General features: G+C 41.2%; 1 protein-coding gene across 1 annotated transcript; it reads left to right on the forward strand.

Moving 5' to 3' along the window:
* Positions 1 to 350: 350 nt before the first annotated feature.
* Positions 351 to 89719, forward strand: LOC126101268 (uncharacterized). The gene is made up of 4 exons (XM_049911953.1): positions 351 to 530; positions 12296 to 12486; positions 80092 to 86725; positions 89687 to 89719. Exons 1-4 carry the CDS (start codon positions 447 to 449, stop codon positions 89717 to 89719), a joined length of 6942 nt encoding a protein of 2313 aa, XP_049767910.1. The 5' UTR covers positions 351 to 446.
* Positions 89720 to 144179: the final 54460 nt, after the last annotated feature.

Here is a 144179-nt window from a genome sequence, read left to right on the forward strand (position 1 = left end):
ACAATTGTCGTTGTAGCCTATAAGTTTGTAGGAATTGGCAAACAGAGTTGAGCTAATTCAACTCATACTAAATTTTTCTCTTATACAATAGATGCAGGATACTCGCTACAACATGAATCACTTTTTGTTTTCTACTTAACCACCGAAACTGAATAAGAGGAATCTGAATATAAATAATTTCTTACATGTCTGCAGTTATTTCGCGGATATTTGTTACCTACTCTCGTAGATATTTGTGTAAAATCCTGAAAAATCTTATATCGAAAGTGCTTCGATTAGATTTTCCACTGAAAGTGAACAATTGTTTAGTTCGCGGTTTGGCAATCATGAGACGCAGAGTGCGGGCAAAACAATGGAATGTGCGGTGTATGTATACAGTGTTCAAATGTTAAAGTGGATAGAATTACAATAAATACGAAGAAAGCAAACATACGTCGAATTTGAAAATGCCTGAAAGTATTGCTGATGAGGAAGAAGACGAGATCTACAAAAACTTACCAGATTTCAAATATGATGACACGCTGAAAAAGGTAACTTCCATCTCATGATGACAGTAATGTGGTACTATCCATTTGTGTGCTGGTAATCAGGTGACATCGGATCTGTTACTGCGGCTTAGTCTCTGAACAACTTTATAGATGAGACAAGTTAACAGTTATTAGATGTGTAAAAATATTTTAATATGAAAAAGCTCTTCAATTCACAGAATACCATGATCACAGCTTTTTGTACTGTAGCTCAAATTGCAAGTAACTATATATGTTCCCGATAATTGATTACATATTTACATTCAGGAGCAGATTATTTTCGGTCTTACATTTACAGTATTTCCCGTAAAATATAGCATGTCATTGATATCAAATGCTATATGAATATTATGAAGTTGACGTTACTGGTGATATAGGCACCTCAAGCCACTTTCGAATCTCAGAAATGAAAGAAATCAAACGACTATGCCAGTAATATATGTTGAGTTTTTTTTTGGAAATCCAATATGACACACACCACAGATGAAAAGCAATATAAGTTACTCATTGCTGTACAAAAACAAAAAAGTTATGTAAATACATAAAACTGCTGCCGGTCACGTTTTTTGCTGTTTGCAGTTTTATGTAGGCCCCTACTTACATTCAGGAAACGGTCACTGGTTCTAAAACTTCCATAATGGATAACCTTAAAATAAGTTGATGTAATTCTTTCATAATAGCATTTCTAAATTTCTCAAACTTTTATGTTTGCAGAGCTTTGTTCAGCATGTCTGCTAGCTGTTGTTCTGTACTACAATACTTTATCCCAAACAAACCTTCTCTATACTGTTCACTAACATGGTGAAACTTCACATCTGTATGTTTGCTTTGACTAACTAACTGTCCTGGTTTGATCATTTGGATAGCACTTTATGTACATGAAGAATCAGCTTCACTTCTCATCTGGATAACTCTTGTAGTATGTATTTTATTTTATTTTATTTTGGTGCAGTCTGCTGCTAAAATCTGTTCTTCTTCAGTTTATGAAGTAGCTGCCACAATTTGCTTCTTGGCACACCAGTTAATGGGAGCATACGTATGAAGAACAATGTATACCATTGTACTCTTCCTGTCTCTTAAATCTTGTACATGATCAGCATCACAATAGACATTTAGATGAGTAGTGTCACACTAATACTCTATCTTCGTATGAAAATGGTCATAAATCTTCGTATCTTGTAGGTATATCAGAGTTTTTTTTATATTTTGGTAATCCCTTTCCTTAGGGTCTTCTCTGAACCAGTTCTTATAATTGTTTGTAAATGTACGATATGGTCTGGTTTTATATGAGAAATACAGAACACTCACTAGGGCTTTATGATACGGTAATTTAATGTGTTTATCTTCTTGATTTTCTTCACTTGCCTTTCCCTCTGGAACTAATGGAGTTGTCATGGCCTTATAGTAAGTCATATTGAATTTTTCAAGTACCTCCTTGTCAAGCTGTTGTTGATATAGAATTATTTGATCCTTGTATCTTCTTATTTGTATCACTAGCTACATATCTGGAGTTTGTACTACAACCATTGAAAAATACTACTTATGTATCTATTTGTATTATGATTCCATCATCAACATGTATAGCCATGTACATTTCTGCAGTTACATCTTTAAATATGCACTGATCTGACTTCAGGTGAATTAATCCTTCGGTTTTTAGAAAATCTGTGAGAACTTTACTCCATCTATATGGTACTTATTTAAGCATACACAGTGTTTTCTTCAAAACAAATTTTTTCCAGCTTTTTTTAATCATTCGAGTATCTTCATGAAAATCTCTTCATCCCATTTTCCATATAGAAATGCTGTTTTTACACCAAAAATCCTGATGGCAAAATTTTTCTCTGCTGCCAGAGCAATGAACAGTCTTAGTGAACAGATATGTACAACCGGGTTGAATATTTCCTTTAAATCTATACCCCTTTCTTGTGGAAAACCTCTGACAACCAGTCTGGCCTTATATTCACTATCGTATTTGACTTTAAAGACCCATTTGCTTGCTAAGATCTCTTTCTCTTTTGCCTTCTCTTGATTGATCAACTTTCATGTTTCATTCTGTTCAAGACAGTTATTTCCTTCTTTTTCTTTTAGTCAGGTTTCCTTATCTTGACAGTTAATACATTTTTCATATGTAACTAATGCTGTTTCATAATTACGAGTTTGAAGATTTCTTCAAATTGGTTCTGTCCATAAGATTATACTTTCTTGTGTCTTCATTGCATGCTCTTTCATCTTGATTTTCTTGGTTCTGAATTTGATTTGTGTTAGTGTTATTTGTTAGTTGACCAATAATGAGATTTTTCTGTAGAGTTTTTTCCTCACACTCTGTTCAAATTCAGCATCTCTTGACACAGGAGCATAACCAATACAAATGTGTGGATTACTTCTTTCATCTAGTTTCTTTTGGTTGTTTAGATTTTTGGCAAAAGCTCCTGATCCAAAAATTTGAAGTCTTGTCAGCTCTTGTTTTTTCCCAAACCACTTTTCTGCAGGTGTGGCACTTTGATTGATAGTTGGGTTCAGTTGATTAAGTACATAGCTGTGAGCCCTCAATCTCCACATGGGTCTATCTTCAATTTGCTAATGAATTTTATAGCTCTTTCTGTGTTAATGATGTCATATTTAGTCTCTCTGCTTTCCAGTTGAGTTGAGGACTGTAAGTAATGCTGTAGTCTAGCATTATTCCGTTTCTTTGCATGAGCTCTTAAAGATATGGTTTCTGCATTCAACACATCTATCACATTATTTTTGACACTTTTAGATTGAACTTATTTTCACTTTCTGGCTCATATTTTCATATGAATCTTGGACAGTCTGACTTGTCGTTTAGCAAATAGGTTACACAACAATGAGTGAAATGCTCTAGTACTGTCATGTAGTATCTGTATCCATTAAATGCTGGGGATTTTATCTCTCCACATGTTTCAGTATGTATTATTTCAAGTGGCCTTGTTCTTCTTTCTCTCACAGTAGAGAATGACTTTCTTGTTAGCTTACCTCTCACACAAGCTTCATAAAATTGTTCTGCATAGCATAAACTATTAGGAACTCCAGTGCACACGATCTTCATCTTTGAAGTACAGCTTATGTCTGGATGAGCCAGCTCCTTATGCCATTCTTGTTTTTCTTCTTGTGTCAGTAGTGATTGTTCACTTTGTATAATGCATCTCTTGTTTTGTGTTCTTTCAAAATTAATATTTTATATTTATAGATTTGAAAGAATGTTTACTAAACACAGCTCTACAAACTATTGTCAGTGATAGTGTTCACAGACATCAGTTTTCTACACACTTGAGGAACACACATAACGTCTTTGAGAACACAGTTATCATGTGCAGAGTTGCCTGTTGATACTATTTTCATTAACACACCTTGTTTGGCAACTTTCACAGTACTGTGACAGTGTTTCACATTTGTTAACTTGCCCACTTCATTAGACACATATGTCCTGTTGTATGTGCACTATCAGCGACCATGTCCATATTTTCTTTCTCATTGGCTTCATGTGAAATCTTATCTTTGTTACATTTATATGCAACAAATGCAGTGTTTTTATTGGTGTATTGTTGATTGTTTTCTTGAGTGACTAATTCTTAAAGTGTTGAGTAGTGGATATTTTTGTGTTGTCTTTGTTCTTAAAATAACGATTTTCTTCCTTATGATTTGTCCTTTTGCAGTAACAACGGGGCTTGAAAGATCTTAGTTTTGGTCTCTGATTTGGTTTCTATGTTTAAAGTAGAACTCTTCTTCTTTGTGATTCTTTTTCTTGCTTATAGAACAGTGTTCTTTCTTCTTAATCATCTTGCATTCTCTTACAAAATGTCCAGTCCACCACAGTTGTTACAAATTGTATCTTTTATTTTATTTATTTTTGAATGTACATTAAAGGCAGTACTCTGTTCTTGTTTATTACTTTTCTGTCATTCCTCTTCTCATATGAGCCTTGCAGCTAGATTTCCCACATGCTTCTCACCACTGGATGACGAGAAAGTGTTTGAACTCATCTGGCTAAATAGACAGTAATTTCCAAGAATGATTGCCTTTTGAAGTCGCGGGGTCCAAACGATACATATCGAACGTGCGATCGTAAATCAATCTTGCGACTCTGGTGGCGGGCATTATGAGTATGTTGATGGTGGTCGCTACAGCAACGACAAAAGAAGAGTGTTACAAAAATACTTGTAAATGCAAAGGAGACGACTTACCTTGCTCATCGTCGGTATTGTTATCATGTGAAAGTCCATTATGGTGGTGTGGATGGATAATTTGGAGGAGTCAAACCATGTATTTTTCCTGATACTCGTTCGTTTCCCGCACTGTCCGCAGTGGAACTGTAAATGGTATTTCAACATCAAAACTGTTCTTACGAAGTTCTACACACTTCGCACCACCACACTCAACACAGTCCCTTCTTTCCTTGTCCGGTAGTATTTGCGACAAAAAGTCGAACAATCTTCTACGCTGGATAAACATGGAATTAGATTTTTCCGTGTGAGAGAATCCATCGAAGTAACGTCAAGAACACCAGACATCCCACTCACTAGCGACATCAATTGTCTGGGATTCCCTAGCAACTGACAAATAATTCACAGAGGCATGTAATTTAGAGCAACTAAGGGAACAAAGGAAAACAGATAAAAATGACGATCACAAATAATTGACCATAACGCCTGCTACCAAATCCGCATGATTGATTTACGATCGCACCTTCGATATGTATCGTTTGGACCCTGCGACTTCGATAGGCAATCATTCTTGGAAGTTACCAAATAGTCAGTATATAGGGTATGATAATAGTGTCTGTCATCTTTTCAGACTGGAGACAATTCAGTTGAAATGCTATATTCGGCAGTGGACTTATTTTACTAGCTATTTCCCTAGTTTTATTGTACTTCAAACAACAAAATTCTTGAAGCATGAGTTCTTTGAGAAGTCTCTCTTTTGTAAATTGCTTTAAGTATATTGAACCCTCTAGCTAGCTATTCTGTACAACGTAAAATTCATGCCAACACACACATCCTTTGACACTTGTCTAATTTATCAAAATGTGATAGTTTGATAGTTTCTGCTAACTATGCTGCATGTTATGAATTGAAACAATGCTAAATTGCAACAAAAGACACAATATGCATCCAACAATTTATCACAGAATGGCATTTGCTACCTTCATGGATAAATTCTAGTGTCCGATACCACCCGTCGGCTTTGACCAATGACGTCAATGTAAGGCAAAGATGCTACAATGGATAATCTATGAATGGAACAGATCATACTTGTGAACAAACGAATGTTGCATGCCATAAAATAATACATTTAACGCGACTATTACTGACTCGAGAATTTCATTTAAACGAATTGAAGATGATTGAAATAAATAAGAACACAAGAGCAATTACAAGTGCATATATTATATTACATTTTCCACACGTACTGCAAAAACAATCTAAATAATGAACCGTCGAATAGTTGGAATCGGTAACTAGAAGCAGCCTATGTAGGAGGTCATTTCTAGTTACCAATTGCAATATTACTGGTTGTTGCGCAAAAATCTTATATCAGAAACGTGCTTAAAAAATGATCTTGTTAGTGAACTACAGAATACGACTAGACTTTCAAAAAATGAAGATCTTTTGACACATTATTGCAACACATAGAAATAAAACGAAAAAATGACCAAATATTGCAACCGATAACTATACTACATGGAAGTCACGCCAGCTACAGTAGCCCCAAATAACACTCAGTAAAATCGATACACCAGGAGTGACAGTAAAAATAAGAGAAGTGTAGTAGAAACATGGAAAACATAAAAGTGGCTACATAAAAAGAAACTTAACGCATATGAACATCAAAGGAGGCAAAGATCGAGGCTGACAATAACGAAATAAGGTCATAACAAGAAATAATAATATTAGGTCAAACTGTAACGAAAGAAGCAAAATCCAGAATAACTAATGAAAAAATAATAAGAAACACAAACTGCCAGGCACGAATGGGGTACTACCCATATCAGTTCTTCCCTACCACCCGTCCTCAATCAAACGCAAAATGTTCAAATAATAAAAAAAGAAACCACAAGTCAATCACACAAACCCTTCGGCAAAGGCACAGCAATACACCTCGGTCCAGCATTGTAACCAGAAAATATTAAAACGACAAAAAACCTCCCTCCATGAAAACCAAAAAGTAGCACTCGCACAATACAGTAACATAAAAAAACGCAACGTAAAACAAGAAAAACGTATCAGACCCATCAACAACTAACTAACAAAACGAGGCTTTTACATTTTGCTGACTACTTTCATAAATACAAAAACCTTTAGGAATACTCTTCCTCCAACAGTACTCATCTAAATGGCCTTGCAACACTGAAATTCTTCTCTTTCCTCGCCCGACAACAGATTTTACGGCCCCCAAATAGCCCCTGATAGTATTAGTACATGCCCCCGTCTTATAATCTTTAAACTGAATATTGAGATTCACGACCAATTGCCGGCCGGTGTGGCCGAGCGGTTCTAGGCGCTTCAGCCTGGAACCGCGCGACCGCTACAGTCGCAGGTTCGAATCCTCCCTCGGGCATGGATATGTGTGATGTCCTTATGTTAGTTAGGTTTAAGTAGTTCTAAGTTCTAGGGGACTGGTGACCTCAGCCGTTAAGTCCATTTGAACCATGACCAATTGATGATAACCCCTTTCAACCAACCCCTCGTATGAAGCAAACCCATTCGACATGACTACAGAACCTTCTTCCTCATATTCTACTAAAGATGTCAAGACTTCCTTTGTCCGATTTGGTACAATCCTAAATACAACATCAGTACAATCTCCTCCAGAAACTACAACTCCAAAAACCCAAAGCCCAACAACCTCGTGCCCCTTTCGTACTTTCTCTTTCCAAAGTGTGACTCATTTACTTCAACTAAAACCCCTGCCCCCCCCCCCCCCCCCCCCCCCCCAAATGACCCCTATACTTTATAAGATCCCCGCAGACTTCTCTACAAAATGAAAACCAGTCGACTACAATGCCACACGAAACCCCTGCTTCGTGCATGACAGATTTGCAAGAATATTCATAGCAAAAATAGTAGGTTGGCATGACAATTACTTCTAAATTCAGCCTCGATTTTTCGAACCATGTCCCTCTGCGTATGGATCTCCAAATGTTATTTTTTGCACCTCCACATGTATTCGTCGGAAGTATGTGATAACGCAACCTTCGTCAAAACCATATAATTTCCACAGACACTGCACTTGCAAAATTCAGCAATGACACCTAATGATTACAAAAATTTTATAGATGATTTGGGGTTACTCCTTTTCTGAACCAGAATTTTCACAGTAATTTTATAGATGATTTACGGTTACTCATTTTCTGAACCAGAATTTTCGCAGTAAAAACAACTGACTCATCCATAACGAACAGCGTGAGAAATCAAGACCTCATAAATCACGACTACTTTCATTAACAAAAGATACTGGAAAAAATTACGAGATGGAAACAAAGCAATCTACATCGAATTTTTAATATACGCGCGTAATGAGGAAATCCAGAGAAATCATTTAACGTTCATCGACAGCAATCTGCGGCACAAACAAAATAACATCACTCATTACGTCATTGGTCAAAACAGACGGGTGGTATCGGACACTAGAATTGACCCACCTTCATCATTGTTTGCATTTCTAGTTTTTCAGTTCCATCCAGCATATCACAGAGATCTTCAACATCTTACGGGTTGAATGTACTGCTGTCGTTAAAGCACTTATTTATCACAAAGTTTTTTGTTTTCTTGAAGTATCTTCTAAGTGAGTTTTCTCTTGTTTCTCTTTTTTTTCAGAACACTGGGCCCATAACCTGTTGAGTTTTTCTATAATTTCATGTTCACTTTATTGGAAATACAGTAAGACACACAACACAGATAAGGAACTACACAAGTTACTCTTTGCTATAACAACTGACCACACATATTCTTTTCATATATAAACTCTTAGACAACTCTTTTTTTATGATTGCGAACCCCTTAAAATGTATGCAGCAAACATTGTTCTTTTACCTGTTCTTCCACTCTTCCTTTGTTCTCTTCCTCAAAGTAAGATCACTTGATTTCAAAAATAAATCAGAACTTACATGCAGATGGTTGAAAAATATAGTGTCGTAAGGAAAGAAAAAGAAGAAATTAAATGAAAGAAAAAGTTTAGCATAAAATTTTAATGATTCACAACTGTTCCGAAGGAACATAACCCCTCTAACACTGTGTTGGGTATGTAAATACTGATATTTTGGAAATCAGAATGATTCTCATGTCTTCTAGTTAGGGGAGGCCATATGTCATATTAAGATGAAAAGCATTTGTTACTCAAACAGCTATATGGAGATTATGTCCTTTTGGAGCAGTTACTAATTGTTAAAATGTCATGCTGAACCTTTTCTTTCATTTAATTTCTTCTTTTCTTTCCTGCTAATTTTTTTTTATCTAACCATTTGCTTCTTAAGTTCTGATTTATTTTTGAAAACAAGTTTTTCTTACCTTGAGGGGGATTATAGAAGCGTCCGATTCCACCCATCTGCTTTGACTCATGACGTTATTAATAGGGCAGAAACTACCATTTTCGTCTCATATATGGCGTCTATGATATCACTACATGAAAATACATATAAAAACAATAAACACATTTCTCTCCAAAAATGTAATCAAACTAAGGGGACCGTAACAAGAGATTGGGGTTTTTGGATGGGGACAAACTAAAAATAGACTTATAAAATCACGCACCGCAATCCCAAACCACACAAAATGACGACAGAAAAACAACACAAAATTCCTACATTCTGCTACAGTCACAATATCCACAGTAATCGGTCACTTCCCTTCACTTAGATGGCTCAACTGCAATTGTCAGTACCACAAAATAAAAACAAACAACTACAAAATTTATAATCAGATCGCAACTATCGATACCACAAAACCAATACCTGAAACAACAAAACTGAAATTGAACACTCCTCTTGACCTATACAGGTCAACTACAATTGACGATACCAAAACACATAGAGCTACAACAGCACACTCTTGGAATTGGACACGTCTCTTGACCTATATAAGTCAACTACTATGATACCAAAACACATACTGCTATGACGACACACATTGGAATTGGACAATTCCCTTGACCTGTATAGGTCAACTGCAACTGACTATACCAAAACACCTAGAGCTATGATGACACACATTGGAATCGGACACTTCTATTGGCCTATATAGGTCAATCACAACTGATGAAACCAAAACACATACATCTCCAATGGCACACTTTAGAATTGTATACTTCCCTTGACCTATATAAGTCAGCAACAGCTCATGATACCAAAACGCATCTACAACTACATAAACTGGAATTGGATACTTCCCTTAAGCTACATAGGTCAACCACGGGTGACAGTACCAAAAAATCAAACCCCTACACCTGCAATAAATAACACGAAACCAACAACACATGAAAAACCCCACAAAACATCACAACTTGCGAACAATAGACCCAAAAGAATGACTACTTACCACGAAAAAATTCCATCGCTACACACTAGCTTAGCCACCCCAATCAAACACAGCCCCCCCCCCCCACACACACACACACATGCTAAACAAAACACAACCAAAAAAAAAACTCCCAACCCGCCCACAACCTACCAACCCCAATCCCCCATCCCCTCTCCCCCCTCCCCCCCTCAAACTTCACCCTCCCTCAAAAACAAAAATACCCCAACAAATAAAAACCACAAAATAAACAAAACTCAATCACACACTACAACAAAACAGATCATCCACGACATAATCATAACCCCCCCTACACCCCCCCCCAACACACACACATGGGTGCGCGCGCGACGCGCGCGCTCGCGCGCGCGCGCGCGCGCGCGCACACACACACACACACACACACACACACACACATTTTACTAACTGTCCTAAAGAAAAATGCGAAAAATGCAATACTCCCCAGGGACGCTCTTCTTCCAGCAATACTCATCTAAAGGAGGTTGCAGGTTAGAAGAGTGCCTCTTCCCCCTCCCTGTGACTGATTGAAGTGCCCCCCCTCCCTCCCCCCAAAATCTCTCTATTGTATTAGCACATGCCCCAGTTTCATAATTTTTGAACTCTAAACTATGATTTACAACTAAATGATCTAAACTCCTCTTCCTCAACACCCCTATACAACAAAAAACCATCTGACAGTACTGTACTCGCCCCCTCTATATACTCTTCAATTAACCCCACCAATTCCCTCTTCATATGCCCCTCCAAAACCCTGGAAACACAATCTGCATACCCATCCCCTGAAATAAAGGTCCCCCACACCCATAAACCAACCAGATATTTACCCCTCCCATATTTTCTCTTTCCAAATTGCAATTCATCTACCGTATCTCGACCATCACCCACGGCCCACGCAAGCTACTCCTATACTTCACATATTCTGAACACACTTCTGTACAAAAAGAAAACCAATCTAGAACCGTCCTCCCACTCACTCCAGTCTAATGCGCGCAAAAACTGATAGAGGATCTATAACAAAAATAATAAGTCAGCAAAACAATCTCTCTCATGGCCAACCTAGACTTCTCAAACCAGGTACCGCACCAAATGGAGCGCCAAAGGTTATACCTTCAACACCGCCTCATATAACAGTCCCTGGTCCGAGATGCCAGAACTGTCGCCAACTGCATATTCTCCCTGCAGAAGTTTTATGAGAGACATCACCCCCTCCACCATCTCGGCATGCAACCTTGAACTGTTATATTTTACAGTCATATCCATACCTAAAAAAAGAAGCCACAAAATAAATTGAACGCCTTACCACACGACAAACAGCAAACCAATAACACCAGTCGACATCGCAGCCATGTAAAAAAAAAAAAAAAAAAAAAAAAAAAAAAAAAAAATCTGTCAATCGTAGGCAATCCAAAATACTTCCCACTGTGACCAACAACGCTCCGATGAACCCAATACACCACATAAAACTCGAAGCATACACACATTCGCCACAAGCGGACACCACCAACCGCAACAAGACAACATCTACAAACACAGCCAATTCAAGCTAAACTCTGCACCATAACAGAACAAGACGAAATCTGCAAACACAACCAACTCATAAACTAAACACCAAGCCGTCATGACGTCACATACTACAACACCCTTACATCACGGGTCAAAGCAGACATGTGGAATCGGACATCTCTGTTGACCCCTTGAGGAAGAAAAGGAAACAAGAATATCAGTTACCCATTGCTAAAACAGCTTTGCATTATTCATGTTACTTTTGTGTGGTAACAATATTTGCTCCATTTTTAATACTTGTTATTAGAACTACATCTGAACTCATCTTTGTCCTTACTTCAGTAATTCATAATTTTTGATGTAATCCAACATTTACCTACATTTCCTCCACATTTTATACATTTTTCTTTAGAAGTAATCAAAGAGAACTTTTGAAACATGTTATTACATCTCAAAATATTTTGATGTACATTGTGTAATTATATCTTGCATAAATTATGAAAAATATCCAATTTGGTGAGACAGATCAAAATATAAGTTTCTCCAGTTCATATTTCAGTTAGTTTATAATCCCATGAGTATTGTATTTTGTATTACATAATTACTAATGCTGTTTGTTGTCTCGTACTGGTTATTCTCTTTTTACATCAAAGGTCCATCTTAACAGTTGGCCATGAATTACAGCAACTCTGATGCCTGTAACACTTTCAGCTTGAAAATGCCAATAAAGAATTACAAGATCGTATTCGACATCTAGAGAAGCAGTGTCATGAAACAGCAGAAGAAAATTTGAAATTGAAGGAAGAGAATCGCCAGTTACACGAAAATATTTCATCTCTGCTCAAGACCGCCAATAATGAATTAAAGCGCAAGGATCGAGTTATTGAAGAACTCAGAAAAGAGTAAGTCTGAATGTAACATTTAATTTAACATCTTGTGTTACTCTTGTTATATCGCAGTAAAAGTGATTTTGTACTAACAATATTTGGTTTGTAATGTTCTGTACTTTACTGTCTTTAATTAAAAAGTCAAAGCATGCAAGTTTGGAAGGTAAATTTTGTTTTGTGTCCTAAATGTTTGATGGCATAAATCCATTTCCCTAGTTTCCTCACCTTCTAATCTCCAAAGATAGCAGGAGATGTTTTTGCTTTAGTATGAATTAAAAGCTCTAGCAAAAGTATCACAAAAGAAACGTGTATAATTGTATAAAGAATCTTTTCAGAATAAGACAGTTCTTGACACTGGACCAATGCTGTAATAAGGCAACACCAGGTGTAAAAAAAACTTTATAGTGTATAGCCTTATCTCCGCTCTGTAAAAGAACGTAATAAATATCAAATGAAACGAGTTCACTGTTACTAGTCACTGTTTATTTTTTAGCACATAATGTTTTGGAGGTATACAATTTTCATTGGGTGGATTTTTGTAGAGGAGTTTGGTGTGTATGTGTTGTGTTATGTCTTTGGTGTAACATGTGGAACTGTTTCCATTGGTTGTTGGCATGCACAATCACACAAAATGTCCGCAACTTGTGGTCTAGTGGCTAGCGTTGCTGCCTCTGAATCACAGGGTCCTGGGTTCGATTCCTGGCTGCGTTGGAGATTTTCTCTCTCTGGGGACTGGGTGTTTATGTTGTCCTCATTTCCTCATCATCATCATTCGTGACAGTGGCTAGATTGGACTGTGTAAAAATCTGGACTGTGTAACAATTGGGACTTTGTACAGGCGCTGATGACTGTGCAGTTGAGTGTTCCACAAACCAATCATCATCAGCGTCATCATCATCATACACGTAACCCCAAAGTCATAACTCAACACATACATGCTGTACAAAACCACTTGTTGATGGAACCTCCAGAATGCATCATGCAAATAAATAGTGACTGGTAACAGTAAATTGGTTTAATTTGTTATCAGCAACAGTCATGTTAAATCCTAACTAAAATGTTGACATTAAAAAAAGTAATAAAATTGTCACGAGGATTAAAACGGATTAAATTTTGAGCAAAGAGGAGAATGAGCTGACTTCAAAAGTGGGTAATCATCTCTCCCAAAAGAAAACTATGCAAATTAGTAGTGATGTACTAGAATCAGATGATGATATTATAATATTATACATTTAGCTTAAGTTTTTTCCTTTTTTATTATTATTGGTTTCGAAAGTTTACACACACACACACGCACTCAACAGGTTATATTTGAGTTTCAGTTTGAAATATACTTTTTACTAGTCTTAAATTTGTGTTACAATTTTTGTTGCTACCGTTTTCATTAGTCATTGGGTTAATACTTAAAAGCTGTAAGTACACCTATAGCTAACATGTCATACAAAACATTAGTTACAGTAATTGCTACTACTTATTGCAAACAGTGAATAGAATGCTAATTAGAACATTACAAAGACATTCAGTTTTAGTAATGAAATTTTAATAATAAAATTTTTAGTAACAATGTTTTAGAGTAATTTATAAATTTCTTATGAAGTTGTTATCCTGTGTCTATCCAAGTCTGTTAGCAGCTCCGATATTTTATCAGAGTTACACTGTAACGAAAAGTGATTTAGCTCTTCTTCAGCACCACATTCACACAGTGCTGTTGAGGCAAGTATATATTGTACAGATGTTTCTTTGAATGTTGGTGGTTAAACTTCAGTTTGCTACTGAGGTAGATTACTTTTTGGAGCACTTTTTACATTTACTCCAGTGCTTTACCAGAACATGTGGGTGTATCTGAAGATACTGGCTGTCTCTTATTTGTGACATTGGGATCCATTCATCTTCCTAGCTGGCTACGAGATAGTTGGCTATGAGATTTTGAGGATATTTGGATACAAAATCCAATGCTAGTAGCTTATAGTGACCAATTTTGCCCATACACATAGCTACCTTGACTATCTGGACTGTGGTAACACTCATCTTGATGTATAATTGCCAAAAGTATTTGTTGCTGTATCAAAATATGCTTAACATACTTTCTTAGCATCCTGTTTGTTACCCATCCGTAGTTATCTCGCAGACATATGATCTCTGAATTAAATATTCCGTTAACGTTTCATTTTTGCTCCTGCCTCGGAGTTAAAATAGAGATTTCTCTATATGTCTACATATGGGAATAAGACACCTTGTAACATGGCAGCAGGGTTAATTTTATTGGGTTCTTGTAATTTTCTTAAGGTCCTCAGTACTCCTTCATTACTGATGGCACTTGTTTATTCATTTAGTACCTTCCCATAAGAGTTGCAGTGGTTATTATCAAGGCTTTGTTACTCATTATTTTTTTTCCCAACGACCCTGAGATTCAGTAGATACTTGGCACTCGTGTACTAACAATGTAGGTACAATGATAGTTAAGGCACTTCTATAAGCAATGTGTTAGTGAATGTTATCAGGGCTCCTGTACATGTGATGAGGACATTTGCTTTATTTTCTCCCATTGCCGTAAAGGGTTTCTGGTCACTGATCCACCACACATGAGACAAAATTTTGTGACCATCTGTTAACTAGTGCATTGGTCCGCATTTGGATTGCAATACATTAGCAGTTCTGTGCGGCATGAGTTCAACAAGTTCTTGGTAGATTTCTGGAGTTATGGGGTACCAGATATGTATGCACAGGTCACATAATTGTCGTACATTACGAGCCTGTGCTTCACACAGCCAAGCTGCTCAAACCACAACAGTGTCAGTCTGACCTTTTGATGCAAACAGTATGGTGTTGGAAGATGCATTCATCATTGGGGGAGATATCAAGCTTGAAGGTATGCCGATGGTTTCGCTTGGTCAATCCACAGATGTTGTGGTGCCACCAAGTGAGGTGGCACAGTGGCTATCACACTGGACTCGCATTTGGGAGGACGGTGGTTCCAATTTACATCTGGTCATCCAGAATTAGTCTTTCCATGATTTCCTTAAATTATTTAAGTCAAATGCCAGCCTGGTTTCTTTGAAAGGACACACCTGATTTCCATCTGCAGTCTTCCCTGATCTGGGCTTGTACTTCATCTCTACTAAGCTCATTGTCAGCAGGGCATTAAAGTGTTACCTTCCTTTTTTACCATGTTGCTTTTGATGACCACCACAGGTTGCACGGAAGCCCAAGTGAATGTCACCCCTAGGATAATAATGCCCTCACCATCCTGTGTCCATTGGGTCAGTGTATGTTTCGAGCAACTGTTTTCTGGATGATGGCATATCTGGACACTGCCACTGACCAGGTGCAGCTGAAAATGTGATTCATCTGACCAGGTGACATGTTTTCATTGATCGACTGTTCAGTCTCGGTGGTTCCATGCCCACTGCAATTATAAATTGCAGTTGTTGCAAGGCCAACATGGGATCACATAGAGGTTGTCTGCAACAGATTCCTCTTGTTCGCAGTGTTTCTTCTGAAACACTTGTGCTTGCACCAGCATTAATTATGCAGTTTGTCAACAGCAAAAACAAAAGTTACTTGGTGCAGGTCGTCATGGTGAAGGTAATGGGGAAACCAGAAAAAAGACAGACTGTGGAAGAAAACAACTGCAATAAAAAACATAAAAATCCAAGAAAACTGCAACTTGTGGCCATCACCAGCATTAATAACAACAAAATAGATCAACTGTCAAATACAGAAAATTTATAGTTTCTATGAAAGTGGAAGATCATTTACATAGTTCAAGGACAACAGAGGACCAAAATAAAAGTTTGTGGTATACCCTATCTCATGGAATCAAATTTATTGTTCCTTTTGCTGCTCTTTGACAAGGAACCGATGTGCAGATAAGGTATGAGTCTTGATCTGTTGCGTTTACAATTCACTGCTTTTGTATGACGCGTGATGCAAAATCTTTGCATTACAATGAATTGTAATTTATTGAATTTGACATACCACATATAAAAGATTGAATCTCTTTTCCAAAATATTGTAAAGAATTTCAGACGTGATATGGGTGAGCACTTGGGAATTCTTCAAGCTAGAAGTGCACCGAGTAAACATCAGATTGCAAACTTTTTGCTGCTGAGAATATTTTTCTCAGTACCAAGTATTTATAAACTATATTGTGTGTGCTCTTAAATTTTTTTTGAAAGTACTGTCAGTGATAAGATGATGGTTGCCGATTCATTAATATTATTTTATGTTTCATTTTTGACATTATTGGCATCAGAATCTGAGAAAATATCACTATAAAAAGATTCATTCCATGAGTAACTGCTGTACTCACTTGAACAGTTTTTTTTTATTTTCTCGAGTTGTTGTTTTCTGTCTCAAATTTTATTGTGTTACTTTGATGCTAGAAGGGGCCTTTATTCTACAGTGGATGTTAAATGACTTTTTTTTATTAAAATGACATAAGTTAGTCACCTTAAAGTCTGTAGTACAATGTTACATAGCAAAAAGTACATATTTAGATGTCTCTTTTAAAATTTAACTGCATGTGATATGTAACATATACAGCTGAGCCTCTATAAAATTTTTTGCATTACAGATAGTGAACTTCAGAAGGAATGGTTCATTAATGTACTTTCTGTAGCTCATGTTATTTTTATGCCCAATCAAATTGTTTTGCAACATCTTTTCTAAATGTTGTATGCTCTCTTGGTAGAGTGACCATACATAACTGCCAAGAAAGTGGTTGCTAGGAGGTATTCCCTTGTGTGGCAAGTTGTGTCTCATCCTTTAAGTATTGACACCCTGTGGACATATCCAAGTATCATCTCTGCCCTAACATTTTCAAATGTCTTCTTTCATCCTGCCAGCCAATAAGGGTCTGAGTCTGCTACTGGTCCGATACCTCTTTGGAGAGACAATTGAGGCTGAGTGAACACTCTGTGCTGCACCTTGGGCTGCAACTCCACACAACAAAGGTGTTTGCCAGTTCAGGTATCAGGTGGCTATTATTTCTGAGCTGCAGGATGATTATTTCATTTGGCAGATGTATTAAAATAAGGTTTTTGAACCACAGTGCAACTTGACATGTTTCATTTTAACAAACATTGCTGGAGGTGAAAAGTGACAGATAAAAATCTGAGGACTGAACTCGAGACCTTAGGAGCCATGCTCTGGAAATTTATCACTGAACCATAAAGTGAAATGATTTTTTACACACACACACACACACACACACACACACACTGTTTCTGAGAACCTGACTATGCAAGCAGTAGTGTTGTTATAATTTGTGTTCTCTTGTATTACTTCTTGTTGAAACCGAGTAAAAATCTATCGACAGATGTTCTATGACTTCAAACAATAGTTAGTACATATTGTCAAAATTATCTGTTGTTGTCTGCAAGTAGTTATTTTATATCATATTTCTCCATTATCTTTAACAGTTCTTTTACAATATGATAATATCTCCTTCTTTTCTGTTCTAAATTAAATCAGTGTATATGTATCATGCTTTAATGATGATGATACATATAGACTCAACCTAAGGTAACTGGAACATTACAACATTTTTCTGTATTTAGTTATTTATGTATTCTGAAACTGTACATTATATCAAGGATTTCTACAGCGCACCAGGTTATCATATAATGTAATTTATCTTCTTATTTGTGAGTACAGTAATTTAACTGTGGCAGCATTTCTCCCATTTTCTAACTTTATATTCTTTTGATTTTCTGTTCTCTGCACTCTGTTTTCATGATTTTGCCTCTATTTTAACTGATAACGAGGTGAGTGTTGTTCGTGCCTTAAGATTTTGTGTGGTGTCCGGAGTTCTTCCCACAATCCTTGGTGTGAGATCTTAATGTGTCACCGAGTGGTTGGATCATGTATTATTTCTAAGTCATCATCCAACCACGGTTATTTGTCGCTTTTTGACAGCGTCTTTACAGGTATTTTATCCATAATTGATTTTAGTTATCCCGCTGTGTCACGCTGGGGTTTTATTACGGCCTTTTCTGAGCCTCACCTTCTTGGGGCTGCCTTACATTGCCTGTGGTGGGATCACATGTAGTTTTCCAGTTTTTTGATTTTCCTCCATAGGTTGCGAAAATCACCTTCGGTCTAACATTACTGCAAGGGCGCTGATGACCTTGCTGTTTAGCGCCCTCTACCATAAATAATAATAATAATAATAATAATAATAATAATAATAATAATAATAATAATAATAATAATAATAAACCCCGTGGAGGCCCGGGAAAAGAATAGGCCTCCGGTATGTTCTGCCAGTCGTAAAAGGCGACGAAAAGAACAAACCACTGATAGGGCTAACCCCCCTTTTAGTGTGATTACTTGGTTCAGGACAGAACTAAAGAAGCCTCGGACAAGCGCCGTCATGGTCGGGGACGACGCTTGAACCCTATGCCCGCCCACAATGGTAACGATACTGCTAGCCACATGGAAAATGATTTAAATCCGAATAGAGGTGTTTTGCAGGATATGCTTCCTGCAACCACCCTAGAAGGAAAACAAAGACAGAGGATGAGATGGTCAGATGAAGTAAATCGACACCTCATGTTCTGTTATTACCAAGCAACAAACCTAGGAACCAACACAACTGGATACAGATCACAAGTATACACAACATTTATTACCAGATACCCGGAATTAAAATTTTTAACAGAACAACGACTAGCTGATCAGATCCGTGTAATAATCAAAAATAACAGGATACCCCAGTCAGAATTAGAAAACATCAAACAACAAGTACAACAAATACTGGAACAAAATAATGTGCAATCAGAAGAAGAAGAAAATACAGTAATGGACTCAAACATCCCAGAGCAAACAAACAAAGACCAACACGCATCAATTAAACAATCAGAGGAAAACGAAATCTTAAGACAGCCACCAGAACAAGCACAAATAGAACACGAAGAGACACACGTGTTAGATATAGAAGAGAAATTTCAGCTGATATATATAGAATACAAAGACACAAATACAGACATTAGACCATTCTTGCATAGACCGCCAAATAACCCACAAGTCGAAACAACAATAAAAACTATCAACACAATCATACACAACAAAATAAATGAAAACACAACTATGGAAGAGTTACAACTACTGGTTTATATAGGAGCACTCACTACACTAAATATACACACTAGGCAGAGATCAGAACAAACCAACACACAGAAGAAACGCACAAAACCAGCATGGCAACACAGGTTACAGATCAGAATAGAAAAACTGAGAAAAGACATCGGACAGCTAACACAATTTATAAGAAATGAAATATCAGACAAAAAACGAAAAAGGTTAGGTAAAATCTCACAACAAGAAGCAATAGAGCAATTAGATGAAAAAAAGCAGAAATTGCAAGCATTGGCCAAACGACTTAGAAGATACAAAAAAAGTGAAAATAGAAGGAAACAAAACCAAACATTCAACACAAACCAAAAGAGATTTTACCAAACAATGGATAACACACACATTAAAATAGACAATCCACCAAACATAACAGACATGGAACACTTCTGGAGCAGCATATGGTCAAACCCGGTACAACATAACAGGCATGCACGGTGGATACAAGCAGAAACAGACGCATACAAGATGATACCACAAATGCCTGAAGTGATAATTTTGCAACATGAAGTCACCCGAGCAATTAATTCTACACACAATTGGAAAGCCCCTGGAAATGATAAAATAGCAAATTACTGGCTAAAGAAGTTCACCTCAACACATTCACATCTAACTAAGTTATTTAACAGTTACATTGCAGACCCATACACATTCCCTGATACACTTGCACATGGAATAACCTATCTGAAACCTAAAGATCAAGCAGACACAGCAAACCCAGCTAAATATCGCCCCATAACATGCCTACCAACAATATACAAAATATTAACTTCAGTCATCACACAGAAATTAATGACACATACAACACAGAACAAAATTATAAATGAAGAACAAAAAGGCTGCTGCAAAGGAGCACGAGGATGTAAAGAGCAACTGATAATAGATACAGAGGTGACATATCAAGCTAAAACTAAACAAAGGTCCCTACACTACGCATACATTGATTACCAAAAAGCCTTTGATAGTGTACCCCACTCATGGTTACTGCAGATTTTGGAAATATACAAAGTAGATCCTAAATTGATACAGTTTCTAAACACAGTAATGAAAAACTGGAAAACCACACTTAATATCCAAACAAATTCAGATAACATCACATCACAGCCAATACAGATTAAGCGTGGAATATACCAAGGAGACTCATTAAGTCCTTTCTGGTTCTGTCTTGCTCTGAACCCACTATCCAACATGCTAAATAATACAAATTATGGATACAATATTACTGGAACATACCCACACAAAATCACACATTTGCTATACATGGATGATCTAAAACTACTGGCAGCAACAAATCAACAACTCAACCAATTACTAAAGATAACAGAAGTATTCAGCAATGATATAAATATGGCTTTTGGAACAGACAAATGTAAGAAAAATAGCATAGTCAAGGGCAAACACACTAAACAAGAAGATTACATATTGGATAACCACAGCGACTGCATAGAAGCGATGGAAAAAACAGATGCCTATAAATACCTAGGATACAGACAAAAAATAGGAATAGATAATACAAATATTAAAGAAGAACTAAAAGAAAAATATAGACAAAGACTAACAAAAATACTGAAAACAGAATTGACAGCAAGAAACAAGACAAAAGCTATAAATACTTATGCTATACCAGTATTGACCTACTCATTTGGAGTAGTGAAATGGAGTGACACAGACCTAGAAGCACTCAATACACTTACACGATCACAATGCCACAAATATAGAATACATCACATACATTCAGCAACAGAAAGATTCACATTAAGCAGAAAGGAAGGTGGAAGGGGATTTATAGATATAAAAAACCTACATTATGGACAGGTAGACAATTTAAGAAAATTCTTTCTAGAACGAGCAGAAACTAGCAAAATACACAAAGCAATCACTCATATAAATACATCAGCTACACCATTGCAATTTCATAACCACTTCTACAACCCTTTAGATCACATAATATCAACAGATACAAAGAAAGTAAATTGGAAAAAGAAAACACTACACGGCAAGCACCCGTATCATCTGACACAGCCACACATCGATCAAGACGCATCCAACACATGGCTAAGGAAAGGCAATATATACAGTGAGACGGAAGGATTCATGATCGCAATACAGGATCAAACAATAAACACCAGATATTACAGCAAGCATGTTATTAAAGATCCCAACACCACAACTGATAAATGCAGACTTTGCAAACAACAAATAGAAACAGTAGATCACATCACAAGCGGATGTACAATACTAGCAAATACAGAATACCCCAGAAGACATGACAATGTAGCAAAAATAATACATCAACAACTTGCCATAAAACATAAACTAATAAAACAACACGTTCCCACATACAAGTACACACCACAAAATGTACTGGAGAATGATGAATACAAATTATACTGGAACAGAACGATTATAACAGATAAAACAACACCACATAACAAACCTGACATCATACTCACCAATAAAAAGAAGAAATTAACACAACTAATTGAAATATCCATACCCAACACAACAAATATACAGAAGAAAACAGGGGAAAAAATTGAAAAATACATCCAACTGGCTGAGGAAGTCAAGGACATGTGGCATCAGGATGAAGTCGACATTATCCCAATTATACTATCAACTACAGGAGTCATACCTCACAATATTCACCAGTACATCAATGCAATACAGCTACATCCAAACATATATATACAATTACAAAAATCTGTAATTATTGATACTTGTTCAATTACCCGAAAGTTCCTAAATGCAATATAACATATACCATACAGTTACAAGGAAGTCACGCTTGACCGAGGTCCGCGTCACGTTCCATTTTTAACCAGACTTAAGTCTGAGAAAAAAAAAGTAAAGATAATAATAATAATCATCATCATCATCATCATCATCTCTCTTCATCCCCCCTCCCCCCTTCTCCCTGCCTCCCCTTCCTCCTCGTACCTGTAGTTTTGGGTAATAGGAGTTGAAATGTAATTTGATTTATGTGAACCTGTGCCATAATGTTTTAAAACACTCACAAGCCACAGCATGTTGTATGCAGATTATATAGGTGTTGCATTTGTAGTTACACACCCTCTGTGTCAGCATCATAACTATCACTGCTGCACTCTATTGTAGTACACAGGTCTTGTTGTGATGCTCAAGAGAATAAGATAGTTGAGGAAATTTTGTGGATAGAGCGTAAATATTATTGCCGTCTGCATATTGTATGGGTGATGTTGATCTGGTAGAAGCTGTGAGGTGCGTGAGAAAAATAATGAGACTGATTTTGTATCCACTAAAGTTTTTATTTTTTTCAAACAAGAGTATTGCCTTTTTCAGATTAGTTCCCTTCAGCAACTATACTTCGGCGGAGTTGTTCCCAGTCTAGATGCAGTGTTGAAAGGCTTCAACTGTTAGTGCCTTTATCGAGTTGACCACATTCTTTTCAGTGTCCTCCAGAGTCCCAAAATGAACTCTTTTAGGACATTTTTCAGTTTGAAAAAGGGAAACCACAAGGACTCGGACCAGGTGGGGGGGGGGGGGGGGGTGTTATGGAACAACAGGAAAGTCTTTTGAAATTAAAAAATTCTGTGATTGAAATGACCATGTGACTTGGGGCGTTGTCATGATTCAGTATCCACTTGTTTGCAATGCGAAATCTCACTAGAGTCACCCTTTTCTTGAAACTTTCAAGGACATCATTGTAAAACACTTGATTGACAGTTGCCCTTATTGTTAAACTTTAGTCTGATCTCACAACAGCATGCACAAATTCAATGTTTGTGTCAGTTTTTGAAGTTGAAAGTCTCCCTGAGTGAGGTTCATCTTCGATGTGTTCTCGGCTTTCCAAAAATGCTTGGTGTCGGCGAAAAACTTCTGCTCTTGATACGGAATGTTTCCCATAGATCTGTTCCAACTCTTCAAAGGTCACACTTGTGGATTTCTGAAGTTTAACACAAAACTAGATGGCATAATGTTACTCTAAATTTTGCTGTTCCATTTTCATAACACACAACAAACACAGAACTTCACTCATGGCACACTCAAAATCCGTGTGATGGCTGTACAGAGCTGAAACTGGGGCTGAGCATCTGGAAGGGATGAACCCACTGGTCTACATAAGTAGAACAACACAGTGTTGCCAGATTGCTTGCAGTGTTGTCAGGCTCATCACTTATCTCGCACACCTCATAAATCTTCATCTAGTGAATAGTTTTTGACTGCAAGCCTTGCAGTGAATGATGATTTATTTTTCTCAGAACATACAGTAGTTTAACATCTGATGAGGTGTCTGCAGATTTGTTCATTAAATTTCTTTTAGCTGGTGACTAGATACATAAAAAGTTTACTCATATGTTCCTAAGAAGAGATTTAGCCCTCTTGGTAATTTGGATTTTGATAATTGAAGGACATTGAATAACTTTTATCTAGCTTGACCTTGGATTCATTCCATCACCTTTGTGTGTGGAAGAAGATCGGATTTTGCACTTCAGTTTTTGTTACTGTCTCTTTTGATGGAGAATTCTATACCTCTTGTTGGTTCATTGGTACTTGTAGATCCAGCTGGTACACACTGTAATGCTCCCTCCCTTGTACCGATGAAGATTTTTTAAAAATGTTTTAAAACAAAAAAATAAAATTCTCAGGAAAGAAAGTTACATCACATTAGTGATAAAGGATTTAGAATTAATGGGTCAAAACAATTGAAAAATCTCCTGCGGCGTGTACCACTTTAAACTAATTAAATACCCGTTCTCTTTGTGAAGCTAAAGCATCAGTCTCAGAAGCTGTTGTTGAAAAGTGGCAAGCTTGGTGACACAAAACTGTGTCTTGTGTTACGATTCAGTACAAAGAAATGATTTGCATGGTAAAAGCAGTAATGATCGGACTTAATTGAAAACATGGATTGTAGTCTCAACTTATAGCTCTAAAAATGTGAAAATGATTACATGCCCATGGCTTGCAATCATTTCATTGCTAACCGATTTTTTCCAGTCAGTTTAATTGGTTGAAAGACACACAAAAGATTTCATCTGTTAGATAATCATAGGATTAGTTATGCTGCTTCTATATGAATCATAATTAAGTTATGATTACTTATTATTGCAAAACAATATTAAGAGTGTACAGATTAGATGATCTGATAGTCCAATGGATCCATAAAAATTAGTAAAGAAGACTAGGTGTGCTTCACCTTTTTTTTAACAGCATACCATCAAAAACTGGAAAAAGATATTAATGCATTACATAGAGATAAACACTACTTATCAGAAGAATTTTGTTGCTGTTATAGCAAAATATAAAGGGTTGTTTCACTGCCCCCTTGAATGGAAGTGAGAATGTCTATTACAGAATTTGGAAATGCCATTCAGTGTGTTTCACTCATTGCTTATCATCTGACGTATAACAGTTTCTTGTAGACAGTACAGGTAATTAACATGAGAGGATTGATTTCCTTGTCATGGCATTTATGTAGGTAATTCAATTTTTGCAGTAAAATAGCGTTTGTCATGATTTAGTGGTTAAGCCTAGAATTATTTCTATTCTCTGGACTGTTTAAGTGAATATTTGACCCCCCCCCCCCCCTCCCTCCCCTGCCCTCTCCCCACCCATTTGGGCATAGTCAACAGAAAACCTGACAAAACTGTGATTCAGTGTTCAGATGTTAACATTCTACAGAGTTAAAGATGTTATGAAGCATTGTACAATGAAAACTGTACAGAAGAGATTACAGATGGTAATTCTGTTAAGTACAGTTCCTGCTAACACAACTTACTGGTATATATTTTTGAGTAAAATTGTCACTCAGTACGTGTTGTACAGGCTCTACTTATCCAGCTGAGATTTGTTGGAAAAAGTTTCTGCTTACTAAACTAGAAATAAAAACTTTTGGGAATGCTCCTATTATTTTTTAGTTCATTGTTTCTCACAGATAACACCATATGAGTGACATATAATACACAAAGATAAGGACAATAAGGTAACTATTAGTTTATTTTTTGTAGTAAGTGTCAGAAGTCAGGAGATGCTGGATGGTGGTGATGACTAGATGGTGTTAATGGTGGTGATGACTAGATAGTGTTACGGGCACTGACAACATACAATGGACCCAAGGAAAAGGTGTAGGGGACATTGCCAGTTATTTTGGTGACCCAACTTTGTAGCCAGTATCTGGACCATGGCTGATGACCAGACAATAGGCGAAATTCATCAGCATAGCTCTGGTTGTATCTCAAGATGTCATCAGACAGTCCATCATTATCAGGATCCACGCAACACTTGTGCAAAGGAATTAGAATTACTTGATGTACGACGTGTATAGGTTGTACTGAAAGAAAGTCTTTGTTAATATACAAGTAGAAATGACAAAGGATATCTTGACTTGAATGCATGAAACCGTTCAGTGTGTGGCTTGTGGAGAGGGGGGGGGGGATGTTATATGCACTGCTCGGTGTTCATAACGTGGTGATTGAGATTATCAGTTTTCATCTTGAACTAGCTGTTGGGGTCAACATCTGTCTGCACATGCACTGAGGCATTGTGTCTGTTTATAATTTTTACTCATGTTTTTTGTACAGTTTGAAATCAATAACAACAGCAAGCGCAGTGTTCCATGACGACAATGTCTTGTGGCAGGCTGTCAGTATTTTCAGCTTCACAATACTGGTATCCAGTTTCCATTACATGTCCATCTTAACTACTTAGTGATCATGAATGCACAGAAAATCATTCCATCTTACTCAAAAATAGCCTTCACCTTGGATTTAGCACCATAATGAATCACATTTTTCTGAGTAAAACTCAGGTAAGTGCAGAGTGCTTCACAGAGATTCCATTGGTAAATTAGTTTTGGTTGTCCTCCTCAAAGCGCCTTATGTATTCATCAGTGTTCCATATTTTTGTCACATACTCACGAACACAAAACGTTTATCAGACTGAGTTCACTGTACTGTCTATTATCAGTACACATTTGCAATATATGCTTTTGTGCAACCACCATGCATCTCTATACTTTGTTCATTTGGAATACAAGTAAAATATTTACAGGATAAATAAATACTCATTTCATTAGGACTGATAGCCATAGTTCACAATAAGTAGAATTGTATACGATAACATATTTTCCGTATAACACCGGCCATAGCAACCGAAACCTCAATATTCGTAAGTATTTCACCATTTGTAGTGGCCAGGACAACACCTATCTATTTATGGAATAAAATTTGCCATTGTGTATTTGCATTGAGTCAAATCCATAAACCCAGCAAGAGAGAAAAGAACAGAAAATAATCTCGAAACACAGCAGAACAACTTCTGCACTTAGAATTTCTGAAGCACCAAAAAAAATTTGATAATTCAAAGTTTTCTCATATATAATTATGTAATTATTCACATGGCTTTGAATTCTATTAATAAATCCTTTTATACATATCACAGCAACATATCACACATTTATATACAGAGTGAAGAAAAGATGTCACACTTTGCAGTTGGTGTGCAATATCTCATCCCAGTTCAAGATAAAAGTGTATCTAGCCAAACCTACTCCCACCAGTAGGTTTAACAGGAATGTGGTGGAAAAAATGAAGGTCTGGCAACTGTAACCGTGTGCATTGGGGCCAGGAACAGGTAGCATGAACTTTGCGCTGTGCTGGAGCTGTCCCATTAGCTCAGTGAGATGGGGCAATGTCATGGGGAGCAGATACACAGACTCTTCAGTGTCAGAGTTGGGTTCGTGCCAAACTTACTCAACTTGGTGCAAAAGCCATTCACAAAACTGTCTTTGTTGAATGCAGTCTTCTGGCTGCTGGTGTTGATTTGACGTATAATGATATGGCTACAGTTCTTCATTGTGCAACACTTCAACAACCGATCTTTGAGATACCTTGAACTGCCTTGTAATATCATGAGTGCTTCACTGAGATGATTAGTAAATGGTTTCAAGAATCGTGTCCTCTGTTTGTGGAGTACGTGTAGCCCTTGGATAACCTCTGTCCATTGCTTGTGGACGGTAGACGTACTCCACAAACAGAAGACTTGATTCTTGAAACCATTTAATAATCATCTCAGTGAAGCACTCATGATATTACAAGGCAGTTCAAGGTATCTCAAAGATTGGTTGTTGAAGTGTTGCACAATGAGGAACTGTAGCCATATCATTATACGTCAAATCAACACCAGCAGCCAGAAGACTGCATTCAACAAAGACAGTTTTGTGAATGGCTCTTGCACCAAGTTGAGTAAGTTTGGCACAAACCCAACTCTGACACTGAAGAGTCTGTGTATCTGCTCCCCATGGCATTGCCTCGTCTCACTGAGCTAATGTGACAGCTCCAGCGCAGCACAAAGTTCATGCTACCTTTTCCTGGCCACAATGCACGCGGTTACATCAGCAGCATTACTTACATAAACATCTTCAAGTTATGTGTATTCCATTGCAAACACAATATTACAATGCTTTTACATGAATCACAAATTATACTACTTACTAAAAGGCAGTCAGTTATTCATTTATATTCATTACAAACATTGAGTGACAAACAAGGTCAACACTGAAGATTTTTTTAAGGTCATGGTGAGCGTACCTTCTATTCATCTTGTAGGTTCTAGGTTAGGCCAACAGTTAATGTCATTTGTGAGGAATACTGACGATTTTGTAGGCACCATGCTTAATAGTCAAGATTTAGGATGAGTTTTCAATAATATTTTTTCACATACCTGATATCATTGTAGTTCCCTGTCATGCTGGCTTTTCCTTAACTGTGCTTGTTATGTAAGAGTGATCAGGGTTTGTCTTACTTTTTCCTCCCAGGAACATTCCTTTCTAGGGAGGCGAGGAAGAGGATCTATCCATTTATTTTGTACTTTTATGTTGTTCAGAAGCTCAGCTGGTGTATATGGAGTGGTGTATGTGTGCAGATTATTTACTATTTGTTCAGACAGTTCCAGATATTCAGTCCAACATGTTTGCTGGTTAGCAACATATGTGCAGATAAACCTAATAAATTTACAGAAAATTGTCCCATGGGGTTACTCTCTGTCTGATGTCTTGTTATTAGTATTAGTTTAATCAGGTGATCATGAATAAATGTTCCTATACGTGCTTATTGAAAGTTGATGTGTTGTCAGACAGCAAGGCAGCAGGCTTGCCAACTGTAGGTAAATAATCCTTTATAGTTCTTTTAATGATTGGACCTCCTGTGGTAGACCTTGTGGCATACTGTTTTAACATATTTCAAAAAGAAAAATGTTACTACATATTTAACTCCACCTCTAGCTGAAGTCCATGGTTTGGCAATATCAATTAAAATGATTTGTAATACTTTTGTTTGGCAAGGCAGGATGTAGCTCTCTACAACTGCTTTCGTTTGACAGTATTGCTTACTGATGTATGACACATGTTTTAAGTAGCTGTTGTATACGCCTCCTCCTGTTGGGAAAATAGCAATACAGATTTATCTTTTTTGTACATTTTGTTACACTGTAATGTCCCACCTGCATGATACACCTCCTGTGGTAGACCTTGTGGCATACAGTTTTAACATATTTCAAAAAGAAAATTGTTACTACATATTTAACTCTAGCTCTGGCTGAAGGCAAGACATCCTCGCATGCAGCTGGAATACAAACACACCATGTGTCATATTATACATCTTGTTTGTAGGACATAATCTCATTATGTATTTTGTAATGTTGGTTTAATTTTTCAATAGGATTTCGTGAAGTCAGTGTTTCAACTTTCCACCAACACAGGTCGGCATTCTACGAATCAACCATATTTTTACACATATATCTAAGAAAAACTATGTGTAATTACTGCCTTTAATTATCAATACTTGATAATCTGTAGTTAGTTCTGTAACTTCTGAACACTCAGGTAAACCTTGTGGTAAATGTGTTAAGGCATCTACTACTATATAATCTCTTTCAGAAAAATGTATTATTTCATAATTGTGGCCTTGTAAAAATTGACCAACACACCAAGTGTGCATGGAGTTGTTTACATGACATAAGAAACCTTAATGCTTGATGGTCATAGAATACTTTTTGACATCTTTACCATAAATATAGTAGCTGAACTTCTTAAAGGCCCAAACTACAGGTAGGGTTTTCAACTCGGTAGAAGAGTAGACTCATTCACATTCCAACAGTGTGTTGCTAGCAAAACTTACAACATGAATTTAATGCTTGCCATTTTCTTCAATAAATTGAGATAAACGTGCTTCCAAACAAGTGAATGAGGTATCAGTAATTACACAAAAATCGTTGGACATGTCTAGATGTTATAAACTATCGGAGTTGGCTAAAGCATATTTCATTGAATCAAAATCTTTCTGGCAGTCCCTGCAGTGCATTATTCTGTATTAGGTTCAACAAACCCGTGCCATTCAAAAGTTGATTACCCGCAAAACATCTGAAAAAAAGAGCACAATACAAAAAGTGCCTTAAGTTGTTTTGCACCTCGTGGAGAAGGAAAATTCCTTATAGCACTGATTTTTGTCTAGATCTGGTGTTATCACTGTAGAAGAAATTGTATAGCCTACAAATTTAACTTTGTCTCTTACATAATTTTGTCTACTGTAGATTTGCTGTAACTTCTGCTTCTGAAAATTTTTGTGAGGTTCTTTCCAGTAAATTGAAATGCTCTTCCCATGTAGAGGTAGCTGTCAATATGTCAATGTATAAAAGCACTGGCAGGTCGATAGACACACAAACAAACACAAACAAACACACAAAATTCAAGCTTTCGCAACCAACGGTTGCCTCATCAGGAAAGAGGCAACCGTTGGTTGCGAAAGCTTGAATTTTGTGTGTATGTTTGTGTTTGTTTGTGTGTCTATCGACCTGCCAGCGCTTTTGTTTGGTAAGTCTCATCATCTTTCTTTTTAGATATATTTTTCCCACGTGGAATGTTTCCCTCTATTATATGTCAATGTATAAAATTATATATAAAAACAAAGATGCTGTAACTTACCAAATGAGAAAGTGTTGGTATGTTGATAGAGACAATAAAAAGCTTTCGCTTTCAGGAAAAAGGGAAAGAGAGGGAAAGACGAAAGGATGCGGGTTTTAAGGGAGAGGGTAAGGGGTCATTCCAATCCCGGGAGCGGAAAGACTTACTTTAGGGGGAGAAAAGGACAGGTATACACTCGCCCGCCCGCGCGCGCGCACACACACACACACACACACACACACACACACACACACATATCCATCTGCACATACACAGACATAGGCAGGCATATGTAAATGCAAAGAGGTTGGGCAGAGATGTCAGTCGAGGCAGAAGTACAGAGGCAAAGATGTTGTTGAATGACAGGTGAGGTACGAGCGGTGGCAACTTGAAATTAGCGGAGGTTGAGGCCTGGTGGGTAACGGGAAGAAAGAATATATTGAAGGGCAAGTTCCCATCTCCGGAGTTCTGACAGGTTGGTGTCAGTGGGAAGTATCCAGATAACCCGGACGGCATAACACTGTGCCAAGATGTGCTGGCCGTGCACCAAGGCATGTTTAGCCACTCCTCGTTACCAACAAACACTGTCTGCCTGTGTCCGTTCATGCGAATGGACAGCTTGTTGCTGGTCATTCCCACATAGAAGGCTTCACAGTGTAGGCATGTCAGTTGGTAAATCACATGGGTGCTTTCACACGTGGCTCTGCCTTTGATCGTGTACACCTTCCGGGTTACAGGACTGGAATAGGTGGTAGTGGGAGGGTGCATGGGACAGGTTTTACACCGGGGGCGGTTACAGGGGTAGGAGCCAGAGGGTAGGGAAGGTGGTTTGGGGATTTCATAGGGATGAACCAAGAGGTTACGAAGGTTAGGTGGACGACAGAAAGACACTCTTGGTGGAGTAGGGAGGATTTCATGAAGGATGGATGTCATTTCAGGGCAGGTATTTGAGGAAGTCGTATCCCTGCTGGAGAGCCACATTCAGAGTCTGATCCAGTCCCGGAAAGTATCCTGCCACAAGTGGGGCACTTTTGGGGTTCTTCTGTGAGAGGTTCTGGGTTTGAGGGGATGAGGAATTGGCTCTACCTATTTGCTTCTGTACCAGGTTGGGAGGGTAGTTGCGGGATGCGAAAGCTGTTTTCAGGGTATTGGTGTAATGGTTCAGGGAATCAGGACTGGAGCAGATTCGTTTGCCACATAGACCTAAGCTGTAGAGAAGGGACTGTTTGATGTGGAATGGGTGGCAGCTGCCAAAATGGAGGTACTGTTGCTTGTTAGTGGGTTTGATGTGGACGGATGTGTGAAGCTGGCCATTGGACAGATGGAGGTCAACGTCGAGGTAAGTCGTTTGGTAAGTTACAGCATCTGTGTTTTTATATATATTTTTCCCACGTGGAATGTTTCCCTCTATTATATTCATATCATTAGTGTATAAGATTACTTTGTCTAGTAAATCAGACCCTAAGACTGTGTCCAAAGTGGTAATGAATACACCTGAACGTAAATTGAATCTGAATAGCAATACACAGAACTGATCACTCCTTCATCCAAATATGAAAGCAATATATTTTATGGATTCATTTGGCAGACTGATCTGCCAGTGCGAATCTCTCAAATCAATGCTGGTAAGGTATTTAACACTATGAAATCTTTGCAGCTGTTCATTTAAATTCTCTGTTCTAGTGGGAACAGAAATAATGATTTTGTTTATTATCACTGATATGGGGCAGAAATATGTTGCCATCAAGGGTTCTATAATTTTCCACTTGAGTGTTTGCTGTATTACATTCATGACTGCTGCTCATTTGGTCAATGGATTGGCGTATGTATTCTGACAGTATATTTCATAGAGGTGAATTTCCATTTGATATTGGTACGTACTCGGAACATCATTTTTTTAGTATGTACATACTTTAAAAGCTTATTTAATTCTGCCTGTTGCAAGGAGTCTGTGGTTGTAGACTCTATAATCTTATCTGTTATTTCATTTTTATTATTCTCAACTGAACTACAGTGGGCAGGTTTTCTATTGGTGTATTCAGCTTTCATTCTAATGAACTTTACCTTTAACCCTTGGCAGTATTTACCATGCTCACTCTTTGTGTTTACTAACAAGTCAACAGCAGTATTTTAGCCAGTGATATTGAGAAAACATTTGCCTGAGGAGAAATCAATCATTGCATCCTTCTCCTTTACAAATTCTACGCCAAGTACACATTACAATTAAACCACTTTCAGTTAGGAATGGGCAATATGTTACAGTTTGAACCTGCATCTGCACTTGGACATGCCAGAATCTGAAACCAGTTGATCCATTAATCTTACAGTTCTGTACAAGGAATGTTGGAACACTTGTGATCTCATGAATCTTACAGTTCATCATAGCACCTATGTCCAGAGCAGTTGTATTTGGCACTTTTCCTACAGTAGCATGTACAGTAGCTTGTACCATTGTTGTTATATCACAATAGATTGGCCTCACTGCATCCCATGACTAATGTTGGAGGGTGTAATGTAGCTGAATTTAGTTAGTTGAACTTGACATTGTATGGCACGGCTGTTCCGCCAGCTCAGCAATATTTATAACTGGATGTTGTGTTTGCCAGCCGGCCGGAGTGGCCGAGCGGTTCTAGGCGCTACAGTCTGGAGCCGCACGACCGCTATAGTCGCAGGTTCGAATCCTGCCTCAGGCATGGATGTGTGTGATGTCCTTAGGTTAGTTAGGTTTAAGTAGTTCTAAGTTCTAGGGGACTGATGACCTCAGAAGTTAAGTCGCATAGTGCTCAGAGCCATTTGAACCATTTGTGTTTGCCAGTTTGTATTAGTTATAGTTATGTACAAGACGTTTTTGCATGTGAGTATTGGTCATGTTTAGCTGATTATGGTTTCCCATTTGGGGATTCCAGCGATTGCTATTGTTATTGTTTAGCATCAGCCCTGTCCTGTTACCATAGTAACAAGGATGATATCTCGTATCATTGCTTCTCCTCCTTTTAAAATTTGAAGACCATGCTTGGCATGCCAGACATTGTGTAGTGGAGGCATTATTTACTGCATCACAGGACTGATGTGATAGTCTTTTGATCTACCGTGCCAATAATCGTCCACAGCAGAGAGGACTGAGTTGCATCAGTGTTGTTGTTGTTGTTGTTACTTATAGTGGCTATAAACGCCTGAAATTGTTTGTTTTAGAATATCAAACAATGGAAACTCCAGGTGGGAATATTAACAATGTAGGAAAAGACAGATTGCTACATACTGTAAAGAAGATACGCTGAGTTGCAGACAGGCACAATTAAAAGACACTCACATATAGATTTCAGACACAGCCTTCAACAGTAAAGACACACAGCCACACACGCACACACGACCGCCAACTCCAGCATCTCGGGCTGGAATGCACATGGGACCCAAGCAGCAATATGGGGTGGGGGGAATGGAAAGGGGAAGGGATAGTAGTGTATGGGTTTGGAGAGGGACGATTGCTGTCCGGTGGAGTGTGCAGGGACTAGATTGCCGAAAGCCACAGTGTCAGGAGCTTGTGGGGCAGGGACGTGGAGAAAATAGGAACATTAAAGAAGAGGAGTGGGGAAAGCTGGGCAGATGCATTGGCAGGGGGCTGCAAATAAACAGGGCGGGAAACAAGAATTGGGAGGAGATGATAGGAGGGAGGGTGTGGAAACTGTTGAGGCCAGGATAATTACGGGAGTGGAGAACGTGTTGCAAGAATAACTCCCATCTGTGCAGTTCAGAAAAACTGGTGGTGGAGGGGAGGGTCCAGATGGCTCGGATAGTGAAGCAGCCATTGAAATCAAATTTGTTATGTTCAGTTGCATGTTGTGCCACAGGGTTGTTTACTTTGATCTTGGCCACAGTTTGGTGGTGACCATTCATCCTGGTGGACAGCTGATTGGTAATCATACCAATATAAAAAGGCTGTGCATTGATTGCAGCAGAGTTGGTAAATGACGTGGTTGCCTTCACATGTGGCCCGGCTGCTGATGGGGTAAGATAAACCTGTGACAGGAATGGAATAGGAAGTGCTGGTGGGTGGATTTGGCAGGTTTTGCACTTGGGTCTTCCACAGGGATATGATCCTTGTGAAAAGGAGTTTGGATTGGGAGTGACATAGGGATGGACTAGGATTTGTGGAGGTTGGGTGGGCAATGGAACACCAATTTAGGAGGGGTGGGAAGTATCTCAGATAGGATGCCCCTAAATTCAGGACATGATAAGTAATCAAAGCCCTGGCAAAGGATGTGGTTCAGTTGTTCCAGTCCAGGGTAGTACTTGGTGGTGAAGGGGACACTCCTTTGTGACTGGTTTGTGGGAGTGGCAGGAGGATTGCGGTTGTGAGGGGAAATAGCATGGGAGATCTGTTTGCAGTCTAGGTCTGGGGATAGTGCCTGTCTGTGAAGGCCACGGTGAGACCCTCAGCGTACAGAGCAAAGGAGTTTTTGTCTCTGCAGATATGCTGCCCTGGATAGCCATGCTATATGGGAGGGATTTCTGGGTGTAAAAGGTATGACACCTGTAAAAATGCAGGTACTGCTGGTGTTTGGTGGGTTTAATGTAGACAGAGGTGCAGATGGAGCCATCAGAGAGGAAGAGATCAACATCTAGGAAGGTGACACTTTGGATCCTTCCCTCCACCACCAGCTTTTCTGAACTGCACAGATGGGAGTTATCCTTAACACACATTCTCTGCTCCTGGAATTATCCCAGCCTCAACCTACGGTAACATACTGTCCCCACACTCTCCACCCAACAGTTTCCATCCCTTCTGCCCTATCATCTCCCATCCTGCTTATTTGCAGCCTTCTGCCAATGCCTCCACCAACTCCTCTCCTTTTGTGTTCCTTTTTTCCCCACATCCCTGTGCCACAACCTCCTGATGCTGCCTCTCCCCACCCATACACTATCTCTTCCCCTTCACCTTCCCCCTCCCCCCTTCCCTTCCCTGCCACTCTTTGGCAGGTTAGTGCTTGGCCACCACAGGGCCCCAGCCTTTACAGCATTTTTTCTCTTCCGTGCTGCATGTCTATCCTCTTGCTATCCTTTTTTCCCCTATCCTCTTGCTATTCTTTTTCCCTTCCATTGGGGAAAATGTCTGGGGTGTTATTGGGAATGTTCTGTAGTGTCTGTTGCTGACGTAAGAGCAGTCTCACCATTGTTTTTTGCTGCCTTTTGCTTTGTTTGTTTCCCTTCTCCTCTCATTCCTCCGCTTCGGCGTTTGAGGTTTCGCTTTTCCTTCTTCCTCACTGTGCGCTCCTGAAGGCTGACACACGCATCTGATGCATAACCGGTGAATTCGTTTATGATGCAGAAAGATGTTGATGCAGTTGCTGGCCCTGTGGAATCCTGCTCTCGTTTACGGAGTGGCACTTTGCTTTTGGAGACTACTTCTGATTCTCAAGCACAACTGCTTGCCGCCTCACTTCTCCACAGCTACTGTGTTTGTGTCGAGGTCCATAGAACTTTGAATTCTTCTCGTGGTGCTCGACGGTGTAGCTGAGGCCGAAATCCAGTCTTACCTCTCTGATCAGGGTGTAATTGCCATCCATTGGGTGATGAAAAAGGTAGATTCCCCCTTAGTGACCACCTGCACTCTTTTTCTCCCCTTTGATAGAGTAGTGCTTCTGTCCAAGATCAAAGCAGGCTATGAAATAATAACAGTCCGGCTGTACATTCTGAACTGGATGCGTTGCTACCGGTGTTCTCGTTTCAACCACACTAGAATGTCTTGTCGACACCCAGCCAAATGTGTAACCTGTAGTAGGGATGCGCTCGAGGGCGATTGCCTGCCTCCTTCTCCCTGCTGTATCAACTGCAATGGTGACCATGCTGCCTCCTCTTGGGACTGTCCCATGTATCTCAATGAGTGTGCTGTCCAAGAGATGCAGGTAAAGGAAAAAGTGCCTTACCCTGTTGCTCACAAGTTGTTGGCTAATCGCAAACCCTGCACTCTCCTGTCTGGCATCTATAGTTCTGTTCTTGTTACCCGTCACTCCATGGAGGATATGGCCATGCAGACATGCGGCCTCCAGTTCAGCTCGGAGCTTGTGAAATCGGCCAGTGTCAAGGTTGCACGTCGTCCCCCCGTCCAGCTGTGCAACAAGCCATCAAACTCTTGCCCCAAGGGGTGAAGCCACCAGCTTCATAGCTGGTAGGCCGGAAAAGACAGGAGTACTCCCATGAAGACTTCCCACGTCCCTCCAGCCAAACAACACAAGAGTCTTCCTCTAATTGGAAAGGCTCTAAGAAGTCCACCAAAGGTAACGGTCTTCTCCTTTGCTGACTTGAAGATCCTCTTCGATCGTGTTGCCATGTGATACCTTAGCCCAGCTGGCCTCCATGTTGCCAGTGCACACCATCAACCATTTCTCTGCGTTGGACTTCACAGACCGACCGCACAAGCAAGCCGATGCTTCGGTGAACCCCATGGAGCAGGATTCTCCTGCTTCTGTGCCCTGTAGTAGCGACTCTTCACAGGTTGTCACTCAGCAGCCACTGAAGTGACACCCGTACATCTCTTCCTCATCATGACTCCCCTCCAATGGAATGTTCGTGGCCTTCGGTCCCACAAAGAGGATTTATGGCTGCTTTTAGCATCGCAGCGTCCCCTTGTACTCTACCTTCAGGAAACGAAATTGCACCCTCATGAACACTTTGAGCTTTCACATTTCTTCCTGGTTCATTTTGACCTTCCCCCTGAGGTCGGCATTCCATCTCATGGCGGCATCAAGCTGCTCATACGGGATGACATTCTTAGTCAACCCACCTCCCTGACTACCTATCTTCACGTTGTTGTAGTTCGCCTTTTCCTTCCCCACCTGACTTTTTACCTCTGTACCATTTATGTCCCTCCGTCATTCGATGTCACCAGGGCAGACCTCCTTCAGCTTATTGGACAGCTACCTCCCCCATTTCTGCTACTCGGTGACTTTAATGCACATCATCCCCTTTGGGGTTCTCCGAGAACCTGTCAGAGAGGTGCCCTCTTGGCTGATCTTCTTAATTAACTCAACCTCTTCTGCCTTAATACTGGAGCACCCACTTTCCTTTCTAAATCCTCGCACACCTATTTCCATTTGGACCTATCTTTCTGCACTGCCCAGCTTGCCCATTGTCTTGAGTGGTCCGTTCTTTCTGACACCTACTCGAGCGACCATTTCCCATGTGCTATCTGTTTGCTGACTCCTACCCCACCTGTGTGCACACCCAAATGGCAGCTTACTAAAGCTGACTGGTGGCTTTACTCCTGACAACCTTCGAACAACAAGATTTCCCCAGTTTTGATGATCAGGTGGAATATCTCTCAGACGTTATCCTTATGTTCCATTCCTCGCACTTCCTCTTTACCACACCGTGTCCCAGTCCCTTGGTGGATTGAGCCATGCCAAGATGCAGTTCGCACACGGACACGTGCTCTCCATGTTTTTAACTGTCATCCTACGATAGCAAACTGAATTCTTTATAAACAGATGCGTGCAAACTGTCGTCGCATTCTTCGGGATGGCAAAAAAGCTAGCTGGATTTCGTTCACTAGTTATTTTAACAGTTTTACCCCTTCCTCTGTCATGTGGACCAGTTTACAATGGCTCTCTGGGACCAAGATCCATTTGCCAATTTCCAGCCTGACAGTAACAGTCGATGTTATCGTGGACCCTATTGCTATCTCCAACAACTTGGACAACGATTTTGTGGAAGTTTTGAGTTCTTCCCCTATCACCCTGCCTTCCTCCATCAGGAATGAGCAGAGGAGGCTCGGGTGATATTGTTACCCCCTCAGAATCGTGAATGCTACAATGCCGCCTTTACTATGCGGGAGGTAGATTATGCTCTCAGTTTATCCCGATCCTCCGCCCCAGGGCCAGATGATGTCCACATTCAGATGTTGCAGCACCTCCTGCTTAATACATACAACCACATCTGGGCAGAGGGCACATTTCTGAGACGTTAGCGTGAAGCCACCATCTTACCCATAACTAAGTTGGATAAAGACGAGAACCTTCCTTCTAGCTACCTCCCCATCGCTCTCACCAGATGCCTTTGCAAGGTGATGGAACATATGACTTGTGCCTGGCTGGTATGGTGGCTCGAGTCATGCAATTTACTAACGAATGCACAGTGTGGATTTTGAGCAAGACATTCTACAGTTGACCATCTTGTTACTTTGTCCATCCATGTCATGAATGGTTTTCTCTAGAAATCCCAGACTGTGTCTGTGTTTTTCAGTTTGGAAAAGGCCTGCGACACGACACCAGCTGAAGAACTGGTATCCTTCGTATTCTTTACACGTGGGGCTTCTGTGGCCACCTCCACTGTTTCTTTCAGAATTTTTAAAAGACCGAGTTTTCAAGGTGTGTGTGGGTTCTACCTTGTTGGACACCTTTATCCAGGAAAATGGTGTGCCTCAGGGTTCTGTCTGGAGCATCGTCCTCTTTGCTATTGCCATTAACCCTATAAAGGCCTGTCTCACGCCAGGCATCTCTTGCACCCTTTTTGTTGACGATTTTGCCATGTGTTGCAATTGTCCATGGACCTGTCTCACTGAGCAGTGTCTTCAGGGATGTCTTGATCGTCTTTACTCCTTGAACATTGACAATGGCTTTTGTTTTTCCACTGACAAAACCTTCTGTATGAATTTCTGGCAGCATAAATGATTTCTCCCACCATCTTTACATCTTGGGCCTGTTGCCCTTCCATTCGTTGAAACTATGAAATTCCTTGAGTTCATGCTCGATAGGAAACTCTCTTGGTCCTCCCATGTGTCTTAGTGGCAGCCTGCTGTATGCGGTTCCTCTGTTCTACATGTCCTCAATGGTACTTCCTGGGGTACTGATCAAACCACCCTCCTCCGTTTGTACCGGTCCCTTGTCCGTTTGAAATTCGTCTGCATGTCCATCCCTCTTACACTGTCTCAACACTTTCCACCATCGTGGCATCTGTGGCATCTGTTTGGCCACTGGTGCCTTTTACACTAGCCCGGTTGAGAGTCTGTATGCTGAAGCTGCTGAAATACCACTGTCCTTGGCAGTTATGCATGGCGTTTGTCTGCCATGCGTGGCCACCTGTCCTATGCCTCCTTCTTTGATGATTCCTTTGATCGCCAGTATGAGGCATGTCCCTCTTCTCTGTTACCTCCTGGAGTTCGTTTTCGGCACTTGCTACGTCAGCTTAAGTTAACACTACCTGCAACTTTCCTGATGGTTGTGAACTCATCACCACCTTGGCTTCATGATGCTGCCCATGTTAACCTTGGCCTTCATTTGCTTCCCAAGGAAACTACTGCAAACTATCACTTTTAGTGTCATGACCTTCACATGGAACTTCGTGATAGTACCTTTGTGTACACTGATGGCTCTTGGACTGGCCGTGGGATTGGGTGTGCCTTCGTCGTTGGTGCCCATGTCTTTCGATATCGGCTTCCAGTACACTGTTCAGTATTTACAGCCGAGCTCTTCGCCCTGCACCAGGCCATGGAGTACATCCGGTGACACAGACATTTCAATTATATTCTCTGCTCAGTATCACTCAGTGCCCTTCTAAGTCTATGTGCACTGTACACTGCCCATCCTTTAGTGAAATGAGTCCAGGAAAACTGTCACTTTTACACTCTTGGTGGAGCCACTGTGAAATTTTTGTGGGTTCATGGTCATGTCGGTCTGCCAGGAAACGAGGCTGCTGCCAAGGCTGCAATCCTTGTACATCAGCCCGCTAGCTCATATATTCCCTCCGATGATCTCTGTGTTGCCGTCTGTCAGGTGATGGTGTCCTTTTGCTGTCACCAATGGTCCTCCCTTCATGGGAATAAGCTCCAGCTTTTTAAGCCTCTCCCAGGGCTTGGACGACCTTCTCTTGGCCCTCCCACTGGGAGGAGGTCATTTTAACTAGAGTACGTAGGGGCCACTGCCTTTTTAGCTATCGTCATTTGATAAGTGGCACTACCCCACCACTTTGTACACATTGCGCCAAGTTTTAACTGTCCGCCACTTCCTTACGGAATGCCCGTTTTTTAATCATTTACACTCCCGCTTGGGTTTGCCGTCTGAGTTATCGGCCATTTTAACAAATGTTGCTCGGGCTGTTGACCACATTTTACTTTTTATCCGCCAAAGCAATATGGCAAAGGCCATCTAATTTTTAGTTTTGGACCTCCATTTCTGTATGGTGTCTTGTTTAGCCCTTTCTCCATGTCCCTGTTTTTAGCTATCTTCTCTTATATCAGTTGGGACTGACATAGTTGTTTTTTAACTCCTCTCTGTCTTCATGTTCTAAAGTTTTGACTTGGGCGTGTATGTCCCCAGTTGTTTTTTGTGCCCTAAAGCAAAGCAAAACAAAACCAAAGCAAACCCTTCCTCCTCCCCACTCCCTCCAGACTGCTGTTTGCATCCCACATGATGCTGCATTTCGAACGGAGGTGTTGGAGTCAGTGGTCGTGTTTGCATGAGGTGTGCTTTCGTGTGTGTGTGTGTGTGTGTGTGTGTGTGTGTGTGTGTGTGTGTGTGTGTGTGTACTGATGGAAGCTGTGCCGAAAGCTGTGTGTGAGTCTTTTAATCGTGCTCACCTGCAACTTGACATGTCTTCTTAATGGTAGGTAGCAATGTCTTTGTCTACATTGTTGTTTATTTTAGAATAAGCATTCATATGATAAGACTGACAGTTAAGAAGGGGCTGCCTCCACACCATAGGATACATGGTTAAATGATATACCTGCATGATATATATTTCTATACATTCCTTCATATGGTGTAGGACTAAAATTTTCCCCACTGATCCCAGCAATGAAGGGCGGTGTGTCATGTGTTATCTGATTAACTGTGGACAGCTCATCTTGTATGCCACTGGTTTGTGATATGACACTATCTCACCTCCCTGGTAAATCTTTACTCAAAGGTATTTTAATTTGATTTGATTCTGTGTTAATTTTTTGTATTATCTGAATTTTGTATGGGTGGTATTGCAGTTCCTTGTGCAATAGTCGTGTACACTGTGATCGGACATGTCAGGTTGCAGCCCTTGCTTGCATACAGAACACCTGTGATTTTGACTGAAGGCTCTCATTCTTGCAACATTGTCTGCTGTGCATAAGCGTTTTGCACTTCCACCCCTCTTTTGTGCTGTATCACTCATTTCTGTGCTCTCATTTTGGTAGCATGTGCTGACGGCATTGTGGCATGACATGAGAGATAATAATGAGCCCAAAGTACATGCAGTGTAGATACATAGCTGTCGTTTTTGTGAAACACCTTCACGGCAACAGCACATTGTTCACCATTCCACAATGTCATCTCGACTAAACATTGAAATTGTGACGATGGAAAAGGTTTGCTCTACAAATAGTACCTCTCTCGTTTTCTGATTCCGAATGTAAAGCGCTATTTTCAAGATTGCCAAGTTCATTCCACTGCTGCACCTGTTGTATAACAAAAATAGAATAAACATGTATTGAGTATCTAGAGATGTTGCATACTAGCCATATCAAACACCTTTAGTGAACAAACAACTATGAAGACTTCACATGAAACAATAGCTATTGGAATTCCATGAACCCCAATGATGACAGTTTGTAATCTGTTCATCCTCCTAGTCAGGAAATTACCTACAAAGAGATGGAATATGCAGTTAATAGTTAACCTCCCCTGCCCTCTTTTTCCCATTTTATTGTGAGATTTTAATGCCCATATGACATATGGGGCAATGAGATAGTGACTATTAGAGAGGAAACTACTACGAAGATTAACCTGAGACCTTGATCTCAGCCAAATTGATTGAGAAGTGCCAACACATTTCACAGGCGCCTTTGGCTATAGACTTGACAATCTGCAGTCATAACCTCACACCTGTGATCCAGTGGAATGTTCACAATGACCTTCGCGAAAGCGACCATTACCCGGTTATTGTATTGATCTAAATCTACAAGACAGCAATTGTTCATGATGTTGGTCACTGGAAGAGCCAATGTGAATACTGTCATTGCTGAAGCATGAACTACAAGAAATAGAGAGAAGAGAATTGATGACGTACAAAATGCAATGTGAACTATTGTCCGGATTGCGAACACTATAATATCAAACAATGGAAAATCCAGGATGGAATGTAACAATATGATGAGAAGGAAAGTTGCTACTCACCATATAGCAGAGATGCTGAGTCGCAGATAAATGCAACAAAATGACTCTCACAATCATAGCTTTTGGCCATTAAGGCCTTCTTTAACAACAACATCAGCAACACACACACACACACACACACACACACACACACACACACACACACACACACGTGACTGCAGTCTCGGACAACTGAAACCGCACTGCGAGCAGCAGCATCAGTGCATGATGGGAGTGGCTACTGGGTGAGGGTAAGGAGGCTGGGATGGGGAGGGGGAGGTACAGTATGGTGGGAGTGGTGGACAGTGAACTGCTGCAGGTTAGACAGACCCTTCCCACAGTGATATTCCACCGTCCACTGAACCTACACAATATACTCGTCCATCCTTACATGACTCCTGCTCCCAATCCCTTACCTCATGGCCCATACCTCTGTAATAGACCTAGATGCAAGACCTGACCCATACATCCTCCCACCACCACCTACTCCAGCCCGGTCACTAACATCACCTTTCCCATCAAAGGCAGGGCTACCTGTGAAACTAGTTTATTGTCTACAAGCTAAACTGCAACCATTGTGCTGCATTCTATGTAGGCATGACAACCAACAAGCTGTCTGCCCGCATGAATGGCCACCAACAAATTGTGGCCAAGAAACAAGTGGACTACCCTGTTTCTGAACATGCTGCCAAACATGAAATCCTTTATTTCAGTGACTGCTTCACAGCCTGTGCCATATGGATCCTTACCACCAATACCAGCTTTTCTGAAATGCACAGATGGGAACTGTCCCTGCAATACACCATACATTCCCATAACCCTCTTGACATCAACCTTCATTAGTCACTGTCCTCACCCATCCAGCCCCTTCCCTGTTCCCATTCCAGCACTACACAGCCGTCTTTCCACCACCCCCACCCAGTCTTTTTATTTCTCTCTTTTTCCGCCGCTTCCCCCCCGTCCCCACCACTCCCAAACCTCTATTTAATCTGCAGCACTTCACTATCTGTCACCCCCACCATACTATCCCTCTCCCTCCCACCCCAGCCTCCTCCTGACCCCCACCCAGTCGCCACTCCCATCATACACTTGTGCTGCTGCTCGCAGTGTGGTTTCAGTTGCCTGAGACTGCAGTTATGTGTGTCAATTGCATTTGCGCGCGCGCCTGTGTGTGTGTGTGTGTGTGTGTGTGTGTGTGTGTGTGTGTGTGTTGAAGAAGGCCTTAATGGCCAAAGGCTATAATGGTGAGAGTCTTTTTGTTGTGCCTATCTGTGTCTCAGCATCTCTGCTATATGGTGAGTAGCAACTTTCCTTCTCAGAACACCATAATATCATTCACTTCTGGTCCTGTTATTCAGAAATCTGCTCCATAGTGCTGCAGAGAGAAAACAGTGCCATCAGAGACTGAAGAATAGCTCCGCAACGATGTAAACACCAGCCCTCTATGAAAAATTAAATTTTATTTGAAAAAAGATCATGGGCAAAATCATTTCCTTAGTTAAATAATGGCAGAAAGGTAAAACAATGGCAGAAATAATGTTGGGAATTATATATTTCTACTATGATGTGGACACCTACAATGCTGCCTTTACAGTCTAGGAACTAAATTATGCTTTAAAACAGTGTAGAGATTCATCTCCAGGACCAGGAAACATCCCTAATCAGATGCCTCAGCATCTTGGAAAAATAATAAAAACTTTATTCTAAAAGTTTTTAACAAGATATAGCAAGACTGCGAATTTCTCTCCCAATGATGAGTAAGTATCACAGTACCTATATGAAAACAGGGACAAAACCAAAAGAGCAGAAGCAGCTGCATACTGATCAATTTAAAAAGTAGCTTGGGTAAACTATTAGAAAGGATGGTTAATGCATAGCTTCATTGATACTGTAATCTTGAAATATCATTTCCTGATTTAATTGTGGATTCTGGAGTTTTTGAACCACTACTGGTAATTTCATTCAGTAGGTGTTCGTGATTACCATTTCATCTCAGTATTTTTTGTTTTACAAAAGACATATATCACAACATGGTGGCATCACACTTTATCAACTCAACATGAGTGTGGGTTTTTGAGGAAATTTACATGCTTCATACAATTTTTTTTTAGTTAGACTGTTTAAAGTTGGGGTAAACGCGACCCTTAGTAAACAATACATGCAGGAAAATGGAGTCTCACAGGGATCAGTTATGAGCACCACAATTTTTGCAATTAAGTGAAAAAGTAGATGCAGTAGGACATACTGTCACACAAGCATTATGTCAGTGAATCTTGTCAGGGTCGAGTGGCTTGCATGCCTCAGTAGTAGAGATACCCATACCGTAGATGCAACCACAATGATGAAGTATCTATGGAGAGACCATACTAATATTCAGTTCCTGCAGAGAGGCAGCTCCCATTATGGTAGTTGTGTGGGCAACAGTCTGAATGATTGACTGGTGTGACCTAGTCACATTACCTAACACAGTCTTGCTGTACTGGCACTGGGAATGGCTGGAAACGAGAGGAAACTACATCTCCCCCCCGCCCCCCCCCCTGCCGCCCCACATTTTTTAAATTTTTTTTTATAAGTGCATACAGCTGTATTGTATGATTTACTTATGGTAGCATCCTCTTGGGAAAAATATTCCAGAGGACTTCAGGCCAGGTCCATGCAGGGGTATCAACACAAAATGAGATAGTGGTAACTCAGGTGTAGGTCTAATAACAAATAAGAGAATAGGAATATGAGATAAGGTACTATTAACAGCAAGTGAACACATTGTTGTTGCCAAGATATATACAAAACCGATATCTACCACTTGTACAAGTTTATATGCCAACTATCTTCACAGATGATGAAGAGCTTGAAAAAGTCTTTGCTGAGGTGAAGAAAAGTACTGAGAGAGTTAAGGATGACCAAAATTTAATTGTGAGGGGAAACAAATTAGGTAATAGGAAAAGAAGGAAAAATAGTAGGAGAACAGGAACGGGGTGGGGGTGGGGGGACGAATGAAGGAAGAAGCTGCCTGATAGAAGATTGTGCATAGTTTTTAATCTAATCATTACTATCACTTCATTTAAGAACCTTTAAACATGGTTGTAGATGTGGAAGAGACATGGAAGGTTTCACATTGATTATATAATGGTAAGACGGAGATTTTAAAATCAGAATTTGAACCATAAGACATTTTCTGGGGGAGATGTGGACTGTGACCATAATTTATTGATGATGAACTGCAGGCTGAAACTTAAGGGACTATGAAAAGGTTGGAAATTTGAGAGATGCGACCTGGATAAGTTGAAAAAACCAGGGATGGTTGAGAGTTCAGAGGGGCATTAGGCAATGTTTGACTGAAACATTAAGGAATACAATAGAAGACAAATGGGTATCTTTGAGAGGTGACTTAGAAAAGACAACAGAGGACTATACAGGTGAAAAGAAAATTTCTATGGAAATCACTGGATAAGTCAGGACGATTGAATTTAACTAACAAAAGGAGAAAATTAAAAATGCTGCAGAGGAAGTAGGTTAAATGGAATACAGACATCAAAAAGGAAATTGACAGTAAATGCAAAATAGCTAAGCTGGAAGGGCTAGAGGACAAAAACAAAGATGCAGAAGCATGCATAACTAGGGGAAGAATAGATACCACCTGTAGGAAGAAAAGCTACTATATGAATATCAGGGGCTCAAATGACAAATTAGTTCTAAGCAAATAGGGAAACGTGGAAGGTATGTGGAATATGTGTAGATGGTCTATGTAGGGGAGCAAACTTTGTGAATGTTCGCTCACGTGTAGTTGGAGGTTGCACTTAGTTGCGCTGAAACTTGAAGTCTCAAATGTTGCTGTACTGAAAAGATATACTAGAAACTATTGCTATGAAAGGTAGTGCCAAATGTAGACCAAACAAGAAATGAAGTTTGAAAGGGGATTCTTCCACTTTATTTGCACTATACCATAGTCAGCCAGTTCCAGTTCTACAATTCACAGTTTATACAGGTAAAGGAACACACGTTTCTTCCTTTGCAAATATCTTAAAGGGTTATCAAAAAGTTTCTGTTCAAAGGCTGCCAATCAGGCAGAATTGCCATGAGAATTGAGGCAATCATCCCACTGACATACCAGGTTGAAGATATTTGTGTGGTAAAACACCTTGCCCTGGTACTTGAAGGAGTCTGTAACTACTTGATGCACATCCTTGTCCTACAGAAACTGATGACCCTTCAAGGCCCTTTTTATGGGACTAAAGGTGTGATAATCATATGGGGTGAGATCAGGACAATATGGTGGGTGCTTGAGTGTCTCCCACTTGATTCAGCATAACATCTGCTTTACGACATTTCGAATCTCAGGACGTGCATTATCATGAAGCAGCAACACCCCTTGCCGTAGTTTTCCCAGATGTTTCGCAGTGCAGTTTTCTAGTGATGAAGGCACTACATTCCTTAATGAATGAGGTTGACCTCTCACATCAATTGACATCTTGTGTCGAATGGTTACTGTGCTAGATTGGAATGAAAAAAAGAAAAAGTGATTCTTAGGAGAAGGAAACACAACAGATGGATTAAATATGACAATGCAAGAAGAATATGTGCACTGAAAGTCCTGAGTGAAAACAGGGGTCCTGGAGTAGGTGACATTCCCATAGAATTATTAATGTCCTTGGTAGAGCCATCCATGAAAAAATTACATGTGGTGTGGAAGGTATATGGGACAAGCAAAATGAAAAATGTAATAATTCCAGTTCTAAAGAAGACAGATTCTGACTGAATACTACCAAATCATTATTTTAATAAGTCATGGTCATAAAATAATGACTGAAATTATTTACAGAAGAATGGAAAAGCACATAGAAGCCCATCTTGGGGAGAATCAGTTTGGATTCCAGAGAAATGTAGGAACACGAGGCAGTACTGATATGACTTATCATAGAAGATTGGTTGAAGAAGAGAAACTTAAGTTTATAGCATTTGTGGATTTAGAAAAAGCTTTTACCAGTGTGGAATGGACTACACACATTGAAATTCTCATGGTAGCAAGGACAAAATCCAGGAAGTAAAAGGTATTTTACAAGTTGTACAGAAACTAAATGGCAGTTATAAGAGTCGAAGGACGAGGAGAGAAAACAGTTTTGAGGAGTGAGTGAGACAGGTTTGTAGCCTGTCCCCAATGTTATTCGATCTGTACGTTGAGTGTACTGTGAAGGCAACTGAGGAGACATTTGCAAAGGGAATGTAAGTTCAGGAAGAAGAAATAAAAACTTAAGGATTGTCCGTTACACAGTAATTCTGTCAGTGGCAACTTGGAAGAGCAGCTGAATGCGATGGATGGTGTCTTCAGAGGAGGATATAAGATGAATGTCAACAAAATCAAAACAAGGGTAATGGAATGTAGTTGAGTTGATTGAGGTGATGCTGGGGACATTAGATTAGGAAATGAGACACTAAAAGGAGCAAACAAGTTTTTCTATGTTGGCAGCAATTTAACTGCTGATGATCAAAGTAAAGAGGATATGAAGCGGAGATTGGCAACAGCAAGAAAAAGCATTCCTGCAAAAGAGGAATTTGTTAACATCCAGCATAAATTTAAGTGCTAGACATTTGTCTGGAATATGGGCTTGCAAGGATAGAAGCTTATCAAGTGTGCTGCCGTAAAAGAATATTAAAGAGTAAATGAATAGGCTGAATAACAAATGAGAAGGTACCGAATTTAATTGGGGGAAATTATGGCACATCTTTAATAAGAGAAACAATTGTTTGATACGACATGTTTGCAGACATTGATACATCTTTAATTTAGTTATGGACAAAAGAGAGTGGGTTAAAATTGTAGAAGAGGATCTGTGCTTGTCCACCATCCACAGGAAGCATGTTCAAATGGGTGTAGGTTGCAGTAATTATGCACAGATGGAAAGGCTTGCAGAGGATAAGTTAATATTAGAGCTCAGCTGGACCAGTCTTCAGACTGTAGACCACAATAGTGATGTTTGTTTAGTACATAGTTCTGTACAACAGAATGCAAACTACAGCTAGCTATACAGAAGCCACAGAAATGGGCACAAAACCATGAATACTGTCTCTCACCAACTAAATTGCATGTCATGCACTTTTGTTATCTAGAACTACATCTAGAAACTTAACTGTTGAAGTTAATGGACCACTATATTTTTCTACGACTTCTTTTTGATGATAAAGTTACGTGGTTATCACATGTAGTGCAACTCAAGACTTCCTGCTTGAAGAAACCTGGTACACTCTGTTTTCTCTATAACATTCCCTAGATGATTGAACAGTTTCACTAAAATTTTTAAAGTACTCATTTTACCGCTTTGGACTGCCAAAGTATTGTTTATAATACACTCCTCCTATAAATTGAACAGAACTGAATACTGTTGGTTTCTTCACAAGTTAACAAGTTTTCATATATACAGTAACCAACTTCTGCATGTATAAACTTTTTGCAAATTTCATGCCATAGCATCATACTCTGCAGAATGTACAGAATCATACACGACATATTATACTGGTCCATTGTACCCTGCACACTGCAAAGGAGCCCATTTGGTAGCCTTCCTGTGGAAATGGGAATACAAGGTGAAAACCCCCCCCCCCCCCCCCAAAAAAAAAAAAAAAAATATAAAAAAACCGGTATTAATTTTTAAAAGTTACGTATTTTCAAATTGTTTACGAAACAACCTTATCCACTTCAAAATACTCTCCATCACAACTAATACATTGGTCCCACCTGTGCTTTTACTGTTTGAAACATTTTTTGTAGTCATCTTTAGAGACGACTGATAGCTCCTCCCTCATTTTTTTCTTGACTTCTTCAATGTTATCAAATCGATGTCCTTTCATGCCCCTTTTCTTGTGTGGAAATAAGAAAAAGTTGCACAGAACCAGGTCAGGTGAGTAATGTGCGTGAGGCAGCAGAATCATGACATTTTTAGCCAAAAACTGTTTAATAGAAATGGCTGTGTGTGCAGATGTGTTGTCGTGGTGGAAAGACCAGACTCCTGTCTGCCACAAATCAGGTCTTTTATGACTGAACTTTTATGACTGAAGATCACCCACTAATCTCTGGCAGTTGGTCAGGTGTCTGTTGACTGTCTGTGAGCACAAGCTCTCAAATTTTTTCAATATTTTCGTTGACTTGGGCAGTTGATAGATTTCCAGAACGAGCTTTGTCATCATTCGACATGTCGCCATTTTTAAATTGAGCAAACCACTCTAACACTTGATTTTTCCCTTAGCATTAACTCGGTAAGCTGTTTTCAATATGAAAACAGTTTCAGCAGTGTTTCTACCGAGTAGAAAACAAAATTTCACAGCTGCATGTGTTCACTTAAACTTGCCATACTAAAAAATGAAACAAGAACAAAGCAGCACTACCAGAAAAACAAACATTGCAGATGAACAGAACAAGCCCTGTCAACAACACAGGCGACACTGAACTGGCAATGAATTGTGCTATACATGTCTAGTGGGCAAAAATGCATGTTACACGAGCAATGGCAATGTTATTCCAGTTTTTTTGGGTACCCCCTTGTACCTCCACTGATAATAGAACACCAACAAATTTAGTTAACTACGCTTGCATACACAAACAGATTTGAGAAGATGGTTCTCCATGAAAAGAGTGCACTGTTTACACTTAGTGTTATTAACCATACATAGAGCACTACAAAACATAATAACGTTTCCTCAAAATAATTTTGTCATATGCAGCGACCCCTTGAGTACATTTCAAACAGTAAACACATAGTATCCAAAACATCCATTTGTTTCTGCTATCCGTGACCACCCAGTGTACGGATATCAACAGTCTTCCTGTGGATGCCGAGTCATGTTGGTGTTATAGGTAATGAGCTCGATGCCAAACTAGACAAACAAGTGATGGCACTGGAAGCACTTGAAATAGACATTCCAAGTAAAATACATACATTAGAGGCTACACCCCGAAGAAATGGAATGGCACATGTCAAGATGCTATAGATTCGAATAAATCACAGTGTGGCAATCTTTCCTACAAAACTCAAGAAGACAAGCTGTTAACTTGTGACATCTCAGAATTGAACATACAAAAATAACTCTTGGTTTTATATTATGTCTTTTTTTAAAATAAAGACAACAGACTTTTTCCCCCCAATTGGCTAACACACAAGAGGGAGGGGGAAGAGAGTAGAACCATGTCTTTCGTGAGTTAAAATACAAACTAAATTATGGCTGATAATATAGATTGTAGTTGGTAACAACTCCTCCTTATACACGGTATCTCTCCTTAGAGTTGTCAGGTGTATTTGCTCTGGTGTTTCAGCACATGCTTGTAGTTTCATTTTTGGAGTGTGTAGATGGAGTTGACCCAGACAAATACTGTTCATCACATGCTTCATGCAAAGTTTAATGTCAACAGAATTGGTTCGGTTGTTTCCCATTACAAACAAAATGATTTTTAAAGCAGAATTTTACGTGCCTATTCAGTAGATTGGATCCAATTTAGTTTAGCACAATATTAGTTTTGTTGTAATGTGTTAACAAGGACAATACAATACAAAGAACAACCAGCACTCCGGCAGTAACTTGTGCGCTGCACTGGTCTGTGCTGACTGCTCCCACCATGCAGCAACACTGCTCAGTCACTGCTGGAGTCCTGTCTATTCTTTGTGTTTCACTGTTCCTGCTAACATATATCAACAAAACAAATATCAAACGCGACGATTTTGGAGGCACTCTATCAAATGGAAACAAAAAATTCAACTTTAAAAATCATTGTGTGTGGAATAGGATACAAATTGACGCTTACCATTGCCATTCGGTGTTCCATGAAAGACAGGAAGACCAGTATTTGTTTGTGCCAATTCCAGCTACATATTGCAAAAACAAAACTGCAAATATCTGTCAAAACATCAGAGAAAATGTGACTGATGACTCTTAGGAGAGACGTCTGGTATATTATAAAAGTTTCTTTAATTCTGCTGGTCATGTATCTTTTCACCTTTGCCACATTTTATCCTGTAGCCATTATAGTGAGATGTCTGTTTTGTGACGCTAGGACAAGACCAGTTACATTTACGTTGCAGGTAAAATGAGTGTTGTGTCCATCATGTATTTTCATTCAGATGAAACATTGTGCAAAATATTTTTCTTGCGAGTTCCACTGGGTAGCTGTTAGAAATTCCACCATTTCATTGTGGGATGCGTGCAACTAAACAGCTGAGTTAATGTTTGATAAAAATTCCTGAAAGTTGCACAATCATCTTTTGGTTAATCTCTTCTGAAGATGGAATGTCTACAGGGAGTGTAGTTAGTTTTATTTTAGTGTACTCACCAATAACTAGGAAGTTTTCAGTGTGTGAAGTGTGCATTGTTAATATGATTATAGTACTAAAACTGAACTCTGCCTGAACAGGTTGTGAAGGCCCAATGGTACCGACCGGCCACCATGTCATCCTCAGCCCACAAGCATCTCTGGATGTGTCATGTGGTTAGCACACCGCTCTCCTAGCCATTTGTCAGTTTACGAGACTGGAGCCACTACTACTCAGTCAAGTAGTTCCTCAGTTTGCCTCACAAGGGCTGTGTGCACAGAGTTCTTCAAATCCAGGGATACACATTTGAGGCCCAGTTTGACACACAGTTTCAACATGTCACATAAGTTCATCACAGGCTATACTCAGCTAAGAAGTTAATCTATGTCTTTCCAATGTGGGAACCCTCTTGGGAAGCTTACAATGCGTCTGTGAGCATGTAATTGAGAAAATGAGGAGTCTCGAATCTTTGGAGTACCATTTCCCTTTCCCTCGGCACCTCATATGTACATCTGTGAGGGCTCAGCAAGTGATGGCAGGTAGGGGCATAACAAACCTGGAGATTACTGGTTACTGTGGGCTGGTCAGTGCCATCTGTCTCCTATTGCTGTTATCTCTGAATGTGCTTCTGTAACCTCTTTTAGGCAGATGGTTGAATGTTGTGTGTTTTGCAGAGAGGGAATCTTGGCTTAACTGCACACATTCTGAAGGTGGTATAATTGTCTGTTAAAAAGAAGGTATCAGTCTCAAGGTATGCTGCATGCGGATGGGATGCATCACTGTTTCGGCAAAACTTTCAGTAGCTGGCGACTTCTGGGGAACTTGCCTCATCTCAGTTGTATGAGGTTTACCCAGGCAAGTGGGGCTCTACTTGGATAGACAATATTTATTCCTAGTTGTTTGTGGGAATATCATGGAATCTCACGAACACAAAAAATCTCTCAATGCTATGGATCATCAGCATCTACACAACTGAGACGACTCAACAGAATAGTTCCACTGGAACAGTACACTTAAACTTTGGTAATTGTAAAACAGCACAACAGTGTCAGAATGTCTGTTTTGTCATATAGAATGAGAGAAGAGGAGTCTTTTGATAAGGCATCCTCCTGCTAAATCAACAGAACTTCATAACGTATATCAAACAACTTCACAATGGAACACTTTTGGTTTGAATTACTGTGTCTCATTGAGCAGTCATGCTTCCCCACACTAGGAATTTTGTAATTACTCCCAAGCAGTAGAAAAACATCATTAAGGGCAATGTAAGTTTTACACACGCCATGAACATGGACACTGCTGGATTTAAAAAAGAATGGAAGCATAACAGCAGATAACAAAATGACGAAGAGTAAAATGTGAGCAGCAGGAGATTGCTAATCTCAACTATTCTGCTGATAACACGAGCTTACGTACCTAATTCTATTCAGTTCTGTATGTTGTTGTTGTGGTCTTCAGTCCCGAGACTGATGCAGCTCTCCATGCTACACTGTCCTGTGCAAGTTTCTTCATCTCCCAGTACTTACTGCAACCTACATCCTTCTGAATCTACTTAGTTTATTCATCTCTTGGTCTCCCTTTACAATTTTTACCCTCCACGCTGCGCTCCAAGGCTAAATTTGTGATCCCTTGATACCTCAGAACATGTCCTACCAACCGGTCCCTTCTTCTTGTCAAGTTGTGCCACAAACTCCTCTTCTCCCTAATTCTATTCAATACCTCCTCATTAGTTATGTGATCTACCCATCTAATCTTTAGCATTCTCCTGTAGCACCACATTTCGAAAGCTTCTATTCTCTTCTTGTCCAAACTATATATCGCCCATGTTTCACTTCCATACGTGGCTACACTCCATAAAAATACTTTCAAAAATGACTTCCTGACAGTTAAATCTATACTCGATGTTAACAAATTTCTCTTCTTCAGAAACGCTTTCCTTGCCATTGCCAGTCTACATTTTATATCCTCTCTACTTCGACCTTCATCAGTTATTTTGCTCCCCAAATAGCAAAACTCCTTTACTACTTTAAGTGTCTCATTTCCTAATCTAATTCCCTCAGCATCACCCGACTTAATCCGACTACATACCATTATCCTCGTTTTGCTTTTGTTGATGTTCATCTTATATCCTCCTTTCAAGACGCTGTCCATTCGGTTCAACTGCTCTTCCAAGTCCTTTTCCATCTCTGACAGAATTACAATGTCATCGGCGAACCTCAAAGTTTTTATTTCTTCTGTCTGGATTTTAATACCTACTCCGACTTTTTTTCAGTTTCCTTTATAGCTTGCTCAATATACAGATAGAATAACATCGGGGATAGGCTACAATCCTGTCTCACTCCCTTCCCAACCACTGCTTCCCTTTCATGCCCCTCAACTCTTATAACTGCCATCTGGTTTCTGTACAAATTGTAAATAGCCTTTCGCTCCCTGTATTTTACCCCTGCCACCTTTACAATTTGAAAGAGAGTATTCCAGTCAACATTGTCAAAAGCTTTCTCTAAATCTACAAATGCTAGAAACGTAGGTTTGCCTTTCCTTAATCTTTCTTCTAAGATAAGTCATAAGGTCAGTATTGCCTCACGTGTTCCAACATTTCTACGGAATCCAAACTGATCTTCCCCGAGGTCGGCTTCTACAGTTTTTCCATTCGTCTGTAAATAATTCGCGTTAGTACTTTGCAGCTGTGACTTATTAAACTGATAGTTCAGTAATTTCCACATCTAGCAACACATGCTTTCTTTGGGATTGGAATTATTATATTCTTCTCGAAGTCAGAGGGTATTTCGCCTGTCTCACACATCTCGCTCACCACATGGTAGAGTTTTGTCAGGACTGGCTCTCCCAAGGCTGTCAGTAGTTCTAATGGAATGTTGTCTACTTCCAGGGCCTTGTTTCGACTCTGGTCTTTCAGTGCGCTGTCAAACTCTTCATGCAGTATCATATCTCCCATTTCATCTTCATCTACATCCTCTTCCAATTCCATAATATTGTCCTCAAGTACATCGCCCTTGTATAGATCCTCTATATACTCCTTCCATCTTTCTGCTTTCCCTTCTTTGCTTAGAACTGGGTTTCCATCTGAGCTCTTGATATTCATACAAGTGGTTCTCTTTTCTCCAAAGGTCTCTTTAATTTTCCTGTAGGCAGTATCTATCCTACTCATAGTGAGATAAGCCTCTACATGCTTACATTTGTCCTCTAGCCATCCCTGCTTAGCCATTTTGCACTTCCAGTCGATCTCATTTTTGAGATGCTTGCATTCCTTTTTGCATACTTCATTTACTGCGTTTTTATATTTTCTCCTTTCATCAATTAAATTCAATGTTTCTTTTGTTACCCAAGGATTTCTGCTAGCCCTTGTCTTTTTACCTACTTGATCCTCTGCTGCCTTCACTACTTCGTCCCTCAGAGCTACCCATTCTTCTTCTACTGTATTTCTTTCCCCCATCCCTCTCAGTTGTTCCCTTATGTTCTCCCTGAAACTCTGTACAACCTCTGGTTTAGTCAGTTTATCCAGGTCCCATCTCCTTAAATTCCCACCTTTTTGCAGTTTCTTCAGTTTTAATCTACAGTTCATAACCAATAGATTGTGGTCAGAGTGCACATCTGCCCCCTGGAAATGTCTTACTATTTAAAACCTGATTCCTAAATCTCTGTCTTACCATTATATGATCTATCTGATACCTTCCAGTATCTCCAGGATTCTTCCATGTATACAACCTTCTCTTATGATCCTTGAACCAAGTGCTAGCTATGATTAACTTATGCTCTGTGCAAAATTCTACCAGGCAGCTTCCTCTTTCATTCGTAACTCCCTTTTCCTACTCTCGAATTCCAGTCACCCATGACTATTAAATTTTCGTCTCCCTTCACTAATTGAATAATTTCTGTTATCTCATCATACATTTCATCAATTTCTTCATCATCTGCAGAGCTAGTTGGCATATAACTTGTGCTACTGTAGTAGGCGTGGGCTTCGTGTATATCTTGGCCACAATAGTGCGTTCACTATACTGTTTGTAGTATCTTACCCGCACTCCAATTTTTTTAATTCATTATTAAACCTACTCCTGCATTACCCCTATTTGATTTTGTATTTATAACCCTGTATTTACCTGACCAAAAGTCTTGTTCCTCCTGCCACCGAACTTCACTAATTCCCACTATATCTAACTTTAACCTATCCATTTCCCTTTATAAATTCTCTAACCTACCTGCCCGATTTAGGGATCTGCTCCAATCCATAGAACGCCAGTTTTGTTTTTCCTGATGACAATGTCCTCCTGAGTAGTCCCCGCCCAGAGATCTGAATGGGGGACCATTTTACCACTGGAATATTTTACCCAAGAGGACGCCATCATCATTTAACCATACAGTAAAGCTGCATGCCCTCGAATAAAATTACGGCTGTTGTTTCTCTTTGCTTTCAGCCGTTCGCAGTACCAGCACAGCAAGGCCATTTTGGTTAGTGTTACAAGGCCAGATCAGTCAATCATCCAGACTGTTGCCCCTGAAACTACTGAAAAGGCTGCTGCCGCTCTTCAGGAACCACTTGTTTGTCTGGCCTCTCAACAAATGCCCCCTCCGTTGTGGTTGTACCTACGGTACGGCCATCTGTATCGCTGAGGCACGCAAGCCTTCTCACCAGCGGCAAGGTCCATGGTTCATGGGGGGCAGTTCTGTAAGTTGCCTTGCCATTATATACTTCTGTAGCATGAACATATCTTTGACACAGTCCTGTAAGTGTCAAAGATATGTTCATGCCACAGAAGGGTATAATGGCTAGGCAACATGCAACAAATGTGGGAAAGACTTCCACAAGGCAGGGTCATCATCTCCAACACCAGATTTCTGTGTAAGTTGCTCAGATGATAAGCCTGCTTGGAGCAGGAAAAGGCCAGTGCTTTAAAAGAAGAAAAGAAAAGTCAATAAATTAAAGTTACCAAGACAATTTCGTATACTAAGACAAAAAAGAGAATGTAAAGCATGTGACCTCCTGTTTTATCTATTTCATTAGCTGCCACTGTGTGAAAATCTGTAGTAGAATTCAATACAGTCACACAAATCCAGGCAATAGATATTGGCGCAAGCATGTGTACATGTAAATATACGTGCAATAACTCCCTTGCTACCAATCATGAAGTTACTTGTAAATCATTTCCACCAGGACTTGCTACCAGACTGCAAAGACAACCTTCAACCACAAAGCTAAATGCACAATACCTCTTACAAATAGCCTGCATCATAACAACAAAAGATGAAATCCATCCCCAAAAAGTCAAATACAGCTACCCATCATGAAACCATGGGATAGGAAATTACTCTGACTCTGAAATGCTATTGGAAACATATGCTGATGAAATGGGAGGTCGTCCTACTTCTCCATTCACTGTCCTACACACCACCAAAAAGGAAGACAGGGCGAAAGAAAACCCTTTCTGATTAATGGCTCCTATGCTGCAGTAGAGTTAGGAACACATGTTGAGGAAGCAAAGCTTTTAATACAAGATAGGTCTTTGTGTGTATGCACATGAGAACATATTTTAAACTTTGAGAAAAATCTGTGTTTAAAGGCAGCATAGTTTCAGGGAATCTCCAATGAGGAATGTTGTCACACCTGAAGCTTCACAAGATATGACCTCTAAAGACTCTAAACAACATAAAGTGCGTTACTGGCAGGTACTGAGAGAAGACAGATTTTCCCTGTTGTTATTTTACAGAGCCTTTGTTGTGTTGCTGGTATCTGTACAGTATGTAGTTCTGCACAACCATACTATCTAAAGACCTTGGACACAGTTCACCATAAGGGTGACAAGATCCTTTAGGACAAACCATGTACATAATCTCTGTGTGGAGGCTGGACAGCCTTTAACCACCCAGCAGAAGAAGTTGCTCTTGGTTTTTCAAGTATACAAAATCTGATAAGTTTCAGCCTTTGATCTTCTTTTCTGTCCATCAGCTGAACAAATGCATGTAAATCACAAAGAGCAAAAGGGGCTCAACATTCCTTCTAGACTTAAACTAATTGGTAGAGTGGCTGGCAAAAAAATGTTTCCACTATAGGGACTGGGAGAAGAAGATCTTAATTAAGTACAGCATAACTGAATTTGGAAATGGGGCAAAAGGTAAGGACTTTGGAAAGGACTGTTACTACTGTGAGACTAAGGCTTTTGGAGGAAAGATTCATGACTATGTTGGGAACCCTCTGGATTCTGCATGATGGTGGAATGGAATTTCTGAGGATGTGCTTAATGTAGTGGGTGTGTGAAGCAGGGTTTGTCAGCTATGAGCTGATATAGTGGTGGTTCGGAGGCTGTTCTACAGGTGCTAGATGGTGCTAGTCCAACACGGGAGTAAGAGGTGAGCAGGTTCTAGAGTTTTATGGAATGGCATTGTGCATACTGGTCTGATTTCTGGAGGGCGAGAGTTTCTTTGTGATAGTTGGGAAGCAAGACTTTGGGATTGCAGAACAGGAGAATTTTACATACGGAGAGGAGGTATTGCAAGGAGGTTTTTGCCTGATTTTACCTGGTTTTGCAGGACTATATTGGTGAGAGCTATGGATTGTCAGAATCTGAAGAGATAGACATCATTGTGGAAGGAGCAGCTATAGTCAGAGATGGGTAATTTCACACTAAGGCCATTTGGGGGATTCCATGAGCTAGGAAGCAACACAGAAACAGTGTGTGGGACTGGATCGTGGCTAAGGATAAGGAAACTTTTCTTTATTGACACAGGTGGAAGGAGCAAGGATCCATGGTGGAGGATAAAAAATGTGTAAAATATGTAAATTATTTCAAAACTTAGTAAGAAGCTCTTAAAAATTTGTGGTGAGGTCATGAAAAGGATGGAATGAATGAGTTACGGGGAAAAAGGTGGAACCTGAGGGAGCAAGGCAAATAGTGAAATGCAAAAACCAACTAACATTAGAATACAATGAGATCAAAGAGAAAAATAAATTAAAAGAGAAACAATGGAAAATCCAGAAAGGAATGTAACAATATTATGGAAAAGATAGTGAGAGAATCTCTGCTCTCTTAGTCCAACACCTTCAGCCTCTTACCCACAACTTTCCCTCGTGTAGAAAAGATACTGACCATTTCCTCCACCGAATCTACACAGTTCCTATTCCTTTACCATGTTGTGCCATGCGCATCACTAGTGATGCTACCTCCATTTACACTGCCATCCCTAATGTCTATGACCTTATTGCTGTTGCACTCTACCTTTCCCAATGCCCGACAGACGCGAAACAAAACTCCTCCTCCTAGTTTCCATGACCACCCACAATTACCTCTCCTTTGAAGGCATTACCTACAAACAAATCCAGGGTAAGACTATGGGTACCCGCATGGCACTATTCTATGCCAACCTATTCATGGGCCATCTAGAGGAATCCTTCCTAAACACCTAGAATCAAAAACCCCCCTCACCTGGTTTCAGATTCATTGATGACATCTTCGTGATCTCAGAGCACACTGGACTCGCATTCGGGAGGACGACGGTTCAATCCCGTCTCCAGCCATCCTGATTTAGGTTTTCCGTGATTTCCCCAAATCGTTTCAGGCAAATGCCGGGATAGTTCCTTTGAGAGGGCACGCCCAATTTCCTCCCCAATCCTTTCCTAACCCGAGCTTGCGCTCCGTCTCTAATGACCTCGTTGTCGACGGGACGTTAAACACTAGCCACCACCACCCCCACTTCGTGATCTGAATTGAGGGTGAGGCAACCTTTTCCACATTTGTCCAGTACCTCAACACCTTCTCCCCAGTTCAGTTCACCTGGTTCTTCTCAATCCAACAAGCCACCTTCCTTGGTGTCAATTTCCACCTCAAAGATGGTTACATCAGTACCTCTATCCATATCAAACCTACCAACCACCAGCAATAGCTCCACTTAGCTGCCACTCATTCCACACCAAGAATTCCCTTCCATACAGCCTAGCAACCCATGGCCACTGCTTCTGTGGTGACAAGAGGTCCACCTGAAATATGCTGAAGGTCTCACTGAGGCCTTCATAGACCTTAATTACTGACCCATCCTTGTACAAAAACAGATCTCCTGTGCTTTTCCTCTCCAGTCACCCACCACCTCCCAAAGTCTCGCCGTCTGGCCACAGAGGAACATTCCCCTTGTGACTCGGTACCACCCCAGGGTGGAGCAACTGAATCACCTTCTTCTGTCATTGTGCCTTGAAATAAGGAATGTCCTGGCCACTATCCTTCCCACCCCTGCCACTCACCGAACCAGCACAATATCCTTGTCTATTCCTACATGACTCTGCTCCCAACCCCTTGCCTCATGGTTCGTGTCCCTATATTAGACCTAGATGCAAGACCTGTCCCATACATCCTCCCTCCATTATCTACTCCAGTCCAGCCACAAGCATCACCTATCCCATCAAAGACAGGGCTACCTGTGAAACCAGTCGTGTGATCTACAAGCTAAGCTGTAAAGACTGCGCTGCTTTCTGTGTTGGCATGACGACAACAAACTGTCTGTCTACATGAATAGCCATCGACAAACTGCAGCCAAGAAATAGCTGGACCTCACCAGTACTGAGCATACCACCCAACACAATGTTCTTCATTTCAGTGACTGTTTCATAGCCTGTGCCATGTGGAGTCCTCCCACCAACACCAGATTTTCGGAACTGCACAGGTGGGAACCCTCCCTGCAATATATCCTACCTAGCCGTAACCCTCCTGGCCTCAACTGTTGTTAGTCATTGTCATTACCCATCTGGCCCCCTTCCCTGTTCCAGTTCCAGCACTACACAGCCCTCTGTTCCACAAACACATCTTCAGTCTTCTTACCTCTCTCCTTTTCTGCTACCACCTCACCCTCTGTCTAACATTCCAACTGCACCTAGCTTCCCTTCCCTGTCTCCACCTCGCCACTGTATGCTCCCACAAGCACCACTTTACCTACCTTCCCCCACCACTGCCCTGCTATTCCTCCCTGTCCCAGCCTCCTCCTTACTGCCACCACATGTTTACTTCTCCAGTCATGCACTGCTGCTTGCAGTCTGTACTCAGCAGCCAGAGACTGTGATCATGAGTGTGTGAGTTGCATTTGCCTGAGTGTTTGTGTGCATGTTGTCTATTTTTGACAAGGCCTTTTTAGCCTAAAGGTCACTTTCTGGCAGTCTTTTTGCTGTGCTAATCTGCGACTCAATATCTCCGCTATATGGTGAGCAGCAACTATCCTTTTCATAATATTAGTAAATTAAAAGGCAGTAACAGGGATGCACATCAGTGCCTGGATATGTGTGAAGAGAGGGGACAGCAGATGTAAATGAATTGGGTGAGGTTAGTATTTGTGTGCTAGAATAAGGGAAGAGAAAGGGGGCACCAAGTTCGTGTGACTCACGGCGCTACCGAAATTATGTGACAGTGAGGGAGGAACAGTGGTCAGTTTGAAGGTCTAGGATAAATTATACCAGTGGGAATAATGTGGGATTTAAGATGCAGCACCATTGGTCATTGTGGTCATGTAGTTGTGTGTTGGGCCCAGACCAGGTGGTTGATGCAGTGTGACCTGTTAAGTCATAGGGCAAGTAGTTTGTAAAGCATCAGGTAAAACACACGGAAGACGAGAAAGAAAGGGCAGACCCTGAGTAATGTAATGCATTAGAGAGGAGTAACAAACAAAAACAGCGTTGGGTTGTGGGGTGAAAGAAGAGCCGTTAGGCAAATTCAGTCACAACTCAGCATACAGAGGAGACATTTACTCTACATAGTGAGAACCAATATATTCTGTCCTATCCATAATATTATCACTATCCATTCTGGATGTTCCATTGTTTGAAGAGCAAGAAGACTGTTTGGGGTTCGAGCAAAGAAACGAACTTGCAGAGTTCGGTGTGATGCACCTGAATGTTTTAACACTGGTTAACAGTGAGGCCAAGGCAATTTTTAAATTTGAGGAACTACACGAAATCTTGGACTTTGGATTTCAATTTTTTAACAAAATCTTTTATAGATTTTTGGATTATTGCTGAAAGTTAACAATTACTTAAACTGATAGGTCTAGGCAGGCCATACTGTCGATTGCTCAGTAGTTTAACCTGACAGTGTCTTTAGGATTCAACTTCTAGATTAATTTACAGTCTTTAACATAGAGTGTTATGCAGTTGTAAAAGCACTGTACCAGATCTACATCTACATCTACATTTATACTCCGCAAGCCACCCAACGGTGTGTGGCGGAGGGCACTTTACGTGCCACTGTCATTACCTCCCTTTCCTGTTCCAGTCGCGTATGGTTCGCAGGAAGAACGACTGTCTGAAAGCCTCCGTGCGTGCTCTAATCTCTCTAATTTTACATTCGTGATCTCCTCGGGAGGTATAAGTAGGGGGAAGCAATATATTCGATACCTCATCCAGAAACGCACCCTCTCGAAACCTGGCGAGCAAGCTACACCGCGATGCAGAGCGCCTCTCTTGCAGAGTCTGCCACTTGAGTTTGCTAAACATCTCCGTAACGTTATCACGGTTACGAAATAACCCTGTGACGAAACGCGCCGCTCTTCTTTGGATCTTTTCTATCTCCTCCGTCAACCCGATCTGGTACGGATCCCACACTGATGCGCAATACTCAAGTATAGGTCGAACGAGTGTTTTGTAAGCCACCTCCTTTGTTGATGGACTACATTTTCTAAGGACTCTCCCAATGAATCTCAACCTGGTACCCGCCTTACCAACAATTAATTGTATATGATCATTCCACTTCAAATCGTTCCGCACGCATACTCCCAGATATTTTACAGAAGTAACTGCTACCAGTGTTTGTTCTGCTATCATACAATCATACAATAAAGGATCCTTCTTTCTATGTATTCGCAATACATTACATTTGTCTATGTTAAGGGTCAGTTGCCACTCCCTGCACCAAGTGCCTATCCGCTGCAGATCTTCCTGCATTTCGCTACAATTTTCTAATTCTGCAACTTCTCTGTATATTACAGCATCATCCATGAAAAGTCGCATGGAACTTCCGACACTATCTACTAGGTCATTTATATATATTGTGAAAAGCAATGGTCCCATAACACTCCCCTGTGGCACGCCAGAGGTTACTTTAACGTCTGTAGACGTCTCTCAGTTGATAACAACATGCTGTGTTCTGTTTGCTAAAAACTCTTCAATCCAGCCACACAGCTGGTCTGATATTCCGTAGGCTCTTACTTTGTTTATCAGGCGACAGTGCAGAACTGTATCGAATGCCTTCCGGAAGTCAAGGAAAATAGCATCTACCTGGGAGCCTGTATCTAATATTTTCTGGGTCTCATGAACAAATAAAGCGAGTTGGGTCTCACACGATCGCTGTTTCCGGAATCCATGTTGATTCCTACATAGTAGATTCTGGGTTTCCAAAAACGACATGATACTCGAGCAAAAAACATGTTCTAAAATTCTACAACAGATCGACGTCAGAGATATAGGTCTAAAGTTTTGCGCATCTGCTCGACGACCCTTCTTGAAGACTGGGACTACCTGTGCTCTTTTCCAATCATTTGGAACCTTCCGTTCCTCTAGAGACTTGCGGTACGCGGCTGTTAGAAGGGGGGCAAGTTCTTTCGCGTACTCTGTGTAGAATCGAATTGGTATGCTGTCAGGTCCAGTGGACTTTCCTCTGTTGAATGATTCCAGTGATGGAATAATAATCTCATGTGCTCCAATTCTGTTGAGTGCCTTACAGACTGTTCGGGGGGGGGAAAAAAAAAAAAAAAAAAAAAAAAACCATACATAGTATTGTTCTCATACTACAACAGTAAAGGGTGGAAGTATCATTCTGCTGTATGCTTTTTTTATCTCTTCTTCCTCCACCTCTCTCTGTCCATAACCTCGTACCCACACTCTCTGTCCATCTCCTACCTCCCCCTTCTATATTTTCCTGCCCCCCCCCCCTCTTGTCCATTTTCTCTCCTGTCCTCTCTCTGACATTGTGCCATGTTTATTGTTAATACAGATGAGTGCTTGGTTGAGAAATAAAGTTACTTGAAATGAATTGGTAAATCATATACCAGATATGACAAATATCCTTTGCTGCTGCATCTGTGAGATTAGTTGCTTCATTGACATTATTTCGCATAGTTTTAATTTCTGAATGGGTAAGATTACAAATTTTGGACGATTCAGATTCTGTAGTAGTATTCTCTTCGTAAGCCAAGTTTAAAATAACATGTAAGGAGAAAGAGTATGTGCGGGAGAAACAATTTGTATAACATTTAAATACTCTGATATTGTTGTTGAAACTGACTGTGGGAAAGATGATGAAACCACACATTTACACAGCGCGACATAGCCTATTTTCTTTCTCAGAATAAGTTTTAAAGAAAACCTGTACATTAAGAAAATGTATAGCCTATGTCCATCTGAATATTTATTGTTTATTTATAGTATTGTTTAAAAATTCCAAGTAAATCGATCAAGAACTTTTTGAGATTTTTTAGTATCAGTGTTAAACAATGACTTGTCTTTATATATTAGTGTAAAAATTGTAGTCTCTCAAATGTCCATACAAACATTTATTATAGTATCATGTAAGAGTTTGAAGTAAATTGGTTTTAATATCTGCAACAGACATGACAAAGCCACTACTCGGTAGGGTTGGAGGTACTGCAGACCACCGGTTACTCGGTAACCTCTGGGGAACAGAACTCTGTGAATGTGACTAGCTCACCATGCGAATTGAACTATGGGAAGCAGAGTTTACATATCCACTGATATAGGCACACAACTATAACTTACAATACGGCTGGCACAGGCAACTAACAATTGAGCACACAGTAACTCTCAGCACGAGTGCTAGGCTAGGTCTGCAGCAGTCTAACTCTGCAGGAGCACTGGCCAACTCCACTTAGTGCCACTCAAAAGCAAACTTTGAAGTTAGCATGTCTGTCCATATTTTGTGATGCATGTGCCCTCCATGGCAGGTTCCTTAACTAATCTGCTGTTCTACCCATGCCAATTCATCTACTGTCATTGGGATGTCTGTTGGCGGGGATACTAAATTCCTCCCCTCCTGAAAAGGCAATGTAGGGCTGAAAATGGCCAGGCTTGGGTCAAGACCGCTAGTGCAGAACTGGAGAGAGCACTGAAGAACCCAGCAGTGGGTAGACCACTGAATGAGGCACTACTGGTGCTGCTAGCTCTGCTGGAAGGGTGGAAGGCCATGGAGGCTGCAGCAAAGACAGGTCCGCCGGTGGTAATGGGGATGGAGCCATCTCCATTGACAAAGGGGAGAGGAGGCGGAAGGAGAGGGAGGTGGGTTGAAAACCATGGGCTCCATCGTGGCAATCGTAGGCATGAGGCACACCGGGGCCTGAGGCCCCAGGTGAGAGGAGGAAGATGGAGGGCATGGCAGGGGTGGTAATAGTAAGGTACGCTACTGCAATTGGGAGCTCGCTCTGGGAACAATGTTGTGATCAGCACTGCCACTGAGGCAACTCAGAGGCTGCGGCAGTGATGCTCCAAAAGGGTGTGAATGCAGTTGATTGGCACTACATGTCATTGCTCCCCACCAACATCCACTACCAACAATTGCTGACCTTTGTGGCCCACCAAAACACCCAAGAGCCACACCAGCTGCTGGCCGAAGGACTACGTCCAAATGGTGGCAGCTCTATGAGGAAAATGTGGTGGGCCACAGTGATTAGTGCATACAACTTAGGGGTGCAACAAAACCATAAGACCCTGTGACTAGTACCCATGCAGACATCCATCCGACTGCACCTGTTGACAGGTGTTGCCAGGTACGTAGCCAGAAAATTCGACAGCACATTTGTCATGGGAAGAGACAGATGCAGACTTCTTATCTGGGTCGTGAATGTATGCATAAAATGCTCCATCTCTGAGTTAGAAGCTGGGTGAAATGGAGCGGTATAGTCAGATGCTGAATATAGTAGTAGATGTAAAAGTCTTCACATGCCCTCAACAAAAATTGCTTAGCGTTATTGGACAAGTTTCCTATGGGATCCCTCAATTAAAAAAAAAAAAAAAAAAAGTAAAAAAACAATAATGTGTTAACGGTGGCAGTCGAAGACATGGACGACAGCTTTAGCTACTTGTGGGAAATTTGACAATGCATCGACCACAAACAACTATATCCTGCCCAAAAGTGACTGGTGAAATTGACGTGTACTCTGTACCAAGGGTGCTCCAAGAACAGCCAAGGAGAGAACCGGCAAGGCCGATCGGACTGGTTCTGTGCACAAGCCTCGCAAGCCCATACCAGATGTTCAATATCATTATAAGGCAATAGGCATGATGTTGTGCCAACATCTTCATCCAAGTCATACCCCAATGCAACACATGTAGCAACTAGAGAATGTAAGGATGTGATGCTGGAGATTAAACCACTTGACAATACAGCTCCTCTGCAGCAAGCATAAGGACCCCTTCGGATAATGTTGAGCCAAGCACAGAGGAGGAAAAGTGTCCACCACACTGGATCTACACCCGATGAGACATGCTCCAGCCAACCCCTCTGCTCTGCTGAAATAATTTTCTGGGAAAGTGGGTCAGCAGCCATGGTGGTCGCTACCTCTCGTGCTGTCAATGAAAAATCTGACAGGATCTGTTGCAGGGCATCACCCAATGCAAACATGAGAATCTCTTGCTTGTCGAACTCTGTATTGGGCTCCACCTGTAGTTGCAAAAGCATCACCATTGGAATGCTGGGAAGTGTAGCAGTAACAAATATGTCATAAGAGTAATTACTGAGAAAGAGTGCTCACCGTTGCTACCAGCGAGCAGTCCTATCCAGCAACTTGGAATGAGGGCTAAATAAGGAAACCAATAGCTTGTGATCAGTGACGAAGAGGAACTTTGCCCCATACAGGAAGACATGGAACTTTGGACCCCAAAAATAATAGCTAGCACGTTCTGTTCTACAGGTGAGTAGTTCTGCTGCACAGAAAAAAGCATAAGTAATGGGCTGTTCGGTGCCAACTGCATTTAATTGTGACAGGACAGCACCATTGCCATACTGGGATGTGTCACAGGATGGGGTCAAAGGTTTATTTGGTGTAAAACAAGGTGGACAGGGAGCAGAGCACAAATGCTGCTTGAGAAAGTGGGAAACCCATTGGCAATATGCAGACCACACAGACTTAATGCCCCTCCGGCGAAGCCTTTTAAGAGACTGGAAGACATGCACAGTCTTGGAAATGAACTTAGTAAAATATGAAATCTTGCCTTCAGGTTCTTGGACGGTGATAGGTGACAGTGCCCTTGAGGGGGATGAGACTATTTTTACTAAGTACATGACCCAAAAATGCCCTTTTGAGGATAAAAAGCTGTACTTTCCCAGCTTGCAATGAGGGCCTTTCTCTAGGAGGCTTTGGAAAACTGATTGAAGTTCCGTAAACGCTTCTCCCGAGTAGGGCTTGTGACCCAGATCTCATCAAGGTAACTGACACAACAGGGAATGTTCTGAATCAACCACTCCAAATATCAGTAGTAAATTCTTGGTGCAGACAAGATTTCAAAAGGCAAGTGATTAAAATGGTAAAGTGGGTACTGAGACCAGAAAAGCCTGAAAAACTAGGCCAAACAGCAACTGCAGGTAAGCATTGCACCGGTTGATGCAGGAAAGACACTGGCCCCCGACAACTTCACTAACAATTTCACCAGCTGTAGAGTGGTATATAAATCATCCATGACACATTGTGTGTTGACAGTCTGTATGAAATTGTCCCAAAAGCACATGGCACCATTGACCTTCTGAATTGCCACCAATGGTATGACCCACTGATTCCACAAAATAGGAAAAGTGACACCCTGGTCCTGCCAGTGCAAACAGAAAAGGGATTGAGCCCAAAGATGTTTTGCCCTAACAGTGAATTGATGACTAACAATGTAAGTTGTCATTCCACATTCTTGTTAAGTGGAAAGACACAGAATTGCCCTCGCAAGGAAATTCTCTGTTTACTGTGAGACACACCCTGACAGAGTGGCCGTTGCAACTTTGGTCACCCCAATATCTTGCACATGTCCAAATTAATGAGGCTGACTGGCACTGCCATTGCCATTTTGGTTTGAACCACAATCAATGTTGGCAAAATATGCTGGGATGACATGCATGGGGGTTTAGGCTCAAAGGCAGCCCAAGAGTCCAGTGTCCACACTGGGGCATCTGATGACACGCTTACAGATGTGTTGCAAACAGTTTCCAAATGACCAATCCGCCCCTTCCCAGTACATCTCATACATGGCCTCCATCTGCAGGCATTTGCTGTGAACATGCAACAAATGACAATTGAGCCAGGACAGCTGGATTGCCCATTGAGTAGAGAAGCAACGATGTCGAGGACCCAAAAAAAGCAGCTGGCAGTGGAGACCATTCCACGATGCCTCTGTAATGGCCTCTTGAAGGGCAACAACACAATATGACTCGGTGGGAGGTGAGGCCACATGGAGCATCGAGGGCCGTTTACAATGCATACGCAATTGAGCCACCTGCCTATTACCTGGAAGGATGTTCGTTGCTGCTGCCGTAAGCTCATGCAATTCTGCGGTATTGGTTAAAGAAGGGTCAGACAAGATCAACATCCTAACCTGGACCTTGTGATGAGGAGCTAACCTGACAGTCATGTTCCAAATTAGTGAGTCTTGATAAGAGATGGCACATTTGGGACACTCAAAACAATACTTGCATGAGAAGCCTTGCAGATCTGCAATCCAGACTGCATATGACCGGCCAGGGTGCTTTTGGTACTGGTTGAACTGCAACTGCAGCTCTATGAAATGGATTTGATGGCCGAAATACTGCATAAGCAACTAACAAAGCTTGTCAAAGGAAAACTTCTTGGGCTCAGTGGAGGACTTCAAATAGAACAACTTCATATAGACCCACATTACTGGACATCAAGGTGGCCCTATCAACCAGACTGATGATACACCTTACCTGACAGCGCAGCAAGAACTGGCACAGATAATTCTTCCACGTTTCAGCATCATGGATGGTGAAGAAAACTCCTGCGGGCAGTTGTACCCTCGGCAAGGCAAGGGTGCAAAACAAGTGTGCATTCTGAGTCATCAGTGCCTGAACCTTCTCCTATTGCTATTGTTGGTGCTGTTGGTGCAACTGTTCCTGTCAGCATTGCAGAAATGCTGGGTCCATGGTTGGCCAAAGTGAACACTATGAAATGGGGAAAAGGGGGGACAATAGGAGGAGGAGGAGGAGGAGGAGGAGAAGAAGAAGACCAGCGGTGTCACACACATAAGAATGTCCTTCATTGCCAAATTAATATCTTCAGAAGGCATGATGATGCTGTTACTCAATACGGTTGGAGGTACTCCAGGCCGACGGTTACTCAGTAACAACCAGGGAACAGTACCTCACAAATGGGACTAGCTCACCATATGGACTGAACTGTGGGAAGTGGAGCACCTGTACCTACAAAGATATGTATGTGACTATAGCTCAGCACGCAACTGGCAGGGGCAGCTAACGACTGGGCACCCAACAGCTCTCGGCCCAAGCACTGGGCTAGGTCCAAGGTGATCTAACTACACAGGAAAACTGGCCGATCCTGCTTACTGTCCCTCACAAGTAAACACTGACCTCAGTGGGTCTGCCCGTACGAGGCAATGCATGCACTCTCCATGGCAGGTTCCTGAACTGCTCCGCTGTATTGCCTATGCCCATATGAAGTAAATCAAACTAGAACTTTTCGATACGTTTGGTAACAACCTTAAACAAAGACCTGTCTATATATTTCAGTATGGATTTCACTTCATGACTATGTTACAGTATTATTAAAGCATGAGGAAAGTGTATGAATATTCATGTACAGATCCGTGCTCCCATGCACCGTTCCTATTATCAATTTTAATGTGTCAATAAGCAACTGCTGTCTGTACTGTCTTTATCAAATAGTTTGTTCATGGTTAATCATTCTGAGAACGTGTCTTGTGAGCTACAATTTTCTTTATCTTTGTAATCATTTAACTCATACTCTGCAAGGGCATGTAATTTTTCCACAATTTCAAACATACTGCTTAATGCTTAGTTTCCTGATGAGGACATTGTACTTCTTTTGTTTCATCTTGTGAGACAACAAATGTATGCTAGAGATAGGAGCCTGCATCTCTCAGACTGAATCGTTCTTCATCTTTAGGTGCAGATTGATTAGAACACACACAAACCTTTGCTATAAGTTCAGGAACAGCGTTTTTTTGCTGTGATGCATAGGGTGAGTTGCGGAGCTTATATTGGGATATACATATCTGTTTTGTATGGAGACACTTTTGGTGTAGAAATAACCTTAGTTGTTTAGTTGGCATCCTACTTTTCACCGCCGGCAGCTTGAATGGCGTGCGATATCTTTTTCCATCCATCCGTCCATACACAGAGGTAGGATGAACACACAGCACAGTACATGGGGTGACTGAAATGTTCTCAGCCCACCGAATAAAGTTAGTCACTAGGCTAGTTCTGGCTATTTCTCAACATAGTCTCCTTTTAGGGCCACACAGTTTTGCCCCTGGTGCTGCAGGTCCTTATACCGTCCTTGTAGAACGTTTCTTCCAGTATGGCAAAAAAGTTCTCCCCTGTGGCCTTGATGTCATCAATGATCCAAAATGGAAGTTCTCCCCTGTGGCCTTGATGTCATCATGTGATCCAAAATGGGTTCCAGCTGGATGTTTCATCAGTGTAGGGAAGAGATGCAAGTCAGAGGGACCAAATCGAGTTAATAAGATTGGAATCCAAAGCCACAGGACTTGATGGCAGATGCTGCAATGACAGATGTGTGCAACAGGCACATTGTCCTGATGAAAGAGCACACATTTTGTCAACATCCCGACGTGCTTCACTTTGATGGCATACCTCAGACACAGTAGTTGAGCAGCATAACATGATCCATTCACTGTACCTTTTTTGAGGTACTGAGCCAGGATTACACTTCTCAGATTCCAAAAAAGAGAGACCATCACCTTGCCAGCTGATGTGACTGACTTGAAATTCTATGGGTTTGTGAGGAGGAGTGTTTCCACTGTTTCAATTGAACCTTGGATTTGGATTGAAAGTGGTGAGTCCATGCTTCATCTGTTGTCACAATCGCTTGAGAAATGTCACAGAATTTGTGTTTGCATCAAAAAAGGGTCAAGTTTTTGGTAGACATGACATTTCTCTGACATTTGTTTTCTGTTGTCAACATTCTTGGGACACATCAACAAGAGGCTTTGTTATGTCCGGTACAACTCTTATGATGTGTCCAACACACCTGAGGTATGCCCACTCTCTCAGCGATGTAGCATTCTGTCACATGTTGGCTTGCTATGATAGTATCCTGAATTGCAGTGACATTTTCCTCCATGCTGGCTATTACCAGTCTTCCACTGCAAGGTGGCGTTGGAAGGAGGGGGGGGGGGGGAGGTGTCCTCTCCTAATGTTTCCATCATGTCATTATGGACCTCCCGTGTGCTCGTGCCCGTTTTCAGGAGGTAGTGGATAACTGCATGCTTGCTCTCTTTATCCATTTTTCAACATGTGTACACCTTTCACACTTCAAACTCCAATATTTAAAACAAAAAATTAATGACAAAGTTGTTTAACCTAGCAAAAGAACGTACTATTAGTTGCTTAACTGATGTTTGACTAGGACAAGCATTTCGTGGGTCGGCCAAGACCTTTCCTGTCACCTCTCGTATACTTGAGCCCTTCCTTTGTCCAGCCAATAACCAATAAGCACCCCTTTAAAGAAAATATAACTGAAGACTTCTTCAAAGCAAATGCCACATTGCTGCAAATATAGTGGAAGCATGTGCATTGTTAACATGTTTATTGAACATTGATGTTAATAGTAGATTGCCAGGTATTCACAATTCTCATGAAAGAAGTTTGAGAAGTGTTAAAACACAACCATGTTGTTAGAATTACTTTTAAAAAGTGAAGACCCTTACGTGGACGACCCTTACGTGGACGGCGGAAAGACACTCTAGGTGGAGTGGCACTCGTATGCCACCTAACCTTCGTAACCTCTTAGTTCATCCCTATGAAATCCCCAAACCACCTTCCCTACCCTCTGGCTCCTACCCTTGTAAACCGCCCCCGGTGTAAAACCTGTCCCATGCACCCTCCCACCACCACTTACTCCAGTCCTGTAACCCGGAGGGTGTACACGATCAAAGGCAGAGCCATGTGTGAAAGCAACCACGTGATTTACCAACTGACCTGCCTACACTGTGAAGCCTTCTATGTGGGAATGACCAGCAACAAACTGTCCATTCGCATGAATGGACACAGGCAGACAGTGTTTGTTGGTAATGAGGATCACCCTGTGGCTAAACATGCCTTGGTGCACAGCCAGCACATCTTGGCACAGTGTTACACCATCCTGGTTATCTGGATACTTCCCACTAACACCAACCTGTCAGAACTCCGGAGATGGGAACTTGCCCTTCAGCATATCCTCTCTTCTCGCTATCCGCCAGGCCTCAATCTCCGCTAATTTCTAATTTCAATTTGCCACTGCTCATACCTCACCTATCATTCAACAACATCTTTGCCTCTGTACTTCCGTCTCGACTGACATCCCTGCCCAAACTCTTTGCCTTTACAAATGTCTGCTTGTGCCTGTATATGTGTGGATGGATATGTGTGTGTGTGCGAGTGTATACCTGTCCTTTTTTCCCCCTCAGGTAAGTCTTTCCACTCCCGGGATTGGAATGACTCCTTACCCTCTCTCTTAAAACCCAAATCCTTTCGTCTTTCCCTCTCCTTCACTCTTTCCTGACGAGGCAACCGTTGGTTGCGAAAGCTAGAATTTTGTGTGTATGTTTGTGTTTGTTTGTGTGTCTATCGACCTGCCAGCGCTTTTGTTTGGTAAGTCTCATCATCTTTCTTTTTAGATATATTTTTCCCACATGGAATGTTTCCCTCTATTATATTCATATCGTTATTTTAGAGTTTCAAACACATGAAAGTCACACAGTGAAAGGTCAGGACTGTAGGGTGGATGTTCCAGCATTTCCCACTGAAACAGCTGCAATGTTGCCTTCACCACATTGGCCATGTGTGGGTGGGCATTATCATGCTGGGGGGTAATGCGCTATGTAATGTTGGGCATTTATGGTGGTTCCCCACTCCAGGAACTCGACAACCATTGGGCTCTTGTGGCCAAAAAAGGATGACATCATGACGTTACCAGAAATGGTGTGCATGGCCTTTGATTCCTTTGGAGGTGGTGAAGTCGCATGTTTCCACTGCTTGCTCTGACACTAGTTTTCCAGTTCAAAATGGTGATACCATGTTTTGTCACCTGTGACAATACGTGACAGAAAGCCATATTCCTCCTCATGATAGCATTGCAGATGACTCAAAGACAGTGCCATTTGAGTATTGCACTGTTTGATGGTCAGTTGGTGGGGAACCCACTGCGCACAGATTGTTCTTAAGTTCAAGTGTTGATGCATTATGGTGTGGGCAGTGCCCGCACTCATACCCAGTAACCCAAGGATCTCATCCATGGTGATTCTGCAGTTGTCCAAGACTAAAGCATTCACTTCTGTAACCATTTCCGGTGTGATGACATGATGAGCCCATCCAGGATGAGCATCGTCTTCCAGTGACTCGCACCACTCAAGGAAAGGTTTGCGCTATTCCAACATGCTTGAATAACTCAGACAGTACTCACTGTACACAGCTTTCATCCATCGATACATTTCACGGCCTCCAGCTCCCTCTGCTGCCAAAAATCGAATCACTCCTCGTTGTTCCTGCTTTGTCACCTGCATGTTTGGTAGTGAACGATAACTTGTGTGACCACCTTCTGTTCAGCGTGAAACCACACTGGCGCAGTGCAACATCAAACGGTGCACACGTGTCGATCTCTCTACCAATAGATGGCGCCACCATACTCACAGTTAAGTGGTACCACCTTACGTGTAAGGCAAAGGTAGATGGACTGACCAGGTTTCATTTGAATGAACCTCGTACGAGTGTAGCCGGCACCTCTTTCAAAAACTGGCTGAAAAGATGGTGGTGAAAGTACGCTATTGTCAGCAATGTAATCTGTACCAGAACTTGAAGATCAGACACTTTAATTATGCATGGAAGTGTTCCCAACTATTGTTTATGGTCAGTTTGGTTCTTCTGTATGCCATTTCAGTACAGATGAATAGGTAGCTACATACTAGACCCAGCAATAATTCTGTAATTACAGTCTGAGTGCAGATTACCTCTTTTGTGATAGGGTGGATCTTACGAAGAGTGATATAAGAATAAACTGTTATTTTGAAAGCCACACAATTGCCTTAAAATTTGACTAGGTTGGAATTTACTGTTATTTTTGAACTACAAGGACAAATAGAATTCTGGATTTCAAATTTATAAAAATACATAGACACTATTTTTCTTTTACAATGTGAATCCCTTCATTTACACACATGAGTTTCACATTGTCAGTCATAGTAAGTTTTGTGAAATCATTAATTAGTGTGGTAATTAAGCAATGCTATATGTCATACGTTACATGAAAAAAGAAGTAACAAACGTGTGTAGTCGAAGTTAGGTATCTGATAGTAGCTATGACAGAATTTACCATGAAAAATTGCAGCCCCTCTCAGCTTCATATTATGTTAACAGAGGAGATAATAAATTTTAGGATACTATAAAGTTGGATTTTTGTGTTAGAGAATAGTGTAGGCCATTGTATTGAAAAATATATATTAGCTAATACAAATCATCAGAGTTGTACTTACATTTTCAGTAAATGATGCTTTCTAATTAACATGGTCTCTAGCCAAACTAGAAGTTGAAGTTTTCATGCGTCTTCTATGCAATATGAAAATGACTATTGTAGAAATCAAATTAATTTGGAAAAAATTTATAATTATTGGGGAAGGGAAACATAACAGGTGGGAGCTACCCAACTAGCTATATTTCAAGGGCTTTTGTCAGAGAGAGGCAGAAGCTTGAGTAGCAGTGTCTCCGACCATTTTTTGGATGGTATGCCAAGGAGAATACAAGCATATCAAAATGCATAGGGTGGAACAACAATGCTGACTGTTACCCAACAGTGTATTTTGATTTTGCAGAGCTGTGCACTTTTGAACAGGCTGCATATATTTTGGTTATTGCTTTATTTTTATTTCACAGTAAAGTAATGCCCTACTTGAGTCTAAAGCCCATATTCATTTGCAGATTTGCAAAACGTTTTTTAAGGAGTTTTGCCGATATATACTGTTGAAATGTTTGCTAATGATAATACAGGAATCTCCTAGCAGTCTTAACAAAATCTACTTTACATACTGAGCAAGGTGGTGCAGAGGTTAGCACACTGGATTTGCGTTCGAGAGGGTGACAGTTCAAACCCTCATCTGGTCGTCCCAATTTAGGTTTTCTGTGATTTCCTAAAATCGATTCAGGTAAATGCTGGGATGGTTCCTGTGAAAGGGTATGGCCGATTTGCTTCCCTATCCTTCCCTCTTCTGATGGGATCGATGACCTCACTGTTTGGTCGCCTCTCCCGAATCAACCAACCAACTAACCTACTGTATGTAAGAAGTAAGTGATAAGAAAGTATTGAAAGATTTTCTCATGTTTTTATTTATGAGGCTGTTTTAGAGTGCACTGTTATATCGGAGAAGAGTAAAATACTTGATTATACGAGGGATGTTTATAATGTATCAGACTTTTATTGTTGTTGTTGTGGTCTTCAGTCCTGAGACTGGTTTGATGCAGCTCTCCATGCTACTCTATCCTGTGCAAGCTTCTTCATCTCCCAGTACCTACTGCAACCTACATCCTTCTGAATCTGCTTAGTGTATTGATCTCTTGGTCTCCCTCTACGATTTTTACCCTCCACGCTGCCCTCCAATGCTAAATTTGTGATCCCTCGATGCCTCAGAATATGTCCTACCAACCGATCCCTTCTTCTAGTCAAGTTGTGCCACAAACTTCTCTTCTCCCCAATCCTATTCAATACCTCCTCATTAGTTACGTGATCTACCCACTTTATCTTCAGCATTCTTCTGTAGCACCACATTTCGAAAGCTTCTATTCTCTTCTTGTCCAAACTAGTTATCGTCCATGTCTCACTTCCATACATGGCTACACTCCATACAAATACTTTCAGAAACGACTTCCTGACACCTAAATCTATATTCGATGTTAACAAATTTCTCTTCTTCAGAAACGCTTTCCTTGCCATTGCCAGTCTACATTTTATATCCTCTCTACTTCGACCATCATCGGTTATTTTACTCCCTAAATAGCAAAACTCCTTTACTACTTTAAGTGTCTCATTTCCTAATCTAATTCCCTCAGCATCACCCGACTTAATTTGACTACATTCCATTATCCTCGTTTTGTTTTTGTTGATGTTCATCTTATATCCTCCTTTCAAGACACTGTCCATTCCGTTCAAATGCTCTTCCAAGTCCTTTGCTGTCTCTGACAGAATTACAATGTCATCGGCGAACCTCAAAGTTTTTACTTCTTCTCCATGAATTTTAATACCTACTCCGAATTTTTCTTTTGTTTCCTTTACTGCTTGCTCAATATACAGATTGAATAACATCGGGGAGAGGCTACAACCCTGTCTCACTCCTTTCCCAACCACTGCTTCCCTTTCATGCCCCTCGACTCTTATAACTGCCATCTGGTTTCTGTACAAATTGTAAATAGCCTTTCGCTCCCTGTATTTTACCCCTGCCACCTTCAGAATTTGAAAGAGAGTATTCCAGTCAACATTGTCAAAAGCTTTCTCTAAGTCTACAAATGCTAGAAATGTAGGTTTGCCTTTTCTTAATCTTTCTTCCAAGATAAGTCGTAAGGTCAGTATTGCCTCACGTGTTCCAACATTTCTACGGAATCCAAACTGATCTTCCCCGAGGTCAGCTTCTACCAGTTTTTCCATTCGTCTGTAAAGAATTCGCGTTAGTATTTTGCAGCTGTGACTTATTAAACTGATAGTTCGGTAACTTTCACATCTGTCAACACCTGCTTTCTTTGGGATTGGAATTATTATATTCTTCTTAAAGTCTGAGGGTATTTCGCCTGTCTCATACATCGTGCTCACCAGATGGTAGAGTTTTGTCATGACTGGCTCTCCCGAGGCCATCAGTAGTTCTAATGGAATGTTGTCTACTCCCGGGGCCTTGTTTTGTCTCAGGTCTTTCAGTGCTCTGTCAAACTCTTCACGCAGTATCTTATCTCCCATTTCATCTTCATCTACATCCTCTTCCATTTCCATAATATTGTCCTCAAGTACATCGCCCTTGTATAAACCCTCTATATACTCCTTCCACCTATCTGCTTTCCCTTCTTTGCTTAGAACTGGGTTGCCATCTGAGCTCTTGATATTCATACAAGTGGTTCTCTTCTCTCCAAAGGTCTCTTTAATTTTCCTGTAGGCAGTATCTATCTTACCCCTAGTGAGACAAGCATGACTTTTATTAATGAAAAGAATCTTTATTCTTTATTCAGATAGACCTGTTTTATACTAGTCATCCTTTAGCTTCTACACACCTCTCCCAATGGTGCTGCTGTTGCTGGAAGCATTATTGGAAAGCCCCCTTTAGCGTGGTGCGGAGCTGCTCCGTCATACTCTTCATAATTTCTTCCCTGTTCTGAAATTTGATCCCTTTCAGAGTCCTTTTCAATTTAAAGAAAAGTCAGAAGTCACTCAGTGCTACATCAAGAGTATAGGGGGACAGATAAACCACAGTCTTGTTGTGTTTGGCCAAAAATCTCTGAATCAGTTGAGAATAATGAGTGGATTCATTAGCGTGGTAAAGGTGCCAACTGCTTACTGCCAACAAGTCTGGCTGTTTGTATCTCACTGCTTCACGAAGATGAAACCTCTTAGTAGTACACCTTATTGACATTAGTATTCTCTGGGGTGAGCTTGTGATGGATCATACCATTGGAGTAAAAATATATGTTCAGCATGACTTTCACATTGCTGTGGACCTGCTTTGATTTTCTGGGACTCGAGGGTGATGGATGCTTCCATAACAATGACTGGAATTTTGTTTATGGGTCATTCCCATAAAGCCATGACTCATGACCAGCGATCACTGTTTTAAGAAAGTTTGGATTACTGTTCACAGTATCCAGCATGCCTTGTGTGATCTCTGATCATACACTCCTGGAAATGGAAAAAAGAACACATTGACACCGGTGTGTCGGACCCACCATACTTGCTCCGGACACTGCGAGAGGCCTGTACAAGCAATGATCACACGCACGGCACAGCGGACACACCAGGAACCGCGGTGTTGGCCGTTGAATGGCGCTAGCTGCGCAGCATTTGTGCACCGCCACCGTCAGTGTCAGCCAGTTTGCCGTGGCATACGGTGCTCCATCGCAGTCTTTAACACTGGTAGCATGCCACGACAGCGTGGACGTGAACCGTATGTGCAGTTGACGGACTTTGAGCGAGGGCATATAGTGGGCATGCGGGAGGCCGGGTGGACGTACCGCCGAATTGCTCAACACGTGGGGCGTGAGGTCTCCACAGTACATCGATGTTGTCGCCAGTGGTCGGCGGAAGGTGCACGTGCCCGTCGACCTGGGACCGGACCGCAGCTACGCACGGATGCACGCCAAGACCGTAGGATCCTACGCAGTGCCGTAGGGGACCGCACCGCCACTTCCCAGCAAATTAGGGACACTGTTGCTCCTGGGGTATCGGCGAGGACCATTCGCAACCGTCTCCATGAAGCTGGGCTACGGTCCCGCACACCGTTCGGCTGTCTTCCGCTCACGCCCCAACATCGTGCAGCCCGCCTCCAGTGGTGTCGCGACAGGCGTGAATGGAGGGACGAATGGAGACGTGTCGTCTTCAGCGATGAGAGTCGCTTCTGCCTTGGTGCCAAAGATGGTCGTATGCGTGTTTGGCGCCGTGCAGGTGAGCGCCACAATCAGGACTGCATACGACCGAGGCACACAGGGCCAACACTCGGCATCATGGTGTGGTGATCGTCGAGGGGACACTGAATAGTGCACGGTACATCCAAACCGTCATCGAACCCATCGTTCTACCATTCCTAGACCGGCAAGGGAACTTGCTGTTCCAACAGGACAATGCACGTCCGCATGTATCCCGTGCCACCCAATGTGCTCTAGAAGGTGTAAGTCAACTACCCTGGCCAGCAAGATCTCCGGATCTGTCCCCCATTGAGCATGTTTGGGACTGGATGAAGCGTCGTCTCACACGGTCTGCACGTCCAGCACGAACACTGGTCCAACTGAGGCGCCAGGTGGAAATGGCATGGCAAGCCGTTCCACAGGACTACATCCAGCATCTCTACGATCGTCTCCATGGGAGAATAGCAGCCTGCATTGCTGCGAAAGGTGGATATACACTGTACTAGTGCCGACATTGTGCATGCTCTGTTGCCTGTGTCTATGTGCCTGTGGTTCTGTCAGTGTGATCATGTGATGTATCTGACCCCAGGAATGTGTCAATAAAGTTTCCCCTTCCTGGGACAATGAATTCACGGTGTTCTTATTTCAATTTCCAGGAGTGTAGTTGCTTCTGCTTGGTTGTTAACAGCTTTGGCACAAATTTCGATGGGATCCTCCTGAAGTGTAGATGTTCTGTTCAAAATGGAATGAATGCATCCAGTGCCAACTTTATCAGCAAATTCTCTGATCGTGATTCATCTATCCTGCATCACCAGAGTCCTTAGGTGATCAATAACAACCTCATTTGCAGATGTTGAGGGCCTACCTGAATGTGCCTCACTCTTAACTGATGAGTAGCCACATTTGAAGCAGTTGTACCCATCCTTCATCTGTGTGGTATCCATTGCTGCATCCCTAAACACTTGTTAATATTTTAGATTGTTTCAGCTTGAGAATCGCCAAGTTTAAAACAAAATTTGATGCAATAACATTGTTCCACTTACTCACGACACAAAGCCCACTGACTACCACTTACACATATTCACTTGTCAACAGCTATCTAGTGACTGGTTGTTTCCGCAGTCAAGAAAAACATCAGGCATGCACACTACATTCTATTCTTCATGCCCTGTTATACTTCATTGCAATGTTTTGAACATGTTTTATGAAGTTAATAAATTGCATTAGCTGCATTAGGAAATCACTTAATTTTTTAAATTTAAGAAATATATTAGTGTTATTTCAAAAATTTTTTTTCTTTCTTTTTCAAGGAACAACCAGTTGATTTTTCGACGCAAGAAAATATCACACAAAACAGAAGTAGAATGCCAACAACATACTGATGACACCAGAGTACATCAGAAGCAGGAATTGGCACACAATTATTCCAATGTTCAGTGGCATGAAGAAGGATTACATTTGATTTCTGGCACAAGTAACAGGGTTACAGATATCGTTGAAGATGCACGTGATATACTAAAAGCAGACAACAATCTGCCTGACACTAACACTTGTTCATCAAGCATCAGTAATGAATTAAATGATGTGAGTAGTTTAGAAGGAGACTCCTCTGCCTCTTCAGAAATCCTTCCTGTGGACTCAATTGAAGACGATTATAGTACTTGGAAGGCTCGGAAGAATGTGGTTGAGACTGTGTTCAGTGCACGAATGAGAAAGCGACTGAATGCTTCCACAGAAAAGAATAAGAAAGAAATATTTGATTCTACCAATATCAAACAGTTACGTGTCTCAGGAAGTCATGATGAAAAGATAAATAGGAATAAAGTGGAGAATCACCCAAATGATGAGACAGTTAGGCATAGTAATCTTCAAGAACTTGAGGCCACAGATATTGTGAAAGGAGCAGCTCAAAACGAAAAAAAATCTATTAAAGCAGCTAGTGTAGTTGATGAATTAGAATCAAATCCTTCTGGATCTGTAGAATTTCATTCTGTGGATGCAAAACAAGACCATCATAGTAGCACAAACATTCAGAAGAATGTGGTTGAGGCTGTTTCCAGTGAACAAATGAGAAAGCAACTGAATGCTTCTGCAGAGAAAGTTGGTAAAGAAATAGTTGTCTGCACAGGTACTAAACAGTCATATGATTCCACAATTGATGAGGCCAAAATAAGTAACAGTAAGGAGGAGAGACAGACTAAAAATGACACAGCTGGACATAATACTCTTCAGAAGTTCGAGACCACAGAATCAGAGAAAGAAGAAACACAAAATGAAAAAAAATCTGTGAATGCAGGTAATGTGATTGATGAATTAGAATCAAGTACCTCTGGATCTGTAGAATTCCATTCTGTGGAGGCAAAACAAGGTCATCATTGTACCACAGATGTACAGAATAATGTGATTGAGGCTGTTTTCAGTGAACAAAGGAAAAACCAATTGCATGTTTCTGCAGAAAAAAATGATAAAGAAATACCAGTCTGCACAGGTACTGAGCAGTCATATGACTCTAGAATTGGTGAGATGAAGATAAATAGCAGTAAAGAGGAGAGAGACATAAATAATGAAATAGCTAGGCATAATACTCTTCAAGAGCTTGAGGCCTCAGATGTTGTGAAAGAAGCAACCCAAAGTGAAAGAAAATCTGCAGGAAATATAATTGGTGAATTAGGATCAAAGTCTTCCCAATCTGAGGAACTCAATTCTGAGGATGCCGAGCAAGATCATAATTCTACCACAAAAGTTCAGAAGAATGTGTTTGGGACTGTCTTCACTGAACAAGTGAGAAAGAAGCAATTGAATACTTCTACAGAGAAAGATGATAAAGACATATTCGTCTATACAGGTACTAAACAGTCATGTGCCTCTAAAATTGATGAGGTTAAGATAAATAGCAGTACAGAGGAGAGAGAAACAGATGAGACATCTAGGCATAATGCTTGTCAGGCGCTTGGGGCCAAGGAATTGGAGGTAGAAGCAACTCAAAAAGAAAAAGACTCTGTTAACGCAAGTAATATAATTGGTAAACTAGAGTCAGATTCCTCTGGAGGTATAGAATTACATCTTGTGGATGCAAAGCAAGACTATTATTGTACCACAAATGGTCAGAAGAATGTGGCCGAGACTGTGTTTAGTACACAATTGAGGAAGCAGTTCAGTGCTTCCATTGAGGTAGAATGTAATGATATTCTTGTCTGTACTGGTGCTAAACAGCCATGTGACTCTCAGAATTGTAATGTGAAGGTAAACAGCAGTAAAAAAGAAAGAGATGAAAATGATGATTCAAGTGTGCATAATACTCATAAAAAACTTGAGCACATTGAAAATTTGACGGAAGTGTCTCGTAATGGAAGAACTTTTCTTAATGCAGATAGTGTGTCTCGGGAATTAAGTTCCTATCAGTCTGTAGAATTCCAATTTGCAGGTGCAAAACAAGACCATAATTGTACCCCAGATGTTCAATATGAAGGGACTGAGACGGTGCCCATTATGCAATTGAAAAAGCATTTAAATGCATCCAAAGAGAAGGATGAGCAAGATACACTTGTTTATGCACGTACTAAACAACCAGATGGCTCTGGAAGTCACGATGACAACATTATCGTCAATGAGGGGGAAGGAGACACAAATGATGCTACAGATAAGCATGAGACTGTTCAGAAGTTTGAGAATACCACAGATGTGAAAGAAGTAGCTCTAAATGAAAGAAAATTTGCTGATGCAATTAATATCGTAGAAGAAACATCATTTGGCAATCCAGATCTTGATAATGGTAGTAAAGATTCAAGACCTGAACCTGTTAATGCAAGAACTTCTCCTAATGAACAGTGTAGTTACAGTATTCATTCTAAAAAATACCATTCTCGTTTATCAGATATTGGATCTCACAACCCTACCATTCAAAATTGCCATAGATCAAGCTCTCAAAGCTCTTCTACAAAAAGTTCATCAGTTGATTCCTGTGTGATACAGTCAGAAGAACGCGAAAATGCACAGAAGTCTTCACTGAGAGAGAGTACAAAACACGCAAAACAGGATGTGAAAACAAATTATCATATTAGAGGGAAACAAACGGAATTTAGGCCTAAGACATCTCCCAGTGTAAGAGTTGCAAACAGTGTAAAATCAAAGTATTCACGATCAAGATCGAAAACTCCATTTGACAGCTCACGTTTCAAAATTCCAAAACTATCATCAAAGCAGAGGGTGCGCGTTGAGAGATCTTCTGTGTTAGAGCAAATTGACAGTGAGTCTGACAGTGCGCGAACGAGGTACTCCAGACAATATTCAGCCCATAATAGCCATAAATCTTATACATCTTACAGTAGCCATTCACGTGTGAGACAATCATTTAGAGATAGTCAGCATTACACAGACCATCGAAAATATAAGCATCGTGACTCTTCACCTGCTCGAGGGCGGTCCTCATCTCGTTCCAGGCACGAAAGGAGACATGGCAGTGCAAAATTTCGTGATAAAGACAAGAGGCATATTGCAACTAGACACCAAAATGTATCTAAAAGGTCTGATTCAACTAGAATGGAAACTGCTAATGATTTGTTGAAAAAGAAAATGTACATTGTAGAGGCAGAAAAAGTTATACACAGTCAGAAGCAGTCTCGAAATGTAGATTTCTCATTGGACGATTACAGAAGAGAGATAGTCACTGGCAAAAGTGGCACAACCAGTTCTATTCTGGGAGATGATAAACATTGTAAACACTCTCAGATAATACCTGAATATCGGAAAGTGACAGCGGAAAATTATAATGAAAGGAAAACACAAAGAATGGAAACAGAGGATCTCAATACTTCCAAGGGATATGAATATAAATTAAAGAAGATTACATTTGAGAACAAGGAATGTAGAAAACCTGTTTTAGATTTGTGCCATAGGTTAGTTTCTAATTCAAGTTCCAAATTGGATAAAATCCCAGACACTCCGGAACTATTTCATGCTGCGACAAATGAACCAAATCCACTTTGGAGCTCAGACCGTGCTCCCCGTCCCACTGAAGAACAAAGGAAAGAAAATATTGTGCCAACCTCTGATGCACAGAGTGTCACTAGCCAGGCATCAAATGACACTGAAGGGAAACTGAAGAGTGTCTGTAATTCAGCAGTGTTTAAAACAGATGGTGTTTCTGTTAGTATATTCCGTGAAACATGCGATTTTAGTACATCACGAAAAAGGAAGTCTGTTGTGATACGTTCTAAGAGAACTTCTGGATCCTGTGATGTAGACTCTCCTGAGGAAAAAAGACAAAGACTGAATAATAATGACAAAATAATTGTTGCTACAAATACTGCTTCAGTAAGGACAGTACTTGATGGCACTGTTACCAAGAGTGAGCAGACAGTTGTGGAGAAAACTGCCTCTGTTGAAACTAATGTCATTTCTCCTGTACAAAGTTTCATTGGTGGATCAAGGACAGAGAGAGTGCAGAACATTAGTTGCACCACGAATAAACAACACACATCAGTTAATGATTTAGGTAAGCTTGATCATAATCGTGATCTAGAAGATGTTAAAACTCACAAGGAAAAAGCTAGTAATACTGCACTTCATTCAGAACATGTTTCAGAAATTAAAAATCCAGTGTCAGTCTGTAATAATTCTACAACTGTTTCTGCTCCATCATTAAATGTAGAAAGCAGTGTGCCTGGTAAAGTTGGTTGCATCTTGCAGGATGTTCCATTGGCTAAGGTGTCTGCTAATGAAGAGGGCTTGCTCTGTTCCATGAAAGACTTTGCAGATCACCATGAACTGAGATTTACAAATTTGAGAGTCGAACGGCCAGAAAAAAGAGAACTTGTGAGTAAAAGAAAGAGCAGAAGGGAAACAAGAATTGAGGATATGAGGGAAGAACTAGAGGAAGGAGAAATTGTAGATGGTAGTCCTGTGAAAACTTCCCCTGCAGTGTCAAAATTTTCTGAACCAGTGCACAACATGACATCAGAGTCATCATGTCATAGAAATATTAATCCCACTTCATGTAGCAAGCGTTCTCTGGGAGATAATCTGTTGGCTAAAGAACGGCAACATGATACATATGAAAGACAAGAGATTGCTGACTTTGAAACCAGCAATAGATATAAAGTCTTAGAGAAGTTTCAGAATAATGACTCTGAAGAGTCAGGTGGAGCTAGGAAACAATCATCCCAGTGCACGAAGGCTAGGGAAGTAAAAGATAGTGTTACTATGAACAAAAAGTCAGAGGATATTGAATCAGTTCTTTTGGGTGCAAAATTTGAAAAAGAAAGTTGTGGCACAAATAATATTACATGTAATGCTGATAATAAGGATTTCTTTGAGCGAAGAGAGCTCGTAAATCATCAAGTTACTGATAGCGTAATTTCTAGTGAGGTATCAAAAAGTGTTTGTTTATGTAGTAATGCTTGTCAGTGTACAGAAAGTAACAAACAGTCAGAAAATCGTTCGGATGGAAATGAAATGAAATGTAAAGGTGAAGTACAATCTTCTAGTAATCCTAAATCTTTGAAAGATGGTTTTTCTCTGTGTGACAAGGAGGCGACTGTCTCAGAAGATGTAAATTTTTCTTTGCATGTCGAACCTGAAGAGATCTGTAAACAAATTGACGAGAGAAAATCTGATAAAAAGAATGAAACAGTTAAAACAAAACTAGCTAGTAGCTGCATTCAAGCATTATCAAGAGGTGATACTGTTATGAAGGATGTGGATGTTAGTAACAGACAGAAGCCAGAAATTGATAACTCACTTGTAAGTGGCATTAGTGTGCACAAAGACACTCAGCCTAACTCGTATCAGAAACTACTTTCAGAAAGCAATAAAAAAACCAGTGAGGCAAGTAAACATACCAGTGTACAAGACACTGGTGCTCCATTGAGTTCTAAGCTAGTTTCTCCTCCTAGGCGGAAAAAGAATGCGAGAATGACAATCTCAACATCACAAAGTTCACTACAGTCAGAAATTTTAATGGCAAATTTATTGCAGACTCATTCACCTTATAAAGTTGGTATTCATGATGAATTTGTTACCTTAAGTACCAAGTACAGTGAAGAAATTGCAAGTGGTGCTAGCTGCGATAATGATAATGAGTCACTAAATTGTAACTCATGCAAAAGTGCAATAAATATGCAGTCAGGTGATAAACACAACAGTAAAAGTCAAAGAATCACAAGATCTAAAACAACTAGGTTGTCTTCTCCTGGCTGCAGGCCAGATGAAAGAAACTGCAATTCCAAAAAGAGTTTAAAATCATCCAAGAAGAAATTGCAAAAATTGATGAATTTTGAAAATGAACAAATTAAACTTGAAGAGGGGTCATGTAAAATGAGACCACAGCTTTGTCAGTCAGAGCTACAAGACACTGATCTTATATGCAGCTATATTGCTGTGGATGATCTTAATGTTAGTACACATCTTGGAAATGAAACAACCTGTGTGCATACTTTTGGAGAACTGAAGAGTGGTAATTTTCAGGTCGAAAATGACAACAGGAAAGGTGAAACTGGACTACAGGAAATTTCAGAGGGGACTATAAATCAAAGAAGTCAGACTTTAGGGAAAGATAGTATGGAAATGGCTGCTAACGGTTATGCAGAGGGTAGAGGAGGAAAGGAGCCCCTCTCTGGTGAAGAACTGCTGAAAATACTGGAAGGCTCATTTGAAAATGAAAGTGGTGGAAGTGAAAATGTAGCAAAGGAATCTGACAGTCTGCAACTGGAAAATGCTGTGATGTCATGTCCACAGCAGTCTGAAATAATTACCAGTACAAATTTACCAAGTGCTACAAATAAAAAGAATATAATTGTACGGCGCCGATCTAGAAAATGTATTCTTGAAGAGGCTCCAATGAAATTCATCACAATTAAGCCACATGATGATACCAGTCCATCTGATTTAATTGGAAGTTCAGTCGCCATCACTGCTGATGAACCCCATACCAATAACAGCTCTCCTGTTTGTGTGACACCCTCAGTTCCATTGTGTCTGCAACATGATGATAACAGCTGTAGCTCTAGCAGCAGTTCAGATAGTAGCAGCAGTAGCAGCAGTGCAAGTAGCTGCAGCAGCAGTTGCAGTAATAGTTCAAGTCCTATGAGTCTCAGAAGTAGTGTGTCTGGCAGTTCAAAGAGTAGCACCAGTGGAAAACAGGAAGAGAGTGACAAGAATGATAATACCAAAATGTTGAAGTGCCTCCGTGCCACACCTGCAAGGCGATTGTACCAAAAGAAATCTCAAATGGCTGTTCATAAGCCACAAAATGACTATCAAGATCCTCAAGAACTTGAAATGTCTTTCAATAGTTCATCATCTGAAAATACGTCTGATGATACTTTTGTTCCTAAAAAAAATATCATGAAACAGTTGAGTGACACCTGGGTATCAAGAAAGAAAAGGCCAAGAAATAAAAGATAGCTCAGTTGTACTGAGCTTCTGAAAGTGTATGTGTATTTCAGTGTTTTCTGTATTGCTTGTAAATACTGTAAATTTTGTGAAATATCATTAATTTCATAACTATTTTGTTGAAATGGAATAACAGGAACTGCTTTACTCAGGACAATGCATTTCTAGCAGTTGGTTTTATTATTGCCCTTTGTAAACTACATGAGTAGAAAGAAAGTGACTGGGAGAAAAAAGATAGCTGTTGGTTCTTATGTACTGAGTATGTAGCACTCTCTCTCTCTCTCTCTCTCTCTCTGTGTCTGTGTGTGTGTGTGTGTGTGTGTGTGTGTGTGTGTGTGTGTGTGTGTGTGTGGGCGGTGGGCGCGTGCGCGCACATGCACGTTCGTTCGTTCATGGTTTTCTATTTTGCTTGTAAATTTTGTGACGTGTAAATATTTTTAATTTTATAATTCATTTGTTGAAATGCATTGTCACATTCATCGGATGAAATAAGAACAACTTACACGTGTTCTGCTTCACTCATGGCAGTGCATTTCTGGCAGATGTTTGTGTTATTACTATTTTTAAGTACATGGTTAAAATGGTAGAGACTTAGAAATGCTACTTCATTTGCACTGAGCTTCTGCAGGTGTGTGTATATTTTGAGTGTTTTTTATAGATCTTGTAAATGCTGTAAGTATTATGAAATATTTGTGTATAATATCTTTAATTTTATAACTTTTGTTAATATTGATACTCTCACTCACTGCCTGAAATAACAGGAACTTACCAAGTATTTCTTTACTCAGGGGAATGCATTTGTGGCATTTGTTTTTATTGTTGCCCTTTTTTTAACCATGCAAAAATCTATCCTATGAGGCTGTGTCATCTACGTATAATCCTACAACTGAAAAAATGTTGAAAGATAAGTTCTGTGTTTGTGAAAAGTTATCAGTTTTAGTCTCATGTATGTGAGCTCTGAATGCAACTCCATGTCTGTTGTTAGGTACTGGTGAAATAAATAAATTTTATTTGATGTGGTTTTGGAAGGCAACATATACACCTATTTTTCATCAGAGATAGATAGTACGTAATGTTGTACAGTTCGGTAATTTTTGTTAACAGCTTCAGTGCCACATTTGTTTAGTTTAAAGTGGCTGGAATTATGTTTACACTTGATTCACAGTGCTCACTCCATACTGTTAATTGTCCTTTTTTTTGTGAATGAGAATTTTTGGGCTAAACAAAATCTGCTCTGTGATGATATATATTTTTGTGAAATGAAAGTATTTGTTGTGTAAAAAGTACTTCTGTAAATAAAATGTTGTTATTGAAGGTCTAGAGTCATTCCTCCCCCACCCCCCTCCCTTTCTCTCTCTCTCTCTCTCTCTCTCTCTCTCTCTCTCTCTCTCTCTCTCTCTCTCTCTGTGTGTGTGTGTGTGTGTGTGTGTGTGTGTGTGTGTGTGTGTGTAGCAATGTTATCATTATCACGATTCACAAAGACAAAGCACAATATAGCAGGACCGATGACCTCGGCAGTTTGTCCCTTAAGAATTCACACACACACACACACACACACACACACACACACACACAAATAGAAATACATGGGCAGTCATGTAACAGTCATGTAAGATATGACACCCAGTTTACTCTGTGAACTCTTGAAGGTACTGGTACATGTTTGTTGGCAAATGATAGTAAAGAGGGGTGTGGAGTAATCTGTGATTAATATTTGTAACTCATATCATCTGATATATTGAAGCAAGCAGTTTTATTTAAATGTAATGGAGTACTTTTTTAATGGTATTTGAAAGCTGCTGATGAGACAAGCATTTTCATATAACAGGAAGTAATGACGGCATATGCAAAATTATCTGAGAATGTGATATCATTGTGATGTAAGAGGGCCAGGATCGGCAAAAATAGTGTAAACACCACCAAGCAAGGCCCTTATGCCAGATTCCATCTCAGGGATAAGCCTTTCATGTGTTTACTTGTCTTTGGTGCATAACATGCAGGAAGTGTATCTTTTATTGACGTACCTGTTGACATATAACTCACTTCTGCTTCAAAATTGCTCAAATGCAGCTCTTTCCACAGACATGCATTTGAAACTAACTCCCTTAGCCACTTCTGAAAAACAATACATTAGCTTATCAGTAGTTCTGGTCACTAAAATCATGACTGAACCTGTATTTCTGTTGTATAAAGTACTGCCAAGAGAAACTAAATTTCATCTTAGTAGTCTCCTGTATTTAACTACAGCACCTGGCACAAGTCCCACTTGGTGGAGTTTTTGCTATAGCAGCGGATTACAACTACCTTATCCAGTTTTAGAACACTTTTCAGATACTTTTGGAAAAAGCTTCAGTACCAGTACTATTAACTGTTAAGTGACTGTAATCAATTTTTGGAAGCTTTTGAATGTCGATGAACTATCTAAATATCCATCATGTCTAGGGTGCCTCCTGCAGTAGGAAATGAAAAATGTAGGCATAAAAAATTTACCTTTGTCTGTGGCCTGTTTCACAGAAAACCAACATCGCCAAGAACATAATGTTCTAATTGAAACATTTGCTTAAACATCTCATTTATACAAGAGTTAGTAGTATTAACCATGTAAAAAAATCAGTAGAATAAAGACTCATTATTGTCTATACAATTTTAACTGCCCCTGCACTTTACTTTTGCGAGGGATTCTGTGCTGAGAAAACAACATAGCTTTTGCAGCGCAGTCTGTGCTGAGAAAACCACATATGATCTAACAAATTAACCCACATCCTCTTTAAACCCATATGTACTTTGTCAAATTAACAGCACCCTCTCAAAGTGCCACCTCCCCCCCCCCTTTTTTATGTTGGAGCAATTCGTCACTCTTCTGTAAGGGCAATCAAGTCAGCCACACTCCAATTCTTGCTTTAGCAGTGGGTAAGTAAATTACTTATTTTTTTATGTCAACAAAATGGTTAAAATTGACCAAAATAGATTATCTATATACCAGAAACTGAAACTGGAAATGTCTTCTTTTTGTTTATCTATACTATGACATTTTATTGACGTATGTATAGTAAAATAGATTTGCGCAGGCACACAGCGAAGTAAATCATTTGCACAAGTATGCGTATCTTGTGGTTTTATGTGAGTGCTACATACTAAATGCACAGTTCCAATACTGTGGCTATAGTGGTACAAGCGCTATGGCTAACTGTGCAACATTCCAATTTTAATGTAACTAGACGCAACCCTTTCCAATTGTGCATTTGTAGTTGCACAACTGCTGATCAGTCAAATCACACACAGCTTTGGTGTGTCTGCTTTTGCACAACTACTGATGCATGGCTGGAAAGGGTTACATTCAGTTGTGTTAAAGGAGTGTCATTGGATAGGTGCACAGTTATCTGCGTGGCTCGTTATGCCTAATCATCGCATTGGACTTGCATGTTAATACTTAGTTGTGTAGTGGGAACTTGTGACACCGAATGTAACAGCAACACCAAATGTAGCGACAAGAGGTAGAAGGCGCCGTATTAAGACTCGTCCGAACTTTCCAAGTGGTTTATTGTTTCCAACTACAGTGCCATGTTCCCCTCAGTCCGCGTCACCCGGTCTCGCAATGCTGAGGACTCCACTTCGCTGACTGTGAAATGGCTTGGCACGGAGTGGCTGCCCCAGACCTGTGCACGCACTGCTGTGTGTCGGCCTTGTATAGCCGTGACATCAGGATGCGCCGACAGTCGACTCAGCAGTTTCGCCCCTGCCGCCTCAGCGCCGCCCACTGGGAGCCGCAGGCGGCCCGCAGCACACTTCTTTGCCGTCGTGGTTCAGATTGCGGGCAACAACAAGCCCCTGCAATCCAGCATCTGAATCTGCGGCCCTCACCCTAGATGTCTCCGCTGCATGTTGGGAGCCAACAAGACTGTCTGCAGTAGCGAGCCGTGGCATGACCCACTGCTGGCTGGCTGCGGACCCCGCGTTGTCCTCAGAGGATGATTTAGTGCATCAGTTTAGGGACGCTTATAGAGAATATGTATTTATGCTAAACGGTATAAGGTGTGCAAACAGGTACTTTGATTTTAGGCAAGCAATAAGGGTCAACCTTTAACTAACTCTTATCTTGTTTGGGTAGGCACCTATGACATATTTCCTTACTTTTAGAAAACTCAAATGTGGTCTAGTGCCCCTTAAAACACATGACATGAAACAAAATGTAAAAATTCCTTCCTGGATGACCACTGCTCGATGAACCCCTTACCTAGTTGTCTCACTCCCTCGGTATCCAATCTACTGGGACTTGGACTACTCTTGATTCCCTCTTGGAATTGGCTCTCCAGCTGATCAGAATAGAAACAACACATAACAAAGTTAAGGCTGTGATGACACTTGGCAAAGCGGTGCTCAAAATGATAGTTGTTTGCCATTGCCTTTCCCTATACTGAGCGACACATTGCACAAGCTGTTCGGCTGGTAGCGCTCCTTTTGCTCTAAAATGAACTGGTTTACGGATCTCAACAGACCTGGCTCCAGAGTTTGATTTAACAAGGTCAGATTCTGCCTTGGCAAAAACTCTTAAGTTGCTTCTGGCCAGTACAGCTGTGGCTGTGTAAAATTCAATTGTGTGACTCCTGAAATTGATGCTGGCAGATGGAAGGTTGGTCCAATTATGTTACACTGAGTTCCATTGATTAAAATTCGTTCCCCTTAAGCTCTATATGTTTTGCTTCTGCAAATACTCCCTGTTCAAAATAACTTGCTTCTACTACCAAATTCTCTTAGGTGTAGAAGATCCAATACATTCCAACCCGTTGCAAGCTCAATTTTGGCTCCACAATGTCTGGTGGACAGTCTATTCCTTTCTCCATAGCTAAAAATAACTGGACTGTGCACGTGTCAGGGTTGGTGCTTATCACCCTGGCTGGACATACTGTTATCTTCCGTCTATGGAAGAGACTGCTGTCCCCAGCAGGCTCACATACTCAAAAACACATACAACATATGAAAATACAATGCCTAATTAATCTGCCCAAACCCAATGATACACAACAAGAAACAAAAAAAACTACAAATACTCTACTATTTTCTGGATTGCAAAGCATACGGTACATCATGCTGTACTCTATCTTCTTGGTTTTCCCTGCGCTGAACACCACCTTTCACTTTCCCTTTCTTTCGCTTCCCTTCCTGTGACATGCCTGGAATCGCATCCGGACAACCTTTAAATGGCCACAACTGCCCAATGTGTACTATCATTGTTCTAGTTGGCAGCTGAAGCTTAACATTAACGGGGGATGTGGTTTCAACAACTTGGTATGGCACTTGACACTTTGTGAGGATCTTCATTTTCCCTGTTTCCTTATAGGGGCTGGACAGCATTACCCATTGCCCCACTCAGTACTGTGGTAAACTTCCTTTCCACTTCACTGTGTCTTCTTGCCTTTCCAAAGCCTTCATACTCACCTTTTGTACCTGTTTCCAAACATCCCAAATTGTTCTCATGAATTGACATACATATTCACTGGTCCTTCCTTTCTGTAGCTTCACTAAATCAAACGGTGATGGAATTTTTCACCCGTACACTACCTCACATGGAGACAAACTGGTATTTGTATGGATTTGTGTGTTATATGCATATACAATATGCTTCAAGTACTCGTCCCACTGATGGTGATGAGAATCCACATAAAAACTCAGCATCTTCCCGATTGTTCTGTGTACCCGTTCTGTCCTTCCGTATGCCTGTGGATGCAACACGCTCGTCCTCAACTTCTTTATGGTCAACAATTTACACAGTTCCTTCATTAAATCTGACATTTAGTTGGTCCCTTGGTCTGTAATTATTGTCTCTGGTACACCAAACTTCAGAGTCCAGTTATTTACTAACGCTTGCATGACCATTGCTGCCTGTTGATTTGGCATAGCCACCATCGCCACATACTTCGAAAAATGGTCTATTATTGTCAGAACCAATCTGTTCCCCGATGGTGTTCTCCTGAAAGGTCCTAAGACAAAGAGAATGGACATGTCGCTTCCAGCAGTTGTTGTTGCTGTATGTGTTTCCAACTCAAATCTGCTCTCTGCGCACATAGTATACAATTCTTGACATACTGATCCACATCTTCTTTCCTACCTCTCCACCAATCCCTCTCCACCACTCTCCTATTCGTCGCTCTACAACCGTCATGACCAGATAACATGTGATCATGTGCTTCCTTTAAAACCTCATCCCTCAGCTTTGCTGGCAGTACTACCCTTGGTCCTAACTTCGTTTATCTGCGCCGAAGACCATCATACATATTAAATTGTGGCCGTGTGCGATACATTTTACAATCTTTGTCTGTATCCTGTAATTCTTGCCATACCGCTAGGTCATAACCTATGAATTCTACTTTTGCCACCTTCCTACTTAGTGCATCCGCATTACCGTGCTTCTTCCCAGGCTTGTGCAACACTTCGTAGTCGAATTCACTAAGCCTTACAGCCCATCTAGTGTGTCTAGTGGACGGAGCCTTCAACCCCAACAACCACTTCAACACAGCATGATCTGTCACTACCCGAAATCTTCTCCCATATAAATAACATTCAAAATATGTGATTCCATCGATTACGCTAAGCATCTCCCTCTCAGTTGTAGAGTAATTCCTCTCAGCTGCATTCAACTGCCTAGACACATACGCTACAGGATGTTCTTTCCCATCAATTTCCTGACTAAGAACACACCCTAATGCTTGATTCAATGCATTGCATGCTAGACTAAATTCTTTTTCAAAGTCTGGAAACACAAGAACTGGACTTGATGTTAACACTTCTTTCAGTTTGTCAAATGCTTTCTGACACCCTTCTGTCCACTCAAATTTCACACCCTTCTGCAACAATTGCGTCAATGGCTGTGCTAAATCTGCAAAATCCTTCACGAACTTTCGATAGAAATTGCAAATTCTGATGACTGACTGCACTTCCTTAACTGTTTTCGGTTCCCAAAAATCCCTTACAGCATGTACCAACCTCGGATCTGTTCGGACTCTATCCTTTCTGATAATATGACCCAAATATTTTACTTCTTCTAATGCAAAGTAACACTTCTCCAGGCTCAACATCAAACGAGCTGCTCTTAACCTCATTAAGACTTCCCTTAACCGCTGTCTATGTTGCTCCATTCTACTTCAAAACACCATAATGTCATCCAAATTGACAAGACACTACCATAGTTTCAAACACCCCAAGACACTGCCTAGCAACTTCTGAAACGTTGCTGGAGCATTTCTCAAACCGAATGGCATTCTGATATACTGGTAATGGCCTCCAGGAGTAGAGATCGCAGTTTTTGGACTATCCTCTGGAGCCGCCTCTAAATGATGATAACCACTTGTCACATCTATTGTAGAAAAGTACTGGCACTGTCCTAAGCAATCCAGAGTCTCCGATATGTTTGGAATAGGGTACGCGTCCCTTACTGCCTTATTATTGAGGTATCGGTAGTCACAACAGAACCTATATTTCTTGGTTCCATCCATAGGTCTTTTTATGCACAACGACAATGCCTGCACCCCAGCAGCTATTACTATGCTCTATAATGCCGTCAGCAAGCTGCTGATCAATGAAATTCTCCACAATCTGCTGCAAATACCTCGGTATTCTGTATGGTTTACTGTAAACCGCTGCTTCATTCCCTGTTGGTATCCTATGGAGTTGCTGGTAATGGCCCTTGCAGAAAAAACAAATCCTTAAATTCCCTCAACAATTCTTCCATATGCTCTTTTTCTCCTCCTTTCAAATGGTTAATTTTGTCACACAATGCAGTTCTATCGGCAGTTAGTGGTTGATCGCTTCGCCTACCTCTCGAACACCAGTCTTTGTCATCTGGCACACCCAAATTTGCTACTAAAACTCCTTTCCTCAAATTTGCGTCTACAGCACAGAAATTATCCACGTTCACTGGGAGTACTTGCCCATCGTTTTCCTCTTGTATGCGTACAATAATACATTTCACAAAACAACCCAATGGACCCAAAACTTCATTGCCCTCCAATGGTTCAATAACACATACTGTACCAACCGGTGGATTTGACTCCACACTTACCCAAAGTGATTTCACGGTGCCACCAGACACACACTCTTTCGAATTAAGTCTTAATGCTAATGTACGCAGTTAAATTGGTTTGTTCATTACATTGAATGCCCCTCGCAACACCTCTGCATCGCCAACAGTTTCCCCTAGCTGAAATAACATTCCACCAAGTTCCACAGTTCATTGTCCAAGGTCAATGTTGGCATGGTGTTAATGCAAGAAATTTACTCCTAGGATCATGTCATGCATCAAATCGGACTCTCCCTATGCGAAAGTCAACTGTCACTGACCCCAAAGGTGTGACCTCCTTATCCCCCACTCCACACAACCTATAATGTGGTGGTCTAACTTCCTTCATCCCGTTAAACTCTTAGTAGCTCCTGACACTTGCACCTCTGTGTCCAACAAAATCTTAAACGTTTTAGTTCCAATGGATCCTACCACTGAACATTCCTCCTCTGCATATGTATTTGTAGGATTGAAATTAAATGGGAGCTCCCTGAGGAGGGTCTTGGGCCCCCACTGCCGTTTAATGATTGTCTGCCTCTACTAACTCCACTTCTCCATCCTCCATGCTGCTGATTTCCACCCCTTCCTTTATTCCTCGGGGACTGGGTACATTGCCTCTGCACGTGTCCCATACGACCACACCTATAACATTTTACACCCGTTGTAACCACTGTGTGTCTTCTCACGTACCCCCATTGCCCCGTCTATTTCCTCACATTGGATTGCCAGCTGAATGGTCGAATACAAATCTTTCGGAGTCCCTTCATGCACTTTCTGCGATATATGCGCCAGTAACCCCCTCAAAAATACGTCAAGTGCCATTTTCTTGGCCTCCTGCAACAGAACACCATTCGCTTCATTGCTTTGACCCCACTAGTAAGTGTACTCGTTAATTTCTCGTATTCTGTCCGTCTCCCCCTGTCTCTTCGTCATTATACTCAACCTCTCCTTGAAGTACTGAGTACTATTCTGTTTCTTGTACCTCTGTAAAAGCCCCTCCTTCAACTGCTTAAACTGTCCCGCCTTCCTTAAGGCCTCAGAACACCTTACATATGTCTTTGCTTCACCCGTTAATCTAATCTTGGCTACATGTAACAATTGCTCATAAGACCAACCATTCATCGCAGCTGAAGTTTCCAAGCCCTCCACGAATGAACGCACATCCTCAGATGCCTTGCCAGAAAATGGAATAATCAAACTCATGGCAGCTGGATCAATCTCCTGCTGCGGCATCCTAGGCAACAACAACTGATCCAATGCGGTTTCCCACTCACTTCTAGATGTTAATTCACTCCTCAACTGTATATTGTCTGCTGTCAACTGTGCTACCTTTTCCAACAAAATTCGTACCGCCTCTGGTTCCTGACTCTGCCATTGTGTTGTTTTCATTCCCTGTTAATCCTGAAACAAAACAGTTAAGTACAAAAATAACCCTACTCCCTACACCTCAGTATCATCATACTCAGTATCATCATAGTCAGTAACATCATACTCAGACCAATACAAAAGTAATCAAATGTAACGAAAAAAGAAATATTACTGCCTCAAATACACTAACACTTACTCTGACAACAAAAAAATACTATGCCCACGCAAAAGGTCCAAAATGGCCTGCCAGGAGCCAAACTAAAAAAAAAAAAAAAAAAAAAAAAAAAAAAAAAGGAAACATTCAACACTCAAAACGAAAAATTGGTCAACACACACACCACGTTTTGTGATTGTAAGGCAGGCAGTGGGCTTGAATGTCGTACTGTACAGACGACGCCCGCTATTCTGACACCAAATTTAGTAGGAACTTCTGACACCGAATGTAACAGCAGCACCAAATGTAGGGGGAAGAGATAGAAGGCGCCGTATTAAGACTTGTCCGAGCTTTGCAAGTGATTTATTGTTTCCGACTACAGTGCGCGTTCCCCTCGGTCTGCGTCACTTTGTCCCGCAATGCTGAGGACATCACTTCGCTGACTGCGAAAGGGTTTGACGCAGAGTGGCTACCTCAGCAAACCGTGCATGCACTGCTGTGTGTCGGCCTTGAATGGCCGCGACGTCAGGATGCGCCGACAGTTGATTCAGCGGTCTTCACCCCTGCCTCCTCAGCGCCGCTCACAGGGAGACGCTGGTGGCCTGCTGCACACTTCTTCGCCGTTGTGGTTCAGATCGCAGGTGACAACAAGCCCCCGCGATCCGACGTCTGAATCTTTGGCCCTCAACCTGGATGTTTCCCGTGCGTATTGGGAGCCAATATGACTGCCCGTATTAGCGACCCATGGCGTGTCCCACCGCTGGCTGGCTGCAGACCCCGCATTGACCTCAGAGGGTCGAACCGGCGACCCGCCGTGGACTGGAATGGTGGCGTCCCATCTGCTTCTGCGTGTAGCTGGTGGTGTGACATGCCCTGCCGTCCAGGAGAGCTGTCACACTTGAATGCTTTGTTAGTGAACCGGCACCTATTTATATGGGTCTGTGTGCCTCTATTTTGCTAAACGCGCCGCTCTGTGTCACGTACTCGTAACAGCCAGTGGGCCCCTTCTGCGTGTGACATGTGCCATGCAAACCACTGTGTTTACTTTTCCCAGTGGTTCTGTGTCCCTGTGGCCTCTATTTTGCTTCACAACTGCTATTGAGAATAATTCACTGTAAAGAGGCACGCACCTGGCTATAACTTGCTCACTCAGAAATATTGCACCAAAACTGACTTTTCCTATCCCAAACAGTAGTGCCGCTACAGTTGTGTTGACTGGTATTGGTGATAAGTATGGTTTTTGATGACATCAAAGTTACATATATGAAATCTTGTTTTAATAACAGAATTTAGACTGGTTACATTGACGTATTTCATCACCGGAACAAGATGAAACTCAGAATAACAGTGTTAAACTAAGGAGTCCTAAAAGTTTCAATGTTGGTTCCATTCCTCTTCCAAACCTACATAAATGGCCTTAAATGATTTAAAGAATGTTTGAAAACCAATTTATGAAAACACGGTAAACTTAAAATGGCGTCAACACACAAACAGAAACATCGAGAACTTAGTTTAATGTGTTTTACGTTTAGAAGTTTGTGTGTTGTTATCTTGAGGAGAAGACAAAGATTTTGGTTTGTTTTGCAGACTTTCACTGTTTTATAACTGTTTCCTTTTGTTGTGACACAGGTCAATAAAAAGAATTTTTTCAGCAAAAGTAAGCAATAAGAACATTATGTAAAGCAGATAACCACACAATGTGCAGAAATACCTACAAATATTTTCAGATGTTGTTGTCACTTTCCTGTACCTTTAGTACCTCAATATTATTTGTTGATAACAGTAGAAATTAGTTTCAAATGCTCTGATTTACAATACATGCCACTAAAATATCTGTGTGTAAATTTTTATCCACATGACAGGTGTTCCATATTTTTGTACAACATATAAAAAAGTGCCATTGCATATGAAACTGAGTATAGCTGTAAATTAAAAATAAAACCTACATTAATAATAATTTCTTCTAAAAATCATCTGATTATGTACATTCAAGTATTTAAAATTACCAGTTTCTGTGTGACACCTGACTACTCTCAGATAACGTTCTGTGTCAATTGGCCTCTATTTTTATGTGAAGTGTGATTTGTTCATCTTGTTATGTGTAATTTTAAAATCATTTGAATTGTTGTGTAGGAGACATGTCATTTTTTACAGTAACAACATTTTCAGGGGTAATACAAGTTTATATTATTTTATATAGATTTATGAAATACAGCTACACTGTTACACTGCTCTGCAAAACTTAAGGAAAAGATAAATAAAATAACATGACATATTAACAACTCAGCTAGAAATGAATGAAAGTGTGGGAGCATATCTCACAGTCGTCCACTGAAAGATGGAGATCGCATGGCATGAGGTTGACTCTGCAACACAAGGCAGTTGAATGAGTGGGAAAAGCTGTGTGTTTCAATCAGTGACCAGTTACGATACACTGTGGTGGTGATGGTGGTCTTCATTACAACATGTTTTGGAGTCATTTGGATGACTTCATACAGGTAATAATTATCAGGAAATTAGAAGATGAATGAAGTGTGACGAGTATAGCACAGGAGTTTATTATTGTTCACATAATTTTTTCACAGGTGTGTTCTGAACCACAGGCGCTGCTGTGTAAAGGAGAGAGGCTAGTCAATCACCGCCAACTATAGCAGCAGATGGCTGTTGTGTTGTGCAATAGGCAAGAAGGTACCCACATCAAACAGCAGATACAATTGCAACCACATTTAACAGGACTGAAAGGGATGCAATCTCGCGTTCCCCTGTGGCTTGGCAACTGCGCGGTGGTGGTCTTTTTGCTTGATGACCAATATTGTGTGTTCTGTTGACACCCACAGTTGGGTGGCAACAATTGTGATGGTCCCAAAAGCATAGGGACTGGGACCAGTGAGAAGTGGAGTTGCGTGCTCTTCTCAGATTAGTGCAGATGTAATCAGAGTAGTGATTCCAGATGTACTCTCATTTGTGAGAGATGGGAAGATGTAATGCATCCAGGAATTTTGTTGAACATGATCGTTTTAGTAGTGCAGGTGTTGCAGTTTGAGAGACATAATGTTGCATGGGCATACAGACTTAAAAATTTTTGAACATGTCACGCTCATTGGTCAAGATCATTGTGACACTGTACACCTTCCTCGCGTGTCTTTTCAGGGATGTATTCAGCCCTGTCCTTTATGGATGATAATGCACAACTGCACCGTATTTTGCAGCTGGAGGAGCTCTTGAAATGAGAGTAAATCCACTGAACAGACAGGCCTTCCCATTCCTCTGACTTAAATCTCACCGAGCTCATGGGAGATGCATTGGAGAGATGTATTCCAGCACGTCCACACACACCAAAGACCATCTGGTAGTTGTAACTGTGCTGTTGGAGGAATGGAACCCCCTACCACAAGAACTCCTTACCAGCCTTAAGGCCACCATGGAGCACATTGCAGAGCATGCCTCGCTATCCATGATGATCACACATCCTATTAAGAACTGTATCCCTAACATTGTAGTGTCCAGGGAATCACTATAATCCGTGGTGACATCAGTGTAATTATTGTGTTTGAATAAAAGTGTCATTTCTGTTCGTTTCATTGTGTATCTCTTTCAGTTATCTCCTGTACTATACTGCAGCAGTTCTTTTTATGCATTGTCCAACTTTTCATTAAGATATGTTCGTTGACAGTGACACATCATGTGAAAGTTACTTTCGTCTTTAATTTTTGCACACCATGGTACTTGTTATAGTTTTTCATACACAAAAAATACTATATATGAGGGTAATCCCAAAAGTAAGGTCTCCTATTTTTTTTTATAAATACAGAACTCTGTTTGTGTGGCAGTTGGTCACACTGTTATGAAGAGTGCTTCGCACGCTGCGTGTAAACATGTGAACGCCACGCTGAGGCGCTCAGTCTTGGCTTGGCAGCCATTGAGAACGGAGCTCCCATTGAATGTTACCACCAACTGCGAATTGCGTGCAGTTATTCGGTTTTTGAATGCAAAGGGCACTGCACCAATTGAAATCCATCACCAATTGATGGAAGTGTATGGCGAGTCGTGCATGGATGTCAAAAATATTCATAAGTGGTGTAGGGAGTTTGCTGCTGGTTGGACCAAAATTCACAATGAACAAAGGAGCCGGAGACCGTCAATTTATGGACAGTTTTGAAGATCGGTAGATCATCCTGGATGATCTCTGCATGTTGATTCCTGAGGTTTCCCAAAGCACCTCTCACAGAATTTTAACAGAAACATTGAACTACCAGAAGATGTGCACAAGATGGGTGCCACTCATGCTGACTGAGGACCACATGCGGCAATGAGTTGATGCTTCCCGTGCATTTCTTAACCACCTTGCAGCCGAACAGGACAACTTTCTGGACTCAGTTTTCATGGGTGACAAAACCTGGGCATACCCTTTTACACCTAAGACCAAGCAACAATCACGCCAGTAGCGGCATCCTTCTTTGCCAAAGCTACGGAAATTCAAACACACATTCTGCCGGTAACGTCATGACAACTGTTTTTTGAGATTGGAAAGGGGTGTTGTTGGTCGACTTTATGCCCACTGCGACCACAATTAACGCTGACAGGTAATGTGAGACTCTGAAAACACTCAAACAGGCATTTCAGAACCGGAGAAGAGGAGTATTGAGCAAGGGCCGTACACATTCTCCATGCCCTCACATTGCTCGGCAAACCGTTGCTCTCCTGCAACAGTTTCAGTGGAACATAATCACCCAGCAACCTATAATCCTGACTTGGCGCCCAGTGACTATCACCTGTTCCCTAAGTTAAAAGAACATTTGGCCGGAAAGCGATTCAGCTCCGATGACGAGGTGAAAGAAGAGGTTGATAACTTTCTGAACAGCATGGCCGTGAGCTGGTATGACATGGGCATACAAAAACTGCCACAGTGTCCACAAAAGTGTATCGATAGAAATGGTGATTATGTTGAAAAATAACTAAATGTTCAAACTGTAAAGTGATGTAAACCAATGCAGAAATAAACAGGTCTATGTACTTATACACTACTGGCCATTAAAATTGCTACACCACGAAGATGACTTGCTACAGACGAGAAATTTAACCTACAGGAAGAAGTTGCTGTGATATGCACGTGATTAGCTTTTCAGAGCATTCACAAAAGTTTGCCACCGGTGGCGACACCTACAACGTGCTGACATGAGGAAAGTTTCCAACCGATTTCTCATACACAAACAGCAGTTGACCGGCGTTGCCTGGTGAAGCGTTGTTGTGATGCCTCGTGTAATGAGGAGAAATGCGTATCATCATGTTTCCGACTTAGATAAAGGTTGGATTGTAGCCTAACGCGATTGTGATTTATCGTATCGCGACATTGCTGCTCGCATTGGTCGAGATCCAATGACTGTTAGCAGAATATGGAATCGGTGGGTTCAGGAGGGTAATACGGAACGCTGTGCTGGATCCCAGCGGCCTCGTATCACTAGCAGTCGAGATGACAGGCATCTTATCCGCATGGCTGTAACGGATTGTGCAGCCACATCTCAATCCCTGAGTCAACAGATGAGTACGTTTGTAAGACAACAACCATCTGCACGAACAGTTCAACGACGTTTGCAGCAGCATAGACTATCAGCTCGGAGACTATGGCTGCGGTTACCCTTGATGCTGCGTCACTGACAGGAGCGCCTGCGATGGTATACTCAACAACAAACCTTTGTGTACAAATGGCAAAACATCATTTTTTTGGATGAATCCAGGTTCTGTTTACAGCATCATGATGGTCGCATCCGTGTTTGGTGACATCGCGGTGATTGCACATATAAGCGTGTATTCGTAATTGTATCACGCGGCATGGTGGTATGGGGTACCATTCGTTACACGTCTCCGTGGTCACCTCTTGTTCACATTGACGGTAATTTGAACAGTGGACGTTACATTTCAGATGTGTTACGACCCGTGGCTCTACCCTTCATTCGATGCCTGCGAAACCCTATATTTCAGCAGGAGAATGCATGACCGCATGTTGCAGGTCCTGTACGGGCCTTTCTGGATACAGAAAATGTTCAACTGCTGCCCTGGCCAGCACATCCTCCAGATCTCTTACCAATTAAAAATGTCTGGTCAATGGTGGCCGAGCAACTGGCTCGTCACAATACGCCAGTCGCTACTCTTGATGAAGTGTGGTATCGTGTTGAAGGTGCCTGTACACGCCATCCAAGCTCTGTTTGACTCAATGCCCAGGCGTATCAAGGCCGTTATTACGGCCAGAGGTGGTTGTTCTGTGTACTTATTTCTCAGGACCTATGCGTCCAAATTGCTTGAAAATGTAATCACATGTCTGTTCTAATATAATATATTTGTCCAATGAATACCCGTTTATCATCTGCATTTCTTCTTGGTGTAGCAATTTTAATGGCCAGTAGTGTAAAAAAATAGGAGACCTTACTTTTGGGGTTACCCTCGTATATAATTCCTCCGTTCAAGCTGTTGTTTGCTTATTCAATAGATTCTCCAATAGAATAATGGCACTTTATCACCAGAAGAATAAAGATCAATATTTTCAGTGAATCAACTTCCACGTAAGATATATTACTTGGTGGAGATACTCTGCCAGCTTTCGGATGTGTCCATCTACAAACCCCGGATGTGTCCATCTACAAACCCTGCCATAGTGACCTCATTCCAGAAATCGAGCAAAGTCTCTAATCCCTCCTAAAATCTTAAGCTGTATTCCAGACCCTTTCCTGGATTCTCTCCCCTCACCATCACCGCTCTCCACAATCCTACCTTCTACATGCTTCCTGAAGTATGTAAACCCAAATGCTGAGGATGCCCCATTGTGGATAGTTACTGTGTCTGCACAGAGAGAATCTCTTCCCTTGTGGACAAACAGCTTGAGCCTATTAACATCAACCTACTTTACTATACAAAAGTCACCAACAATTTCCTTGATCAACTCTGCACAGTACCAGTTTCTTTACCACGTGGCACCCTGATCATCACTATCAATACCACCTCGATCTACACTATCATCCACAATGCCTATGCCTTTGCCATTATTGAACATTATTTTTCCCAGTCTCCAGTGACTTCAAACCTACAGCCTCCTTCCTGGTATCCATGACCAACTATATCCTTACCCACAATTAATTTTCCTTTGAAGGTATAAGATGTGTCCATAAAATAAGGTCTCCAATTTTTTTTCACATAGAAAATGCATTTATTGTCAATGAATGTTACATTGATGAGAAGGTAGGACTTTCAGCTCTTTTTTGATGTAATCACCATTGCAATTGATGCATATTTGCATACCCTTTGTGTCATTTTTCATATACATTTATCATAGAACTCCCCCCTACCTTGTGCAGATAGTGCTTAACCTCGTTTTTCAAATCATTGTCAGTCTTGAAATATGTTTCACCCAGGTGTGACTTCAACCCAGGAAATGAATAAAAATCATTAGGTACTAAGTCAGGGCTGTAGGGAGGCTGGCTGAGGATGTCCTTTCTGAATTGGACCAGGAGATTGGCTGTTGTATGGGCAGTATGGGAAGAAGCGGTATGATGAAAACACACTCTTTTCATTGGCACTCCCCTTCTTCGATTTTGAATGGCATGACGCCATGGTTTTAAAGTCTCACAATAGTGAGCAATGTTTATTGTTGTGCTGGTAGGCCTAACCTTGCACAAAAATACACCTTATCTGTCCCAGGACACACTAGCCACCACTGTGCTGACAATGTTCGATTGAACTTTTGCAGCTCCGGCAGGTTTGAATGTCACCACTGACCAGAATTCTTTTTAGTTTCAGGTGTCATGTAGTGTTCCCAAGTCTCATTGCCAGAGACAACTTAATCCATAAATTCCTCACCCTATGCTGCATAACACTCCGGAAATTCACACGCTGCTTCAGCACATTCCTGTTTATGGTCTCAATTGTGCATTTTGGGGACTCACCTCAGGCACACCTTGCGATGATCCAGATGTTCAGTCAAAATATTGTCAGTCATACTCTTACTGACTTCTGGGATCCATATGCACAACGTGCCAACTGTCTCACACACCAATCTTCAAGCATTTCTTTCTCCATTTTTGCAATTGTTTCACCTGAAATGGAAGGCCGACCAGAATGCTGTTCATCACGGACATCTGTAACACTGTCCTTGAACCCTTTGACCCACTTTTGCTTTCTTTTGATGTCCATAAACTGTGACTAATAGATTTTGCATAACTGACAATTCAATGGGGGTAGTGCCCTTGGTGCTCGAAAAATGGATCACTGCACGCAACACGCACCTGGTTGGAGGAACAAGGGGGAACTCCACTGTGAACAGCTTCCCAGTTGAGACTGAGCATTGCAGCAGGCTTGGGTTGGCGGGGATTTCGAGGGGAGCAGGCCAATCTATACACCAGTGTTGCCAGATCTCGCATAATAGTGTTCCTTGCGGCTCCAGCACTTTGGAGACCTTATTTTACTGACATGCCTTGTATCATCTACATCTACATGGTTACTCTGCAATTCACACTTAAGTGTCTGGCAGAGGGTTCATGGAACCATTTTCATATTACTTCTCTACCGTTCCACTCTTGAATGGCACGTGGGAAAAAGGAACACCTAAATCTTTCCGCTCGAGCTCTGATTTCTCTTATTGTATTATGACAATCATTTCTCTGTACGTAAGTGGGTGTCAACAAAATATTTTCGCATTTGGAAGAGAAAGTTGGCGATTGAAATTTTGTAAATAGATCTCACCGCAAAGAAAACCGCCTTTGTTTCAGTGACTGCCACCCCAACTCGCATATCATATCAGTGACACTCTCACCCCTATTGTGCAATAACACGAAATGAGCTGCCCTTATTTGCACTTTTTCGATGTTGTCTGTCAATCGCACCATACAGAAATTCTCTCTAGATCATTTTGTAATTGGAATTGATCATCTGATGATTTTACTACAGCGTCATCTGCAGACAATCTAAGGGGGCTGCTCAGATTATCACCTAGATTATTTACGTAAATCGGGAACAGCAGAGGGCCTATGACACTACCTTGCAGAACACCAGATATCACTTCTGTTCTACTTGATGATTTACCATCTATCACTACGAACTGTGACCTCTCTGAGAGGAAATCATGAAACCAGTCACACAACTGAGATAATACTCCATATGCGTGCAATTTGATTAATATATCTAAAAACAAAGAAGCTGTAACTTACCAAACGAAAGCGTTGGTATGTTGATAGAGACAATAAAAACAATTAAAAAAAACACACACACACAAATTTCAAGCTTTCGCAACCCAAGGTTGCTTCATCAGGAAAGAGGGAAGGAGAGGGAAAGACGAAAGGATGTGGGTTTTAAGGGAGAGGGTAAGGCGTCATTCCAATCCTGGGAGTGGAAAGACTTACCTTAGGGGGAAAAAAGGACAGGTATACACTCGCGCGCACGCGCGCGCGCACACACACACACACACACACACACACACACACACACAGACACACACACACACATATCCAACCGCACATATACACACACAGACATACGTCTGCCTGTGTGTGTGTATATGTGCGGATGGATATGTGTGTGTGTGCGAGTGTATACCTGTCCTTTTTTCCCCCCTAAGGCAGGGGCAGGCAGGAATCCTGCACGTGTGCAGTGCACTTGCACGCATGCAGTTAAGAGGTGTTCTGCATGCACACAGGGGCAAGTTGGCCACTCGATTATCTCCCCTCCCCACCATACCTTCTGTCCGCTCCTTCCTCTGCAATGAGTTTTTTTTCCTAGCTTGCTTTATTGAATGAAGGAATATGATTAGTAGGAGTGCTTGAAAGATATTGTGGTTTGAAAGAGTACCTATTACCTACGATATGTTTTATTTAATTATCACAGGTGGAGTGCAACAAAATAAGGTTAGTAGGAGTGCTTGAAAGATGTCGTGTTTTGAAAGAGTACCTATTACCTAAGATAGTTTTATTTAATTATCACAGGTGGAGTGGAACAAAATTTCTACATACAGACAAACGCAAACAGTTACTTAAATTTTCATCACTGATGTTTGCTGTTAACCGACACTTACTAATTCAGCAAATGGTTTTCCAGCTCTCGCTATATTAAGCGTAATCTTATAACTTGCATGCACCACTGGGCTATTATTGTTGTCATCCTGAAAAATTGAAAACAGTTCTCCATAAAATGTTAAATCAGTTAGACGAGAGACATGACGAAAGGAAGTTGCAGATCTCTCGTGACCACAGCAACTACGACAGATTCGTCTAGTATCGTCAGAATGCTCTTCTTAAGCTCAGTCAATTTCCCCATCCGCTCAGAATCCGACAATAAATTGTACTCATCCTTGTGAAATTTGTTATAATGGCCTTCGATACTAAACTTCTGCTGACCAGCGAGAATACTGCCACATATTAAACATTTCGAATTTTCACGTTTTTGCACAAAGAAAAAATGATTCTCCCATTACTTTTTAAAAGATAGCAAATCTCCACTTCTCTGTTTCCTTGATTCACTCTGCATTTTCCGGTTCTTGAAATACAACGTTCACTACGTAGTGGTCGCTACGCATCAACGTCCGCAGCTTAGCCTGGCACTACTCAGCCGCAACCTGCCGGCTGTCGCCACTGCCCCAGTCGACGATGCACGTGAGCAGCACATGTGCAGCGCTGTGCGCTCATGAACCCCTCCCTAAGGTAAGTCTTTCCACTCCCGGGATTGGAATGACTCCTTACCCTCTCCCTTAAAACCCACATCCTTTCGTCTTTCCCTCTCCTTCCCTCTTTTCTGACGAAGCAACCTTGGGTTGCGAAAGCTTGAAATTTGTGTATTTTTTTTTATTGTTTTTATTGTCTCTATCAACATACCAACGCTTTCGTTTGGTAAGTTACAGCTTCTTTGTTTTTAGATATATTTTTCCCACGTGGAATGTTTCCCCCTATTATATTCATATTATTAATTTGATTAATAGTCGCTTGTGAGGAATGATTTCAAAAACCTTCTGGAAATCTAGGAATATGGGATCGATATGAGATCCCTTGTTGACAACACTCATTACTTCATGGGAATAAAGAGCTAGCTGTGTTGCACAAGAATGATATTTTCTGAATCTGTGTTGGTTATGTATCAATAAGTCATTTTCTTCAAGGTGATTCATAATGTTCGAGTACAGTATGTGCTTCAAAATCCTACTGCAAATTGAGGTCAGTGATATGGGCCTGTAATTCAATGGGTTACTCCTATTTCCTTTCTTGAATATTGGTGTGACCTGTGCTGCTTTCCAGTCTTTAGGAACAGACCTTTCATCAAGTGAGCGGTTGTATATGATTGCTAAGAAAGGCACTATTGTGTCTGCATACTCTGAAAGGAACCTGATTGGTATACCATCTGGACTGGGAGACTTGCCTTTCTTAAGTGATTTGAGTTGTTTCGCAACACCTAAGATATCTACTTTTATGTCACTCATGCTAACAGCTGTTCTGGTTTCGAATTATGGAATATTTACTTTGTCGTCTTTCGTGAAGTAATTACAGAAAACTGTATTTAGTAACTCTGCTTTAATGCTACCATCACCGGTAACATTTCCATCACTATCGTGCAGTGACGTTATTGATTGTTTTTTGCCACTGGTGTACTTTACATACAACCAGAATCTCTTTGGGTTTTCTACCACCTACAAACAAATATCTGTTACAGCAATGGGCATCCACATGGCAACTTCTTATGCTAATCTGTTCATGAGTAAGTATCAGGATCCTTCCTAACCACTCACAATCCCAAACCCCTCACCTGATTCAGATTCATAGATGACTTTTTCTTTATCTGGCCTGAGGATCAGGACACCCTATCCACATTCTTCCAGAACCTTAACACCTAACACCTACTCCCCCCTTTTGATTCATGTGGTCCTCCTCAGCCCAACAAGCCACTTCTCTCAATGCTGACCCCACATCAAGGATGACTACATCAGTACCTCGGTCCACATCAAACTTATCAATCAACGACAATACATCCCGTTCGACAATTGCAACCCATTTCATCCCAAGAAGTCACAACCATTCTGACTAGCCACATGTGATTGTCACACCTTTAACAATAAGCAGTCAGTCTCGACATATACCAAAGGGTCTCACTTATGTCTTCATAGCCCAAAATTACCCACCCAACCTTGTCCAGAATCAGATCATCTGTGCCTTGTCTCCCCAGTCACCTACTATCCCCTACATTCCCACTGTTCAGCCACAGAGGAGCACCCCTTTCATGACTCAGTTAAACTTATTACTGGAGCAACTGAATCACATTCTCTGCCAATGTAGGACTTCCTCTCATCCTGCCCTGATATGAGAAATAGCCTCCCCATTATCCTCCCTACCTCTCACACAGTGGTATGCCAATGCCTACACAACCTACGCAGTGTCCTGCTGTCAACCCTTTGTCTAATGGCCTGTTTTTTATTTGAATCATCGACTGGTTTGATGAGGCCCACCACGAATTCCTCCTCTGTGCCAACCATTTCATCTCGGAGTAGCAATTGCCACTTATGTCTTCAATTACTTGCTGAATGTATTCAAATCTCTTTCTTCCTCTACAGTTCTTACTCACTACAGCTCCCTCTAGTACCACAGAAGTTATTCCCTGATGTCTTTTGATGGCCTGTCATCCTTTCCCTTCTTCTTGTCAATGTTTTCCATAAGTTCCTTTCGTTGCCACTCCCCTGAAGGACCTCCTCATTCCTTACCTTATCAGTCCACCTAATTTTCAACTTTCTTCTGCAGCACATCAATTCAAATACGTCAATTGTCTTCTGTTCCGGTTTTCTCACAGTTCATGCAGTGCTAGTCTGCTTTCTATGTCCTCCTTTGCTTTGTTTCTCATGGGTTATTTTGCTGTCTAGGTAGCAGAATTACTTAACTTCGTCCACTTCAAGGTGTTAAGTTTCTCAGTATTCTCATTTCTGCTACTTTCCTTCGATTTACTCTCAGTCCATGTTATGTACTCATTAGACTCTTCATTCCATTCAACATAATCTGAAATTCTTCACTTTCACTGAGGATAGCAGTGTCATCAACTAATCTTGTCACTGATATCCATCCACCCTGAATTTTAATCCCACTCTTGTACGTCTCTTTTATTTCCCTCATTGCTTCTTCGGTTTATGGATTGAACAGTAGAGGTGAAAGACTACAGCCTTGTCTTACACCCTTTTTGAACCATGCACTTTGTTTTGTTGGTCTTCCAGTCTCATTGTTCACTATTGGTTCTTGTACATATTGCATATTACTCGTCTTCCCGTATCACTTACACCCTTTTTCTCACAATTTCAAACATCTTGCACCATTTTACATTACCGAACACTATTTCCAGGTTGACAGGTCCAATGAATGTGTCTCGATTTTTCTTCAGTCTTGCTTCCATTATCATCTGCAAGGTCAGAACTGCTTCTTGGTGCCTTTATCTTCCCTACAGCTAAACTGATCATCATCTAACAGATATTCACTTTTCTATTCCATTCTTCTGTATATTATTCTTGTCAGCAGCTTGAGTTGTTAAGCTGACTGTGCAATAATTCTCACACTTGTTGGCTCTTGCTATCTTCGGAATTGGGTTGATGATGATTTTCCAAAAGTTTGATGGTATATCACCACTGTGATACATTCCACACACTCAGATGAATAGTAATTTTGTTGCCACTCCCCCCCCCCCCCCCCCCCCCCAATGATTTTAGACATTCCGGTAGAATGTTATCTATACCTTCTGCCTTATTTGCTCTTTAGACTTTCAAAGTTTTTTAAAAGTGTGATTGCAATATTGGATCCCCAGTCTGGTCCCTGTCGACTCCTGTTTCTTCATCTATCATGTCATCAGACAAATCCTCCCCCTCGCAGAGGCCTTCAGTGTGTTCTTTCCACCTACCTGCGCCCTCCTCTGCATTTAACAGTGGAATACCCATTGTATTTTTAATGTTATTGCCCTTGCTTTTAATGTCACTGAAGATTGTTTTGATTGTTCTACGTGCTGAGTCTGTCCTTCCTACGATCATTTCATTTTTGATTTCTTCACATTTTTCAGGCAGCCGTTTTGTCTTAGCTTCCCTGGATTTCATAATTATTTCATTCCTAAGTGACCTATATTCCTGAATTTCCCTTAACATTTTTATATTTCCCTCTTCCATTGATCAGCTGAAGTATTTCATGCGTTACCATTGATTCATTGCAATTTCCTTCCTCGTACCCAGGGGTGAATTAATGAAGTTTTGTGGGTGGGGATGGTTGCCTAGTAGAGAAAGTTAAGGGGAAAAAAACCATCAAAAATTACTGTTTTAAGCTGTTTTGATACTTGAAGATATCAAACAATAGCAAAAATGTGTTTTATTTTAGACAAAAAAGTTTTAAATTTCTTGAAATGCATAGCATTCACAACCTTTTCCTTAGTAACTTCTTTCATGTAATTGTTAACACACAACAACAAGCTTATAAGCCCTTTGTTAACACAGAGCTGATAAGCAAATTAAAACTATATGAACCAAAATTAGAATAAAATTCTTTTAAAACTGTAGTTATTAATTTGTTGAGTTATATTTTTGCCAGTTTAGTTCATAATTATATATATATACTTACATTTTGAGAATAATAATTTAAAGTCTTGAATATCTTTTTCTAATTTTTATTTTCAGTACAGTCCACAATGATACAAATTTTTAACAAACATAGCATTAATAAAAATCCAATGTCCATATTAATTACATTATCAAAACAATGTATTTGAGACTAATACCCCCAAAGAAGTATAAAGTAAGCACTGAGAATGATCTAACGTCATTACAGTAGCACAAAGTTTACTTGCAGGTACGTAAAGCCATAGTTTTGAATGTAATATTGTGTAATACTTGTTGTTGTTGTTGTGGTCTTCAGTCCTGAGACTGGTTTGATGCAGCTCTCCATGCTACTCTACCCTGTGCAAGCTTCTTCATCTCCCAGTACCTACTGCAACCTACATCCTTCTGAATCTGCTTAGTGTATTCATCTCTTGGTCTCTCTCTACGATTTTTACCCTCCATGCTGCCCTCCAATATTAAACTGGTGATCCATTGATGCCTCAGAAGATATCCTACCAGCCGATCCCTTCTTCTAGTCAAGTTTTGCCACAAACTTCTCTTCTCCCCAATCCTCTTCAATACTTCCTCATTAGTTATGTGATCTACCCATCTAATCTTCAGCATTCTTCTGTAGCACCACATTTCCTTCTCTAGATTGTCGCACAGATGACAAAATGGTAGATATCGAAATAGACGACAGAGGGATAGAGAAACAATTAAAATCGCTCAAAAGAGGAAAGGCCTCTGGACCTGATGGGATACCAGTTCAATTTTACACAGAGTACGCGAAGGAACTTGCCCCCCTTCTTGCAGTGGTGTACCGTAGGTCTCTAGAAGAGCGTAGCGTTCCAAAGGATTGGAAAAGGGCACAGGTCATCCCCGTTTTCAAGAAGGGACGTCGAACAGATGTGCAGAACTATAGACCTATATCTCTAACGTCGATCAGTTGTAGAATTTTGGAACACGTATTGTGTTCGAGTATAATGACTTTTCTGGAGACTAGAAATCTACTCTGTAGGAATCAGCATTGGTTTCGAAAAAGACGGTCATGTGAAACCCAGCTCGCGCTATTCGTCCACGAGACTCAGAGGGCCATAGACACGGGTTCACAGGTAGATGCCGTGTTTCTTGACTTCCGCAAGGTGTTCGATACAGTTCCCCACAGTCGTTTATTGAACAAAGTAAGAGCATATGGACGATCAGACCAATTGTGTGATTGGATTGAGGAGTTCCTGGATAACAGGGCGCAGCATGTTATTCTCAATGGAGAGAAGTCTTCCGAAGTAAGAGTAATTTCAGGTGTGCCGCAGGGGAGTGTCATAGGACCGTTGCTGTTCGCAATATACATAAATGACCTGGTGGATGACATCGGAGGTTCACTGAGGCTTTTTCCAGATGATGCTGTGGTGTATCGAGAGGTTGTAACAATGGAAAATTGTACTGAAATGCAGGAGGATCTGCAGCGAATTGACGCATGGTGCAGGGAATGGCAACTGAATCTCAATGTAGACAAGTGTAATGTGCTGCGAATACACAGAAAGATAGATCCTTTATCATTTAGCTACAAAATAGCAGGTCAGCAACTGGAAGCAGTTAATACCATAAATTATCTGGGAGTACGCATTAGGAGTGATTTAAAATGGAATGATCATATAATTTAGATTGTCGGTAAAGCAGATGCCAGACTGAGATTCATTGGAAGAATCCTAAGGAAATGCAATCCGAAAACAAAGGAAGTAGGTTACAGTACGCTTGTTCGCCCACTGCTTGAATACTGCTCAGCAGTGTGGGATCCGTACCAGATAGGGTTGATACAAGACATAGAGAACATCCAACGGAGAGCAGCGCGCTTCGTTACAGGATCATTTAGTAATCGCGAAAGCATTACGGAGATGATAGATAAACTCCAGTGGAAGACTCTGCAGGAGAGACGCTCAGTAGCTCGGTACGGGCTTTTGTCAAAGTTTCGAGAACATACCTTCACCGAAGAGTCAAGCAGTATATTGCTCCCTCCTACGTATATCTCACGAAGAGACCATGAGGATAAAATCAGAGAGATTAGAGCCCACACAGAGGCATACCGACAATCCTTCTTTCCACGAACAATACGAGACTGGAATAGAAGGGAGAACCGATAGAGGTACTGAAGGTACCCTCCGCCACACACCGTCAGGTGGCTTGCGGAGTATGGATGTAGATGTAGATGTAGATTTCGAAAGCTTCTATTCTCTTCTTGTCCAAACTATTTATCGTCTATGTTTCACTTCCATATATGGCTACACTCCAAAAAAATACTTTCAGAAACGACTTCCTGACATTTAAACCTATACTCTATGTTAACAAATTTCTCTTCTTCAGAAATGCTTTCCTTGCCATTGCCAGTCTACATTTTATATCCTCTATTTCGACCATCATCAGTTATTTTGCTCCCCAAATAGCAAAACTCCTTTACTACTTTAAGTCTCTCATTTCCTAATCTAATTCCCTCAGCATCACCCGATTTAATTCGACTACATTCCATTATCCTTGTTTTGCTTTTGTTGATGTTCATCTTATACCCTCCTTTCAAGACACTGTCCATTCCGTTCAACTGCTCTACCAAATCCTTTGCTGTCTCTGACAGAATTACAATGTCATCAGCGAACCTCAAAGTTTTTATTTCTTCTCCATGGATGTTAATACCTACTCCCAATTTTTCTTTTGTTTCCTTCACTGCTTGCTCAATATAGAGATTGAATAACATCGGGGAGAGGTTACAACCCTGTCTCACTCCCTTCCCAACCACTGCTTCCCTTTCATGTCCCTCGACTCTTATAACTGCCATATGGTTTCTGTACAAATTGTAAATAGCTTTACGCTCCCTGTATTTTCCCCCTGCCACCTTCAGAATTTGAAAGAGAGTATTCCAGTCAACATTGTCAAAAGCTTTCTCCAAGTCTACAAATGTTAGGAACATAGGTTTGCCTTTCCTTAGTCTAGCTACTAAGATAAGTCGTAGGGTCAGTATTGCCTCACGTGTTCCGATATTTCTAAGGAATCCAAACTGATCTTCCCCAAGGTCAGCTTCTACTAGTTTTTCCATTCGTCTGTAAAGAATTCGCGTTAGTATTTTGCAGCCATGACTTATTAAACTGATAGTTTGGTAATTTTCACATATGTCAATACTTAGTGTTTAAAATCTGGCAAAGAAGATCTTTTTATAAAAAACAATTGTGTTTATATTGTCGCAGAAGAAGCTAAATAACACCATGGTGTAGTGGTTATGATACTAAACTGTTGCGTGGAGGGTCGTGAGTTCAAAACTCAACTGGACTGTACAATTTTAATTTCTATATTCGGTTCGAGTACATACTAGAAGTACCCACAAATGTCAAGAATCATTATACTGTAATGTTCTGTAGCTGAATATACAGGGTGAGTCACCTAACATTACCGCTGGATATATTTCGTAAACCACATCAAATACTGACGAATCGATTCCACAGACAGAACGTGAGGAGAGGGGCTAGTGTAATTGGTTAATACAAACCATAAAAAAATGCACGAAAGTATGTTTTTTAACACAAACCTACGTTTTTTTTAAATGGAACCCCGTTAGTTTTGTTAGCACACCTGAACATATAAACAAATACGTAATCAGTGCCGTTTGTTGCATTGTAAAATGTTAATTACATCCGGAGATATTGTAACCTAAAGTTGACGCTTGAGTACCACTCTTCCGCTGTTCGATCGTGTGTATCGGAGAGCACCGAATTACGTAGGGATCCAAAGGGAACGGTGATGGACCTTAGGTACAGTAGAGACTGGAACAGCACATTATGTCCACATGCTAACACCTTTTTATTGGTCTTTTTCACTGACGCACATGGACATTACCATGAGGGGTGAGGTACACGTACACATGTGGTTTCCGTTTTCAATTACGAAGTGGAATAGAGTGTGTGCTGACATGTCAAGCCAATAGATGTTCAATGTGGTGGCCAGCATTTGCTGCACACAATTGCAGTCTCTGGCGTAATGAATGTCGTACACGCTGCAGTACATCTGGTGTAATGTCGCCGCTGGCTGTCACAATACGTTGTTTCATATCCTCTGGGGTTGTAGGCACATCACGGTACACATTCTCCTTTAACGTACCCCACAGAAAGAAGTCCAGAGGTGTAAGATCAGGAGAACGGGCTGGCCAATTTATGCGTCCTCCACGTCCTATGAAACGCCCGTCGAACATCCTATCAAGGGTCAGCCTAGTGTTAATTGCAAAATGTGCAGGAGCACCATCATGCTGATACCACATACGTCGACACGTTTCCAGTGGGACACACTCTATTCCAGTTCGTAATTGAAAACGGAAACCACATGTGTACGTTTACCTCACCCCTCATGGTAATGGACATGTGCGTCAGTGAAAAAGACCAATAAAAAGGTGTTAGCATGTGGATGTAATGTGCTGTTCCAGTCTCTTCTGTACCTAAGGTCCATCACCGTTTCCTTTGGATCCCTACGTAATGCGGTGCTCTCCGATACACACGATTGAACAGTGGAGGAGTGGTACTCAAGCGTCAACTTTAGGTTACAATATCTCCGGATGTAATTAACATTTGGCAATGCAACAAACGGCACTGATTACGTATTTGTTTATATGTTGAGATGTGCTAACAAAACTAACGGGGTTCCATTTAAAAAAACGTAGGTTTGTGTTAAAAAACCTACTTTCGTGCATTTTTTTATGGTTTGTATTAAACAATTACACTAGCCCCTCTCCTCACGTTCGGTCTGTGGAATCGATTTGTCAGTATTTTATGTGGTTTACAAAATATATCCAGCGGTAACGTTAGGTGACTCACCCTGTATACTGTATGTGTTCTGGCTAGAGGCAGTTCGCTCCACGCTCTTGTATGTGCAAGTGCTGAATAAACCTTCGTTAAGTGAAGTTAGTGTTCGTCATTCATCTAGTTACACCTTCTTCTAGGTGACATTATTCTGATGGGGATGCCAGGTATTGGAACTTGTGATAGTGCACATTATCAATGACACCGTGGCTCCCATCAGACCATGACATGTACGTGATGAGAAGCTGAGTTCGAGCCATATTCAACAAATCGCAATCTATCGGAGACAGAAGAGGAAGTGTATGTTACGATGACAGCAACAGTGTGCCACCACATGAGACATCCTTCTGGGTTCTCTGGTGATGATGGCCAAGATCCAAACAAGTGGCTGAAGGTATATGAGTGTATAGCCAAATTTAACAAATGGGATGACACCGTGTGTTTGGCTAACGTATTTTTCTACTTGGAGCCTGTGGTGTCACCGCCAGACACCACACTTGCTAGGTGGTAGCTTTAAATCGGCCGCGGTCCATTAGTACATGTCGGACCCGCGTGTCGCCACTGTCAGTAATTGCAGACCTAGCGCCACCACATGGCAGGTCTAGAAAGACGTACTAGCACTCACCCCAGTTGTACGACGACTTTGCTATCGACTACACTGACGAAGCCTTTCTCTCATTTGCCGAGAGACAGTTAGAATAGCCTTCAGCTAAGTCCATGGCTACGACCTAGCAAGGCACCATTAACCATATCTGGAGAGAGTCTAATTTGTATAGTCAAGAGCGATGTACCACAATGATGGAATAAAAGTTGAGTATTAACTTAGATACGTACTTTTCTTATTAGCATTCATTACTTATCCTGTTCCAGACTTCACGCCAGTCGGTGTGAGTTGACGCGTGCCCTTTCGGTACCTCACCCTGTGTCTATACTGTCTTGTCTAGACACAACAAAAGTTGGCGACGAGCCAATAGAGTTTGTATTAATTTGCTTGTGTCATGGCTTCGCCACAATCTCCAGATGTACTGTCCGAATTTTATCGCTTGCAGAATCAGCAGACGCAGGCGTTATTGGATGCCCTTGGAGAGCTCGTTCAGGGTTGACGTGCACTGCATAATGATGTGGCCGCCGCCGCTTCATCGCTACCGCAGCCACAACACGCAGTTGCACCGACTTTTAGGCCTTTTGATGCGACCCAGGAAAGCTGGACGGAGTGGTCACGCCAATTTGGATTCCATCTTGCTGCCTACAGAATTCAAGGTAATGAGCGGCAGCCGTTTTTGCTTTCGTGTGTAGGTGTGTCCACCTACCGTGTGATAGTGAAATTGTTTCCCCGACGCGATGTAGCAACTGTCATTCGACGAAATTTTGTCTGCTTTAGATGCCTATTTCAAAGAAACAGTCAATGTAGTTGCAAAACGGTATACGTTCTTTCGTACAAAACATACAACCGGTCAAACTAATAGGGAGTGGGTTGCAACTTTGCAAGGCCTAACAAGGGATTGTGCTTTTCAATGTGACTGTGGCCTCCCTTATTCAGATACATTGGTGCGTGATGCAATTGCACAGAACGTTTCTGATGTTCGTATACGGGAACAGATTTTGAAACTAGTCAGTCCCTCCCTTCAACAAGTGATAGACATATTGGATAGACAAGACACACTTGACTTTGCTCAGGAATCATTTGCAACTTCGCCAGCTGTGTGTCGCATTAACCGGCCTGCCGGGCGTGCTGCACGGAACTGTAAACAGCCTTCGCGCACGTCCGCACCGCCTGGTGTGCCGTGAAAGCAAGCAAATGCAGTGCTGAAATCATGCCCGCGGTGTGCGACTAGACATTCGCGTGAGAATTGCCCGTCACGCCAAGCTATTTGCTTTTTCTGTCATAAGAAAGGACATGTTCAAAGTGTTTGCCAGAAAAAGCTCTGATCGGACACTCACCACCGTTCCAGGCCCTTTGCTTCGCGCTGGAATCGAACCAAGAATACTCGGGCTCGTGAACCTTTGCTCATGGACATTCATATAGTTAATTCCACTCCGCCCAGTGCCACTCTCTCTAACAGTGACTGTGTTCTTCCCACAAAACGTGTGCGTCGACATCGACGGAAATCACGTCAAGTCGCAAGTGATTCTGTACCTGTGTCAGTTCACGTTGCACGAGACAGTCGCTCTTGTCGTCAGCAGGACAATAAACTTTTTGTAGATTTGGACTTTGCCGGACAACTGATACCGTTCCAGCTCGATACCGGAGCTGCAGTTTCATTGCTCAATCACGCCACGTACAAACAACTGGGTGCACCTCCGTTGCGTGCCGCGAAAGTTCAGCTCACTAGTTATTCAGGACAGCATATCTCTGTTAGGACAGTGCAGCCTTCTTGCAACATACAAGGGACAAACAAAACTTGTGTCATTTTATGTTCTTCGTTCTTCTTCTGCAGTGAACTTGTTTGGTTTAGATTTATTTCAGTTGTTTAACTTGTCAATAGTCAATCAGGTCCTATCAGTGAACCAGACTGTGCCTTCAGCCAGTGTTTCTCGTCTATGTGAGGAATTTGCAGATATTTTTGTGCTGGGCCTTGGTTGCGCTAAGAACTATGAAGCACATTTGGAACTAAAAGTAAATGCGCAACCGCAATTTTTCAGAGCGCGCAATGTTCCCCACGCATTGCGTGATGAGGTCGCAAGAACTTTACACGATTTAGAATCACAAGGTGTCATTGAACGTGTGCAGGCTTCTCTCTGGGCTTCACCCTTAGTAATTTTGCAAAAACCTTCCAGAAAATTGAGACTTTGTGTGGACTTCAAGGCAACAGTGAATCCACAACTAGTGACTGCTACTTTTCCTTTGCCCCGACCGGAAGATCTTTTTGACAAACTGTGCCCGGGCAAATATTTTTCAAAGTTGGACCTAGCAGATGCGTACTTGCAAATACCGGTGGACGAAGAATCCCAGCGCGTATTGGTGGTTAACACGCATCTTGGATTGTACAGATTCAAAAGACTGCCATTCGGGTGTGCATCCGCCCCTGCATTGTTTCAGCAATATTTACAAACTATTTGTGCGTCGGTCCCTACTGCAGCAAACTATCTGGACGATATAGTGATCTCCGGACAGACAGAAGAAGATCATCTTGCCAACCTACGAACATTATTTCAGGTCTTGCAACAAAATGGTCTTCGCTTGAGGATGGACAAATGTGTGTTTTTTGCTCGTGACTTGCCATATCTGGGACATGTCCTTAATGCCCAAGGCATACATCTGAGTCCGGAGCACCTCTGTGCCATACAGGACTTGCCTTCGCCGCAGAATTTGAAGCAGCTACAGAGTGTGTTAGGCAAAATTAACTGTTATCATCGGAATATTCCGAATGCCTCTTCCATTTCAGCTCCGCTTCATCGCTTACGCCGTAAAGGTGTTCCGTTCGTCTGGTCGACGGAATGCGAACACGCCTTTCGCCAGTTGAAATTGGCGTTGCTTTCAAATACTTGCCTTACACCATTTGATCCCCAGAAACCCCTTTTGTTGATGGTAGATGCATCGGATTTCGGGATCGGTGCTGTGCTTGCGCACAAAGATGGTTCGCATGATCACCCTATTGCCTTTGCGTCCAAATTGCTCTCGTCTGCGCAAAGAAATTATTCCCAGATAGAGAAGGAAGCTTTGGCTCTCGTGTTTGGTGTTACTAAGTTTCACGATTTCTTGTATGTTCGTCACTTTACCATCATCATGGACCACAAACCTTTGACATCACTTTTTCATCCGAACAAGCCTGTACCTCCGCGTACGGCGCAGAAATTCATTCGCTGGTCTATATTCCTCTCGCAGTACCGCTACGATATCTTGTATCGGTCCACTGCTACGCACGGAAACGCCGATGCGTTGTCCCGTTTGCCTGTTGCTGAGGATAAAGCATTCAATTCTTCCGAACTTGCTTGCATGTTCATTGATGCGGAAACTGATGACGTGGTCGACTCGTTTCCGATTGATTTTCGTCGTGTAGCTACAGCCACAGCTGCTGACCCTGTCCTTGCTACTGTTTTGCGTTTTGTTGCTACGCAATGGCCCTTGTCAGAGTTGCGGATCGAGGATCCGTTGGTTCGCCGATTTTTTGCTCACCAGGAGAGACTTTTTGTACGACGTGGTGTTTTGTTGTTGTGTTCTGATAATGATCAGTCTAGGGTCGTGGTCCCACGTTCGTTACAGTCCTCTGTCTTAAAGCTTCTCCACCAAGGACATTGGGGTATAGTGCGTGCGAAACAACTTGCTCGTCAGCACTGTACTTGGTTTGGAATTGATGCTGCGATTACGCATATGTGCTCTTCTTGCATGGCGTGTGCCGAACGACAATCCGCACCACCGCGGAAATTCTTTGCATGGCCAAAAGCCACTTCCCCTTGGCAACGCTTACATATCGCTTTTGCTGGTCCATTCTGGAATGCTCGATGGTTGGTTGTTGTCGATTCCTTCAGTAATTTTCCATTTGTTGTCCGGATGTCTTCCACGACGTCATCTGCCACCATCCACGCGTTGTCTGCTATCTTTTGCATTGAAGGTCTTCCACAGACTATTGTTTCCGACAATGGCCCACAATTCATGTCCGCAGAATTTCAGTCATTCTGCAAGGCCAATGGTATTCAACATCTGACGTCCGCGCCGTTTTCGCCTCAGTCAAACGGTGCCACTGAACGATTGGTCCGGACTTTCAAGTCCCAGATTTTGAAGTTGAAAGAGTTGTATTCTCGGGAGGACACGTTGTTGCTTTTTTTGTCTTCGTATCGCTCTCAGCCCCGGGGTGGTCGCTCGCCGGCTGAGTTGCTTCACGGTCGTCCTCATCGAACCTTGATGTCTTTGCTGCATCTGCCGCATCAGGTTCCTGTGCAGCGGCAGACTCCTGCTTTTGCTCCAGGCGACGTTGTATTCTATCGCAACTATCGCGGTTCACGGCGTTGGCTCGCAGGGCGCATTCTTCGCTGCCTTGGCCGCACGATGTATTTGGTTTTGGGGGCCTCTGGTGAGGGCGTCGGCATCTCAATCAGCTGCGCCTCTGTCGTCGCCTGGGTTCTGCCGCTCCCCGTCTGCTTTCAGCGACGGAGCCGTCCGCTCAGCACCCTGGGGACCCATCTACTGGCTCGCCTCATTCCCAGGTGTTACCGACGATGCCTTCCATTTTGCCTCATGGCGTCGCGCTGCCGCCGTCGCCGCCGCAGCCGCCGCCGGCGCAGCCCGCAGAGGACGCTTCGCTGCAGCCGCCATCCGCCTCCCTGGGTCACGCGCCGCCGATCGCTTTCCGTGACCAGCTGTCCTCCACCAAGGATCTCTTGCCCGCTTCGGACCACATGGCGTCATCGCGCGTCGGATACCCCAACGCAATGGAGGTCGACCCTTCGGCCCCTCCTGTATCATTACGGACGCATGCGCCGCATGTTGACGTGCACCCTGGAGTAGGTTTCCAGGCGTTTCCTAGCTCCCCTCGGACCGAATGGCCGGGTGCGGGTGGCACAGCCTCGCCTGTTGTTAGGCTCTCCACCTCATCGCATACGTCAACATGGGGCCCTCCCCACGGCGGGCGGAAGCCTTATAACACGACCGTTCGCCGATTTGCGGGGGAGGAATGTGGTGTCACCGCCAGGCATCACACTTGCTAGGTGGTAGCTTTAAATCGGCCGTGGTCCATTAGTACATGTCAGACCCGCATGTCGCCACTGTCAGTAATTGCAGACCTAGCGCCACCACATGGCAGGTCTAGAAAGACGTACTAGCACTCGCCCCAGTTGTACGACGACTTTGCTAGCGACTACACTGACGAAGCCTTTCTCTCATTTGCCGAGAGACAGTTAGAATAGCCTTCAGCTAAGTCCATGGCTATGACCTAGCAAGGCGCCATTAACCATATCTGGAGAGAGTCTAATTTCTATAGTCAAGAGTGATGTACCACAATGATGGAATAAAAGTTGAGTATTAACTTAGATATGTACTTTTCTTATTAGCATTCATTACTTATCCTGTTCCAGACTTCACGCCAGTCAGTGTGAGTTGACGCGTGCCCTTTCGGTACCTCACCCTGTGTCTAGACTGTCTTGTCTAGACACAACAGAGCCACTGCCAAGTAATGGTATGAGAACAATGAGGAGAAATTCACAAGCTGGGAAGTATTCCAGGTGGAACTGCGTAGGTATTTCGGCGACACATGACGACAGAAGTGCAAGGCTGAAGATAAATTAAAGTGCAGGGCACAGCGTCCAGGAGAAACTACAGCATCCTACATTCAAGACGTCTTGAAGCTGTGTAAAATAGTGGATCCTAGAATGAAGGAGGAAGATAAGGTTGCACATCTAATGAAGGGTGTTGCTGAGGATATGTATCAAGCCCTACTCCTGAAGGAGGTTTCGACAGCAGACAACTTCATAAAATGGTGACAGTATATTGAGACAATGCACTAAAAACGAACTACACGCAAGTTTGAACAGCTTCCAAATGTCGTATTGATGTTTGTGATGAAGGAAGAAACTGATTTCACAAGTGTTCTTCATCAGATAGTGAGAGAGGAAATTCAGAAGGCACTTGGATTGCTTGCATGGCAAGCAAAAAACTGAGACACTCCAAGAGGTCATAAGGGAGGAAGTGAAACAGACATTGAACCCAATCTCTCAGGCTTAATTTCTCTTTAGAACGGTTGAAAAGTCGAGAACCAGGCAGAGTTACGTTCCTGCAACGCCGCATGAGGAACCTGTTTGGGTACCAAGGAAGTATGACATCTGGAAGACCTAGAATAACCAACCAGTATGTTTCCACTGCGGACGACCGGGACATGTGGTATGCTATTGTCGAGAAGGCGGCTGATATTTGATGACACCTGCGTCAGAAAACAGTAGACAGATCTTAGCCAATGCCAACTATGGGACAACGAAGATGTACAAGAAAATGTGGGTGCAGGATAACGTAGGTCACCATCGCCGAAAGCTAGCCACTGGAGAGGATGCTCCCCAACATGCCGATCAAGGTCTCCATCGCCGTTTAGAAGCTCCAGTCGATCACCTATCCGCCGCAACCTGGAAAACTACAGGGTATGACCTTCCTTGGAGGTGAGACCACAGTAGAGAAAAATCCTCCGCTATTGATCACTACAAAAATGATAGGAAACTATGTCAATATCCTCATGGATGGCTGACCAGCCCAAGCTCTTGTGGACTCTGGAGCATCATATTCAGTCATTTTGGAGAAGTTCCATCGCCAATTGCAGAAAAACGTATTTGTCAACAACAAAACATCTCTGCTGAAGGTGGCTAATGGGAAATATGTAAAACCTACAGGAAGATGTACCATTCGTGTGGGTATAAGTTGCCATACATAGCCCTTAGAATTTATCATCCTACAAGAGTGTAGTCATGACGTCATTCTCGGATGGGACTTTTTGAAAGCTTCTCAGGCAATTATAAATTGTGGTCGCTCAAAGATTAGATACTGTGATACTGAGATACTGTGGACAGGAAGATGCGCATCCGAGTGTGTGGAGACTGTGTGCTGGATGAAGTGGTCATTCCTGCAGTCAGTGCTAGAAAGGTAACTGTCACGTGTCATGCCATGCATTAATCCATGGATCTTGTACTGAAAAATAACTTGGTCATCCCAGCCTCTGTCATCTTGTTTGGGAACAGATTCGGCGAATTATGGATAGTTAACTGTGGCTGAGAACCGCAGATCCTCCCAGGACACATGAGCATAGCAAACGTTGAGCTGTTAATTGAAGAACAGCTGAGTGTCATAGAAACCTCCCATGTCAAATCTTTGGGTTAAATTAGCACTACCACTACGAGTCAAGATCTTCTACCTCCACTCCAAGAGTTGTTACAAGCCGATGCTAAATTTATCTGGGGTGGTGCTCAACAAGATTCTTTCGATGTGCTGTGAAAAGCTCTGACGACTGACCCTGTACTTGGTCTGTGTGATGAGAGAGCACCTACAGAACAACAGAAGAGGCTACTTGCCATTCTTCAAGAGTTCTCTGAATGCTTCAATACAGAGGTGAAGAGCAAATTAGACAAATCGACAGTAAGGCGCCAGATTAGCACTGGAGACCATCAACCAATAGGCCAGAGAGCATACCATATGTCAGCAACAGAATGTCGAATAATTCATGATCAGGTAGAGAAAATGATGAAGAATTAATCATGCAGCCTTCGCAGATCCCATAGTCGTCACCAGTGGTCCTTGTCAGGAAGAAGGATAGCATTTGGCAGTTTTGTGTTGATTACAGGAAGCTTAATAAGATAACTAAAAAGGATGTTTACCCTCTTCCATGAATTGATGTTACACTAGATTGTCTGAAGGGGGCTAAGTTTTTCTCAACCATGGACACGTACTTGGGATTCTGGCAAATTGAAGTAGATGAGGCTGATCGTGAGAAAACTGCATTCATCACCCCTGAGGGCCTGTATGAGTTTCAGGTAATGACGTTTGGTTTGTGTAATGCACCAGCAACTTTTGAACAGATGATGGATAATCTTCTACATCACCTGCATTGGACGATGTGTCTTTGTTATTTGGATGACATTATAGTGTTCTCAGAGACATTTGATGAAGACATAAAAAGACTGAGGGCCATTTTTAAGTGTCTCCAACAAGGTGGACTGAAACTTAATCCAAGAAAGTGTCACTTTGGAGCAAAAGAAATCAAAATACTTGGACACCTTGTGTTAAACAAAGGTGTGCGGCCAGACCCAGAAAAGGTGAGATCTATAATGGAATTTCCTATTCCTAAAAGTATTAGAAATGTTCTTATTACTGTCGTTTTATCAAAGACTTTTGTATCAAAGCCAGGCCACTCCAAGAGTTGTTACAAGCTGATGCTAAATTTATCTGGGGTGGTGATGAACAAGATTCTTTCAATGTGCTGCGAAAAGCTCTGATGACTGACCATGTACTTGGTCTGTGTGATGAGAGTGCACCTACAGAGCTACACACAGATGCCAGTGGGTATGGGATCGGTCCTGTTCTGGTGCAAATTTTGGATGGAAAAGAGAAGGTTATAGCCTATGCTTCTAGGACATGTACAAAACCCGAGAGAAACTACTCAACTACAGAAAGAGAATGTCTTGCTGTGATCTGGGCCACATGCAAATTTTGACAGGATCTCTCTGGAAGACCAGTTGTTACAGACCATCATTCACTTTGTTGGTTGGCAGGTCTGAAGGATCCAACAGGATGACTTGCCAGGTGGGCTCTACGTCTTCAAGAGTATGACATTACCATAATGTACAAAAGTGGAAGAAAACACCAAGATGCCGACTGTCTCTCAAGAAACCCTGTGCAAGACCATCAAGACTTTCATGAAAATAGTGACTGTCTCACTGCACTCCAGGATCTTTCTGCTGAGCAGAAGAAGAATGCCAAGATATTTCAAATTATGCTTTCCTTAAATTGGTCAGAGGATGTGAAAGGACAATTTAAGGTAGTTTATGGATTACTTTGCAAGAAAAACTTTGATCCATTTGGAAAGAGCTTGGTACCAGTGATTCCTAAACACATGCCCTCAGATGTTCTACAGAAATTGCATGACACACCTGAGGCCGGACATTTAGGATTTATTAAGACATATGATAGAATCCGCAAGAGATTTTTCTGGCTACGTTTATTTAGGAGTGTCTGTCACTATGTCCCGCACTGTTGAGTGTGCCATAGGAGAAAGGCAGTTCTTCAGAAACCACCTGGCCAACTCATACCGACTCCACATCGAAACGCCTTTCCAGCATGTGGGGATTGACGTTCTCAGACGATTTCTAATGTATGCTAGTGGCAGTAGATGGATTATTGTTTGCACTGATTATCTGACACTCTGTGCCATTTCCAAAGGCATGAAAACAGTCGAAGCATCCGAGGTTGCCAAATTCATCATGGAAGACATTGTATTAAAACACGGTGCCCCATGGTCGTTAATTACAGATCGAGGGAAAGTTTTCAATCGAATCTTATGACAGAGATAAACCGTAGGTGTAACATTCATCATCACATGACGACTGCCTACAATCCACAAACTAACGGGCTTACTGAACACTTATTCAGACCTTGGCCAACATGCTATCAATGTTCATCAGTGTTGAGCAGAGCAACTGAGATGAGGTGCTACCTTTCGTGACATTTGCCTACAACGCCGCCAAACAAGACACCACAGGATTTACGCCATTTTTCCTGGTGCATGGGCGTGAGGCGAGTATGACGATGGACACGGTGAGTCCGTTACATCCTGATGACGTGAACGACGTCTGCATCGGCCAGGTGTTAACCAGAGCTGAGGAAGCTCAGCATTTAGCTCGACTCCGCAGATTGCAGGCTCAAGAAAAAGATCGCCGAAGGTATGACGCGAGCCACCACCCTGTTGTCTACCAGCCTGATAACCTCGTCTGGATCTTCACTCCTGTTTGGAAGATTGGTCTCTCTGAGAAGCTCCTCAGGCGCTACTTTGGACCTTATAAATGGGTAAGACAGTTGTCAGATGTTACTTATGAAGTTGAAGATTTCGACCCCGACACAAGACGATGAAAGATCAGAGATACAGTCCACGTCCTTCGAATGAAGCCCTATAAGGATCCTGCAACCCAGGGTAAATTCAAAGTTCTAGTGACAGGCAACAAGCAAAAAAGGTGATGAAGAGTGTAGTGGCAAAAGAAGTTCTAAGAAGATCACCACCAGGGCGAGCATCAGTCATCGGGAGTCGGAGTATGCCGGCCTGATGGCTCATTCCTGGACTAGGAGGACGTAACACCAAGACACTGTTCTCTTAAGGAACGAGCAATGTTACAGAAGAAGCTAAATAACACCATGGCGTAGTGGTTATGATACTGAACTGTTGCATGGAGGTTTGTGAGTTCAAAACTCACCTGGAGTGTAAAATTTTAATTTCTACATTCAGTTCGAGTGCATTCTAGAAATATCCACAAATGTCAAGAATCATTGTACTGGAATGTTCTGTAGCTGTATATATACTGTATGTGTTCTGGCCAGAGGCAGTTTGCTCCGTGCTCTTGTACGTGCAAGTGGTTCGTTAAGTGAAGTTAGTGTTCGTCATTCATCTAGTTATACCGTCTTATACGTGACAATATATTATATTTTAGTTCCCTACACATACAGAGTATATTTGGCATGCTTCATGCATATTAGCACCTGCTTCACACTTTTTCAGCTTTTATACAAAATTGTAATCTAAGTGTGTGAATGCTAATTGCTTGTGTCTTTTTACATTACAGAACAACTCTCATTATTTTAAATATCATCTGTACTTAAAAAAAAACATATCTTTTCTGTTCTTTTTGCCCTTATCAGTATACCTGTCTACAATTTTTTCTTTGCTGATAGTGAAGTCTATGGACATACAGCAGAGCAAGCTCTGTCAAGTGGTTTTGCCCACAATGGTTTCTCAACAAATTCTTAATGAGTCTGAGTATCGAGAAAGATCTTTCTGCAGTTGCAGTTGACACAGGAAGAATAGAAAGAATTAACATCAAAGATCTAATTGTAGGGAAAATTTCTGGAGTGCAAAACTGCAAACACTCAGTTACATACCTTTACAGAAGTGTTTTGTTTGCATCTTCCACAGCGCCATGCTGTGTGAAGGCTTGGGCACTGCTGAGAAGCATTTCTTGATGACATCACATGAAGGAGCCCAAACTATTTGGATATGCTTCTGAATTCTGGTCAAGCAGTATAACAGTAGTAGCATTGACACAGTGGGGGCAAAGCAGATAGTACACTAAGGGAAACATGAAGTGCATGCTACAGTGGCAGACTGGAAAGCCCTGCTAATAATTGGTTCCCACAGTTTAAACATGAGGGGGAGTACAAGTCATTGATACAGTAGTACGTTTTCTGACACACACAAAGTAAGGTGGCTTGGGGAATTGAATCCACTGACCAAGACTCCAAATTTGCATGGTTAAGTTGGGCACAGATTCTTTTTAAACTGCCCTTTCTTGTACCTACGGTTTTCTTTCCAACTGTTGTGATTGCTCTTCTTATAGATGCCCATTCATCTTCAACTGAACAGTCTGTTGAGCTATTCGTTATTGCAGTATTTATAGCCTCAGAGAGCTTCAAGTGTGTGTCTTCACTCTGTAGTACCTCCATGTCACAATTCTTTGTGGATTGATTCTTCCTCACTATTCTCTTAAACTCAGCCTGTTCTTATCATTACTAAATTGTGATCTGACTGTATATCTGCTCCTGGGTATGCCTTACAATCCAATATCTGATTTTGTAACCTCTGCCTGATTATGATGTAATCTAACTGAAATCTCCTCTTGTGATTCTTCAGCAGAGTATTTGCTGTTAGTAGCTGAAATAACTCAATTAGTCCTTCTTTCATATTCCTACTATCAAGCTCATATTCTACCATAAACCTTTCTCCTACTCCTGCAATAAACACAGATGCAAGATCTGTACCACATATTCTCCTTCTACCACTTACTGCAGTGCTGTCACAGATCTCTTCTACACCATGAAAGGCAGGTCATCTGTGAAAGAAGCCATGTGATCTACCAACTTAGCTGCAACTACTGTGTCGCACTCTACATGGATGCCAGAACTAACAAACTGTCTGCCTAGATGAATGGCCACTGCTAAATTGTGACCAAGATACAAATGGACCACTCAGTGACTTATCATGCTCCCAATATGATTTGCTTCACTTTAACAACTGCTTCACAGCCTATGCCATCCGGAGTCTTTCCACCAACACTAGCCATTCTTAACTGTGCAGGTGGTTAATATCCCTGCAAAATCCTTCGTTCCTGTAAAGCACTCCTTCCCCCTGGCCTTAATCTTCACTAGTTCCTATCCTCTATCCACCTATCCCTTCCTTGCTCCCGCTCTAGTACTGCACATGGCTTCTATCCCATCCGTGCACTTGTATAGTCCTTTTCCCTTCTTTACTTCTATCCTCTCCCCTTTCCCCTCTCCAGCCCTCTATCACTTCCCAGCACAGCCTCCCACTGCTGATCTTAGCAGATCCATCCTGTTCTGACCATGTCCCTGGATACTCATACAATTACCTCTAATGTCTTCCTCCAACCTTACCGCACTATCACCCACAGACAAGAGTGACCGTGTGTGTGAGTGTTCAGCTTGTATGAATGTGTGTCTGTTTTCTGCATCTGATGAAGGACTTAGTCTGAAAGATAAATTACCTCTAGCTTTCTTTTTCATCATTCTTGCTTGCATCTCAAAGCCACCTCTTTGTGGTGAGCAGTGATTTTTTCTATTTTGTTGCAAATTTTTTACTCCGTTACTCTCGTGTTTGGGCATAGAGTTTTAAGTGATGTGCCAGAAGTAATTTTAAATTTGTATCTGTGGTGAGTACTGTAATTGTTGTGGAAATAGGAAGTGTTAGGTTTTTGTTGGTTTGTTATAAGAAAATCAACACCACATACTTGTAAAGGGAGGGAATGTATAGTGTTTTTGAATGTTTTAACAGTGACCGAAAGTATACCCATTGTTTGGCAACATACATATTCTTAATTATTTTCTTCTGTAATACTATGTGGCTTGTACATTTTCCGAGTTTCCCCAGAAGATTATGCCATAACAAATAACCAACTTGACTGGTGTCTTTGATTGTAGATAAAAATTATTCTGTGAGAATTGTCAGGGTATCAGTTTCCATACTAATTTTTTATGTTCTGTTGTAACCTATTGAAACACAAATACAAAGTTCGATGACAGCCAACACAGTTTACAGCAATACTTTCTGATGAATCCATTACTTGACACCCTGACTTGTTCCACATTCCTGAATGTGGTTCTCCTTAATGATAGGGTGTACTGAACTCAGTGAATGAATGAATGAAAAGAAGCTTTTATAGTTCTAATCAGATCATACTGACTATGGTGTTCTATTGTTTCCTGAATAAATCTGGGTTATTGCTCTTCATCAATAAAAATTCTGATGTGTTCTGCCTCTAGTAAAGTATATCGTAACATGAAGTAATTCAAAACAGTTGAATTATGTAATAATGAATATATTTTTGTTGTTCTCTGCATATCACATTGCAGCAGTTAGCACACTGGACTCCCATTCGAGAGGACAATGGTTCAAACCTACATCCGGCCATCCTGATTTAGGTTTTCCTAAAACCACTTCAGGCAAATGCTGGGATGGTTCCTTTGAAAGGACACGCCCAACTTCTTCCCCATCCTTCCCTAATCCAAAGGGACCGATGACATTGTTGTTTAGTCCCATCTTGCAAATCAACGAACCAACCAACCAGTTTAAAAATCTGATCAGTTAGTTTGTGCAAACATTATTGATATGCTTGTACCAAGTGTACTTAAACCGTTACTTTTTCATCTTTGTCATGGTACTTCCAGACATATCTTGTTTAAGTCTTTGTTGTAATGTCCACATACAGATTTAAGAACAACACATTACTTAAATGATAACCATAAAGAGATTATTAATATTATGGAAGAGCAATAAAAATAATTTTTGTAACTTACTCTGGATCATCAAACTTTTTTGTTTTAGCACTTTGATCTGTAGCTTTGAATCAATTGAAGTTGGATCACATGGGCTCATGAGTGATTTGTGTTTAGCCACTGTCAACTCTAATAGTGTAATGAATATACACTCCTGGAAATTGAAATAAGAACACCGTGAATTCATTGTCCCAGGAAGGGGAAACTTTATTGACACATTCCTGGGGTCAGATACATCACATGATCACACTGACAGAACCACAGGCACATAGACACAGGCAACAGAGCATGCACAACGTCGGCACTAGTACAGTGTATATCCACCTTTCGCAGCAATGCAGGCTGCTATTCTCCCATGGAGATGATCGTAGAGATGCTGGATGTAGTCCTGTGGAACGGCTTGCCATGTCATTTCCACCTGGCGCCTCAGTTGGACCAGCGTTCGTGCTGGACGTGCAGACCGCGTGAGACGACGCTTCATCCAGTCCCAAACATGCTCAATGGGGGACAGATCCGGAGATCTTGCTGGCCAGGGTAGTTGACTTACACCTTCTAGAGCACGTTGGGTGGCACGGGATACATGCGGACGTGCATTGTCCTGTTGGAACAGCAAGTTCCCTTGCCGGTCTAGGAATGGTAGAACGATGGGTTCGATGACGGTTTGGATGTACCGTGCACTATTCAGTGTCCCCTCGACGATCACCAGTGGTGTACGGCCAGTGTAGGAGATCGCTCCCCACACCATGATGCCGGGTGTTGGCCCTGTGTGCCTCGGTCGTATGCAGTTCTGATTGTGGCGCTAACCTGCACGGCGCCAAACACGCATACGACCATCATTGGCACCAAGGCAGAAGCGACTCTCATCGCTGAAGACGACACGTCTCCATTCGTCCCTCCATTCACGCCTGTCGCGACACCACTGGAGGCGGGCTGCACGATGTTGGGGCGTGAGCGGAAGACGGCCTAACGGTGTGCGGGACCGTAGCCCAGCTTCATGGAGACGGTTGCGAATGGTCCTTGCCGATACCCCAGGAGCAACAGTGTCCCTAATTTGCTGGGAAGTGGCGGTGCGGTCCCCTACGGCACTGCGTAGGATCCTACGGTCTTGGCGTGCATCCGTGCGTTGCTGCGGTCCGGTCCCAGGTCGACGGGCACGTGCACCTTCCGCCGACCACTGGCGACAACATCGATGTACTGTGGAGATCTCACGCCCCACGTGTTGAGCAATTCGGCGGTACGTCCACCCGGCCTCCCGCATGCCCACTACATGCCCTCGCTCAAAGTCCGTCAACTGCACAAACGGTTCACGTCCACGCTGTCGTGGCATGCTACCAGTGTTAAAGACTGCGATGGAGCTCCGTATGCCACGGCAAACTGGCTGACACTGACGGCAGCGGTGCACAAATGCTGCGCAGCTAGCGCCATTCGACGGCCAACACCGCGGTTCCTGGTGTGTCCGCTGTGCCGTGCATGTGATCATTGCTTGTACAGCCCTCTCGCAGTGTCCGGAGCAAGTATGGTGGGTCTGACACACCGGTGTCAATGTGTTCTTTTTTCCATTTCCAGGAGTGTATATTGTGTAACACTGTAGTATGCTTTCTTGAATGCAGTGTTTCAATTTAATTTGTGTGTTTAGGATAACTGTATTAGACTGAGTGATAAAGCAGTAGCTTCTAGTCCATTGTGAATACTACCTACAACTGCTTGTTGAGAAAAAAAGCTCACTAATTATAATGATGGTAGACATTGGAACAAAGAACAGTTAATAGCACTACATTGTCTAAAGGAGACAGGCTTGCTGCTCCTGAAATATTTTTCTCCCTGTGATAGTCCAAAATATTGAGAGCATCGCTTCATCCACTCCTTGCAGCTCCTTCTGTTAGCACTTGAGAAAAAGTTTACAGAGAGTGGTTGTACACTTGAACCCTGTACTTTGCTGCATTGATGTGGCTTGTGTGCCTCAACATAAAGGTATTTAAGTAATTTTTTTGGCTCATTCGTAACTGGACCGAGAACATACAATGAATTATAGTAATGAATATTAAATAGATATCAATTAAGTTTACGGATTGGTAAAATATGTTTCATACAGACTCTCGGCACTTTGGCATGGCATTTTTCTGTTTAAGGTTCATTCATGTATTTTCAACCGTTTTTCTTCTCCCTGTGTTTTCACTAAAATTGGACTTTGTTATCAAACAGCACCCGAAGACGACGGTGGATCGAGCTGGACGATGTTTTGCTTAGAAGTACAGAACCTTTTGCCATGCCATGTCACCCAACAATCTTACAATGAATTGTGATTTGAATTATACAATTACAATTGCCGTTTGGTTGCAACTTGTGAATAAAATAATGAAATAACGTAGTATTAATGGCGGCCCGCCTAAATATGTCCGATCTGGATGAGACCAAGAAAACAAAACGTGACTTCATTTTTCACCAATAATATAACGATCAAAAATCTTCAAATGTTTTCAGCGGCTGCATACAATATTTATACAGCCACTGACTATATCTATGGCTTAAATTATTTCTTTTTTTTATTACTTACAATTATGTTTTCCTCTAATAAAAGCTCAGCATGCAAATGTGCCTTTAAACTACCCTCCTGAACTGCGAGGCGGAAGGACACATATGCAGCAACTCACTCTAAAGGACATTGCATATCTTAGTCTACAAATGCACATACACATCATATATAACATATATAACATAATATTTACACAAAAGAGATTTTTAATGTTTGAAAGAGGCACGTGCACCTATAACAGTTTTATGTTGGCATTGCACCTACTGCACATGCACAGTCGCATAAAGTTCAATACTAGCGCGGCCATTGTGAAGCGGGTTCATAACATGACACGATGTATTTGAGGGCAATATTATGGAAGTAGAAGATGAAATGGGAGATATGATATTGCGTGAAGAATTTGACAGTGCACTGAAAGATATAACTTGGAACAAGGCCCCAGGAGTAGACAACATTCCATTAGAACTACTGATAGCCTTGGGAGGGCCAGCCCTGACAAAACTCTACCGTCTGGTGAGCAAGATGTATGAGACAGGTGAAATACCCTCAGATTTGAAGAAGAATATAATAATTCCAATCCCAAAGAAACCAGGTGTTGACAGGTGTGAAAATTACCGAACTATCAGTTTAACAAGTCACAGCTGTAAAATACTGGCACGAATTCTTTCCAGACGAATGGAAAAACTGGTAGAAGCCGACCTTGGGGAAGATCAGTTTGGATTCAATAGATATGTTGGAACACCTGAGACAATACTGACCCTAAGACTTATCTTAGATGATAGATTATGGAAAGGCAAACCTACATTTCTAGCATATGTAGACATAGAGAAAAGTTTTGACAATGTTGACTGGAATACTCTGTCTCAAATTTTGAGAGTGGCAGGGATCAAATATAGGGAGCAAAAGGCTATTTACAATTTGTACAGCACCCAGATGGTAGTTATAAGAGTCGAGGGGCACAAAAGGGAACCAGTGGTTGGGAAGGGAGTGAGACAGGGTTGTAGTCTATCCCTGATGTTATTCAATCTATACATTGAGCAAGCAGTAAAGGAAACAAAAGAAAAATTAGGAGTAGGAATTAAAATTCTTGGAGAAGAAATAAAACCTTAAAGGTTTGCCGATGACATTGTAATTCTGTCAGAGACAGAAAAGGACCTGGACAAGCAGTGTCTTGAAAGGAGGCTATAAGGTGAACAACAACAACAAAAGCAAAATGAGGATAATGGAATGTAGTTGAATTAAATCAGGTGATGATGAGGGAATTAGATTAGGAAATGAGATATTTAAAGTAGTAGATGAGTTTTGCTATTTGGCAAACAAAATAACTGATGATGTTCAAAGTAGGGAGGATATAAAATGTAGACTGGCAATGGCAAAAAAAGTGTTTCTGAAGAAAAGAAATTTGTTAAATTGAGTATAGATTTATGTGTCAGGAAGTCTTTTCTCAAAGTATTTGTATGGAGTGTAGCCATGAATGGATGTGAAATGTGGATGATAAATAGTTTAGACAAGAAGGGAATAGAAGCTTTTGAAATGTGGTGCTACAGAAGAATGTTGAAGATTAGATGGGTAGATCATGTCACTAATGAGGTGGTACTGAATAGAATTGGGGAGAAGAGGAATTTGTGGCACAACTTGTCTAGAAGAAGGGATTGGTTGGTAGGACATGTTCTGAGGCATCAAGGGATCACCAATTTAGTATTGGAGAAGGCTTTTATGAAGAAGACAAACTTTCAACATTGAGTATACATTTGAGTGCCAGGAAGCCTTTTCTGAAAGTATTTGTATGGAGTGTAACTATGTATGGAATTGAAACATGGATGATAAACAGTTTAGACAAGAAGAGAACAGAAGCTTTTGAAATGTGGTGCTACAGAAGAATATTGAAGATTAGATGAGTAGATCATGTAAGAAATGAGGCAGTGCTGAATAGAATTGGGGAGAAAGAAATTTGTGGCACCACCTTATTAGAAGAAGGGATCGGTTGGTAAGACAAATTGTGAGACATCGGGGGATCACCAATTTAGTACTGGAGATGAGAATGAAAGGTAAAAACCATAGAGGAAGACCATGAGATGAATAGAATAATCAGATTCAGAAGAATGTAGGTTCCAGTAGTTACTAAAGAGATGAAGAGGCTTGCACAGGATAGATTAGCATGGAGAGCTGCATCAATACAGTCTTATGACTGATCACCACAATAACAACAACCAATTAAAAAACTAAAAGGTATCAGTCTCATGTAAAATTAGTAAGTGGTTCAAAAGCGTCCAGTTAGTCACTCAGTGACCATACTGGCATTGAAACAGAAGATAACAGAAGGCCAAAAAACTGAATTCGGTCTTCCAAAATTGTTTCACCTTGGAAGACTGTAATAGATGTCTCCTTTCAATCATCACATGAACTGAAGCATGCCTTTCTTGGGTACTGAGACATTTCAATGAAATATTTCTCAATAAGTGATGATACAAAATACTGCAGATTATATAAAACCTCGTATAAGTTATTCATCGCAACAAGAACCTCTTTCCAATCATGATGGGAAAATTTAATTTTCCATGGAAGAACCATGATGTGCATGTTAATTGATAATTTTGAAAAATGAAACTTATTAACATTTAAATAAACCATGTTCGGTGAACGAAAATGGGAGTACATCATATCAGTGAGTACATTGAGTGATGTCATTGTTCTGTGATCTGTAGCCGATCAATTGAAAAAAAATCTTATGCAGAAAGTTATGTGCAATAAATAAAATAATCAGTTAATTAATCCCTGGGGAGTTCATTCTTCAATTACCAAAGAGTTAATGGTAGGATACCCATAGTGTTCGGTCATTTCATCATTGAACAATTGACTTCCAGCTGGACAACATTGGCTGCTATAAATCATGAAAGTACAATGATAATTAGGCCCCTGGTAAAGGGAATGGGGAAGGTAATTAATTGTGAAATAATTACACACAACAAAGTGTAACAAATAGATCAATTATTGTCATCAAACAGGAATACATTACTCTCACATCTGTCTCTCCGACCGTACGCAAGGGGGAAAAAGTACAAAATGTTTTACAAAATAAATAAATTTGCAGACTCATTTGTTATAAACAGTATAGAGTACTAAGGCATTAGAGCCAGATGAGATACCTGTTAGATCCTGCAAAGATTATGCCTAAGAACTTGCTCCCAATCTATCAGCACACTATCATTGTGAACAGCACCTAGTGACTCGAAAGAAATGCAGATCATTCTCATTTTTAAGAAGGGCCATAGGACAGATACAGTTAATTATAGAACTATATTGTTCATGTCAATCTGTTGTATAGTTCTGGATCATGTTTTATGCTCAGGAACTATGACTTTTTGGAGGATCAAAATCTTCCTACATGGACTCTGCAAACAGAGATCTTGTGAACTCAGCTAGCTTTGTTCCTCCATGAGATCCATTGCACTGTAGACAACAGCACTCAGGTTGATGCCATCTTCTTTGACTTTGGCATTTGACACCATCCCGTACTGCTGTTTAGTGCAAAAAATATGAGCTGACCAAGTATCAGACCAGATTTGTGACTGGATTCAAGACTTCCTGGCATATACAACTCAACAAGTCACTTAATGGATGTAAGGGTAATTTCCAGAGTACCCAAGGAAATGTGACAGGACTGTCACTGTTTATAATACATGTAAATGATTTGTAGAAAGTGTTGGAAGCTCCCAAGCTGTTCATAAATGATGCTGTTGTATATAGGAAAGTAGCAACCCCAAAAGACAGCACTGATTTGCTGAATTATCTGTAGATGATTGATGAATGGTGCAGACTCCAGCAGTGGAGTATTATGCATGCACAGGAAAAGAAATCCACTACTTTACAGCTGCGCTATTGATGACAAACTGCTGAAAACAGTATCTACCATAACAAATGCAGGAGTACCTAAACAGAATGATCTTAAGTGGAATGACCACATAAAACAAATATTAGGATAAGCAGATGCCAGACTGAGTTTCATAGGCAGAATCTTAAGGAAATATAACTCAGTCATAAAAGAGGTGGCTTATAACATGCTTGTTCGACCAGTTCTTGAGTATTGTTCATCAATATGGGATCTTTACCGAGACAGAGATGATCCAACTAAGAGCCACGTGTTTCATCATAGGATCATTTGGTCGGCACGAGAATGTTACAGAGACACTCTACAAACACCAGTGGCAGATGCTTTAAGAGAGGTTTTGTGCATTACAGAGATGTTTACTATTGAAATTTCAAGAGAATACTTTCTGAGAAGAGTCAAACAACATATTACATCCTCCCACACACATCCCACAAAATTATCACAATGAGAAAATTTGAAAAATTAGAGCTAATGCAGAGGCTTACTGACAATCATTCTTCCCACACACCATCTGTGAGCGAAACAGGGACTGGGAATCTGTTAGTTGTACCAGAAGTTCCCTCCATAATATGCTATCAAGTAGCTTGAGGAGTATTGATGTAACTATAGATATAGATGTTCATGGCCAACAGTTGTTTTACACCTCAGTCTTAGTTCCTCTGTGTGCTCCCATACAGAACTAAAAGTTTGAAGTTCTTCTTTCAGATACAGCCATACTGCCTCTTTGTCTAGTTTTCTGAACATGTAAATTATTCTAAGAGTACTTGTTTTAGTTGCTCTTTGCACTCTGGTAATCACTGTTACTAAACTGCCTTATGGTCACTGATGCCAGTTTCTATGTGGACCTCCTTGAAGGAGTCATGTCTATTTGTTGTCATTAGATCCAATAGATTCTCATCATGAATGGGATTCCAAACTACCTGTTCTAGACAGTTTTCAGAGAAGGCATTTGATAATGTTTTACATAATGTCTTTTCACCCTACCACTTGTGAAACTGTAATTACCCTAATTAATTGGTGAATGATTAGAGTCTCCTCTGATACTTACAGTATGATAGAGGAACTTATGTACTAACAAAGTGAGGTTTTCTCTAAAGTTTTCAGTTATATTTGAGGTCAAATCAGGTGGTCGATAGAAAAACCTAATTATAAAGTTATGCTCACTTTGATACTGAGCCTAGCCCAAACAATCTCACATATGGCATCAATTTCCATGTCGATGGATTTGTGTTTCTTGTCTACTGCAACAAAGACACCACCTTCATTTCCCATTAGCCTTCCCTTTTGATATATACTTATATTTTCCCAAAAATCTCACTGCTATCAATTTCGTAACCAGCTTTCTGTACTTAGTATTATGTGAACTTAACTGCTATAGTTCTTAACCCTATGGTGAAAGTTTAGGATGCTTAATGCTACCTTGTCACAGTAACTTCAAAGTCTCTGGTCCAAGTCCTTCTGGTAGAGAGGTCACAGCATGTTATCTTGGATACAGAGTCATTGGCACATGTAGAAGTAACTTCGGGTGTGCCCCAAGTAAGTGTGTAGGGACCCTTGCTGTTCATTTTGTATGTTATTGACCTCCCAGACTACATTAACAGTAACCTCAGATTTTTTGCATATGATGCAGTTATCTATGATGAAGTACTGTCTGAAAGAAGCAGCATAAATATTCAATCAGATCTTGATGAGATTTCAAAATGGTGCGAAGATTGAAAACTTGCTTAAAATGTTCAGAAACACAAAACCGTACACTTCACAAAATGAAAAAAATATTGTATCCTCTGACTATAATATCAATGAATCACAGCTGGAATTGGCCAACTCATACAAATATGTGGGTGTAACACTCTGTAAGGATATAGAATGGAGTGATCACATAGGCTCAGTGGTGGGTAAAGTAGGAGGTAGATTTTGATTTGTTGGTAAAATACTGGAGAAGTGCAGTCAGTCTACAAAGAGATTGCTTATAAATCACTCATGTGGCCCATTCTAGAATACTGCTCAAGTGTGTGGGACCCATACCAAATAGGACTAATGGGAGATATTGAGATATATAGAGAAGGGCAGCAAAATGGTCACAGTTTTGTTTGGTGCATGGGAGTGTGTCACAGAGATGCTGAAGAAACTGAGCTGCCACTCTCTTGAAGAAAGACATAAACTATCCTAAGAAAGTTTACTAACAAAGTTTCAAGAAGAGGCTTTAATAATTGAGTGTAGGAATATATTGCTCACTGTTCGGCCAATGAGAGGCAATAGGTTAAAAAATGTAATCTGATGACTGAGTATGAAATGAAGAAAGAAGCAAGAGGATCTGTCAGTGTTCGTGTAACACAAAAGAGCAACTGTGTGTAGCTCCATGGCTTGATACAAGTGCTGTCACTCATATTTCTTCATATTGATAAAGTGAGGATGTAGAGTTTGAAAGAGAAGCAACATTTGGACATCATGAAAACAGAAGTGACAGGAGTTTCCTGTTTGCTATTGCGTGGTATTGATAAAACTCATTTCCTGATGTGCGCCTATGGAATTAATATGAAAAAAGCTAAGAAATGGAGTGTGAAAAGTATCCCCCCACCTCCCCCACATGATTATCTCTCCATATGCAACTCATGATTACAGACTTGGCTTTCAAAGGAAAAGGACATAGAGAAAAAATGGATTTACTAACATTCAAAAACTGCATGGGTAAAGAAAATAGCTCAGCTTATTAGAACTTTTAGAAACATGGTTGGCAAACAATGAATTTGAAGATGAAGAATACATATCCTGTGGGGTAAAAATATTGGACAAACAAGTAAGTCCAGTTTCAAAAGCAAGCTGTAAGAAGCTTTGTCACTGGCTTAGTTACATTGAGGGAAGGGATCAAAGATGTAAGCTAGAAACATATATCAGCAGCAGCTGGAACTAGTGTTCTTTCATATACTACTTTAAGTGTCTCATTTTCTAATCTAATTCTCTCAGCATCATGTGATTCAATTGAACTACATTCGATTATCCTCATTTTGCTTTTGTTGGTGTTCATCTTATATCCTCCTTTCAAGACACTATCCATTCCATTCAACTGCTCTTCCAAGTCCTTTGCTGTCTCTGACAGGATTATAATTTTGTTGGTAAACTTCAGATGTTTTATATCTTCTCTCTGGACTTTAATTCCAACTATCAATTTTTCTTTTGTTTTCTTTACTGCTTACTCAATATACAGATTGAATAACATCGGGGACAGGTTACAACCCTGTCTCACTCCCTTCTCAACTACTGCTTCCTTTTCATGTCCATCAAATCTTATAGCTGCCATCTGGTTTTTGCACAAATTGTAAATAGCCTTTCACTCCTTCTGTTTTACTCCTGCCACCACTAGAATCTGAAACAGAGTATGTCAATTGACATAAACAGAGAACCGACCCGTGGCGATAACATATTAGACGTTCTGGTGACAAACAGACCCGAACTATTTGAAACAGTTAACGCAGAACAGGGAATCAGCGATAATAAAGGGGTTACTGCATCGGTGATTTAAGCTGTAAATAGAAATATTAAAAAAGGTAGGAAGATTTTTCTGTTTTGCAAAAGTGACAAAAAGCAGATTACAGAGTACCTGACGGCTCAACACAAAAGTTTTGTCTCAAGTACAGATAGTGTTGAGGATCAGTGGACAAAGTTCAAAACCATCGTACAATATGCATTTGATGAGTATGTGCCAAGCAAGATCGGAAGAGATGGAAAAGAGCCACTGTGGTACAACAACCGAGTTAGAAAACTGCTGCGGAAGCAAAGGGAACTTCACAGCAAACATAAACATAGCCAAAGCCTTGCAGACAAACAAAAATTACGCGAAGCGAAATGTAGTGTGAGGAGGGCTATGCGAGAGGCATTCAATGAATTCGAAAGTAAAGTTCTATGTACTGACTTGGCAGAAAATCCTAAGAAATTTTGGTCTTATGTCGAAGTGGTAGGTGGATCAAAACAAAATGTCCAGACACTCTGTGACCAAAATGGTACTGAAACAGAGGATGACAGACTAAAGGCCGAAATACTAAATGTCTTTTTCCAAAGCTGTTTCACAGAGGAAGACTGCACTGTAGTTCCTTCTCTAGATTGTCGCACAGATGAAAAAATGGTAGATATCGAAATAGATGACAGAGGGATAGAGAAACAATTAAAATCACTCAAAAGAGGAAAGGCCGTTGGACCTGATGGGATACCAGTTCGATTTTACACAGAGTACGCGAAGGAACTTGCCCCCTTCTTGCAGCGGTGTACTGTAGGTCTCTAGAAGAGCGTAGCGTTCCAAAGGATTGGAAAAGGGCACAGGTCATCCCCATTTTCAAGAAGGGACGTCGAACAGATGTGCAGAACTATAGACCTATATCTCTAACGTCGATCAGTTGTAGAATTTTGGAACATGTATTATGTTCGAGTATAATGACTTTTCTGGAGACTAGAAATCTACTCTGTAGGAATCAGCATGGGTTTCGAAAAAGATGGTCATGTGAAACCCAGCTCGCGCTATTCGTCGACAAGACTCAGAGGGCCATAGACACAGATTCACAGGTAGAGGCCGTGTTTCTTGACTTCCACAAGGCGTTTGATACAGTTCCCCACAGTCATTTAATGAACAAAGTAAGAGCATATGGACTATCAGACCAATTGTGTGATTGGATTGAAGAGTTCCTAGATAACAGAATGCAGCATGTCATTCTCAATGGAGAGAAGTCTTCCGAAGTAAGAGTGATTTCAGGTGTGCTGCAGGGGAGTGTCATAGGACCGTTGCTATTCACAATGTACATAAATGACCTTGTGGATGACATCGGAAGTTCACTGAGGCTTTTTGCAGATGATGCTATGGTGTATCGAGAGGTTGTAACAATGGAAAATTGTACTGAAATGCAGGAGGATCTGCAGCGAATTGACGCATGGTACAGGGAATGGGAATTCAATTTCAATGTAGACAAGTGTAATGTGCTGCGAATACACAGAAAGATAGATCCCTTATCATTTAGCAACAAAATAGCAGGTCAGCTACTGGAAGCAGTTAATTCCATAAATTATCCGGAAGTACGCATTAGGAGTGATTTAAAATGGAGTGATCATATAAAGTTGATCGTCAGTAAAGCAGATGCCAGACTGAGATTCGTTGGAAAAATCCTAAGGAAATGCAATCTGAAAACAAAGGAAGTAGGTTACAGTACACTTGTTCGCCCACTGCTTGAATACTGCTCAGCAGTGTGGGATCCATACCAGATAGGGTTGATAGAAGAGATAGAGAAGATCCAATGGAGAACAGCGCGCTTTGTTACAGGATGATTTAGTAATCACGAAAGCATTACAGAGATGATAGATAAACTCCAGTGGAAGACTCTGCAGGAGAGACGCTCAGTAGCTCGGTATGGGCTTTTGTTAAAGTTTCGAGAACATACTTTCACCGAAGAGTCAAGCTGTATATTGCTCCCTCCTACGTATATCTCACGAAGAGACCATGAGGATAAAATCAGAGAGATTAGAGCCTACACAGAAGCATACCGACAATCCTTCTTTCCACGAACAATACGAGACTGGAATAGAAGGGAGAACTGATAGAGGTACTCAGGGTACCCTCCGCCACACACCGTCAGGTGGCTTGCGGAGTATGGATGTAGATGTAGATGTAGATTGTCAAAAGCTTTATTTAAGTTTACAAATGCTATAAATGTAGGTGTGCCTATGAGAAGTTGTAGGGTCAGTATTGCCTTGCGTGTTCCTTGGAATCCAAACTTATCTTCCCCGAGGTCAGCTTCTACCAGTTTTTTCATTCTTCTGTAAGAAATTCATGTTAGTATTTTGCAACTGTGACTTCATGTCTATTTTGGTTACAGTAATGTGTTCACTTAATGTTCATAGTGGCTTACTTGCATTCCTATTTTTTTTACTCATTATTAAACGTACTCCTGCATTACCTCTATTTGATTTGTGTTTATAACCCTGTATGAAGCTGACCAGAGGTCCTGTTCCTCCTCCCACCAAACTTCATTAACTCAACAATATCTAACTTCAACCTATCCATTTCCCATTTTTAAATTTTCTAATCTGCCTGTCCAATTAAGGGAGCTGACATTCCACCATCCAATCTGTAGAATGCCAGTTTTGTTCCTCCTGATAACGACATCCTTCTGAGTAGTCCCCACCTGGAGATCCAAATGAGGGGCTATTTTACCTCAAGAATATTTTACCCAACAGGAAGTAGAATTGCGCACCCTCAGGAAAAATTAATGCTGTAGTTTCCTCTCAACTGCACCTGAAATATGGCTATCTGTATTGCTGAGGCATGCGAGTCTCCATATCAGCAGCAAGGTTCATGGTTAATCAGATCAGTTGAAATTTTACTTTTAAAGTCTTTGAACAACTGTCTCAATGCTCTCCGTATGCTCATTTTTGCTTCATTCAGTTTATGTTTGTCAGCTAAATTTTGACTTCTTTTGGATCTGTGATGAAGCTCTCTTTATTTATGTACCAATTTTCTAACATGGTTGTTAAAGCACAGTGGGTGTGTTAAAAAAAAGTGCTCAGAATCATCTTGTGTAAGGCATATTGCATGATGGTTTTGAGTTTTTTCCATTTGTGCTCCACATCTTCGTCGTCAGCATTGAACATTTGATGTTGGTAACTCAGATAGTGTGTAATTTGTATCCTGTCACTCTTGCTAAGCAAAAATGTTTTTGTACCTTTATTGACATTTCTTGTAATACATGTTGTCATAATTGCTATCAAACCCTTATGGTCAGTAATACCTTCCTCTTTAAGCTTGAGATCTACTGCATGTAATTTAGTCCATTTAGAGATCTGCTGATTTAATTGATAAAGATTAACCACAAAACAACATTGTATTTGAAATTAATCATTTTAATTACACAGAATACATAAAAGGTAATTTTCTCTCAAACAAAAGTTGTGCATCTACTACTTGACATTACACCAAGTGAAACAAATTAAAATATACACCATCATAAATGTTGAAAAAAGTTTAGTGAGATACCTAGCTTTGCATATCATTGGAAGTTTATTATAATTTGGTGATTACTTTGTCAGAGTCAACCTTACACAATATGAAAGAAGAAGATCAGTCATTTCATAATAACACTTCGATTCCATTATGTTCATCA

Source organism: Schistocerca cancellata, chromosome 9 (assembly GCF_023864275.1).
Source record: "Schistocerca cancellata isolate TAMUIC-IGC-003103 chromosome 9, iqSchCanc2.1, whole genome shotgun sequence".
Classification (NCBI taxonomy): Eukaryota; Metazoa; Arthropoda; class Insecta; order Orthoptera; family Acrididae; genus Schistocerca; species Schistocerca cancellata.

Excerpts from the sequence above, each read along its gene's own strand:
- LOC126101268 (XM_049911953.1), top strand. The coding sequence starts at position 447 with ATGCCTGAAAGTATTGCTGATGAGGAAGAAGACGAGATCTACAAAAAC. Across the intron at positions 12,487-80,091 it reads ATTGAAGAACTCAGAAAAGA|GAACAACCAGTTGATTTTTC; the intron begins GTAAGTCTGAAT and ends TTCTTTTTCAAG. Across the intron at positions 86,726-89,686 it reads ATACCAATAACAGCTCTCCT|AAAACCAACATCGCCAAGAA; the intron begins GTTTGTGTGACA and ends CCTGTTTCACAG.